Source organism: Macrotis lagotis, chromosome 3 (genome assembly GCF_037893015.1).
Source record: "Macrotis lagotis isolate mMagLag1 chromosome 3, bilby.v1.9.chrom.fasta, whole genome shotgun sequence".
NCBI classification, from domain to species: Eukaryota; Metazoa; Chordata; class Mammalia; order Peramelemorphia; family Peramelidae; genus Macrotis; species Macrotis lagotis.
In genome coordinates this window covers 49,722,363-49,866,541 of record NC_133660.1, presented here as the reverse complement: position 1 = coordinate 49,866,541, position 144,179 = coordinate 49,722,363, and the positions used below count along the sequence as shown (strand labels likewise).

Here is a 144,179-nt window from a genome sequence, read left to right as displayed (position 1 = left end):
CTGGAAAGTTCTAGGCTCTAGGCAAAATGATGATCCAAGGCAAAATTTTGAAAAGGATCATTTCTTCTCAATTACTTTCTGAATCCCTCTCTTACCTCCAAGCACTTAGTCTTCATGATGCTCTAAGCATCTCATTTTTGCCCAGGATTATTCAATTCTGCAAGTTTTTTCAAGCTCCCAAATTACTTCCTCCTTTCTCCTCCTTATTATTCAATACTAATCTCAACCTACATTTCCTCAATATAACTGTGGCAAGTAGATCCTTGGAAGTATGATCTGAACTAATTTACAGTAATTTATTAACTTGCTTGGAAATTTTGCATTTTTAAATAAGGATACTCTTTAACCTAAATGAGTCTTTAATTGAAAGAAAGTAGTAAACAGTGTAATGGAGTGAAATTATAATATCAAAGAGTAAAGTTATAGAAATTATAGAAGGTCTCTCTATGCTGAAACCTTCTCTCAAGGCCCATTCCTTTTGATGTCTTTACATTTAGCAGCTTTTGTTTTGGGTTTTTCCTCCAAAGCTTTTTCATATTAATGGCATCAAAGGTACAGGCTTCTATGCCTGTACTATTTTAGTGCCTTAATATTTACAGAGCACTTTCCTCACAATAATCCTTGAGGGAGGTAGTAAACAAAAAGAAAACTAACAAAAACAAAAACAAAACCATTTTATTATACTAATAAGGAAATCACTAAGATGCCCAGAAATTCAATGACTTGATAGTGTGATGTAGCTCATAAGTACAACTTGATGCTTTTTGACTCCCAATCCAAAGTTCTTTCCACTGTATAAGACAGTCTCAGGGCAGCAAAAGAGCACAATATAATACATGTGGATGAACTATTCCTAATGAGAATATTTAATATCTACAGCTTGATAAATTCCTCAAAAGAATGGTATATATTTCCAAGTAGAGAAAAAGTTAGTTGAGGGTAGATATAGTTTGTCATTAAGGAGAGAAAAAGTTTATTGCCTCCCCATAGGCTTCGTAAATACACACACAAATTCATGTGTTACATTGATGAAGGGAGTACCCATATTGGTGGGAATGACATAGATCCACTGAAGCTGAAATATAGCTATCATATTCCCATTGTGAAACATGTCAATCAAGTTGTTTGTGAGAACCATGCAAAATATAGAGATTATAATAGACTTTATTCACTATTCCTAAATTTCTAGTGTGCTTCATAGTTAGAATTTTTATTTATTTTCTTATTTTCTTTCCTTTATTTTTTCCTTCCTTCCTTTCCTTCTCTTTCTCTCTTTTGATAATGTGACTTATTTTGTTTATATTAACTTCTATAAGTAGACCATGAAAGGTAAAATCCCTGACTCTGAGTAAGAGGATTTTTATCTTAATTTTTAGCTGCAACTCTTACTAACAGTATAAAGTAGAACAATATTTTCTGGGTTTTTTAAGGGGTTTTTTTTGCAAGGCAAACAGGGTTAAGTGGCTTGCCCAAGGCCACACAGCTAGGTAATTAGGTGTCCGAGGCTGGATTTGAACTCAGGTACTCCTGACTCCAGGGCTAGTGCTCTATCCACTGTGCCACCTAGACACCTAAATTTCTTTAACTGGAAAATGAAGGAAGCAGACAATTTGTTCTCCAAGATCCCTTTTCTCACTAAACGTCAAAGTTTATATAAATTGAAGACAATATTTACTAATTAATTTTCAGTGAGACATCTGAACCACTATCACTTTAGAGTATAGATAAGGCATTGCCCTCAGGATCAGAAATTGGATAATATTGAATAAATCACTAGCTTCTCAGTGTCACAAGTAACTTAGTATCATTTTAAGTTGCCAAGGAGATGCTAATCTGAATTAGTTGAAGTTTTATTATACATCTGAACTAAAAGCTGATACAAGTATATGTATAATTGAAATATTTGTCTATGTCCTCTTAAGAGCTGGACAACTCCTTTGGATCATGAAAATATAACTTAAGATATCATTGATGAACTTCTGTCTTTATTTCACTGCTAAGCTCTACTCTCCTAAGTCTTTTTATCATTTCTGGCTCCTGAAGAATACTGAGACAACTTTACAGACTTTTTATTTTCTTTTACTAAATAAAATTTAAATTAAATTAGATACCTATAAAGTCATTAGTAAAAATATTAATAACATATTTGACATCAGGAAAATCAAGGAATTGAAAAATTAATTCTTGTAAATAATAAAAAATGTAAAATGATAGACCAATTTGGGGGTCTTACTCCTAATACTTCATATGGTATTAATAAGTTTACTAACTAAACCTTGAGACATAACGCATTTTTTATGTTCAAATAGGACTTCAGCATTCAAACAGAATTTTATTATTTGTAGAAAAAAGTCTCAAGTTATTTGGTCGTTGAATCCTAGAAATAATCAGACTTTAGGGTTTTTTCTTTATTCTTAACAATAATTATCTTTTCTTCACTAGCGAATTTTTTCTTGCTTGAGAAAAACAATATACCCAATACCCTTTGGGTTTTTAATCGTTCTTTTTTGTTTTTTGTATTTTTAGGTTTTTGCAAGGCAAATGGGGTTAAGTGGTTTGCCCAAGGCCACACAGCTAGGTAATTATTAAGTGTCTGAGACGAGATTTGAACCCAGGTACTCCTGACTCCAGGGCCGGTGCTTTATCCACTACACCACCTAGCTGCCCCTAAATGTTCTATCTTTTTTTTTTTAGGTTTTTGCAAGGTAAATGGGGTTAAGTGGCTTGCCCAAGGCCACACAGCTAGGTAATTATTAAGTTGTCTGAGGTCAGATTTGAACTCAGTTACTCCTGACTCCAGGACTGGTGCTCTATCCACTGAGCCACCTAGCCACCCCTTTTAATCATTTTACATTTGTATAAGTGCATGCAGACATGCAGAAGTAGGTATAGATAGATAGATAGATAGATAGATAGATAGATATCCATCTATCTATCTATCTATCTATCTATATATATATATATTCTTATGAACATGAATATAGTGTCCCCAAAATCTAAATGCAGTTCTAAGCTTTAATAGATTTTAGGACAGTCTATCAATATATAAATATCTTACTTAAGAAAAACTCACTAATTGATAAATATTTATATCCATAACTAATTCCCTTGGATATATTTCTCCTTTTTGAATATATATGTGTGTGTGTGTGTGTGTGTATACATATGTATATGAAAAAATAAGCACCAGATTCTTTAGAAGGCTCCTCTTAAATAAATAATTTGTGGAATACATCATATTTCCAATGAATGAAAAGCAATTCCAGGTCTCAATTCTTTTCTGAACTACCATGATCTGAAAAAGAAAGAAAGTTAGCCTCAGTGCTCATTTATTTGTAGCAATGATTACATGATGAGAGCCTTGAATTTAAACTTAATTTACTATTAATTGGAAATACACCCATTAAGTCTGTCCTTAGTGCTGAAACCTCCAATCTACAGGATCACTTTGATATTTCCAAGATTGAGTGCAGTTTACTATGTTTAGTGTATTTCCTATCCATTCTTAAGGTTAGGAAGTTATAGGGAAAGGATGACTTGATATTCAATTTTATTCATTTTAAAATCTATATGCCTCCATTTCCAAAGTTCCCCATGACTCTTGAGAAAAATATATAAACATTAAATAGAATAATGATTTAGTTTTCAATTTACTAAGAACTATATTTGAGCAATAGTAATTTTAGAAGTAAATAATTTCTGAATATATTATAAACTTTATCCTGGTCTTGGAATATACTTGTGCATATACAAATATAACACATGTTCAAATATATATTTTGTCTATATTTGTACCTAATCTGGGACTCTTTGTCTCCTTTGCTGGATCTTCAACCAGGTTTCTTCTACTAAAAGTAGGGATGTACTCTAGGGTTCTGTCTGAGCCTAGGACAGTTAAAGAAATTAATATTCAGAAGGTCTAAATGACTTGTTCTACTTCACACTGCTAGTAAGAGTTGGACTTAAAAATTAAGATAAAAATCCTCTTACTCAGATTCAGGGATTTCCTTTAATGGCCTACTTATAGAAGTTAATACAAACAAAATAAGTCACATTATAAAAAGAGAGAAAGAGAAGGAAAGGAATGAAGGGAAAAATAAAGGAAAGAAGAGAAGAAGTAAATCAATAAAAATTCTAACTATGAAGCACACTAGTAATTTAGGAATAGGGAATAAAGTCTTCCTCAACACTATTTCACATGGTAATGCCATTAATTCCTGTAGTTTCAATTATGATCTCTATGCTGCTAACTTTCATATTTACTTAGCAAGCCCTAACTCTCTGCTGCCTTTGCAGATTCATGTTTCCAACTGCCTATTACACCTTTCAAATTGAAATATCATGTAGATATCTTAATATATCCAAAACTTAGCTAATTTTCTTTCTCCCCCAATCCCTCCTATCTTCTGAACTTCCCTATATTGTTGAGGTCATCCAGAATCACAATCTAAGAGTCATCTTCAATTCCTCACTCTCTTCCCCCATCAAATTCAAACTCAGATAAGGTTTCATGAAATACTCTTACCCTTCTCTCCTCTGATATTGTCATCATCTTAGAACAAGTCTTCATCTCATCCTTGGATTATTACAATATCCATCTGGTTGGTTTCCCCTGACACAAGCCTCTTCATTCTCCAGTCCATCCTCTACTCAGCTATCAAATTATTTTTTCTAAAACTCATAAATGACCATATCATAACCTCACTCCATTCAGTGAACTCTAGTGGCTCCCTATCATTAAATATAAAATAATATCTTTTGCCTTTCAAGGTCCCTCATTACCTGGTCCTCTCTTAACTTTTCCAGGCTTCTGGCTTACATTGTCATTCTTTGCTCAAGATACTCCATTTCCTGAGCATTTTTCCTGACTATACCCCATGACTGAAATACTCTTCTTCCTTTTGCCTTTCTTCACTTTTTTTGAAGTCTCAACTAAAATCCCTCTTCTTATAAGAAGGTTTTCTTAATTCTAGTGCCTTTTTGTGCTGAGTCATCTGTCTATCTGATTTGTGCATAGTTGCTTTGATGTTCCTACTTCCTCATTAGATTCTGAGCTCCTTGAAAGTAGAATCTATATTATGTTTTTCTTTGCATTCCTAGTATTCAGCACAATTCTTAACACTGAGTAGGTTCTTAATCAATGATTTTTAATGAGAAAAAGAGGCAAAAGAGGTGGGTGGGAGAAGGTCAGAGGAGTTTATTTCTTACTTTCTAACTTTGATTTCACTGGCTGGGGAACTCAGCACAGGAATTCTGTTGACAAATTAACTGATTCATATTGAAGATTCATTATTAATTTAAAATTTTAAGCAATTTTCTGAGAAACTGACTGAGAGATTGAATGACACAGGTAATATACATATACCATTCTGTTTCTTTATCCTATTTATTAAAAATAAAGCTATAGACTGGCTGATGATTAATCTCCATTTCCAAGGGTTGAATGATCTGATTGAAATTTTGATAGCTTGCTTGGTTGAACATTGTTTTTAAGTAGAAATAAAGGATAACTATGCCTATATTGATATATTATATCAAAATTAATGAGTGCTTTGAATTGAATTAAATCAGCACCACTCTCTTCCTCAATCTAGGCTCCATGGTATGCATCCCCAGATTTCAAGAAGTTAGCGTGCCTTGGGATGAGGAGCAGGGAGAGGAGGAGAAAGAAGAGGAGGAGGAGGAAAAGAAGCTGAATCCTTTAGCTCCTGTTCAAATATTATGTCTAGCTTCATTTTCCTTTTCTCTTCTGAACCACATAACCACATCAAACAACATACACTCTGATTTCTTTCAGACTACTAGACCAAAAGTTTCTCTTCCAACACATAGAACTCCAACTCTCACCATACCATTTCTCCACATAAGAGATATACCAGTTTTTAAAAATACAGATTAAAGGTATCGAGTAGGTAATGCAATGAAAGGTTATAAGCATTTCTTAATGCTTTATGTGCCAGTAACTGAGCTACGTTCTCAGTATTCAAGCACAATCAAAAAAAGAATACAATCCTTGTCCTGAAGAATCTCATATTCTATAAGAACTCACTATTAGGCAAAACTTATTGGGAAAATGTCATAGATCCTCATCTCACACCCTAGACTAAAATAAGGTCAAAATGGGTACAGAATTTTGACATAAAGGTCAATAACATAGACTAATTAGCAAATCAAGAAATACTTTACCTGTCAGGGCTACAGAATGGGGAGAAATTGATGACCAAACAAGAAGTAGAGTACATTATAAATTGAAAAATGGATGATTTTGATTATATTAAATTAAAAGATTTTGCACTAATAAAATCAATGTAGCAAAAATAAGAAGGAAAGCAGAAAGTTGGGAAACAATTTTGACAAATAGGAGTTATGATAAAGGTCTCAATTTTAAAATTTATAGAGAATTGAATCAAATTTATAAGGTTACAAGCCATTCCCCAATTGAAAAATGATCAAAGGATATGAACAGGAAGTTTCAAATAAAATAAAGCTATATATAATCTTATAATAATGTTCCAAATCATTTCTGAGTAGAAATGCAAATTAAAACAACTATAAGGTATCACCTTACACCTATCAGATTGACCAAGATTGACTAAAAAGGAAAAACAATTAAAGTTGGAGAGGTTGTGGGATGATTGGGACATTCATGCACTGTTGGTGACAGTGTGAACCAATCCAACCATTCTGGAGAGTAATATGGAACTATGCCCAAAGAAAAATAAAACTGATCACCCAGCAATACCAATACTAGGCTTATAGCCAGAAGAAATCATAAAAAATGGGAAAAGTCCCACATGTTCCAAAATGTTCATAGCAGTTCTTTTTGTAGTGACACAGAATTGAAAATTGAGGGGATGCCCATAAACTGGGGATGTTATCCCCATCCAAATGAGTAAACAAAACAAAACAAAACTATGGAATTTTAATGAACACTATGTGCACTTTTTAAAAAATTTCACTTATGTTTTTTCTTCCTGTCCCATGATTTTTTTCCTTTTTCATTAGTCCTAATTCCTCATACAGAAAATGATTAATATGTAAACATGTTAAACACAAGTGAACATGTATAATGTTGTTCACTAGACTACTTCCTACTGAAGGAGGGGAGGTGAGAAGGGAGAGTGGAAGTATATTGTTCAACTTATATGCATATGGATAAATGTTGAAAGCTTTCAAAATTAGTAACTGGAAAAATAAAATATCAATGAAAAAAAGAATATTGTATTCTAATGAGAGAAAATACCCCACAAAAAGGGTGTTATACAAGGTATGATTTGTGTAGAGGCATGGTGTTGATTTCAGAAAATTGGAAATGGAGTCAGCAAGGAAAGAAATGGTGGCCAGTCTGGGCCCCTCCACAAAATGGAAGCCTAGGAAGAACTTTCAATGGTTTAAATTTAACAGGCCTCAGGCATGGTGGCAAATCCAAAAAGTCAGAGATGGTATTGGAAGAGAAAAGAAAATAAGAGGGGCGGCTAGGTGGCGTATTGGATGAAGCACCGGCCTTGGAGTCAGGAGCACCTGTGTTCAAATCCGGTCTCAGACACTTAGCTGTGTGGCTTTGGGCAAGCCACTTAACCCCATTTGTCTTGCAAAAAACCTAAAAAAAAATAAGAGGGAAAAATGTTCTTTTTCTATACCCTTCTAGGATTCTTTCTTTCTTCCTTATACAATGTTTTATAATGATGATTTTTAATTCATCTCTACATGATCTATTATTCACCAGTGAAAGACAATAGAAGCTCACTCTTGTCATTGAAACAACTATGCATAGCTAAGCCAAAGAAAATCCTTATTTATCTTACCATAATTCTTGATTTTTGTCTAGAATCAACCAATCTCAAAATGTCTTTTTAAAATATTAGCTCCAGGGGCGGCTAGTTGGTGTAGTGGATAAAGCACCAGCCCTGGAGTCAGGAGTACCTGGGTTCAAATCCTGTCTCAGACACTTAATAATTACCTAGCTGTGTGGCCTTAGGCAAGCCACTTAACCCCATTTGCCTTGCAAAAACCTAAAAAAAATATTAGCTCCAACTCTAGGCCCCTAAATTAATGAGGATTTAGTATGATAATACTGCTTCTTATCAGAACTCTAAGTTGAGTAAGGTATTTCCCCATTTGACACCAAGACTTTTTTCCCATGTTCTTCTGGACATGCCCAAGGTGATCTATGAGCCTCCTCTATGACGATTCTCCCTTTGAAGTCTTACATTCTCCTTTACAAACCAAATAGAAAAAGGGTGTTTTCATATCTGATTTGAAAGAGTTTCCTGGTTATCCTGCAATGAATTTGCAATTGCCTATATGAACACTGAGTTTTGCTGTTTCTGGGGGGAGTCAAGGTTATAACCTATTTCACTCTAGACAGAATATTTTTTTAATAACCAGATTGGTCAGATTCTAAATTTCCTGATTCCAGGTCCAAACTACAAAATTATAGTCCACAAAAATTATTCTGTATGGATTAACATAATAGACTGTGAAAGATTTCCATTATAATGATTCAATTGTTAATGGTGCCTAGAACTGTTACCTGAAATCAGGAGTTCACTCAGAAAATTTCATCCCCCATACTGAAAAGACCAATTAAATGTTACATTAGTCCTCAGAATCTTTCAACTCTATTCCATCCTTCTGTCAAGGAACTTAGAGATTCTATCCTTATTGCCAGGTTAATTTGCCATATATATATATATATATATATATATATATATATATATATATATATATATATATATAATATATATTTGTTTGTGTGTGTATGTGTGTGTAAGATCCAATCACATCATTTCTTTGTCCAAAATCCTTCACTGACTTCCAATATCTTAACTGAAAAAAGTTCAACTTTTTTTAAATCATAAAGTCCTCCATAAACTGGAGCTAATCTACTTTTCTGATCTTGACTATAATTTTCCATGACCTTTTCTAGTCAAAATGAACTATTTGGCAACCCTTGCACACATCTATCAATGTCTGGACTTTGAGGTTTAATTAATGTTTTTAGCATTCCCTAGAATTGCTCTCTCTATCCTTCTACTCTCTTCCACTTCCAACTATTAAAAATTCAAGCAAAACAAAATTCCAAATTGTCCCTGTACAAACATCTATTTCTCATTTTGCATCTTGAATTCATCCTCTCTCTGTCAGGTATTAGGTAGCATTCTTCATCAACTGTCCTCTGAAAACATGGTTGGCAATTACATTAATCAGAGTTTTTAAGTTTTTTTTCAATTTATTTATCTTTTTATGTTGTTGTTGTTGTTGTTCAGTCAAAATCATATTCAAATTTTCATAGCCCTGTGGACCGCACTGTCCATAGTGTTTTCTTGATAAAGATACTGCTCATGTATTCTTTTTTTAGGTTTTTGCAAGGCAAATGGGGTTAAGTGGCTTGCCCAAGGCCACACAGCAAATGTCTGAGACCGGATTTGAACCCAGGTACTCGTGACTCCAGGGCCGGTGCTTTATCCACTACGCCACCTAGCCGCCCCATCATGTATTTTTTACTTATCATTTTGCATCATATCTATATCTTCAAGGAGATACTGAATGACCACTTCTCAGACTTCATTTTTGTGTATGGGTTGTATAGATGGCTGCTATGGTTCCTTCCATGTCTCAAATCCAGTGATCCTGTGCTTCTGTTTTATAAAGGTATTGCCATATTGCACAACAAGAATGTGAGTCTCATGAAGTTAGACGCTGAATCTTCAGCTGGGCTCTGAACATAGAAGCTGTTCAATGAGTGTTTGTTGAAGTTAAAGTTACATTAATTTTCAACTTGTTAAAGGTAACTTTTGAATTAGTCAAACTATTTTTTCCTTTCTATAGTTGCAAACTTATTCTAAATTATTGAGCTCATCACAGAGATAAATATTCTGAGAAAATAGGTTTTTCCTTCTTTCTAAAGAAAATTTAGTTAGCATCTGTTGATTATCCTTAACAGACGCAACTTTTAAAAAAATGTTTCTGGAGCAGCTAAGTGGTGCAGTGGAGTCAGAAGGACCTGAGTTTCAAATCTGACCTCAGACACTTAATAATCACCTAGCTGTGTGACCTTGGGCAAGTCACTTGATCCCACAACCTTAAATAAATAAAACTAAAAAAAAGAAATGTTTCTTTTGATTAAAGATTTTCCATTACTCTTTGCCTCCTTAAATCATTATGCTTGAATCCTCTTCATCTGGACTGTAATGGTTTATAGCATTTAAGATGAGTAAACTACCAGATTCATTAAAAATGGTCAATAATGTCATTTCCATTCTGACAATGGTATTATAGGAAGTAATAAAAAAAATAAGCTCCTTGAAGATAAAGATTTTTTTCCTACTTTTGTCTTCATATCAAAATTTTGTTGGTTATATCAAATCCAGGAATACTAGAGTGCCTACTGGAAGAGATTCATATATAACACTCAAAAGAAGTTAGACTAATGATCCACATAGAAATAATTATAATTAACATTTATATGACTTTTACATGCCAGGCATTGTACTAAGCACTTCATAATTATTATCTTTTTGATCCTCATACCAAATCCTGTGAGATAGGTGCTATTAAGATTGCTATTTTGTAGACAAAGACAAATAAATATTAAATTACTAGTTCATGTCACAAAGCTGAAGGTGTATTTGAACTTACCTCTTTCTAACTCTGGAGTCAGTTTTATCCACTTGGTTACTTAGCTTCCCCAACTAAATAGATAAAGAAGGCTGCCCAAGTAATTTGTATATTACAGATTTAGAACCGAATTTAGGACCCGATTTAGACCTTGGAGGTCCCTGGTATGCTGTCAACACACTAGTCTCCAAAGGGTTGAAAAAGAATTTGACATAGAAGGATAAAGGAAAGGGGTATTGTGAGTATGAGTTAGTTGTACCATATAATCAAATGAAGAATTCCAAAGAAAAAGAGGAACAAAAGGTGTCATTAGAAAAATGTATGATAAGAGGATAAGTTAGTCATAAGGCAAATACAAAGTGCAGCAGATGAACAATCATATTGTTCCACTGTAATTTCACAATATCAGAAAAAAAAATCAAGAATTGTTTCCAGCATATTTCTATGTAAATTTATGTCCTATATGAAGACCAGCTTATGCTTTTAAATTTGGGCAATATTTCATGAATTTGTCATTTCAAATTTTCTGGGTCATTGAAAGAATGATCAGTCTCACAAATATCATCGTATGCATATAGAATTCTGCCTAGTACATTAATTTGAACTCCTTTATCCTCTAACAATGACTAAATCGTAGAAATGCCCATTTGAAAAGAAGACACAGTTTTAAGATCCATACTAGAAAATTATTTAATTCAAGAAATAGAATTGATAAGAGATGGTTGTTAATTGGCTGTATATGAGAAAAGGTGCAGAATCAGAGATAATCAAAATATTTCAAATATGGGAAACATAATGAATAATGATACTACTGAAAATGAAGCAAAATGAAATTTAGCCATGAAAGTATTTAATATTCTCTATTTTGAATAAGTCAAATTCTATAAGAATACTCAGGTGAAGATGAACTGCAGGAAATAGATGGTTCTGAAGGAAAAAGTGAGGCTGGTGACCTCGAACACCTCCCCTTTACTAAAATCCAATTAATGTGTATATCATGGCATCATCACCCTGATATGGTATTCTTTCAGAACAAAGGAGACATCACAACTATTCTAAATGACACTCCTCTTCATCGATGTTAATAATCTGTGTGTGTGTGTGTGACTTTGGGCAAGTCACAACCCCATTGACTTGCAAAAACTTAAATAAATAAAAATAAAATAACGAAATCTAATCAAAGACAGGAAAAAATAATTAGAGACAGGAAGAGAAATGAAAATATAGTGTTTCTATCAGTGTGAAATACTGCAAAAAAAAAAGTCAAGGAAAATTAGATCCTGGAAAAAGGTATTTGAGTTTGGTGTTTAGAGGTCATTGGTGACCTTTGGGGAAGCACTTTCTTTTTTCTTTTTCAAATTATTCATCTTTTGGGCTGATATTTTTATTCTTCTAATTCCATGTTATGAAAATTTTTCATCATCTATTTGCTTGTTTATGTTACATAATTTTCTTCCACTTTTCTTTTACGCCCTCTTCCCCTCATAGCCAACAGTCTGGTAAAAGTTGCACATGTACTTCTGTGTTTAATATGTTTACATATTAGTCATTTTATGTATGAAGAATTAGGACTAAGGGAAACAAAAGAAAACCATGACATGTGAAAGAAAAATATAAGAGTGAACATAGTATACATTCAGATTTGGGAGGGGGTGGAGTTTTTTTATGTTTTTTCCTCTGGATGTGGATAGTGTTGTCCATAACAGAGCTATCCTAGATCTTTGACCTGCTGAGAGCAACTGCATGCATCCTGGTTGATCATCTCATAAATGTTGTTATTAATGTGTACAATGTTCTCTTAGTTCTGCTCCCTTTGCTCTGCAGCAGCTTGTGTAATTCTTCCCAAACTTCCCTAAAGTCTGACTTGTCATGGTTTCTTATAGAGCAAAAGGACTCCATAATATCCATATATCATAACTTGTTCAACCATTCCCTAATTGATGGGCATTCTCTCAATTTCCAATTCTTTGCCAATACAAAAGAACTGCTATGAATATTTTTGAATACGAGGGACTTTTCCCCCTTTTTTATGATTTCTTCTAGACAAAGGTCTAATATTGGTATTGCTAGGTCAAAGGGAAAGATCACGTTTGTTGTTCTTTGAGCATAGTTCCTTATTGCTCTCTAGAATGGTTGAATTAGTTCACAACTCTACTAACAATGCATTAATATCCTAATCTTCCCACAACCTCTCCAACTTTGATCATTTTCCCTTTTAGTCATTTTAGATAATCTGGTAAGTGTGAGGTGGTATCTCAGAGTTGTTTTAATTTGCATTTCTCTAATCAGTAATGTGTTGGAGCATTTTTTCATACGATTATATATAACTTTAATTTCTTCATTTAAAATTGCCTGTTCATATCCTTTGATTATTTTTTCAATTGAAGAATGACTTGTAAAGCTTATAAATTGATTCAATTCTCTATATAGTTTAGACATAATACCTTTATAAGAACCCCTAGTTGTGAAAAAGCTTTCTGTTTACCTTCTAATCTTGGCTACATTGGTTTTATTAGTGCAAAACCTTTTTAATTTCATATAGTCAAAATCATCTATTTTGAAATTAATAATGTACTCTATTTCTTGTTTGGTGATAAATTTCCCTCCTTTCCAGAGATCTGCCAGATGTAGTTAATCTGATCTGTTAATTGATCTTATGATATGACTCTTAATGTCTAAATTCTGTACGTATTTTGACCTTATTTTGGTCTAGGGTGTGAGATGTGGGCCGATGCCTGGCTTTTCTCAAACTGGTCTACAATTTTTCCCAGCAGTTTTTGTCAAATAATGTGTTTTTATCCCAGAAGCTAAGGTCTTTATCCTTGTCAATTAATAGATTACTACAGTCATTTTGTACCTATTCTAACCTTCTAGTTCATTGCTTTTTTTTCTTAACCAGTACCAGACAATTTTGATGATCCCTGCTTTATTTAAAAACTATAGTTTTATATCTGGTATAGCTAGACCACCTTCTTTTGCATTTTGTTTTCATCATTTTCCTTGATATTCTTGATCTTTTGTTGCCCCAGATGAATTTGGGAAAAGTTTCAATAGAATGATGATGATCTGAAATTACATTTTAAGAAATTGAGGAAAGGACAAGTATTTGCCAATACAAGACATAAACATTTGATAATGAAAGAGACAGATTAGATGGTAGAATTGTTTTGAAGAAGCATATTTTTAAGAATTGGGTAGACTGGGGCAGCTAGGTGGTGTAGTGAATAAAGCACTGGCCCTGGAGTCAGGAGTACCTGGGTTCAAATCCAGTCTCAGACACTTAATAATTACCTAGCTGTGTGGCCTTGGGCAAGCCACTTAACCCTGTTTGCCTTGCAAAAACCTAAAAAAAAAAGAATTGGGTAGACTTAACATGTTTTTAAACAGATGGGAAGAAGAAAGAGGAGATAGAGAAACTAGAGAGGAATGAGAATGATCATGCTACAGCAAAGTCCCAAAGAATAAAAGTAGTACACATGGCTCTGTGTAAGGGAAATATCATTTCTACAAATGAGGGGAGGGAGGTGTAGAAGAGAGAACAGAACTCCATCTGCAAAAGCTTCTCCAATTTATCAGTTTTTTCCCTTATCATCACTTCACCACCACTAATACTTTTAATCTAGATGTGAAAATATGCCAAGATTTCCATTGTGGAAAGTCCATTTAATAGTCTTGTTTCTATACTAATAATAACTCATATTCAGACAGTGCTTTGAAGTTTATAAACTGCTTTCCTCATGTCAGTCTACAAAAGGAGGAACAGAATTCATTTCTGTAGATACAAATTACATTTCCCATTTTTTCCAGGACCAGTCTAAGGCAGAGGACAATGTACTGTCCATGGTCACAAGCTTGGACTAAGGAATGGCTGATAAGAATTGTAACTCATTTCCTCTGATTCCACAAATAAGCTTTTGTCCCCTATTCCACAGATATCACTGTACTTCAAAGAATCCTAGAATTAAAGAGTTGAAAGGAATCTCAGACTTCCACCTGAACCTTTCCATTTAAACCTGACATGAGATCATCAAATATTTGATACCAATAATACTCTGGAAATACCATTCTATGTTTTAGTGTTCAAACGGTTTGTTTTTATTTTTTTTCCTCCTTACATCAAGTCTAAATTTGCTTCTTTCTTTCTTTTGCTTTGGGTTCATAGTTATGTTTTCTCAGGTCAATCAGAAAACAAACAAACAAACTAATATGTTCTCTTCCATAAGAGAGTGCTACCTATACTTGGAAGTAGCCATTTTATCTTTCCCTAAGTCTTCCCTTCTCCAGACTAAGCAGTAACTTAAATACCTACAAGTAAACCTGGTTCTCAAGTTCCTTCACCAACATGATTGTCTTACTCTGACTACACTCCAGTTTATCAGTTTCCTTTACAATCTTGATCACCAAACCTGAATATGATCTTTCTTGTATAATCTGATTAGAATTGAGGATAATAGGACAATCATTTGCCTTTTCTTCGGTTCTATGCTTTTATTACCCTGAGTGAATAAACTTTTTTGGATGCCACATTATATTGTCAAATTTATTTTTTTCATGGATTTTGGTTTTTCAGGGCACTTACACTTTTAAGTTGACTTTTTGAATCCAATTTTAAAACTTTACTTTTATTTCTATTTTTATAGAAGGCAAGCATAAAATTTTACTAGTAGAGTGTCAGGTTTTTGTTTTTGTTTTCTTTGGCGGGGTCTATATATCTATGATTTCATAGACTTGGGAAGCTGCTCAATGAGGAATTTCTTATTAATAAAAATTGGTAACTATTCTAGAAATTGAAGAATTGGAGTGTTGCCTGCCTATAAGAAAGATTGGATGACTTGTCCAGGTGACACACATATAATACACATATATTACAAATGTGAATTGCACTCAAGGCTTTCTAATCTTAAAATCAGTTTCTACAACTATACCATATGGTAGAAGAAAGATTAACAATATGTAGTGTCAACCCTTCAGTAATCTACAATTATGCAAAAGATGCAGTTTTTTTTTAGGGTTTTTTTTTTTGCAAGGCAAATGGAGTTAAGTGGCTTGCCCAAGGCCACAAGGCTAGGTAATTATTAAATGTCTGAGGCCGGATTTGAACCCAGGTACTCCTGACTCCAGGTCCAGTGCTTTATCCACTGTGCCACCTAGCCACCCCAAAAGATCCAGTTTTTAAAAAATCATATGTTACCCTATTGCCTTGCAAAAAACCTAAAAAAATAATATGTTAAAGGAATGAATTTTTTTGATGCAAAATTACAATTTACCTCCCCTGCTCTGGTTGGAGAGAAATCAGCTTAATGTGACTTGATTTAACTGGGAAATTTCCAAAAAACTAATTGTTGGAAAGTATTAATTCTACTTGATTCTATTCTGATTTCTTTGTCTATAATAAATAGTCAAGAAAATAAATAAATACTTAATTCTTTTCTCACTCAAATGAGTTACTCAATTTGCTGCTTTCTCTAACATTTCTTGAATCTTTAGGAATATGTTGTTATTTAAGTTCAGTCCAGTTATCATCTTTAAAACTTTCAAAAGTGTGCTTAATTTACTAATGAGCAGTGGACTGATTTCCTTTTTCTATCTTAAAATCATAGAGGTTGAGGTAGCCAGGTGGCACAATGAATAAGACACCGGCCCTGGAGTCAGGAGAACTTGAGTTCACATCCGGCTTGGACCACTTAATATTTACTTAGCTGTGTGACCTTGGGCAGGTCACTTAACCCCATTGTCTTGCCAAAAAAACCCTAAAAAGCAAAAAAAAAAATCTCAAAATCGTGGAGGTTAATGAAAATAAAAATGTATTATTTCATCTAAACAAATTCAGGATTTTCCTAGTTAGAAAGCAGAAGATCTGACCTACTGGAGACAGATCTTTGGGTAATTGAAATTTCAGCCACTCTTTCATTAATCAAAATTAAACCAATTATACCTAGACTAATCAAATATCTCTTTTGTTTCTTTATTTGAAAGTCTACTCTTTCAAGGATTTTAGAAAAGCCATTTTCTGGACAACCCAGTTGGAATATATAGGAAATAGTGGAACTTGTATTAGTTCCAGTTGATTGTTTATTTTTTTATCAAAAAACTGTGGGGAGGAAGCATTAGTTACTTAGTAATGAATAGTTATTAAAGATAAGGCTACCATGTTTCCCCCAAATAAGCCTAAGCATGATTACAACCCTGGCCCCAAAATAAATCCCAGTTAAGAATAACAGAAAAGATGGATGCCTTTAGTACCTCCTTTGTAATGCATGAAGGACATATTGAATTACAAAAAATAATAATATTAATAAATAATTAAATATAAATAAATATTATTTTCATTAATACTTTGAACAAATGATCATATAAATTATAATTAAGTATTTGTAAATACCCAGGCAGATACCTTCAGAAAAGAGGCAAAAGCCTATGTAAACAGATGAACTTGAAACATTGCCAAATGACCAATCAGAATACAAACACAAAAAACAAATAACATGTTCGCTTGATAATATCTGGATGGAAAGAAAGCCCTAACTCTAATTATTACTAAGGGCAAAGATTGAATGTGTTTCAGGAGTTTATGTTCTTGAAACCAAAAAAGCCTGGTTCGCAAGAAATTATAAGGAAGTGGATCAATTTAATGCTACTGCTTGTTTTGCAAGGTGACCAAAGAGCTCTGCTAGTCTGGGATTCAGCCAATACTCACTGCAATAAAGATATGAAGAAATTCCTTGCAGAGAGAAGAATAGATCCAAATAATGATTCCTGCAGTAATGACTGCCTATCTCCAGACATCCCCTGAAAATAAGCCCTGATGTACCTTTTGGAGCAAAAAATAATATAAGATCCAGTCTCGTTTTCAGGAAAATATGGTAGGAAATAAGTGCTAGTGAACCTAACTGGTAATGTTGACAGTATAAAGTCTGGCATTGCTATGAACCAGATAGAAGTCATTCATATACTGTTGATTGTGCTGGTTATATGTCTCCTGGAAAACCGCAGGTGATTTATTCCTAATGTACTATTCATGTCCTTTTTTCCTATGATGTCTCAGACAGGTGCCTTGCTGATGAGTTGTCTGGGACCTATACTACCTGTTGTACACTGAATTGCTTATGCTTCTTGAGCAATGAATGGACTTTGTCTTCTTCCTTATCTAACTGGTGCCTATTCACATTTCCTTGAGGTTTCAGGGAGCTCAGCAGAGGGTAGGAGAGCATTCTAAGTCTAGACAACAGTCAGAGAAAATGCCCAGATTTGAGAGATGTAGAACACTACATGGAATCATGGAATCAGGAGGAGGCCAGAATCACTGAATTGAAGAGTACATCTTAGAGAATAAGGCATAAGACTGGAAAGATAGGAGGAAGGTATGCTATGAAGGGTTTTGGATCTTTCTGGAGGTAATAAGAAATTACTGGAGCTTGTTTAATAGAGGGAAGAGATGGTTGGACCTATATTTTAGGAAAATCATAAAAGGGCTGAATGGAGAATGGATTGGAATGAAGAAAGACTGAGGCAGGCAGATCCACCAAGTGTGCAATAATCCAGGTTTGAGGTGAGGAGGGTCTGTATCAGAGTGATGGTAATATCTGAGAAGAGAAAGGAACATATTCCCGAGATTCTGCAGAGCTGAAATGACAGGGTCTTGACAACAGAAGGGAAATTGGGGATAAGGGATTATGAGGCATCCAAGATGTGAGCCTGAGGAACTGGGAGATGGGGCTACCCTTTATGAGTTGGGGAGGGCTTAGGGAGAAAGAAAATGAGTTCTGCTTTGGAAATAGTGAGGTTAAGAAATCTGTTTAACAGCCTGTTTGAGATGTCTGAAAAGCAGTTTAAGATATGAAATTGGAGATTAGCAGTAAGATTGGAAAGGATACACAGACTTGAGAGAAAGGGAGTAAAGAGCTCATAGAAAATGGCCTCATTTTTTTTCTGTAAAAATTCTGTAAAAGCTTTCTGCACAGTTCTCAATTCAGAAAGTGGGAGGAAGGGGAGCCATGGGAGGACTGAGACAGGACGAAAAAAAGAGTCATTATAGAAAATGATCTGACTCTGTTGTAAAATGATAAGAGAGGTATGGTGGGACAACATACTAGCATTGAAGACCCTATTCAGGGTTTGTTAAGTTGTTTTTCAGGTGTGTCTGACTCTTTGTGACTTCAGTTGGGATCTTCCTTGGCAAGCATACTAGAGTGATTTGCCATTTCATTTTCCAGTTTATTTTACAGATGAAGAGCTGAGGCACAAGGTTAAATGCCATACGCTGTAAATCCAGAACCAAACAGTCAATAATTGTCTAAGATCAAATTTGAACTCCGAAAGAAGAGTCTTCCATGACTCCAAGACATCTAACTAACCCATACTCTCGTTGAAGGTATGAAACATAAATTTGTAATGGACTGGGTTGGAATGATTGTGTGATTTTATGTACCTTTGTTTAGAACTACAGTGTAAGAGCAAAGGTGACAAATGGTAGGAGTGATCCAAAGCTAAGACTTTGATATAATCAATGATATGTTAAGGGGACAAAGAATTCAAGAGAAGATAATAGTGTCAAGTTGAATTGTTCATTAAAAGAGTCAAGATGGAGAGAGGATAAGAGAGTATTAGTGCACAGGAGATGACTTGTGAGAGAACTGAGGGATCAAGGGATTGGGGGGAAAAATATATATATATATATATATATATATATATAGAGAGATAGAGAGAGAGAGAGAGAGAGAGAGAGAGAGAGAGGAAGAATAAGAAAGGCAAACCTGAAAATCAAATAGATTATGATCACATAAGGGAATGTCAGAATGTCAGAATTCTGGAAAATAGAACATTTGTGAGTAATAGCATAATTAAGAAAAAGGCCATCTTTGTATGAAATTGAGATTAGGTGGAGTAGCTATTGAGAGGTAAGTAGCTTGAGGAACTGAGTAATTAGTGTATTTGAAAAGAGGTAATATTTATATTGAGGTCAGAAGTTGGGGAGGAGAGAAAAAAATGTAAGGTAGCTATTGAACCCATTGAAGAAAGCAAAGGAATGGCTTTCAGAAGCCATAGACAATAAACTAGCAATAGCAAGGATAGGAAGAGCGATTGCAATGTGATGGAGGAAGGGGAGAACTGAGAAGTAGCAATAGGAAGAAAGGAGTATTTCAAAACTACTATCTAGCCGTGATTTGTGGAGAATGAATGAAGATGCAGTCAGGAAAGGGAGCCATACTAGAAAATAAAAAATTAGCTCTATTTCCCCTAGACCTTTATAGTTCTCTTGTGCCATTTAATATTCATTTCATTAGAACTTTTCAAGGACTTTAATACTCACATCTTTGGACACCAGGTGTTATTGTGAAGTGGAGATCTGAAATGAAAAAAGTTCAATCCACATCCTGGAGATTTAATTCATTATAGAAAAATAAAAACCTTTTTCAGTACATGTTCACAAAGAGTTTTATGATTGCTGATCTGTCTCCTTTATATTAAAATGTGGTGTATATTATGTGTTTGAAATAGGTAAGAATGAAAAGAGAGAAGAGCACTGGAAACATGAATGGAGGACACAGTGAAAGCATTGACCCTAAATATACCAGTCTCCAAATGATATCATTAAGACAGATTTAGAGGACAAGGAAAGATCAGTTAAAGTTCCAGTGAGACAATGAGTGATAGGTGATGGTAGAGAGTTAAAACAAATAATATAAATAGGGAGTAATTGAATTGGTTGGTGTAAAGAAGACTTTTTTGTTGTTTTCCTGAAGGACCACTTCTAGTCTGTAGATGAGGGTAAACGTGTATTCACCAAGGTGACTGGAAAGCCAGGCATTTGTTATGGGAAAAAAAGGAGGCCTTGAAAAACCCAGATTCTAATATTAAATACCTGGGCCAAACATATTAGACATTAGAACACCACAATCAAGAAACTTAAATTTGAATAAAAATGTATATAAATTTATATTTCACTTATTTAAAATTCACTTCATATATTCCTCAAATTGTTAGGACCTAATTTATTTAATTCCTGAAAATAGGTCAGTATTATTGCTAGTATTACTAGTATAACCATATATTGTCTTTTACTTGTTAATTATAACTCACTGGACACACATCATTTTGACATTTGAGAATTTATACAAGATCCATTAGAAGTTTTATGCAATATGGAAACATAATGTAGTTGTAATATATTTGAAATGAAAGAAAATAAGCAACTTAGTTTCTGATTTTTAATTGTACTAATTCTCACATAAACATAGTCTGTGGTCCCATATTTACTTAAAATCATAGCCCATGAGCTCCTACCAATGTGTTTGAATTTTAGTCAGAGGTCATAATTAGTTCATATCAGAGTAATTCATAAAAGAGCATTTTAAGAAAAAATAGAACTTAAGGGTTTCACATTTATAAATATAGCTCCAAATGCCTTAAATCTATATACATTCCAAGGAATATTTTAAATTGGAATCTCTTCAAATTCAGTTCGTGAACCCCACAGATGTTTTCCTCTTATCAGACAAAAGCAAAAAAAAAACCCTTAAATCAAAACAAAAACATTTAATTAAGCAGAATTGTTAAGTAAATAAGCACAAAATCACCTCACAAACTGTCCCACAATTTCTCATACCAATAATGGGAAAGAGAAACCCACATTACAAAAATGACTCATGCCCAGAGAGCTAGTTCCCAAAAGGAGCAATTCTAGGTCTCTTAGTTGCTTCTCCACAAAGCTGCTGATGTCATCTTTTAATCTACTGAGGTGCCCTAAAATGTTTTTTTGCTGAATTGTTGCCACCATCTGCTGGTTGTCTATTGAACTGCAAGTTGTTACTACAGAAATTCATACAAGCTTTTATTGAAAATGTAACCTATTTTTTTAATGAATCAAATCCATAATCTAGCCCAGGTAGTAGAAAAAATGACCTTTAGCTCAAATATGACTTTTTGAGTTATTTGCTTCCCACATGAGCAAATCCAAACTGGTGTTTGGGTTAGGATCAATTGCCGCTGTCTATCCTTACATATCTAAGAAGACTATTACATCAGGGAAGTGATGCCATGACATGAAAGTCAGTTGGACTTAAGTGAGGGAATGCTGCTCAAAGTCACCAGCCTCTCTTTCTCCTCTGGAGCCATCTGGGGCTAATGGTCAGATATGGATCAGGATAACTGGAGATGGTCCTGGATGCAGCAGGAGATCTTGATTTTTTAAAGCTAGGTTTTTCCCAGGTCATAGTTTAACTAACATAGTGCCTATACTCTCATTAAGGTTAGGTAAGAAAGAGATGAGACAAAAAGTCCAAGAATAACCACTTTTCAAAAAAAAAGGAAAAATATTAGGAGGGTAAGACCCTCAGGATGTCTCAGTGATTAAGGCAGGTGAGAAAGAAAAGCAAGGAAACTTTTTTGCTGAGTCCAAAAAAAAATCAATCTGGGAGAGGAAGACCCTCAGGGTTTCTGGCCAAAACAGAAATAATTGCTGTTTGAAAGAAGTCAGTAATTCTTTCAAAGTACCAACATGCCCTTAGTCACCAGTTTATTGTCATATAAATTATTTTAGAACTTGATTTATTAAAACTAGAGGAAGTACAGCAGAATAACCTGGTTTATGAATGTTTTGCTGGAAAATTTTTTTCACAAAATTTTCCTTGCAGGATGAACAAAAGTTCTCAGTATGAACATTATATGTGAACTTGAACTGCTGGCAAAAGGATGAAGCTCTCTTACCTGAACTGAAGCATTGCTTCCCAATTGGTCTACCTGTTTCAAGTACCTCCCTTCTCCAATTCACTCAGAAGCAAATGTAAAGGAAAAAAATCAGTGAGTGAAAACATGAAAATGATTTTAAAAAATGAAAAATAAGTGAAGGCAGTTAATCTTACTGTCAATGAAAGCAACATAAGAAAGAAGACTTTCCAGGAACCTAGGTGGCACAGTGTATAGAGCACCCACCCTGGAGTCAGGAGGACCTGAGTTCAAATCCAGACTAAGATACGTAATTACCTAGCTGTGTGGCCTTGGGCCAGCCACTTAACCCCACTTATCTGCAAAAAATAAAAAAAAATATATTTTTAAAAAAAGATTTTCTATGTAGAAATCCCCGAGGCTCTCAGGTAAGGAGATTCTCCTTCCAAGCAATTACCCTTCTTCCTCTGACTCATCTCCCTCATGCCAGGTATTTTATTCTCAGTTTATATTGAATTCTAATAATTAATATTGCAATTCAGGTACATTAAGAACAAAAAACTTAAAATTATAAATCTTTTATATGAATATTTTGGGAATTTGCAATACAAACAAATTGCATGATGAATAGAATCTCAAAACAAATTAAATTTGTAACTGAGGTTCCCCTGTATATTGAAAATAGTGTCATTTATTCTGCATTCCAACCCCTGCAATCTTTCCCTTCAATAGAAATCCCTAGTTTCTGGGTCAAATGGTTCCCTAAAAAGTGCCTTCCATTTAGCATTCACCTAGCTGTTTTAGCCTGTATTTGATACTGACTATTAGAAAATCAAGTTATTTTGGTTGACTCTATCAGGGAATCTTGTACAATCTTGACAGATTCATAGCACAGTAAACAGAGAGTTAGGCTTAGAATCAGGAAGACCTGAGTTAAAACTCTTCCTCAGGCACTAGTTGCATGATCTTGGAAAAGGTACCTCACAATGATACTGATAAATTTAACAAAATCTTATTTTTTTGTATCTTTTGATTCACATATGCCAATATGTGAGATATAATCTATGGTTGAAAATTATATTTGACGACTACTTTTTTCATTCTTTCATTAAGGATATTCTCAGAGTTTATGTTTGTCATCTTTTCATAAACATTTTATAGAAAAATGCTTGGTATATGCGTATGTATGTGCATATACATATATAGTAACAGAATGCTTGGCACACAGTAGGTACTTAAATGCTTATTGATTGATTAAAGTGAAATTAGACCTACTCTTAAATAGAATGATCAATGCATGAATCAAGGGTATCTTTGTTTACCTTGAAATGAGAAAAGTAATGGGCAGAACTTTGTAGATAATTGTATAAAAACAGACATCTTAATGGTCTCACAATTGACTGAGAGCATTAATAAATACATGATTTTTCTGTGTTTACTGCCTTTCAAATACAAAATAAACTCAACTGATCAAGAACAGGTTTAAAAACTCTCCTTCATATTTGATTTGATACATTTCTTTATATGTATATAACTGCAGAGGTAGCTTTATTCAATGATCCTTTGATTATTAATATTAAAGATAGACACAAAATAGTGAGACACTTAGTCACCAGTGATTTTCACCAGGGCCATGAGGAACATCCTATATAACTCAATTGGGATGGAAATTTCTGCTTGAAATTTCTTTTTCAATTCTTCATATGCTTCCCATTTATTGATGACATTTTGGTTATATATCAAGCCCCAGAACTCTAAAGGATCTCTGTGTTGAATCATTAAAATTTAGTGTACCAACACACAGTAAAAAGAAATGAGTGAATGACAGATGTTTATTTTTTAGAGTATTTGAACTAGGAATACATTGAATTCATCAGTACATTATACTTAATTTGGAAAAAAACTTTAGTGATGGACTTTGAGCTCAACACACGAGTATAAAAGGCTGTATAAAGTACTCTTTAAGTACTTGAATAGAAATATAAAAGTAATACATTCCCAGTGCTCAAAAAAATCACATTCAAATGGAGGAGACAATATGTATTTGTGTGTGTGTGTGTGTGTGTGTGTGTGTGTGTGTGTGTGTGTGTGTGTGTGTGTGTGTGTGTGTGTGTGTGTTATGTGACAGCTGTAAGCACAGATCAAAGCTCTATGGCACTTCAGGCACAGTGGCAAAACAGACATTCATATTCATTTCTAAAACTGAATCATTTGAGCTAAGAACTTTGATGATACCAACCTTAGTTATTTGGGGCTAAAAATGAAATAATAAAAAATTAGGTTATACATGAAGTTTTATTTTCTAAGATTTATTATAATACCTATAGGTGGAAGATATCATAAAAATGTCTACTTAGAACTTTATGACAGAAGAATATTTATATATAAATTTTGGCAATCAACCAATCAGGTTACACATTAATGCATAAAAGGGTCATTGATTACTTCATAATCCTCTTACCCATCCATGAGGTCTGTTCTATGTCAGAACTGACAAGGATCCAATTAGAGGGCTATTGATTCCTTTTCTGACTAGATATTTTATGTTTTTATAAGATATGTTATTGTTATATTAAACAATGGAAATTTCTCCCTTTTCAAAATGTCACATGTATAAGAATTTATTTACATCTTTTATAGAGGTAATCAGACCAGTTTCCTGCTTTCTCAGGATGGCCTTCTTCTAATTGTTAACATGATTTTAAAAGTCAAATGGTAGACACAATTAGAAGGGAACCAGACTAATTCACACACACACACACACACACACACAGAGTTCATCTTCAGATTTATAGCTGGAGAGACCCATATCTTGAGAAGGGCAGAGGCTGTCATTCAGACTTTAATTAGATACTGAGAAATCACTTTTTGATAGGAAATAAAAGATTTTAGAAACTTCATTTTCACAGTGACAAGAACTTACTTTTATGTGTCTCAAGTAGCTATCACTATAACAGCTGTAGGAGCAGTTAGACTGCATCCCCTCATTTCTGATTGGAGCATTGCTATTTCCAAGGTGCTTAAGTTTTAGTATTCTGGGTTGTCACTATCAGGATCTGAGGGAGGTGGTCAGGACAATGATGGCAGTTTGACTCATAAGGCACAAAATGCTTTCTCCTTCTCCCTCAGAATGTCAAACAACTTCAGTTTGGTTGGCAGTTGATAGGAAAGGCTGGGGTGAAGAGAATGGGCTTGATTTCATTTGGGAAAATTTTCAGAGCTTTCAAGAATCCCATCACTTGCCCTCAATGCCATCAAAGTATATTCTTTTAACATGTTTTCTTTTGTTTGTTTTCTCCCAGTGATTCTCTAAGACTACTGAACTTGGAATATTAGTCTCCAAAGAATAAAAAACAAACTGATTATAACCAAAAAAGCAATGCAAAAGTAAATGTTAGATGGTATTTTCAAGATGTGACTAAGTCATTATACAGATTAAACGTGAACAGACAAGGTGAACTAGGGGCAGCTAGGTGGCGTAGTGGACAAAGCACTGGCCTTGGAGTCAGGAGTACCTGGGTTCAAATCCGGTCTCAGACACTTAATAATTACCTAGCTGTGTGGCCTTGGGCAAGCCACTTAACCCCATTTGCCTTGCAAAAACCTAAAAAAAAGGTGAACTGATATTGGAGCAAGAACAAAGGATAAAGGGTAGATAGTCCAAGTGTTAGACTGATAGCCAGAGGAAAACTCCCAGGATTTTAGGTAGACATTCTATGAGAGATTAGTAGAAGGATATAAATAAAATCCCATAGGATGATACAAAAGGGAGTAATTATAATCTGTACTAATAGAGGAATAAGATCACAAAATCTGTTGAAGAATTGAATCATTCATTAATTTTAGCAGGATATGGTTATTATCTAACATTATGACTCCAAGAGGCAAAAATGGTACAAAACTATAAATCAATATATTTACTTAAATGTATATTCAGAAATGTCTACAACAAGAGACTTGTTTAGAATTTAATTTAATCTTTCTAATGGGCTCTGTAAAAATGAGATTTTTAAAATCTTATATTTCTGATCAAAAGCATGCTTCTCAGTCTCTGATTAAAGTTTCTAAGTTTGAATGTTAACCTCTGTGCTTCTCAAGGTCTGTATTTCTTCAGCTATAAATCTGAAAACTGTCTGTATGAAACATCCTGATCCTCCTCTAATTGCATTTACAAGTTTGGCTTTCAGGTATAGCTAGGTGGCGCAGTGAAAGGGGTGGCTAGGTGGCACAGTGAATAGAGCACCCACCCTGGAGTCAGGAGTACCTGAGTTCAAATCCAGCCTCAGACACTTAATAATTACCTAGCTGTGTGGCCTTGGGCAAGCCACTTAACCCCATTGCCTTGAAAACACTAAAAAAACTAGAAGTTTGGCTTTCCCAGTTGTATCAACAAATAGACAAAGACCATTTAGAGAAAGCAGGAAATTAGTTTAGTTATCTATATGAGACATATAATTATACTTATGAAATCTTGGAAAGTGAAAAATCACAATGTTTTATATGGCTATATCAAGTCTGAAAGGAGATAGCAGTCCTGCTACTGTTTGGACCTTTGTCAGTTCTGACATAGAAAAGACCTTATGGATGGGTAAGAGAATCATAAAGGAACCTTTATACACTAATGTATAACCGGATTGATTGGAAGCCAAAATTATATGACTTTGTCTTTTCTACAAATCCTTTTCCCTTTTGAGGAATCATAAAGATGATCTTGGTAGATACCTTTAATGATATATCTTCTACCTCTAGGTATTGTAGTAAATCTTAGAGAATAAAACTTCATGTATGACCCAACTTTTAATAATTTAATAATTGACAGCTCAAATGGAATTTTAAGGACTATTCTTTAAAAAATCATCAAAAGTCCAAGAATTTTTCTGATTTTGATCCTGGATTAAGAGAAGATAGTTAAATATTTTCTAAAAGAGTAGATAGAGGGGCAGAGCCACGATGTCGGCATGAAGGTAGGAATTCCTAGAAAATTGTTCACCAAAAAACTTCAAAAGCCATCAAAGCCAAAAGAAAGACTTAGTGATATAATTTTCCAGTCCAAGACAACTTAGAAATCTGACAGGAAAGGTCTGTTTCACTGGGACTGGAGGTTTGGAAAAAGCCGCAGCCCAGCTGACAAGAGAACAGTCATAGCCTTTCATAAGACCTTGGAGGAATTAAGGTCCCTATGGGTGGTTCCAAAAAACCTCCCAAAACCTTGAAAGTGTGGTAAATCAGTCATAGGCTGAAGAAATTAACAAACAAAAGAAAAAGAAACTGACCATAGAAAACTACTTTGGTCCCATGGGAGATCAAAATACATGCTCAAATGATGACAAAACCTAAACTTCTATATTCAAAACCTCCAAGAGAAATAGAAAATCGTCTCAGGCTAGGGATGAGCTCAAAAAAGGCTTTGAAAAGCAATTGAGGGAAGTAAAGGGAAAATTGGAAAGAGGAATGAGAATGATGCAGATAAATGCAGATAAATCATGAAAACCAAATCAGCAGCTTGGTGAAAGAAATACAAAAAATATTGGAGAAAATATCTTAAAAATCGGTTTAGGTCAAATGGAAAAAGCAAGACAAAAGGCAAATGAGAATGCCTCAAAAAAAAAGCAGAATTAGCCAACTAGAAAAGGAGATAAAAAAGCTCTCTGAAGAAAATAACCCCTTCAAATGCAGAATGGAAGTAAAGGAAGCTGATAACTTTACGAGAAATCAGAAAGAAATAAAACTATTCCAAAAACCCCGCAAAATTAGAAGAAAATGCAAAATATCTCATTGGAAAATCAACTGAGCATGAAAAAAATCCAAGAGAAATAATTTAAAAATTATTGGGTTACCTAAAACTTCATTTTTCAAAAATTAATACACCAAAATTACCCTGAGATACTAGAAGCAGAGGGTAAAATAGAAATTGAAAGAATTCCCCAATCACCTCCTGAAAGAAATACTTCCAGGAATATTATAGCAAAATTCCAAAACTCCCAAGTCAAAAAGTAAATACTAGAAGCTGCCAGAACAAACAATTCAACTGCCATGATTCTATAGTCAGGATTAAATAGAATCTGGCAGCATTTATATTAAAGGCTCATAGGGCTTGGAATATGATATTCTGGAAGGCAAAAAAAACTTGGTTTACAAGAATCAACTACCCAGCAAAACTGAACATCCTCTTTCAGTGGAAAAGATAGACTTTCTTTTTATTTATTTGTTTGTTTGTTTACTTACTTTTTATTTATTTATTCTTATTTTGTACAAATGATGTTTTTATACATTACTAAAATATTCTTGTTTAGGAGTAAACATAATACCCCTCCCCCCCAAAAAAAATATAGACCCACATTGATTAATGAGCATGTGCCATGCTCTGTGTAGCAAAGGAAGATAAAAGACAATCTATGTTCTCAAAAACTCATGACCTGATAAGGGAAAAAACATATGATGAATTTTGTACAAACCAGATATATACAAGATAAAACAGAATAATCAATAGAGGGGAAAGTTCAATGGTTAAAGAATAAAAAAATAAGGAAATATTCATCCAGCATTTCCTGTAATATTAAGGAAATACTAACTGTGCTTGTCTGGCATTTTCTATGGGTTTTTGACTTTCTTGCCATTGTTCTTTTGAAATATAAATGCACTGAATGCAACTTCAGCCCCTTCCTCCTATTCCTTAACCCTTCTGGCCCTTAGTTTGTCTGATCCTAGTCACGTCCAAGTGTATGCCTGACTTCAGTTGTGACTACTGGCTCCTTCCAGAACAGAAGGGAGAAGGTGGGGAGGCTGATTCCTTAAAAACTTTCCCTCTTCTCTGCTGTTATAAATGAATGAAAAGAAAAACCTGCTAGAGTGAGAGAAAATTGTGCATTTGATTCACAAACCTTGCAAGATACATCTTACAAGATACGGGTACCTCACCTAGGCATGAGGCACAAATTGGTCTTAGAACATCAGGTAATTTATGGTCTTCAGAAACGCTTTCCCCTCCTTCTTGGATGTTCATAGGCTCTCAGATTTTGAGTTAGAATCTAAGAGGTCCACCCATTCCATGACATGCCCCTAATTTTATCCCCCCCACATCATACAACACATGATATGCTAAAGAACCCCAATTGTCACATGGAGTGTGTGGGTTAATATTCAATTACCTAATTTTGCAAACTCAGTTGCATTAGCTCAAGATCTCTAGGTCACTCTTGACAGGTTGAGAACTGGTTTGGGGTTTGCTATCCCTGGAATGGGATTAGGAAAACTCTTCTAGTCTTGTGATTGGCTGGGCCATTGACCCCTTTGTAATGGATTCCCTAAGGGCTCCCCTCCACATCTTGTGAAGACCATTCCTCACATCTGCCTTGCTCTGGATCTCCACTGAACTTTTAGCCCAGCTGCTGCCATATGAAAGGTCCTATCTTCTCTTCTCCCCTTCCCCATTCCACTTTCTTCACTATTTGACGATGTGGGTCTCATCCCAGCTGCCAAGCAGGAACTTTAGTTGAATTCTCTTTTCTTAACTTCGTTACCTCTATTAAAATTCACTTTCTTTACCTTGCTGCCTCCCTAAAGGACTCTATGAATTATTTTGCAACTTTTTGCAGTAACCTATGAACTAGCATTTCTGGTTTTTCTTCCACTCCTGGGTTAGAGAGCCTTGTGATTTCTTCACAAATAACCCCCCTAGGGTCTTTGTACACACCCTCCCCAGAGGGGTTTACCTCAAAGTCATTCTTCCTCACTGATATGCCACCCAAGAGTATTGGGAAATATTTGCCAAAGATAGGATTTTAGCTGAAATTTGGAGGTAGCAAGGGAAGGCAAGGGAAGTTTGGAGACAAAAGGAAAAAGGGAAAAAGTCCCAGGAATAAGTAACAGCAAATAAAAATGCCCAGAGTCAGGAGATGGATTGTCCACTAAGAGGAACAGTAAACAGACTAGAGTCACTTGATCATAGAATTTGGAGGAGGAAGGCTGGAGTGTGGAAAGGAATAAGAGGACTAGAAAGAGAGAAATAGTCTAGATTTTGAAGGTCTTTAAAAGTCAGCATATTTTTATTTGATCCTCAAGGCAATAAGAAGATAGTGGAATTGATTGGAGGGGAGTAGAAGAGATGTCAGTCAGTCTGTAAGTATTTTTAAGGGTCTACTATATTCCAGATACTGTGCTAAACCTGGGATTCAGAGAAGAGCAATTACTCTCCCCCCAAATCTTCCCGTCTCCCTCCCTCAAGTAAATCAAATCTAATGAGGCAAGAAACAAACAAAAATTTACAAACAAGCTCTATGGAAGATGAGAAATGGGACATAAGATGTTCTTTTGGTTTCCATTCTAATCCCATCCAATCCCACAAGGATTTGTTAATCACTTACTTATGTAAAAGACACAAAGCACTATGCAAGGCCCAAGAGTACTTTCTAAGAACAAAGCTATTTCCTATCACTTTTCACATAACGTTCATTTTACAACAAACCTAAATTATTAATCTCTAATAAAGAGGAATAAATAATAATCTAAAACATATTAAAATCACAAAAAAATCCTTTTATCATTCTCTAGGTAGTTTTCTGTCCTATCTTAGAATTTTCCCCCTCATTTCTTTAGTATTTATAGAGCAAATGTACAAGTCCTTCTACATCTGGTAGTCATTATTGGGAAGGGAATACATGCATGTATGCATGATAGATAGATAGATAGATAGATAGATAGATAGATAGATAGATAGACAGATAGACAGAGAGAAAGACAGAAAGATAGATAGATAGACAGATAGATAAAAATAGATATAGATGCATACATAATAAAAGTCCCAACAAAAATATAGTGTCAACACATAATTATGCTGCTATATTAGATACATTTATCTTTTTAAAATTATATAGCATTAGCAGTAATGAGTTTCTAACAATGATATAATAACACAGAGGTTAGGAAGCAGAGATGAACCCATGTCAAATTTATGAATTAAATCTACGTTCATCATTATATTCTGAATAACAGCCCTAACTTGAAAAATTCATTGCTATGACTGCAAGCAAAAATGAAAATATTGCATGAGTTTCCTTCCTTTCCTTTTAGATGACAAGAGCTATAACAGATTACTACTAGATAGTGTCTGGGCCAAGACAAATAATGCGAGACTGAAATCTTGATACTTGGGCTTGAAATAAAAAGAAAAGATTAAGTAGATGTAAATATAACATGTTACCTTTGGATACATAAAGTTGTCACTGTCATATGCAAAATGGAGCAGACACGTTTATATGGCAATTTATCTAAAAATAGATACCTGGGGCTTTTAGTGGACTCTAAATCTAATAAGCTAAGAATAGTCTATGACATGAAAATAAATAAACGAAGTTTATATGTAGCCAGACTACAATAACAGAGACATTATTTCGAGGAATAAGGTGGTTCCATTGTATCTTTTTTTAATTAAATTAATTTATTTATTTTCATCAATATATACACATGACAATAAGATATCTGTTTTTTTCATAATTAAAGGGAATAGTCTTTGAAATTTGTTCAAACTCCACAGCTCTTTATCTGGATACAGATGGTATTATCCATTGCAGACAGCCCAAAATTGTCCCTGGTTTTTGCACTGATGGAACGAGCAAGGCCATCAAGATCGAACATCACCCCTATGTTGCTGATAGGGAATACAGTGTTTTCCTGGTTCTGCTCATCTCACTCAGCATCAGTTCGTGCAAATCCCTCCAGGCTTGCCTGAATTCTCAGCCTTCTTGGTTTCTAATAGAACAATAATGTCCCATGACATACATATACCACAGTTTGCTAAGCCATTCCCCAATTGAAGGACATTTACTGGATTTCCAATTCTTTGCCACCAAAAACAGGGCTGCTATGAATATTTTTTTACAAATGTTTTTACCCTTTCTCATCATCTCTTCAGGGTAAAGACCCAGTAGTGGTATTGCTGGATCAAAGGGTATGCTCATTTTTGTTGCCTTTTGAGGCGTAGCTCCAAATTTCTCTCCAGAAAGGTTGGATGAATTCACAGCTCCACCAATAGTGTAATAGTGTCCCAGATTTCCCACAACCCTTCCAACAATGATCATTATCCTTTCTTGTCATATTGGCCAATCTGAGAGGTGTGAGGTGGTACCTCAGAGAAGCTCTGATTTGCATTTCTCTAATAATTAATGATTCAGAGCCATTTTTCATATGGCTATGGATTGTTTTGATCTCCTCATCTGTAATTGCCATTGCATATTCTTTGATCATTTGTCAATTGAGGAATGACTTTTTTCAAAAAATATGACTCAGTTCTCTGTATATTTTAGAAATGAATCATTTGTCAGAATCATTTGTTGTAAAGATTTTTTCCCAATTTACTATATTTCTTTTGATCTTGGTTACAGTGGTTTTATCTGTGCAAAAGCTTTTTAATTCAATGTAATCAAAACCATCTAGTTTGTTTTTGGTGGTGTTCTCCATCTCTTCATTTGTCATAAACTGCTCACCTTTCCCTAGATATAACAGGTAAACTAGTCCTTGGTCTACAAATTTCCTTATAGGATTGTTTTTTTATTACTAAATCATGCAACCATTTGGATCTTATCTTGGTAAAGGGTGTTAGATGTTGGTCTAAACTAAGCTTTTTCCATACTTACTTCCAATTTTCCCACCAGTTTTCATCAGAGAGTTTTTATCCCAATAGGTGGACTCTTTGGATTTTTCAAACAGCAGATTACTATAATTGTCTCCTGCTTTTGCACCTTGTCTTTTCCACTGGTCTACCACAATATTTCTTAGCCAATACTAAGCAGTTTTGATGACTGATGCTTTATAAAATAATTTCAGACCAGGTAGGGCTAAGCCCCCTTCTTTTGCACTTCCATTAAATTCCTGGAAATTCTTGACTTTTTATTTCTCCATATAAATTTACTTAAATTTTTTTTCTAACTCATTAAAGTATTTTTTTTGGAATTTTGATTGGTAGGGCACTAAACAGGTAGTTTAGTTTTGGTAGAATTGTCATTTTTATTATATTAGCTCTACCTATCCATGAGCAGTTGATATTTGCCCAGTTATTTAAATCTGATTTAATTCATATGAGAAGTGTTTTATAATTGTTTTCAAAAAGTTTCTGAGTTTGTCTTGGCAAATAGACTCCCAGGTATTTTATATTGTCTGAGGTTACTTTGAATAAGATTTCTCTTTCTAGCTCTTCCTGCTGTATCTTGCTAGAAATATATGGAAAAGTTGAGAATTTATGAAGGTTTATTTCATAACCTGCAACTTTGCTAAAATTGCTAATTGTTTCCAGTAGTTTTTTGGATGATTTCTTGGGATTCCTAGGTATACCATCATGTCATCTGCAAAGAGTGAGAGTTTTGTCTCTTCCTTCCCAATTCTAATTCTTTCAATTTCTTTTTCTTCTCCAATTGCTGAAGCTAACATTTCTAATACCATATTGAATAGTAGTGGTGATAATGGGCATCCTTGTTTCACCCCTGATCTTATTGGGAATGCCTCTAGCCTCTCCCCATTGAATATAATGCTTGTTGATGGTTTCAAACAGATACTGCTAATTATTCTAAGGAACAGTCCATTTAGTCCTATATTCTCAAGAGTTTTTTAGTAGGAATGGATGCTGCATTTTGTCAAAAGCTTTTTCAGCATCTATTGATATGATCATACAATTTCTGATAGGTTTATTGTTGATATAATTGAGTATACTAACAGTTTTCCTAATATTGAACCAACCCTGCATTCCTGTGATAAATCCTACTTGATCATAATGTATTATCCTGGTGATAACTTGTTGAAATCATTTTGCTAAGATTTTAAGATTTTTGCATCTATATGCATTAGGGAGATAGGTCTATAATTTTCTTTCTCTGTTTTAGCTCTTCCTGGTTTAGGTATCAGCACCATATTGGTTTCATAGAAAGAGTTGGGCAGAGTTCCATCTTTCCCTATTTTTCCAAAGAGTTAATATAGAATTGGAACCAATTGTTCCTTAAATTTTTGGTAGAATTCACTTGTGAATCCATCAGGCCCTGGAGATTGTTTTCTTAGTTCAATGATGACTTGTTGAATTCCTTTTTCTGAGATAGGGTTGTTTAGGTATTTAATCTCCTGTTCATTTAACCTGGGCAACTTTTATTTTTGTAAATATTCATTCATTTCACTTAGATTATCAAATTTATTGGCATAGAGTTGGGCAAAATCATTTTGAATTATTACTTTAATTTCCTCCTCATTGGTGATAAGTTCACTTTTTTCATTTATGATACTAACAATCTGGTTTTCTTCTTTCTTTTTTTTAATCAAATTGACCAGAGGTTTATCAATTTTAATGATTTTTTTCATAAAACCAACTTTTTGCTTTATTTATTAATTCAATAGATTTTTTGCTTCCAATCCTATTAATTAATTTTTAGAATTTCTAATTTGGTATTTAATTTGGGATTTTTAATTTGTTCTTTCTCTAATTTTTTAGTTGCATGTTTAGTTCATTGATTTTTCTCTTTCTTTAATTTATTCAAGTAAGCAGTTAACGCTATAATATATCCCCTGAGAGATGCTTTGAGTGAATCCCATAGGTTTGGTATATTGTTTCATTATTGTCATTATCTAGGATAAAATGGCTAGTTTTTCTGTAATTTGTGTTTTGGTGCACTCATTCTTTAAAATGAGGTTATTCAATTTCCAATTGGCTCTGGGTCTATATCTCCTTGACCCAATATTGCTTATGAATTGTATTACATTGTGATCTGAGAAAGATATATTCACTATCTCTGCCTTTCTGCAGTTGATCATTAGGTTTTTATGTCCCAGTACATGGTCAATTTTTGTATAAGTTCCATGTACTGCAGAGAAAAAGGTATATTCCTTTCTATCCCTATTCAATTTCCTCCATAAGCCTACCATATCTAGTTTTTCTAACAATCTCTTTACCTCCTTAACTTCTTTCTTGTTTATTTTATGATTCAATTTATCTAGATCTGAGAGTGGGAGGTTGAGGGCTCCCACTAGTAGAGTTTTGCTGTCTATGTCTTCCTGATGTTCTTTCACCTTCTCCTCTAAGAATGTGGATGCTATCCCATTGGGTGCATTCATATTTAGTATTGAAATTACTTTATTGTCTATGGTACCTTTTAGGAGGATATAGTTTCCTTCCTTATCTTTTTTTTAACACTATCTCTTTTTGCAGCTGCCTTGTCTGAGATAAGGATTGCTACCCCTGCTTTTTCCACTTCAGCTGAAGCAAAATATATTTTGCTCCAACCTTTTACCTTTACTCTTTATGTATCTCTCTGCTTCAAATGAGTTTCTTGTAAGCAGCATATTGTAGGATTCTAGTTTTTAATCCACTCTGCTATTCACTTACATTTTAAGGGAGAGTTCATTCCATTCACATTCAAATTTATGATTACTAATTCTTTATTCCCCTCCATGCTATCTTGCCTCTGTTTGTATTTCCCCCTTCCCCCCCTTATCTATATTCCCAGGATTTTGTTTCTGAATACCACCCCCTTCAGTGTATTTGCCCTCCTATATCACCCCCTCCACCTTCTATCCCCTTTCCCTTTTTCCCTTTTTCCCTTCCCTTCCTTTTGTTAGTTCCCCCTTTTTCCCCACTCCCCTCCCTTTCTCTGTCCCCCCCCTCCCCATTTCCCCTTTTAATACTTGAAAGGTTAGATATTTTTTAAGTTAACTAAGTATATGTAAGTTCACTTTAAGCCAAGTCTGATGAGAAGAAGATTCAGGTATTTCTCATCTCCTCCCTTCTGCCCCTCCATTACCATAGGTATTTTGTACCTCTTAGTGTAATGAGATTTACTCCATTCAAATCCCTGCCCTCCTCCCATCTCTTTCCTGTCCCCCTTTTTAAGGAGGTAGTGTTTTTTAGATCATTCTATCTGAGTCATAGAAGATTCTGAATGTTCATCACTTCCAGCTAAGAACATTCTATCTAATAGACTTAAAATTCTTCTATTAGACTCTTTCTCCCAAGTGGGGTTAAAGCCAGTTACATTCTATTGGATAGCAGTCTCATGGATAGATCATGAATTTCCACCACTTCTGTCTAGGTATATTCTCTCTGTTAGAGTTACAATTCTCAAGATTTATGAGAATCTTTTCCCCCATGCTGGTATATAGCCAGTTTCAACTTACTGGAAAGCAGTTTTTTTTCTTTTACTGCCCCCTTTATTTTTTACCTTTTCATGCATCTCTTGAACCTCCTGTTTGATGTCCAAATTTTCTATTTAGCTCTGGTCTTTTCATCAGGAATTTTTGGAATTCTTCCATTTCGTTAAATGTCCATCTTTTTCCCTGGAAGAGAAGGCTCAGCTTTACAGGATGGTGGATTCTTGGCTCCATTCCAAGCTCCCTTGCTCTTCGAAATATCTCATTCCAGGCCCTTCAATCCCTTAATGTTTATGGAGCCAGGTCCTGCTTAATCCTTACTGTGGCTCCTTGATTTTTAAATTGTTTCTTTCTGGCTTCTTGCAGAATTTTCTCTTTTATCTGATAGTTTTTTAATTTGGCCACAACATTCCTTGGTGCTTTCATTTTAGGAACTTCTTCTGGAGGGGATCGATGTATTCTTTCAATAACTACTTTGCCCTCTGGTTCCATGATATCAGGGCAATTTTCCATCACTAGATCCTGTAATATTAAGTCCAGGTTTTTTTCCTCTTCAATGTTTTCCAGAAGTCCAATAATTCTCAGGTTGCCCTTCATCGAACTATTCTCAATGTCAGTGGTTTTTGCTGATGAGGTATTTTACATTTTTTTTCTATTTTTTCAATTTTTTTATTTTGTTTAACAGGCTCCTGCCGTCTCATGAAGTCATTAGTTTCTGCAGACTCCGTTTTTTTTAGGGAGTTTTCTTCATTAATCTTTTGCAACTTCTTTTCCAATTACAATTCTACTTCTGAAAGACTTTTCCATTTGACCAATTGCAGTTTTAAGAGAATTATTTTCTTTTTGCATTTGTCCAATTGAGGATCTGAGAGAATTACTTTCATTTTGTTTTTGTGCAATTGATGATCTGAGAGATTTATTCTCATTTTGTGTTTGTCCAGTTGAGGATCTGAGAGATTTAGTATCATTTTGTATTTGTCCTATTGTATTTTCTAAGGATTTCTTTTCTTGTTGCAAAGTATTAACTGTCTCTCCCAAATTTTCCAGTTGATTTTTAAACTCCTTCCTTATTTCTTCAAGGAAGTCTTTCTGTACTGAAGACCAGATCATATTCTCCTCAGAGGTTCTAGGTCTCTCTGGGTTTTGGGCTTTTCCATCCAAGAATTTTTCAATGGATACAGCTTTCCACTGACCCTTCTTCATTTTGCTAAGACCATGAGTTGGGGAGGGGCTGATTCATAAGGGCTTGGGAGCGCTAGAGGCTTTACTCACTGAGTGCAATTTCTCTAGCTGGCCAGTAGGAGGTGCTGGCTGCTTTCTCTGGAGTACCTATGACCTTGATTGGGGCCTTCTCCCTTTGCTTGAAGGGAGTGATTGAAGCTATTGAATCCTTTTGCCTTCAATCAGTGGTGGGCTTTACCCTGGGGTGAGGTCATTCCTCTCCCTATTGTCAGCTGGGCTGGTTCTTCTGCTCACATACCTGTGCCTGAGGCAGAAGTAGTCTGCAATTGTTTGTTCTGGGAAGAGGCTTCAGATGCAATGGAGGCATGGACTCAGAGTTCCTGGGACCAGCGGAGCTCAGGGATGGTGTCCGCAACTCTCCTGCACTGGAACTCTCCCCACAGCCCTGTCGGCATTATCCACAGGGTCAGTGCCAACACCAGTGCCTCTGCCCGCTAGTTGACTCAAGCCCCTGAGGTCTAGCCCCACCACTGATCCAGCAGGTCCATCTCTCTGGCCCTCAGACTCCCCAGCTCCAATTCAATGGCTAATTTCGCTGATCTGGGGCTGATCCTCTCTCTGCACCCAGACTCACCCAGCTGGATTCACCCAAGAACGCTGCAGGAGACAAATCCTGAGGTAGATGTTCTTTCTCCTGGCTTTTCTTTCTGGATCTTGTGGGTTGGATTTCTGTTAAGACGTTTGTTTCATGTGATAGATGGGGAAAGATCAGGAAACTTTAGAACCGTGCCTGTCTTCTCTCCACCATCTTGGCTGGAAGTCCCTCTGCCTAGTTTTTGCCATACAATTTTCCAGTTTTCTAAACAATTTTTATCCAATAATGAAGTCTTATCCCAGAAGCTAATGTCTCTGGGTTTGTCAAATAGTAGCTTGCTGTAGTCATTTACTGCAACTTTTTTAGAAATTATCCTAATACACTGACTCTATTTCTTAACCAGTAGCAAGCAGTTTTGATGACTGCTGCTTTATTGTATAGTTTTAGATCTGCTAAGGCTATGCCACCTTCCATTACATTTTTTTCATTAGTTCCCATGCTATTCTTGCCCTTTTGTTGCTCCAGTTGAATGTTGTTACTATTTGGGTGGGTGGTGGGGCTTGGTGAAGTAATTATTTCGTAGTTTCATTGGTATGGCACTCATGAGCAACTGGAATTTTTCTAATTATTTAAAACTGACTTTATCTGGGTGAGAAGTACTTTATAATTGTGTTCATAGTTTCTGGATTTGTCTTGGGAGGTAGATTTCCAAGTATTTAATGATGTCTATAGTTATTTTAAATGGAATTTCTCTATCTCTTGCTCTTGGACTTTGTTGTTCATATATAGAAATACTAATAATTTATGTGGATTGATTTTATATCTTGCTACTTTGTTGAATTTGTTAATTGTTTTAGGGAGTTTTTAGATGATTTTCTCAGGTTCACTAGGTATAACATAATATTGTCTTCAAAGTATGAGTTTTGCTTCCTCATTCACACTTCTGATTCTTTGAATTTATTTTTTTCTCTGACTATGACATAGTTCCATTGTATTCATTCTGATAGATTGCATCTGAAATTTTTATTCAACTTAGTTGACATATTTCTAAAAAGACATTTCTAGAAGGACATGATAAAGTGGGACCATTCAAAGGATGGTAAACTGTTATGATAAAGGACCTTGAATTCATGCTATATAAGAAGCAAATTGAAAGAACTGGGAAGGGCAGCTAGGTGACACAATAGATAGAGCACTGGCCCTGGAGTCAGGAGGACTCAAAACACTTAACAATTACCTAGCTAACCATTTCCTAGCTATGTGACCTTGGGCAAGTCACTTACCATGCAAAAAAAAACAAAAAAAAGGAAAAGAAAAGAAAAGAAAGAGAAAGAAAGAAAGAAAGAAAGAAAGAAAGAAAGAAAGAAAGAAAGAAAGAAAGAAAGAAAGAATTGGGGATTTTTAACCTGGATGATAGATAACTGAAGTCAGACTGTTAAATTTTGTTGTGTAGAAATAAAGGAAAAATTAGATTTGTGAAGTTTGATTCTAGAGAGCAGAACCAGGGCAAAAATGAGTAGCCATGTTGAAAAAGGAATATGCTATTCAGTGAAATCAACTGATATTATTTGAATACAGAATGAAGAAACATTAAATACACACAACTCACAAGATGCATAAAAGGGTAAAGGAAAGGGTAAAGAAAAAAACAAAACAAAGTGAAACAAATGTTAGTCAAGATGATCAAATTACATACAACCCTTGGAGAGCAATTTTGAATTATGCCAAAAAGGCAACAAAAATGTACACACTGTTTGATCCAGCAATACCACTACTGGGTCTATAACCTGAAGAGATTATGAAAAAGGGTAAAGACATCACCTTTTCAAAAATGTTCATAGCAGTTCTATTTGTGGTGGCAAAAAAATGGAAAGTGAGGGAATGTCCATCAATTGGGGAATGGCTCAACAAACTGTGGTATATGTATGTGATGGGACACTAATGTTCTATTAGAAACCAGAAGGAATGGGAATTCAGGGAATCATGGAAGGATTTGCATGAACTGATACTGAGCAAGATGAGCAGAACCAGAAGAACATTGTACACCCTAACAGCAACATGGAAGTGATGATCAACCTTAATGGACTTGTTCATACCAACAAGGAAACAATCAGGCACAATCTTAGGATATCTGTGATGGAGAATGCCATCTGTATCCTGAGAAAGAATTGTGGAGTTTCCATCCAACCTTTCTGGAGAGAAATTTGGAAGTATGCCCAAAGGGCAACAAAAATGTGCATACACTTGTCTATACCCTGAAGAGATGATGAAAAAGGGTAAAAACATCACTTGTACAAAAATATTCATAGCAGCCCTGTTTGTGGTGGTAAAGAATTGGAAATCAAGTAAATGCCCTTCAATTGGGGAATGGCTTAGCAAACTGTGGTATATATATATCATGGAACACTATTGTTCTATTAGAAACCAGGAGGGATGGGAATTCAGGGAAGCCTGGAGGGATTTGCATGAACTGATGCTGAGTGAGATGAGCAGAACCAGAAAAACACTGGAAACCCCAGCAGCAACTTGGGGGTGATGATCAAACTTGATGGACTTGCTCATTCCATCAGTACAACAATCAGGGACAATTTTGGGCTCTCTGCAATGGAGAATACCATCTGTATCCAGGGAAACAACTATGGAGTTTGAACAAAGACCAAGGACTATTATCTTAAATTTAGAAAAAAAACTGAAATCTTATTGTCTGATCTTGCTATCTCTTATACTTTAAGTTTCTTCCTTAAGGATATGATTTCTCTCCCATCACACTCAATTTAGATCAATGTATACCATGGTAACAACGTAAAGACTGACAAACTGTCTTCTGTGGGGGTGGGAGAGGGAAGCAAGATTAGGGGGAAAATTGTAAAACTCAAAATAAATAAAATCTTTAATTTGAAAAAAATAATTGTGGAGTTTGAACAAAGACTAAAGACCATTACCTTTAATTTTTTTAAAAATATGATCTTATTGTGTAATTCTGCTATATCACAAACTATATGTTTCTTCCTTAAGGATATGATTTCTCTCTCATCACATTTGACTTAGATCAATACATACCATGGGAATGATGTAAAGACTAACAAACTGCCTTCGGGGGGGGGGCGAAGCAAGATTGGGAGAAAATTGTAGAACTCAAAATAAATAAAACCTTTCTAAAATTTAAAAAAAATTATATAACCCTAAAAGGGAAGTTAAAAGAATTATAACTCTTTTTGTTTGTTTTTGCAAGGCAGTGGGGTTAAGTGACTTGCCTAAGGTCACACAGCTAGGTAACTATCAAATGTCTGAGGCTGGATTTGAACTCAGGTCCTCCTGACTCCAGGACCAGTTCTCTATTCACTGTGCCATCTAGTTGCCCCATTCTATCTCTTGAGAATTTTACATCTCTTAGGATAATGAAAGGATCAAATATAAAGAGATTGGGTTTCAGTACAGCTGGATATGGGTATAGCTGGAGCTTGTCTCTTCTTTTGAAAAGGCCCAAAATGACATCACTATGTTTGATAGAAAAAGTTCTAATGAAAAATAGAAGTGTTGATTCTAAACTTAAGTATCTCAGTTTCCTTTGACCCTCTTTAATTCTGCCTTGTTGACAAAGCTTAGCACTTTCCCTGATGAGGGCATCATAATCTGAGCAATCCTGAGTCTCCCATGACTTACAATCATTTATAAAGTTCTCAAGTGAGACCTTCAAAACCTCCCAATATTTAGAGCCCTTTTTACATTTTTTGTAGTTAATTAAATCAGGGTTGGACTTAATCGGTACTTTACTTAGCAAGGGGTTAAGTAACCTGGATGGTGGGGGGGGGGGGTTTGGAAGTGTGGGAGAAAAATAGGCTTGGGGGAGGTGTACAAAGTTCATGAAATGATTTGACTTTGGCTGATACTTTGGTTCATGAGGATTGTGTGACCTGAAGGATACTTGAAAAGGGATGAGGTAAAAAATGATTATAATTTGATATAATTCAAGACTCATGAAGAGTGTATTTCTAATGAGACAGAAAGGGGGAGATACTTAGTGACTTTGAGACAATGCTGCTTATCAATCAAACAATCAATCTGTGATGGTATTTTAATACCACTTTGAGCCTATCAAGCAATCAATTAATCAAGCTGTGATTTATAATCTGATTAATAGTACTTGAGTGATAAATAAAAACAGGTGAAGAAGGATAAAGGTTTATAATTTTAGAGGGAAAGAAGTGGGGGTGTGAACACTGAGCAAATTATTTTCAATACATTTGAATTGAGAGGGAATAAGGTACATTCCCACTGGGTTTAAAAATATATCCTACTCTACAGAGAAGGGAGGAGATGGGGAAAAGAAAAGATAAGGGAAGAAGGGACTGATAAAAAGGGAAGGGGAAGGTATAAGTGAAAATAAATTGAAAGTTAAATTTCAAAAGAAAAATTAAAGGTGAAAGTAAAATTTCGGTTAGGTAAGGAAAGAAAATTATAAATGGAGAAAGAAGGCATGGAGGGAAATACAGAATTAGCAATATTAAATGTAAATATAAATGAGATGAATTGTTCCATAAAATGGAAGCAGATAGCAGAATGCATTAAAAACCAGAATCCTACTATATGTTGGTTATAAGAAACACATTTGAAGTAGATAGATGCACACAGTGTAAAGATAAAAGGATGGAGCAAAATATATTAAGCTTCAGCTGAAGTAGAAAAATCAGGTGTAGCAAACCTGATCTCAGATAATGTAAAAGGAAAAATCTATCTCATTAAAAGGAATAAGGAAGGAATCCACATCTTCTTAAAAGGCACCATTGGTAATGAAACTATATCATTACTAAACCTGTATGCACCTAGTGATACAGCATCCCAATTCCTAGAGGAAAAGCTAAATGAATTACAAGGAGACATAGACAGTGAAACTTTACTAATAGGGAACCTCAAACCCCCTCTCTCAAAATTAGATAAAGCAAAACACAAAATAAACAAGAAGGAAGTTAAGAAGGTGAAGTCATTCCCCTATTCATAAATAATCAAAGGATATGAACAGACGATTTTCAAATGAAGATATTAAAGCTATATATAAATCATTTGAAAAATGCTCCAATAATTGTTGAATAGAGAAATGCAAATTAAAACAACTATGAGATATCACCTCACATCTCTCAGATTGGCTAAGATGAGAAAAAAAGAGAAAATGATCAATACTGGAGAGGTTATGGGAGGATGGGGACATTAATGCATTGCTGGTGGAGTTGTGAAATGATCTAAGCACTCTGGAGAGCAATATGGAACTATACCCAAGGAGCAATAAAATTGTTCATACCTTTTGACCCAGCAATTCCAATTCTAGAATATCCAGAAGAAATTCTAAAAAATGAGAAAAGTCTCCCAAATATTCATAGCAGTTCTTTTATCAGTAGCAAAGAATTAGAAATTGAGGAGATGCCCATCAATTGGGGAATGGCTAAACAAGTTATGGTACATTAATAGAATGGAATACTATTGTTCTAGAAGAAACCATAAGCAGTTGGACTCTAGAAAAGTATGGAATGAGTTACTGGATGTGATGCTGAGCAAAGAGAGTGGAATCAAGAAAACAATGTACACATTAACAACAACATCGTGAGATGATCAACCTTGAAGGGGGCAACTCCTCTCAGTAGTTTAGAGAGCTAGGACAACTGTATTAAACCCGCTATGGACAATGATATCCCCATCCGGAGGAAGAAAACAAAACAAAACAAATCAAAATTTTAAAAAGAAATCCTTCAGAATCTGATGAACACTTTATAAAAATATCTCTTATGTATCTCTTTTCCTTAATTCTAATTCCTCATTCTGAAAATGACTAATTTGTAAACATGTTTATCATAAATAGCATAAATATTTACCGCAAATACAATGTTAACCTTACTGTTCACCCCTGAGGGAAGGGAGTGGGAAAGGAAGGCGAAAGCATATTTTGTGGTTTAAATATATATATATATATATGTATATATATATATATATATATATATATATATTTGTATATATGTATGTATATGGATTAATGTTGAAAAACTTTCATAGCATATATTTATATAAATAAAACATCAATAAAAATAGTAGAAGCTACTTCAGTAGATAGTGAAATCTATGTCATTGAAGACTAAATCAAAGTTCATTTTTCAGGCATAATGTGTTGGGGATTTTCTTTTGGATGGGAGCTAGGCTAGATAATTAGTAAGACCCTTTCTAGCACTAAAATTTTCTAATTCTACATCATGTATAGTCATTCATAAGGTAGTTTTCAAATGTTTCATGATAGATAATAACACTTGAATCAATTCCCAAATACATTACTAAGGTAAAAAAAAAAAAAAACTTTGTTGCATCTGTTAACTTGGTTTTGACAGAAGATTATAGTGGCTGAATATCTCTTGTTTTGTTTCCCAAAAGTTTTTTCACTGTTTTCTATAAGAAAACAATATCACAGGAGAATAAAGGAAGTAGTGCAAAGACTAAGAAATTAAATTTAGCAGGCATGCTAATGAAATGACAACATGAATGCGGCTCACAAATATATGATGAAGCTAGATCTCAGAAAGAGGTGAAAAATGAAAAAACCCTGTAACCCTTAAAATAAGTTATTATCAACATTTCTAAATAGAATATATTGTAATAGAGATAGGATTACAAGATTTATTAATGCAAAATTTAATAGTTCAGTCTCACATGTTCAGTCACACAACTGAACTCCAAAACATCTCTGACATCTGAGGGTAAATTTTACTTGAACTATCTATATTTAAATAACATGGACAAAGCTTTAATGTTAATAAAAAACAAATATTAATCAAAAATACAAAGCAAATAGAAAAACAATAATCAATAACATTTCATTGCCCAGGCTTTCGTGAAAAAAAGTTGCATTTATAACCAGGAGAGGGCGTGATTTGACTACTTTTTGAGTGAGTATATCTGTATTTCAAACAGAATAAATATTTGAAAGAAATTTTTTTTCTGAAAAACCTCCAAGGTCTTTTGAATGAATAGTTGATATAAAAATAGCTGCCTCCTCCATTCCCCCCCCAATGAATTATTTTTTGCTACGAGAAAATTTCCTAATCCCACCCAGTTGCTAGCATTTCCTTCCCAAAATTGTCCTGTTTTTAATTTTGTATATGCCCTCTTGTATATTTTTTATTCCCTCATAGAATATGTTTCATGAGATCAATAATTGTTCCAGTTTTGCCTTTATAGTTTCAGCATTTCGCAAAAAAGTCTGGTACAGAGTAGGCACTTTCTAAATGCTTTTTGATTACTTAATTGATTCATCACTTGCTTCCTTAATTTATGAATATACCTGTGGTTTTATAGCTCCTGGAAGCTGCAACCAATATGATTGCAACCGAGTAGGCTGAACCATAGTGGCATACATTTAGAACTAGAATACTCATTAAAGAACATTTAGTGGTAATATCTTCATTTTGTGGAGGAACAAATTGAGATCCTCAGAAATCTGGAAAGAGATGCATGCACTGATGAAAAGTGAAGTAGCATAACCAGGAGAACATTGTATAGAGTATCAACAACATTGTGTGTTGATCAACTATGAATGACTTAAATCTTCTTAACAAATACAATGATCCAAGACAAGTTCAAAAGACTCATAATGGAAAATTTAAGAGGCAGTTCAGTGGTGTAGTGAATAGGGCACTAGCCTAGGAGTCAGGAGGATGTGAGTTTGAATCCATATTCACACTTGACACTTACTAGCTGTATGACCTTGGGCAAGTCACTTAACTCTAATTGCCTAGCATTCAGGGCCATCTCCAGTCATTCTGGACCCAGATGATTCTGGAGACGAAAGTGAAGCTGGTGACTTAGCTCCTCCTCACTCAATTCCAATTCATGTTCTTTTCATGGCAATACCTCTCTGATGTCATAGTCTTCTTTTTTTCCCTCAGTTTTATTTTTTCTTATTTTGTACAAAGAATGATTTTTATACATTACTAAAATATTCTTCTTTAAGAGTAAACATAATACCCCCTCCCCCCAAGAAAATATAGACCCACATAGGCAATAAAGTAAAGGGGAGAGAAAAAATTAAAATAATAATAATAATAATAATAATAATAATTGTAGGTATGGCCCGGTGGCGCAGTGGATGGAGCACCGACCTTGGAGCCAGGACCACCCAAGCCCAAATCCAGCCCCAGACACTCAAAAATCACACAGTTGTGTGACTCCATGCAAGCCACCCCAACCCGATTGGCCTACAAAAAAAAAAAAAGACCCAAAATAACAACAAAATAGTAATAATAATAGTAGGGGTGGCTGGGTGGCAGACAGATCACTGATCCTTGAGCCAGGAGCACCCAGGCCCAAATCCAGCCTCAGACAACCAACAATCACCCAGTTGTATGGCCCCAGGCAGGCCACCCAGTTCCATTTGCCCTGCAACACACCCCATATAACAATAATAATAATAAAAACTGTGCTTCAGTCTGTGTTCCAACACCAGCAGCTCTGTCACGGGTGGATCACATTCTTTAGGATAAGTCCATCACAAAAGTTACTTCCATATTTTTCTACTGTTGCCATTGCTGATCGCAACTCCCTCCATTTGTTCTTCTCCACTACCATGAACTATATTTTCTCTCTCCTTTCCCTCTGTCTCTGCTGTAGGGTAGTTGAGTGGCACAGCAGACAGATCCTCAGCCCTGGGGCCAAGAGGCCCTGAACCCACATACCACCCCTTAGGCCCAACATTCACCTAGCCCTATGGTCGTGGACAGGCCATCCAATCCCAGCCCCTTGCAAGAAATAAAAAAGAAAATGTGTTATATCTGAACACTCTGCCCCCATGGTCCATCCTCTCCTCCATCACTAACATACACCCCCCTTTCCCCTGTCCCCCTTCTCTCCTTCTTACTACAGATGTCTATACCCAATTTAGTATATATGCTGTTTCATCTCCTAGCCACCTCTGATGAAGGCAAAGATTCCCTCATTCCCCCTTGCCTTCCCCCCTTCCATGTCATTGCAATAGCTCATTATAATAAAGAAAAATCTTATTATATGAAATATCTTAATCTATTCCTCCTGTCCTTTTTCTTTCTCCCATTACATTTCCCTTTTATCTATTGACTCCATTTTTATAACACAATTTATCTTCAAATTCAATTTTGTCCTGTGCTTTATCTATAAAAGCTCCTTCTACGTGCTCTCTTAAATGAGAAGGTTCATATGAGTATTATCAGTATCATTTTTCTATACATACATGTAGTTCATCATCATTAAGTCCCTCATATTTTCCTCTTCTCCACTCTCTATGCTTTGCCTAAGTCCTGTATTTGAAGATCAAACCTTCTGTTCAGCTCTGGCCATTCCAACAGGAAAATTTGAAATTCCCCTGGTTCATTGAAAGTCCATCTTTGGGGCGGAGCCAAGATGGCGACATGAAGGGATCGAGTCTAAGGAGCTCTCTGATAAAAACTGATAAACTAAGGACTCCAACTAAACTTTTGAGAGACAGAACCCACAAAGGGACCCAGTGAGGCAGTTCTCCTACTCAAGGTAACCTGGAAAAGAGCAGAAAAGCTCTGCTCCCCGGGGTCGGAGGGGTGGCCCACCAGAGCCAAAGAACTTCAGCCTCCCAGATGCAGCCCCAGGGCACTGGGAGCCGAGGCTCACAGCAGCAGGGGAGTCTCCTGAGCTGCACCAAAAGGAACACCGGCACAAAGTGGGGGAACAGCAGGGGACCTCTGCCAGAGCGAGCACATGGAGCCCAGCCCTCGGGGCACACAGCAAGCAGCTTGGTCTTTCTGCAGCCCAAATCCAGGAAACAGAAGCAGGGGGAGCCCATAAGCAGGAGGCCCCAGGGCATGAACCCATTGAGCTGAGGGAGGGGAGTGAAGAGAGAGAGAGAGACTGCCTAGCTCTGTCCTCTGCCTCTGGAACAGGACTCTGGGGCTCTGACCACATTCAGATCCTGATCCCAGTCTAGGCCCCCCCATAGAACAACAGCCCCCCCCCCCACCTCGGCCCCGTGGCAGAGGGGGGCGCTTATGGTCATTCACAGACCAGGAGGGAGGACAGAACCTCACACACTGAGACCCTTGTGGGAGTGTCCCAAAAGCTCAGGAAGCACCCTAAAAAAACAGACTTAGGCTGGGAAAAAGAGCAAGCAAAGAAATAAGAGGAAGATCATTGACAAATATTTTGCAAATGAGCCCAAGAAGGATGAAAATACTCAGTCTGAAGATGAGGAAGCACAAGCTCCTGCATCTAAAGACTCCAAGAAAAACAGAAATTGGGCTCAGGCTATGATAGAGCTCAAAAAAGACTTTGAAAATCAAATGAGGGAGTTGGAAGAAAAACTGGGCAAAGAAAGGAGAGAGATGCAGGAAAAACATGAAAATGAAGTCAGCAGCTTAGTCAAGGAAATCCAAAATAATGCTAAAGAAAATAGCATGCTAAAAACCAGCTTAGGTCAAATGGACAAAACAGTTCAAAAAGTTATTGAGGAGAAGAATGCTTTAAAAAGCAAAACTGGCCAGATGGAAAAAGAGATAAGAAAACTCTCTGAGGAGAATAAATCCTTCAGACAAAGAATAGAATTCAGGGAGATTGATGAATTTACCAGAAATAAGGAATCAATACTTCAAAACCAAAAAAAAAAATGGAAAATTAGAAGAAAATGTGAAATATCTCATTGAAAAAACAACTGATATGGAAAACAGACTTAGGAAAGATAATTTGGAAATTATTGGAATACCTGAAAGTCACGATCAGGAAAAGAGCCTTGACATCATTTTCAAAGAATTACTACAGGAAAATTGCCCTGATATTCTAGAAGCAGAGGGCAAAATAGAAATGGAGAGAATCCACAGTTACAGAACTCCCAAGTCAAAGAGAAAATATTACAAGCAGCCAGAAGGACACAGTTCAAATATCATGGAGCTGCAGTCAGGATCACACGGGACTTAGCTGCAACTACATTGGAAGCTCGTAGGGCTTGGAATACAATATACCAGAAGGCAAGAGAGCTTAGAATGCAGCCAAGAATGAACTACCCAGCAAGGCTGAATGTCCTCTTCCAGGGAAAAAGATGGACTTTCAATGAACCAGGGGAATTTCAAATGTTCCTTTTGGAATGGCCAGAGCTGAACAGAAGGTTTGATCTTCAGATACAGGACTCAGGTGAAGCGTGGAGAGTGGAGGAGAGGGGGGAAATATGAGGGACTTAATGAGGATGAACTGCATGTATAGAAAAATGATACTCATAATATTCATATGAACCATCTCAGTTAATAGAGCAGGTAGAGGGAGCTTTTATAGTTGAAGCACAGGAGAACGCTGAATTTGAAGATAAAATATGGTGTAAAAATGGAGTCAATAGGGAAAAAATGGAAATGGCAAGGGAGAAAGAAAAAGGAGAGGGGGAATAGTCCAAGATATTTCACATAATAAGATTTTTTTTATTACAATGAGCTATTGCAATGATATGGAAGGGGGGAAGGCAAGGGGGAATGAGGGAACCTTTGCTCTCATCAGAGATGGCTAGGAGAGGAAACAGCATATATACTCAATGGGGTATAGACATCTGGCATAAGAAGGAGGGGGGGAGCAGGGGGAAGGGGTGGGGATGTGAATAAAGGAGGAGAGGAAGGACCATGGGGGGACAGTGTTCAGATATAACACGTTTTCTTTTTTACTTCTTGCAAGGGGCTGGGATTGGATGGCCTGCCCAGGACCATAGGGCCAGGTGAATTCTGGGCCTAAGGAGTGTTATGGGGGCTCAGGGCCTCTTGGCCCCAGGACCAGGGATCTGTCTGCTGTGCCACTCAGCTACCCTACAGCAGAGTCAGAGTGAAAGGAGAGAGAAAATATAGTACATGGTAGTGGAGAAATAAGAACGGAGGGAGTTGCGATCAGCAATGGCAACAGTGGAAAAATATGGAAGTAACTTTTATGATGGACTTATCATAAAGAATGTGATCCACTCATGACAGAGTTGATGGTGTTGGAACAAAGACTGAAGCACATTTTTTTGTTATTATTATTTAGGGGAGGGTGCGGGGAAAGTGGGGCTGGGTGGCCTGCCTGGGGCCACATAGCAGAATGATCTTTGGGTGTCTGAGGCCGGAATCGGACCCAGGTGCTCCTGGCTCAAGGCCCAATGCTCTGTCTGCCACCCAGCCACCCCTACTATTATTACTATTTTATTTTATTTTGGGTCTTTTTTTTTCTTTCTTCTTTTTGGTTTTTGCAGGGCAGTGGGGATCACGTGGCTTGTATGTCATATGGCTGGGTGATTATTGGGTTTACGAGGCTGGATATGGACTCGGGTGCTCGTGGCTCCAGGGCTGGTGCTTCGTCCATTGCACCACCTGGCCATACCTACAATTATTACTATATTTTTTTTATTTTAATTTTTTCTCTCCCCTTTACTTTTTCACCCAAGCAAGTCTATCTATATTCATGGGGGGAGGGGCATTTTGTTTACTTGTAAACAAGTATATTTTATTAATGTAAAAAAAAAAACATTTGTATGAAATGAGAATAAAAAAACATTTAAAAACAAAGAAAGTCCATCTCTTTCCCTGGGAAAGGATGTTCAGTTTTGCTGGGTAGTTGATTCTCAGCTCTTTTGCCTTCCAGAATATTATATTCCAAGCTCTACGAGCTTTTAATGTAGTTGCTGCTAAGTCCTGTGTAATCCTGACTACAGCTCCATGATATTTGAGTTGTGTCCTTCTGGCTGCTTGTAATATTTTCTCTTTAACTTGGGAGTTCTGGAACTTGGCTATAATATTCCTGGTGTTGTTTTTTGGGGGGGGACTTCTTTCTCGGGGAGATCAGTGAATTCTCTCCATTTCTATTTTCCCCCTCTGCTTCTAGGATATCAGGGCAATTTTCCTGTAATAATTCTTTGAAAATGATGTCAAGGCTCTTTTCCTGGTCATGACTTTCATGTATTCCAATAATTTTTAAATTATCTTTCCTAAATCTGTTTTCCATATCAGGTTTTTTTTCAATGAGATGTTTCACATTTTCTTCTAATTTTTCATTCTTTTGGTTTTGAAGTATTGAGTCCTGATTTCTAGTAAAATCATCAATCTCCCTGAGTTCTATTCTTTGTCTGAAGGATTTGTTTTCCTCAGAGAGCTTTCTTATCTCCTTTTCCATCTGGCCAATTCTGCTTTACAAAGCATTTTTCTCCTCAATAACTTTTTAAACTGTCTTATCCATTTGACCTATCCTGGTTTTTAACATGTTATTTTCTTCAGCATTTTTTTCCATCTCCTTGACTAAGCTGCTGACTTCATTTTCATGTTTTTCCTGCATCTCTCTCATTTCTTTGCCCAATTTTTCCTCTATCTCCCTCACTTGATTTTCAAAGTCTTTTTTGAGCTCTGACATAGCCTGAGCCCAATTTCTGTTTTTCTTGGTGTCTTTAGATGCAACAGCTTGTACTTCCTCATCTTCAGATTGAGTATTTTGATCCTTCTTGGGGTCACAGGCAAAGTATCTCTCAATTGTGTTCCTCTTTGTTCTCTGCTTACTCATTTTCCCAGCCTGAGCCTGGTTTTGGGGTGCTTCCTGAGCTTTTGGGACAGCCCCAACAAGGATCTCATTGTGTGAGGCTCTGTCCTCCCTCCTGGTCTGTGAATGACCATGGGGTCCCCCTCTGCAACGGGGCTGAGGTGAGGGGGGGACCTGCTGTTCTGTGGGGGGCGGGCTAGACTGGGATCAGGATCTGAATGTGGTCAGATCCCCAGAGTCCTGTTCCAGGGACAGAGGACAAAGCTAGGCAGTCTCTTTCTTCACTCCCCTCCCTTGGCTCAATGGGCTCATGCCCTGGGGGCTCCTGCTTGCTTACTGGCTCCACCTGCTTCTGTTTCCTGGGATCTGGGCTGCCTTGACCATGCTGCCCATTGTGTGTCCTGAGGGCTGGGCTTCACGTGCTTGCTCTGGCAGAGGTGTCACCCCATTCTCCCAAGTTTTGCCTTGTGCTCCCCAGAGTGTAGGTCAGGAAACTGTTCTACGCTGCTGTGAGCGTCGGCTCCCAGCAGCCTGGGGCTGCCTCTGGGAGGCTGAAGTTCCTTCACTCTTGCGGGCCACCCGTGGGCTACCCCTCCAACCCCATGGTGCCGAGCCTTTCCTCTCTTTTCCAAGTTACCTTAGGTTGGAGAATTGCCTCACTGGATCCCTCGGTGGGTTCTGTCTCTCAAAAATTTAGTTAGAGTCCTTAGTTTATAAGTTTTGCTCCAGAGCAACTGAGAGAAGGTTGCCATCTTCGCTCCGCCTTCCCCCATAGTCTTCTTTGAGAACAAAGGACAAACATCATCAATGGAAGATGCTATCCACATTCAGAGAAAGAACCAATGGAGACATACAAATGAAAACACACTATTTTCACTTTTCTTTCCTTTTTTCAAGTTTTTTTTTTTCTTTTGGTCTGTTTCTTCTTCCACAACATGACTAATATGAAAATTTACATGATTGTGTACATATATATATATATATACACACACACACACACACACACACACACACACACACATATACACACACACACACACATATATATATATATATATATATATATACATATATATAACCTATATCAAATTGTTTACTATCTTAGGGAAGGGAGAGGAGAGGAGAGGGTTTAGGGGATGGAGAGACAGAGAAAATTTGGAACTCAAAATTTTATGTAAAAAAAAATCAATGTTAAAAATTGTCTTTACATTGGAAAAAAATACAATATAAAATAATATTATTAACAATAGTTGTCCTTCCTGTTTTAACATGAATACATCAACCAAGATAATGGACATGACTTGTACATTATTTTTATTATAGTGAGGAGTATGTTGTGCAAAGACATTTTTCCTACTTAACTTTTCCAGAATCATTTCACCTTGTGACCAGTTTTGCTAGGAAATGGATCTTCTGGTTATGTTCTGCATGCTTCAGTAGTCCTTGACCTCTGAGTATGATTTTTTCCTCCTGTATCAACAAGGTACCTCAGTGCTCCAGCAATGTTGGACAAAGCACCACGATATCTGTGGACAAAATACTGACACACATCAAGTCTAAGTCTGTTTCTCAATGAACTAGTCATCAATATGGCTTTTCTCTTACACCTTCAATCTTACTCCCACTGAAACCCAAAGACTGATTTCCCAAAAGCTTCCCAGCAGGTCATGGGAATAATACCACCTGATCACTAATTCACATTGTTTATAGTTGGAGCAACCATATGTTTGTGAATGATGGCATGATGGTGTCTGATTTTCTTCAGTACTCTGACTTTTGTTCTTTATTAATGAAAACATTCTTTGCAAATGCTTTTTTTAGGTTTTTGCAAGGCAAACAGGGTTAAGTGGCTTGCCCAAGGCCACATAGCTAGGTAATTATTAAATGTCTGAGACCAGATTTGAATGCAGGTACTCCTGACTCCAGGGCCGGTGCTTTATCCACCATGCCACCTAGCCACCCCTTTGCAAATGTTTTTGCCCTGATCCATCTTTTAACACACCAAGAAGTTCACCCCTAGTGGCAAAATATGAATGCCTCTGGCTGTTCCTCTTAGTTCCAAAAAGTAAGAAAATAAAACTAGAGTTCCATTTCATTATTCCCAGCTGGGGTATTTAGATGACTTGGGCAAGCTTTGAACACTAATTTTTATAAAGTATATGTTTTGCTATCAGTCCACATGAGGAATATAATATTTTCTTTGGACAAAGCTTTGGAATAACATTAATTCACTTAAAGATCAAAAGAGCTCAATCAACAAGATAAAGGGCTTTAGGAAGGAAGGAAGGAGGGAAGGGGGAAAGGGGAAGGAAGGGAAGGAAGGAAGGAAGGAAGGAAGGAAGGAAGGAAGGAAGGAAGGAAGGAAGGAAGGAAGGAAGGAAGGAAGGAAGGAAAGGAGAAGGGAAGGAAAGAAAAGGGAGAAGGGAAGGGAAGGGGGAAGGGGAAGGGGAAGGGGGAAACAGGGGAAGAGGAGGAAGGGAAAGGGCAAAAAGGGTAGGTAGGAGAAGAAGAGGAAGGAAGGGAAAGGGGGAGAAGGGGAAGGGGAAAAGGTGGAAGGGGAAGGGGAAGAAGGGGAAGGGAAAGGTGGAAGAGGAAAAGAAGAGAAAGATAATAGTTATTGTTCCAAAAGTAAGTACAAACCATTAGGATTGCAATTTTGAAAATAAGCATAAAGTCACTGGATGTATGTGGATGGGAGGCGGGTAAGCCAAGAGACTAATCTTAGTTGTTAGATTTGATTTTGTGGTTTTGCAGTTCTGAATTAAGCATAAGGATCGATAGTGCATTGGTGATTAGAATCCTCAAAAAGTATTTTGTCATTCAAATTCATAAGACTAAATTTTGAATGTTGAAAATTTAGCTCTAGAACCAAGTCTCTGTTTAAAAATAAAATAAGATAAAAATAAAAGCTTGATGGATGTGACCAAAATGTCTGAAGCTTGTTGAATTATTGTTAAACTTTGAGATTAAAAATAATGTCAATAAAATTTCAGCTTCCTCCTCTGGAGCCCTTTGGCTACAGACAATAATATTTACTTTTTTCCTATTTCTTTAAGCAAGTGAGAATTCCTAATATTTTATATAAAAATATTACTGTTTGTAACTGCTCTGTGATTTATGTCTGTTAATAATACTGTAGAGGAAACTTATGAATGGTTTGTAGTAACACAGAACCAAACATGAAAGAGATTTGAAACTTGATCTAAAATATCTATGGTCTTGTTCTAGTCTGGAGTTTCTTACTGGTAACCATAAGAGAATATATAATTTTTATTAATTTATAAAAGCAGGATTTAAACCAAATACATGTCTTATGCCTTTTAGACTAAAATTATGAGCCAAGAAGTTGTAGTTTTTAAGTGAGGAGAATTGATATGTGAGAGATATGTGGTCTTCATCCTTCCCTCCATAAGGATGGTCAGTGGAGTGAAGATGGTGATTTGAAGAGTAGCTCTCCTAGGGAAGATATGAAAGTTCTGGAACAGGAAGAGTGGTGATATCTTTGAAATTCCAAATGTAGAGGTGAGGAAGGAGTTCCTCTTCATTTTCATTTCAATTTCCACCTATGCTGCCAACCTTGCCAGAAAGCATCACCTAGTAAAGAAAAAAAATGTTTTGAAACCTCTGTTTTAAAGGATCTACAAGGGCATCTATCAAGATTATTTTAGTGTGGGCCAGCCAGGTGACAGTGCATAGAGCACCAGCCCTGGAATCAGGAAGACCTGAGTTCAAATCCGTCCACAGACACTTAATAATTACCTAGCTGTGTGGCCTTGGGCAAGTCACTTTAACACCATAGCAAAGGACTGGTTGATCACAACCTCCCCACTCCCATGCCCCATTATTTGTAATTATTCCTAGTTTGGGAAGAGATGAAACAAACTTGGTATCACCCCTGGGATAAGGGTGATGGAACTATTTGTATGGCAATAGCAGGAGTTGGGGGATTCTCAAGAAAAGTGAAGGTAGAAAGGAGTAGTCATCCCATAGCAGTTGGGAGAAACAGTCAGGCTGTTCTACATCTACTGTAACACCATGAGAGAAATGTTGGAAGATATATATAAGTGTGTTTTCCTCAATTGCAAAACATTTTCATTAGCCAAATTGCAACAAAACAAAAAAACAAAATAAGGAAGCAAGAAAATTATACTTTAATTTGCCCTCAGATTTCATCAGTTCTATCTCCAGAGATGAATGTATTTTTTTCATCCTGAGTCCACTGGAATTGTTTTGAATAGTTGTAATGATCAAAGAATTCAATTTTTTTACAATATAAATCATTACACTATTGCTGTTACACAGCAATTATCGTTGCACAATAGTCTCCAAGTTATTTCACTTTGCATCAGTTTATATATTTGCCTTGTTTCATTTTCTTTTCAGCTTTTTGAAAGGCAAATGGGATTAAAGTGGCTTGCCCAAGGCCACACAGCTAGGAAATTATTAAGTGTCTGAGGCTGGATTTGAACTCAGGTACTCCTGACTCCAGGGCAGGTACTCTATCCACTGCACCACCTAGCTTCCCCTTGTTTCATTTTCTTAAAGCACCCCTTTATTGTTTTATAGCATGCCATCATAGCCTACAACTCTCTCAACTATGCTCAATCTGATGAGCTTCCGTCTCTTTCCAATTCTTTAACACCACAAAAAAGCTACTATAAATATTTATGTATTAGCAGATCCTTTTCCTTTCCCTTTGATCCCTTTGGGCTATAGCCTGGCAGTGGTGTTGCTGGATCAAAGGGAATGCATAGTTTTATAACCCTTTGGGCATAGCTCCAACTCATTCTCCAAAATGGCTGGACCAGTTCACAATACCACTGAAAATTTATTATTGTATCTATTTTCCCTCATGCCTTCCAGTATTTGTCATTTGGTACCTCAGAGTCGTTTTAATTTGCATTTCACTGATTAATAGTGATTTTTCCTGAAAAATGTCTGTTCATATCTTATAAACATTTGTTAATTAGGGAATGCTCTTATTTTATAAATTTGTCTCATTCCTTAATATATTTGTAAAATGAGACCTTTAACTGAGAAACTTGAGGTAAAAATAACTGCATTGCCTAGGGTACCTTTTAGTAAGTTGCATTTTTCACTGATTATCTTTTAATGAGTTCTATTTTTTGCTTTTGCATTTTCTGGGATCATGGTTTTTATTTCAGCTGAAGCATAATATATTCTCCTCCAGTCCTTTATTTTAACTCAATGTTTCAAGTCTCATATGTAAGATGATAATAGATTCTGGTTTCTAATCCATTCTTCTATCTGATTTCATTTTATGAGTTAACCCATATCATTATTTAGTAATAATTACTGTTTATTTCTCCTCCATTTTAATTTCTTCTGTTATTTCTTCTCTTGCTCTATGCTGTTTCTCCTCAAAAGTCTATTTCATTTCTGACCACTGCCTCTCTTAATTTACCCTCCTTTTTATCATCACCCCCATTTTTCTTATTCCTTTTTCCTCTTTTTTACCTATTAATTTCGATTTCTATTCTCAGATAAGTGGGCATGTTTGTATGCATAAGTGAACAATTTCTTCCATCTTTGAACCAATTCTGATGAAACTGACATTAAAGTAATACCCAACCGCACCATTTTTCCCTTTCACCATAAAAACCCTTGTGTACTTCTTTTATGTGAGGAAATTTTCCCTATTCTACTTTTCCCTGACCCCCTTCTCCTAGTGTATTCTTCTTTCTCACTAGTTAATTTTTTGGGATCATTCCAACAAAATAAACACACATTCATGTCTTTTCTCTATGTAAGACTTTTTCCTAACTGTTTTCATAAAGATAATGTTCATAGAAGTGATGTGTATCAACCTCTCTTATTAGAAGGCAATAGATAAAGTTTAACATTACTGACTTAGAGTTCTTTTTCTTCTTTTACTTTTTATGGTGTTCTTGAGTCTTATATTTGAATGTGAAATTTTCTATTCAACTCTGATCTTTTCATCAGGAATGCTTCAAAGTCCCCTATTATTTTCAGATATGCTAGGCAGGCCATTTTTAGCTTTATCCTAGCTCATTTGCCTTTCAGAATATGATAGTCTAATCTCTCTATTCTTTCATTATGAAAACTGATAAATCTTGTGGTTTCCAGACCATGGTTCTATAATACCTGAATTGTCTCTTTTGGGCTGCTTGCAATATGGAGAATAAATTCACTTGGAATCTGACTATATTACTGGGAATTTGCATTTTGGAGTCTCTTTCAGGAAGTGATTAATGGATTCTTTTGATTTCTATTTTCCCCTCTGGAGTTGTTAACAGGGCACTTTTCCTTTGTAGAAATTTGATGTCCAGATTCTTTTTTTTTTTGAAGATTCCTCTCAAGTAGACCAAGAAAAATTTTAAATGATCTTTTCTCCATCTATTTTCCAAGGCAGTTGTTTTTCTGATGTGATATTTCACACTTTTTTCTATTTGTTTTAATTATTTTTACTTTGTTTCATAGTTTCTTTATGTCTCGTGAAGTCATTAGTGTTCACTAGCCCAGTTCTAATTTTTAAGGAATTATTTTCTTAAGTCAACAAACCTCCTTTTCCATTTTGCCAATTCTAATTTTTAAGGAGTTATTTTCTTCAGTAAATTTTTGTTCCTCTTTTTCATTAGTCCACTTCTGTTTTTAAATTATTATTTTCTTTCATATTTTTGTGGACCATTTAACAGGCTGTGAACTACCTTCTCATAAATTTTGCATCATTCTCATTTCTTTGCCCAACATTTGTACTGCCAAGCATCTCTTTCTTTTCACTCTTCTAAGAAGTCTTGTTAGGGTTGAGTTGTTTAGTACTTTTTGAGGCTTTGATTGAAGCTATTTTCACATTATTTTCTTCTTCTGAATTTATATTTTGGTTTTCTCTTGTCCTAGACAGCGGTATACTGGTACTTGCAGCTGAAGGGTACCTGATTAAAGATCTGAGCTAAAACCAGTAGAATAGTGACCAACCTCTTCCAGAATAATATCAATCTGGAATTACTGAAAACTTCCAGATACCCATAACTAACTCTAAAAACAGCAAAAAAAGCTTGAGGTTTGGGACAGTGCCTACTCAAACTCAGGTGTGCAAAGCTCAACTTTAATATGAAGGGCAAAATTAAGAAATAGACTAGAAAAATGAGAAAACCACTATTACCAGCACCACTATAAAAAACCTTGACAAGCTACTATGGATGTTTTAATGAAAGCATCAAACAGGAGCATAGAGCAAAAAATCAAACTGAGTAAGAGAAGAATGAGGGAAACTCTAACCTGCTCTAGCCTTATGACCAGGCTATGACCTTGTTAGTTTTAAAACATTGGTAGAGGGGCAGCTAGGTGGCACAGTAGATAGAGCACTGGCCCTGGAGTCAGGAGTACCTGAGTTCAAATCTGGCCCCAGACACTTAATAAGTACCTAGCTGTGTGGTCTTGGGCAAGCCACTTAACCCCATTGCCTTGCAAAAAAAAATAATTTTGAAAAAATTGATAGAGCCATTCCCTTTGCAACTGCCATCAATAGCAGATACTACTAGAGACAGCACAAGGGGTCTACATCCTTCTTGTCCCAGCCCAGAATGACTTAACCTCTGCCCTTCTAATTGAAGAATAGAGCATTAATTCTAAAACCTCCATTTAGGAGCATGTCCAGACCAGCCATATTTTCACTCTTCATTTCTTACTCAACTGTTTTGGATGTCTCCATCATGCTCTGGACAGGTATCTTTTCCCCCACTGTTCTTCAATTGTCCTGGGGTCCCATAGCTAGTAAATGACGGAAGGAGGAACTGAATTTAGGTTTAGCTGACTATGAGTTCAGCATTCTATCCACTATGCTGCCTATCATCATCAATGACAAAGTCTTCATTGATGAGGAAGATTTAATAAGTACCTATAATATGCAAAGCATTGACCTAAACTCTCCTAGGAAGTCAAATAGATTCAGGGAGTATCCCAGCCCTGTGTGAAATGCAGATTCACCAAATCCCACTTCTGTCCCAGAAAATTTAGGATGTTCAAGGTAGGAGAATGATAATCCTACCAGATTTCTTGATGTTATGAATCTCCTCCCCCGCCCTCCCTTCCCCTGAAAGAATTGTACAAGGCATGTGGATCTGACATGGATTTTGACAATTTTTTCAGAGACTGAAGAAAAAAAATTACAATAAGAGTAAATTTAGGTTACAGAGCTGAGGTCTCCCAGGCTAGAAGTGCAGGGATCAGGGACCATCTAGTGAGTATAGTAACCAAATAGATGAACCAACAATTAATCTACCAATCAACATGCATTTTTAATGCATGTGAGGAAAGCAGGAAAGAATTAGACTGTAATGACAGGGAGCTAGCAGACTATGCATAATTAAAACCCTCCTTCTCTGAATAATAGCACATGCTCCCCTGAGCCCTTCAGCTATACTATTTTTGGGGGGAATCAGGTAGGCGAGTGGCTATTCTTTTGCGTAGATCAGCTATCATGGTTCTATCACAAACCAGTTAACTATAAATTTTCTTTGGCTCATCCCAATTCTTCTCACACTGGGTTCATAAAGAAAGGGACTAAGGCCATGATTCGTGTAATCATTAGTACATTGTGAGCAAATCAATTGGGTGTTCTCTTTCTTTATTCTGCCCCCACAATCCAAGTTCTGCTTAAGGGGAGAAATTGTCTCCAACCCCTTAGATAGTTTTCAGTTCCTCCCCTTCTCTCTCTCTCTCTCTCTCTCTCTCTCTCTCTCTCTCTCTCTCTCTCTCTCCCTCTCTCTCTCTCTCTGCATGTCTCTGCCTCTATCTTCCTTGGCACAGTTTTCCATATGAGAGTCTTCATAATGGTCCCTTTGTGCAGGCATTATCCAAACAGATCTTATTATTGTCACACACACACACACACACACACACACACACACACACACACACACACACAATCTTCCTCTATATATTTAACTTCCAAACAGGCTCAGGGTTAATGACCATTAAATTTAGATAATAACTGTTTAAATCGTATATATATGAAAGTAGACAGTTATGAAAAACAGAAATCCCCTCAGGACCAAAAGTTTCATATTAAGAAGGATAAGGGAAATGAAGAGACTGAGACTATAAGGGACTAAAATTACTTTTCCTTGGAGAATGAAAGGAGGATTAAAGATATTATGAATGGAAATGATGGTCCTTTCATCCCCAAGGGCTCCAGGTCATTGTTTCACTCTTTCCTAACTTAATCCTACCTGAGGTTCAGTCTCATTTTCAGCTCAAAATCTAATGACTTCCATAGTATTCTATTACTGACATTGATCTGCTTCATATTTGAATTTTCTGTCCTTCCCTTCAATCACCCTAGAATTATATCCCCTCCTCAGCTACCCTTCACCCTCCTACCTATTCAAAGATAGAAGCAAGAATACTCTGACTTGGGAATCCTGTATTATCCACCAAGCTCTCAAGTTCATTAACTTCTATGGCAAAAATCTGGGGCCAGCCAAGGCTACATAGCTATAAACCACCTATTCCTCAATATAGGCACTGGCTGGGGACCAGGCCTCACAGCTAGACCTGGGATTCTAAGGATAAAATCCTTCAGGCTGAACTTTGATTCAGTCAAAACTTACCCCTCTCCCAACATTGATGTAGGTATAGTGGCACAGGCCTAAAAATTTGGTAAACTGAGGACTTCTGAATTACAGTGGGCTAAGTTTATCTGCACTATGTCAATACAATATGGTGAGTCCCTATGTTGGAAGTAGGCCTAACACCAGCACCTTCTCAGTTCAGGTTTTATTTGGGGATAAAATGAGACGTTGATAAGTCATTCAATATTTGGGGAAAAAATTTATTTTACCCAAACATAGACCTATGTTTCAGCACTGGACTTGAAGTCAGGAAGACCCGGGTTCAAATGTGTCCTCAGATATTTATTAACTAGTCATGCGACCCTGGGAAAAGTCATTTAACTTCTGTTTGCCTTAATCCACTGGAGAATGAAATGGGAAACACTCCAGTATCCTTGCCAAGAAAGTTCCCTGGACTGCCTGGTCCCTGGGGTGATGAAGAGTTGGGCACAACTGAATAATATAACAGCAACAATCCCTGGGACAGGAGGGAAGATTGAGGATCCTGAGTCTGGTCCATGCAGTGGCTGGCAGGGAAAAATAGAGCTGGGACATGCTGGACAATATTAGTTCTAGCACAAACTAGACAGAAGTGTCAACAGGCTACCTAAGAAAGGGTAAAGGGGCAAAACCATGCTAATCAGCAGCTGGTCCTCGGTCCTGTACTTCTAGCCTTCCTGTACTTCTAGCCTGGGAGACCCAGTATTTTATAAAAAAAAGTATCCAGACTCCTTGACTGCTTCTAGTTGAAATCCACCCCTCCTCCCAGGACATTAAAGTAACTTCTTTTATCTCTGGGTCTGAATGTTCTAGAAGGAAAGCAAAATCAAATAGCTATAAAACAACACTTGGAGCACTTTTACATTTAATCCAGTTATGAGTTGTTTGTTTTTCTCATTCATTTTTCATGGACTTTGACATCCTGATTTTTAACGATCTTCTGTATTATTCATTCATGCTGGCTCAAGCCTAGGTGAATGGTGATGATTACCAATGATTGTATGCCCTCAACACACTGAAGTAGGGTAGTGTCTTGGCCTCATTCCAGCCAGTGATAACAAATGATCCCTAATGTCAAGGGATTTATCTACTAGAAAAGTTGCTTCAATATTTTAATACCTAAAAGATTTCCAATTTTGTTGCCAAAACCCTTCTTCAATCAAGAAGACAAGTTGAGAGTAGCTATGACTGAAAAAGTCATCATGCAGTACACAAACTAATCTCATTATGAGCCTTCTCTAAAGTTAGCTATGTTTATCTTCAAAAGATCTAGAAGTGGTTCATCAATGGACTCATTCTAGATGACTCTTGTTTATAAATGACCCCAAGACAACAAGCAAATCCTTATCACATCCTTTCTATTTGCCAGTCACTGGGTCAGGCACAAAGGTCAAAGAGAAATAGAACCTCATCTCAAGAAGACATTCTATTGAAGGAAACATCACCTTTATATATGCATGTGCATGCACACATGTGCATGTTTTATATGTTTATACACACATGCATATGTGTGCATGCATCTCTATGCAAAAGAATGGTAAAAGATATAGTATATATGTGTGATTATGTCTATATAACTACTCACAGCATTGTTTTGAAGGTCAAATAAGGTAACATCTACAAAATGCTTAGCAATGTGTCGGACATGTACTAGGTGATTCCTTTCTATATAAGTATCAGAGACAGCTGGAGTCAGAAAAATCTGAGTTTAAATCCAGTTTCAGACATTTTCTAGCTTTGTGATGAGTTTCCTCACTTAAATAAATATTACCTATTACAATCATCAGTATTGTTATATGTGTGCTTATGCACATGTGCATGTATGGTATGTATATATGAAAGTTTGTACACTCTGTATATATACATTTATAGATTTGAATGTGTGTATAATATATTAATATTAATATAATTATAAGAGATATAGATGTTATATCTATCTCTTGACATACATATATCTACCTATATATAAACACAAATAATTAGCATACTATTAATACAGGAATTTATTAAATATAAGTACTGATATCTCTATTTCATTTATACATCTACCTATATTGATATATCTTACCTACATCTATGTATATGCATTGTACAGCTATATTTATCTCTAACATAAGGTAATTTCCATATTTTTCCAGAATTGGGAAATGATTTTTATACTATACTTTGAAGAAAATCAGCAATTTCAAGGGGAGTAGGAAAAAAGAAAGAAAGTACATTCTAATCATGGGAGAACTTCCAAAGTCACAGGATAGGAGATGAAATATTGACTGTTAGGAATGGCAAAAAAAAAAAAACAGCTTAGGTGAAAAGATAGGTTGAAGGCAGGAAAGAAAGAGCTTTAAAGGTCAATAAGAAAAGAGTATATTTGATCCTAGAATTAATAGGAAGCCAATGGTGTTTAACAAGAAGCAGAATGACTTCTTGATGTTATTTAAGACTATAAATTTGACAGCTTATAGAGACAGATGGTCAACTGCATAAATTTAATATTGCAAGTTTGTATATTTTCATCAACTTTCTATTAGGGGATACTACCTTAGCAAAGAAAGTTTATTGAAGTAATTTTAAACTGCTTTCACAATAGCCTAGTTATTCAAGCAAGCCCTTGAAGTGTGGATCAGAAAAGGAGAAGCAAGAAATGGAATGAAAAATCAAAGGTGTCAGAGGGAGCCAGATTGCAAGAAAATAGCATAGTCAATGGAATTTAGCTGGAGAGAACACTCATTAGCAGGCAACTTTGGTGGGTGGCCCCTCTCAAAATGGTGCTACATGTTGAGCAGACAAAGTAAAGAAATATTAGGAATAAAACGGGCTTCCTATGGCTGGCTTTGCTTTAAGAGGGGTCATTTGTAGTAAGTATTGATGTAGAATAGGTCCTAAGTGCCAGAAATAATGTACAGAACACTTAGTATCTTTAAGCACTGTGGTTTTGGTCAGTATTCCATCTGAATCATCTTTCCTGCATCCTCTCTATTTCTCTAGTTGCCAAGAGATAAAAAGCCCTCACTCTGAAAGGAAAGGTTTTCCCCCTGGAGTGTTTGAGTTGTTAAAAACATTATGTTCTGTGAAGGTTATGGATTATGAAAAGCACAGTCAAAAGAAAAGAGTTTTATTAACTCTTAAGGCAAAATTCATAATGTAGACAAATACTATGAAAGAAATATCCCAAGTATCTCTGCTATCCCCTAACTGTACCTTCTTGTACTAATAGTAAATACATTTTTCATTACTTGATATAATTTTCCATATGAGGGTCTTCATAATGGTCCCTTTGTGCAGGCATTATCCAAACAAATCTTATTATTGTCATCATGGTATAATCAGAATTATTTCAATCTGTAGTTTCAGAGGCCAGAGTGTCTCACTCTTTTCCCTGCATGTCTTTCACATTTCTGGCTTGATTTGATAACACACAGTTCTTTTGAAATGGAGAGAGGCAGAAAAACAACCCTATATGATGTCATACACTAAGTATAAAAGCTCCAAGAAAAAATTCCATGAAGCTCAGTGGGCCCACTTTCTATCTATTCTATAAAAGTAATAACATGTAGCAGGGGATCTTAGGAAGGCAGGGAAGGAGAGAGAGAAGGAGGGAGGGAGGAAGGGAGGGAGAGAAGAAAGGAGGGAAGGAGGGAGAAAGGGAGTGAGGGAATGAAGAAGCAAGCAAAGAAGGAAGGAGGAGAGAGGTGCTAGTAAGGGAAGGGAGGCAGTAAGGGAAGGAAAAAGTGAGGAATGAGGAGGGAAGAGAGAATGGGGGAAAAGGAGGGAAAGGATTGTTTCCCTAAGGATTTTGCATTTCATTAAACATTTTGTTAATTGTGATTTCAGTTATTTTTCATTCAGCAGATAAAAGAAAATTCTTAATATTATTTAATGCCTGGCACATAGGCACTTAATACAAGTTTGCTAAATTGAATTGAACTGAATATAAGATTTGATCAAATCAAACAGCTCATAATTCACATGAAACTAAAAAGAGACATAGCAGAATGACAAACCAGATTGGAAACTGACCTAAAAAGTTCAGAAGGAGTTGAGAAAGTCTGTGCCACATGAGATCCAGCAGTTAGCCCTGTGAGGATGGCAGAGCAAACCTCAGTAGCACTGAAGTCCCTGAGGCATGCACTGCTGCTCTCCAATGACCTGAACTGATATTTTCCATTCTTTCCCTCCACATTTAAAAGTAAGGAAAAGAGAGAGCAAACCACTGAGGATTTAGTCAGCAAGGCTGTATTGAACATTTCCTAAATGCACAGCGCTGTTTGATGTTACAATAGGGCAGGTTAGCTTTGAGCACACTGCTTATAGTCAGGAAGCAGGTGACACTAATAACAAAGCAGTATTTGTAAAAGCAGCTGTTAGAGAATATGATAGGAAAAACTGTGCTAAAGCTGGTTTTAATCAGTTCGCAGTCGGTTTCTAAATTTTCAGCATAAGCATTTATACCTCAGAGATCATCAGTCACTATAAATCAGTACTTAATAGTTTTGTTCATTGCTTAGACTTAATAAAGTGTTAATAATACAGATTAAAAGAGTATGGGCAAACAGGTTTTTTTGGTTGTTAAACATTTGCCAGCACATCCCTGCATTGATCTATAAACACCATTTGAGCTTGGCAGGAGTGCAGCAGTGAATGAAGCCATCACTAGATTGAAATCTTTATGACTTTATTAACAATGACAATGACAACTGACATTTATAAAACTCTAGAAGATTTACAAAGTACTTTATATCTTATCCCATTTTATGCCCTCCACACCCCTGGGTACCAGAAGGGCTACTGAATTTTCATCTAAGGATCTGGGTTGTGAATCTTTGCTGCTTTCTGAGAGACTTCTTTAAAATCAAAATTAAATTCAAAACTTTTAACTAGAACTACATTCCTAAGTCTATATCAAGAATTCTTTGCTTGAGTTCAATGAACTTACCAGCAATATTGTAAGGATGATCAAATATGAAAGATTTAGCTACTTTGATCCAGTTATTCAAGACAATTCCAAAGAACCCAGGATGCAAAATGTTATCTACCTCCAGAGAGAGAACTGAATAACTCTGAATACAGAGTAAATAATACAATTTAAAATTTCCTTTATTTTTATTGTTTTGTTTTAATTTTCTTTTGAAATGTGACTAATTTGTAAATATTTTGCATGACATTACATTTATAATTAAAATAAAATTACTTGCTTTCTTCAAGGAAGAGGAGGCACAGTAATAAGGGAGAGAATTTGGAATTCCACATTTTAAAAATAATTGTTAAAATTTTTACATGTAGTTGGGAAATATTTGATAACAAGAACAAAAATATTTTGATAGGGAGAGAAAGAAACAAATATTTTTTAAGAACATATAATTTTTTAGGTACTGGGCTAAGTCACTGGATCTCACTTAATCTTACTTGATCCTCACAACCTTGGGAGACAGAGTTGAAGTGACTTTCCCAGGATCACACAGTTAAGTGTCTAAAGCTGAATTTTAATTCATCCTTCTGATTCCAAGCCAACTTTTAATATAATTGGGTTTTTTTGTGATACTATATATTTTATTCTCTATATGTAGAATTGTTTTTCTGAAAAGAGGACCCATAAACTTTCTCAGAGAGTCAAAAAGTTCCATGAGGTGAAAATGTGAAAAATCCCTAGGAATTGAAAGAGCAAAGTCATATTCATCTATGTGATGTATATTTTTTATTTTTGCCCTAGAAACTTTTTAGGAAACATTTTGTAGCACATTTTCTATTTCTTCAGACACTATAATTTCTTTAACATTTCTCCATAAAAACTAACCCCTCTGTTATGTTCAAAAGGAAAAAAATACTTAAAAATACTAGGCTCAGAACAGAGGAAAAACTAATTATGGTAGTACTCAGATAGGTAGAATAATAGCAGATGGATGGATGGATGGATGGATTGATCGATGGATGGTAGATTGATAGATAAATGAATAGTGATATCAACAACAGCTGCCATTTATATATAATTTGAGAAGTTTCAAGGGAATTTCTATGCATTTTCTAACATGATCCTACAGCAACCCAGTGAGGCAAGTGCCATATTAAGAGTAGAATATCCTTTGGACAATGTAATTCTACAGGGTTTTTTTCCCTTTCTATAGTCATATCCTACTAATGTTTAAAGATATCTTCATGTTCTTAAATGCAAACATTTCTCTTCCTGAAATACAAGAAACTGTCATTTTCTTATATTAATTATGGACGAAGAGTTCATTAAGCAACAAACATATAGTCTCCAAAACTCCTGTGTTCAAGTGTAATTTGATATAATTACTCTTAAAATATCTACTTAAAAATAAATAAATAAAACAAAAAAATCTGGTCACATTGTTGGGACTAATGAAAGACTAATTTTCATCCTTATTCCACATGATGGCAATATAGCCCCAGAAAAATCTTTCACTGACTGCCTCTCTATTCCCTTTCAATCCTTCATTTTACTTCATCTTAATTATTCTCAATTTCCAAAATATCTCAGATACACAAGAACCCTCCTAGGGAAAAAAAGTCATAAAGTTACCTTTATGACTTTAATTCCTTTTGAAGACAAGGGAAAGCAGATAAATTAAGGAGGAGCAGTTTAATGGATATATTTTTTGTACTGGGGCACCCAGACATTCTCTTTGCCCTGAAGGTTTTCTTCTCATTTGTATTTTCCAACATACACCAGGAAATCCATATCAAAGGCATACAGATCTTTTGGAAAGAAAAATTCTTCTCCTTGGGTATATCAGTAACTTCTTCTATTTACAATCTTAGAGTCACATGGGATTAAGAGGTTAAGTGATTTTTCCAGAGTAAGTATCAGCAGCTGAATTCAAACTGAGAAAGTTCTTCTTGACCTAGACTTCAGATCCCTAACCACTAACATACTTTCTCTCATGAGTCCTTATTACGTAAAACAATTTCCATGCATATTCTTTTAGAGAAACTTATTTTTCTTATGAAAGGAATTTGTCTGTAATATTAATTTTTTAATATTTGCTTTAAATGCCCAGTAATTATTGGAAAATACAACAAACAAGAAGGGTTAATCACCAAAGACACAAGTTGTAGTAATTCACTGAATTTTAAGTTGGAATTAAAGCACTGGATATTTACCACAAAAAAGAGACAAACAGGTCGACGGACTCTTCACATAAGCTACATCTAGAGCACTACAGAACGGAAAAAAAGGGATTCGCTTAGATATTTAAATGAAATGATCAGGAAAATATTGTCTAGTTGTCCTGAAGACAGAGTCATGATTAATCAGATGTGCCAACATAACTCTTTCTTTAACAGCATATTTCAAAACAATCTTAACTACAACACTGTAGCAAATTCTACTCTGCCCATACATATTTGTGAGGATCATTCATCAGGCCATGCTGTGAGTGCTCCATAGAAACAGTTGAGTTTTGGTGCTATTTCATTGGTTTATGCAGTCTTGAGTGGGATGATGACTTAGCAAACCAATTGTTTCAATGGTTTGCAGTTGTGCTGTAAGGAAATGTGCTACCCTAGATCTGTCATTAGCTTAATTCCTTCTCAAAGGGACATGAGGAATTCTAACCTATAGAAATTTAGTTCTTTGGAAATATCTTCCTATGAAATGAGAGACAGAGACACAGAAAATGAAAGACTGAGATTTAGGTACTCTTTCCTAACTATCTATTTATGACCTATATAGTATCATCACCAAGTTCCATTTATAGCTTGAGTTGGATTTCTACATCTATGCAATGAAAATAAGGACATTGATATTGAACAGAAATACAAAAAAGAATAATGGATTTTAAAGTGACAGTTAAATTAAGAGAGATCATGACTTATCCGTGAAACTGTTCCTCTTCAAATTGTGTTATTTGTCCTCTAATTACCTAGTCTTCTCCTAATATAATTCTTCCTTTCATGTCTTTGTTGTTTTAACCCCTTCTTGAATCTTAAATCTATCAAAATATTCTCCTTTTGTCCGTCCTGAAAGAAACACCTTTCTCAAGGTTTATTGATTGTTGATAGATAAGTAACATTGTCTCATAGTCACTGTCTCCCCTCTTCTGTCCTATTAGAAATACACTTCTTGGGGCAGCTAGGTGGCACTGGGCCTGGAGTCAGGCGGACCTTAGTTCAAATAGGGCTTCAGACATTTAATAATTATGTAGCTGTGTGGCCTTGTGCAAGCCACTTAACCCCATTGTCTTGCAAAAAAAAATAAAAACAAAAAAATAAATACACTTCTCAAGAGTCTTATATAACATCAAATTATAATCAACTTATACCACACCCTCTATTCAAGTACCCTCTATGGACATACATTTATCAGGAGTTAAAGTATCATGGAAAGAAAAATTATTTTATGGATCACATTTACACTCCTCCACTAAGTATATTCCCTATAATTGTACCTAAAATTGCAAGTAAATCAAAATCACTTCATAATCTATTTACATCCAGTTCCTCTAAGTGCATTTTTCCCTATGTCCTTAAAGTACTAGAACCATTAACTAAAGTATAGAATATTTCAAGACCACTTCATGATCTATTTACGTCTAGCTCTCTCTCTCTCTCACAACCCTCATTAATAAAGTTTCTAGTAAAGTAAGATCACTTCATTCTGTCCAGACCCTCTAAGTATTCCATCTCACTCTGGGCAAATAGAAATGTGCTTTTTAATCAACATTTCTTCATTACTCATTTATTCCCATAGCCTTTAAGTATAATCCCACCAACTATATTCAACACTCATTAGTTAAGATATTGGCTAAAAGTTCAACAATTCTGTGGCCATCATATGCCTATACCCTCTGAATTGATAATTCCTAATTCCTAATTAATAATTACCGATTATTAGTGTAAGGCCTCTTCAATATGTATGAAGGCCATAATTTAGGCAATGACCGGTATATGAACTCACCATTTGGAGTATGCCTTATGTGATTTGGCTGAATTCTGACATCCCAGGGACTAGCTATCCCTGGGAATGACAAAACAGGATTGGGAGGAACTGGCTATTCTCCCAGTACTGATATTTAATAAAAATAAACCTTACAGCCCCATAATGGCATTTCCTTAAAAAATAACATATTGATTCAATCTATACCTGAAGCCAAAAGGGAATTGGATCCCATTCAACTTAGATGGCTCTGAGCCTTCTTTGTCCTCAAAGGTATAAAAGTTGTAAGCCCCTTCTCCTCATTGGAATCTCACCCATGGAGGAGACATCCTGCCTGTGGTACTTGGTCTCCCATTCAGACCTCGAGGGTCGATGAAAACTGGGATTCCCCGACCTGACATCTCAAGAGTTGGTGCTCCCTGAATTGGTGATGTTTTCTTTATCTTTCTCTTCTATTTTGATTATAGTATTAATAATCCTTTGTCTTTTATGTATTATCTGCTGTATTGGATGCTACTGTAAGCAATCTATTCCTTGTATTGTATGATTAAAATACTTTCATTTTTTAACTGAGTGAGAGCGTCATTTGCAGGAACGAATCTGAACCTCATTAAAATCACAAAACACCCTCTTTCTAAATTTTTTTCTTTTAATCACCCTAAGCAAAATACAATTCTCAAGAGTTACAAGTATTATCTTTCCTTATAGAGATGTATATAGTTTAATATTTTTTGACTAGTGTTTTTCCTCTTTCTGTTTACCTTTTTATATATTTCTTGAGTCTTGTATTTAAAGATCAATTTTTCTGTTCGGGTCTACTCTTTTTATCAGAAAACTTTGGAAATCCTCTATTTATTGGAAATCCATCAATCAGGATATGTTGAATTTTGCAGTGTAGTTAGTTATTAGTTGTAATCCAAAGTCCTTTGCCCTCCAGAATATTATATTCCAGACCCTCTGATCCTTTAATGTTGAAGCAGATAAGTTTTGATAGAGGAATTTAACACTCTAGAAGAAGTTAAAACAATAAAGTCATGAAAGGAAGAATTATGCAAAGAGAAGGCTAGGTAATTAAAGGACAAATAATACAATATGAGGAAGTACAGTTTCATGGATAAGTCATGAGTTTTCATCACTTCTGGCTAAGTGTATTCTTTCTCCCAGTGGAGAATTACTCTACCTCTTGAGAATTGTAACTCTATTAGAGAGAATATACTTACCCAAAAGTGATGGAAATTCATGACTTTTCTGTGACTCAGATAGAATTTAGATTTATATAGATTTAAAAACAATTCCTCCTTAAAAGGGGGACAGTAAAGAGATGGGAGAATGGAGGAGACTGAATGGGGTAAATCTCATTACATTTAGAGGTACAAAGGGCCTATTGTAATACAAGGGAAGAAGGGAAGAGATGAGAAACACCTGAATCTTACTCTCATTATATTTGGCTTAAAGTTAATATACATACACTTAGTTAAGAAATTTATCTGGGGGTGGCTAGGTGGTAGTGGATAAAGCACCGGCCCTGGAGTCAGTAGTACCTGGGTTCAAATCAGGTCTCAGACACTTAATAATCACCTAGCTGTGTGGCGTTGGGCAAGCCACTTAACCCCATTAACCTTACAAAAACCTAAAAAAAGAAAAAGAAATTTATCTCACATTTCAAGTATTAAAAGGGGGAAAGAGTAAGGGGGAGAAAAAGAGGAAATAACCGAAGGAAAGGAAGGAAGAAATGACAAAAGGAAAGAGGAAACAAAGGAGAAGGGGCTGTATATAGGAGGGCAAACACACTGAAGGTGGTGGTAGTCAGAAACAAAATACTGGGGAATATGGATAAAGGGGAAAATACAAACAGAAGGAAGATAACATGGAGAGAAGTAAAGAGTTAGTAACTATAACTTTGAATGTGAATGGGATGAACTCTCCTTAAAATGAAAGCAAATAAGAGAGTGAATTAAAAACCAGAATCCTATAATATGCTGCTTACAAGAAACTCATCTGAAGCAGAGAGATACATATAGAGTAAAGGTAAAAGGATGTAGCAAAAAATATTTTGCTTCAGCTGAAGTGAAAAAAAGTAGGGATAGCAATCCTTACCTCAGACAAAGCAGCTGCAAAAATAGATATCGCTAAAAGAAAAAACTATAACCTCCTAAAAGATTTCATAGATAATAAAGTAATTTCAATACTAAAAATATATGCACCAAATGGTATAGCATCCAACTGCTTAGAGCAGAAGTTGAAGGAGTTACTGAAAGACATAGATAGAAAAACTTTACTGGTGGGATATCTCAATCTCCCACCCTCAGATTTAGATAAATCTAATCATAAAATAAACAAGAAGGAAGTTAAGGAGGTAAATAGATTGTTAGAAAACCTAGACATGATAGACCTATAGAGGAAATTTAATGGGGATAGAAAGGAATATACTTTTTTTCTACAGAACATGGCATTTACACAAAAATAGACCATGTACTAGGGCATAAAAATCTAATTATGAATCGCAGAAAGGTAGAAATAGTGAATATAACTTTCTCATGTCATAATGCAATAAAAATCACATGCAAAATTGGTCCATGGAGATATAGACCCAAAAACTAATTAGAAATTAAATAACCTTATTTTAAAGAATGAGTGGATCAAACAACAAATTGTAGAAAAAATTAATTATTTCATCCTAGATAATGACAATAATGAAACAACATTCCAAAACTTATGGGACACAGCCAGGGAAGTTGTCAGGGAATATATTATATCTTTATATGCTTACATGAATAAATTAGAGAAAGAGGAAATCAATGAACTAAACATGCAACTAAAAAATTAGAGAAAGAACAAATTAAAAAACCCCAATTAAATACCAAATTAGAAATTCTAAAAATTAAAGGAGGAATTAATGAAATCAAAAGCAAGAAAAATATTGAACTAATAAAACCAAGAGTTGGTTTTATGAAAAAGACAATAATATTAATAAACATCTGGTCAATTTGATTTAAAAAAGGAAAGAAGAAAACCAAATTGCTAGTATCATAAATGAAAAGGTGAGCTCACCACCAATGAGGAGGAAATTAAAATAGTAATTCAGAATTATTTTGCCCAACTCTATGACAATAAATTTGATAATCTAAGTGAAAAGGATAAGTATTTACAAATATATAAGTTGCCCAGGATAAATGAAGAAGAATTTAAATACTTAAAAAAATCCTATCTCAGAAAAAAGAAATTCAATAAGCCATTAGGAACTCCGTAAGAAAAAAATCTCTAGGGTCAGATGAATTCACAAGTGAATTCTGCCAAATATTTAAGAAACAATGGGTTCCAATTCTATATAATGCATTTGGGAAAATAGGTAAAGTTGGAACTCTGCCTAACTCTTTCTATGACACCAATATGGATGGTTCTTCTACCTAAACCAGGAAAAGTTAAAACAGAGAAAGAAAATTATAGCCTCATCTCCCTGAAGAATATAGATGCAAAAATCTTAAATAAAATCTTAGCAAAACGATTATAGCAAAATCACAGGTTTATTTTCATTTTTAAACCTTCATAAATCCTCAACATTTCTATACATGTCTAGCAAGATGCAACAGAAATAACTAGAAAGAGAAATCCCATTCATAGTAACTTCAGGGAGCAGCTAGGTGGTATAGTGGATAGAGCACCAGCCCTGGAGTCAGGAGTACCTGAGTTCAAATCCAGCCTCAGACATTTAATGATTACCTAACTGTGTGGCCTTGGGCAAGCCACTTAACCCCATTTGCCTTGCAAAAAAAAATCTAAAAAAAAAACAAAGTAACTTCAGACAACATAAAATACTTGGGAGGTACTTGTTAAAGCAGACTGATAAACTTTTTGAAAACCATTAAAAAACACTTCTCACACAAATAAAATCAGATTTAAATAACTGGGCAAATAAATACCAACTGCTCATGGATAGGCTGAGCTAATGTAGTAAAAATGACAATTCAACCAATGTTACACCACTTATTTAGTTCCTTATCAAAATTCCAAAAAAAAATTCCTTTAATGAGTAAGAAAAAGTTCTAAGTAAATTCATATGAAGAAATGAGTTTCCAGGGATTTAGTGGAAGAAAAGTGCAAAAGAAGGTGACTTAACCCTATAAGAACTAAAAATTATACTATAAAGCATCAATCATCAGAGCTGTATGCTATTGGTGAAGAAATAGAGTGGTGGATCAGTGGAATAGACTAGGTGCAATATCAGGAAATGATTAAAGTAATCTGCTGTTTGATAAACCCAAATAATCCAGCTATTGGGATAAAAAATGCTCTCTTCAATAAAAACTGTTGGTAAAATTGGAAGTTAGTATGGCAGAAACTTGGATTAGACCAACACCTCATACCCTATACCAAGATAAGATCCAAATGGATACAGGATTTAGAAATAAAAAACATTATTATAAGCAACTAGAAGATCAAGGAGTAGTTTACCTGTCAGCTCTATGGAAAGGAAAGCAATTTATGACCAAGGAAGAGAAGATCATTAAAAACAAATTAGGGGGTGGCTAGGTGGTGCAGTGGATAGAGCACCAGCCTTGGAGTCAGGAGTACCTGAGTTCAAATCCTGCCTCAGACACTTAAAATTACCTAACTGTGTTGCCTTGGGCAAGCCACTTAACCCCATTTGCCTTGCAGAAACTAAAAAAAAAAAAAAAAAAAAAAAAAAACTAGATAATTTCGATTATATTGAATTTAAAAAGCTTTTGCATAGACAAAACCTCTGTAATCAAGATCATAAGAAATGTAGTAAATTGGGAAACAATTTTTACAACTGGAATTTCTGACAAAGGATTCATTTCTAAAATATACAGAGAAATGAGTTAAAATTAAAAAAAAAACCAAGCCATTCCCCAGTTGTGACATGTTTCAACTGACATTAAAAAAACACAAGGCTATCTAATTGAAACCAACTCATTTTACCATTGAGAAAATTCAACCCCAAGGAGATTACTTGATTTCCCAGATCATATAAGTAGTATGTTTCTGAGAGAAATTGAATATCCAGAGGTAAAACTTTTTCCATACACAGACATTTTATCTTCATCATCATCATCATCATCATCATCATCATCATCATCATTTTATTGACTTGATTTGTTTTTGATGTCACCAAATTTCTTGTTATAACTGTTCCCCTTCTGCCCTCTCAGAGAGTCATCTATAACCCACAGTCCATCTTTAATACTATTTATGCTGCACTCTGACCCTATCTGAAACATGTTTTCTTTAATTTTGTGATTAACCATTTGCAGCTGGTACATGAAAACCAACATACCAACTTCATTCTAAAGGGGACACCACAAAAAATTCTTGCCCTTCTATGTTTTATGTATTCTTCAAAACCTTTTAAAAACAACAGTGACTAGTCTGGGTGTGAAAATAATTTTGAAAGCTCTGGGGCATCTAGGTGGCACAATGGATAGAGCACCATCCCTGGATTCAGGACCATCTGAGTTCAAACAGAAGTAAGGTCATTCTGTCTCAAAACTATAAAAGCTTGAAAAATTAATCTGTACACCATTCTCTTTGATAAAATTTAAGATCTTTGCAGTCAAATGTAAGATATGTTGCACCAATAACCAGTGATTCCATGAATGACACTCAGACAAGTCAACTTGTCTGTCAACAAAGCACCTCTTAAATGACTACTTGTTATTTATAATAATTTATAGTAATTTAACCACTTTACTTGTTAACAACTGACCATAACCATAAACTTGACCCAAACTAGGTAAATGTAGGCCATGAACACATACTTTAAATTGTTGAGAACCAAATACAATGGCAAAAAAAATCATTATTACATTAGTTCTGTACAATCAAAAACCCCATACCACTTTTGAATAGGCAATATATGATTAATTGTGCTCAATTTTTCCATTTTTGGGGCGGCTAGGTAGCGAAGTGGATAAAGCACTGCCCTGGAGTCAGGAGTACCTGGGTTCAAATCCGGTCTCTGACACTTAATAATTACCTAGCTGTGTGGCCTTGGGCAAGCCACTTAACCCTGTTTGCCTTGCAAAAACCTAAAAAAAAATTTTGCCATTTTCATTGAATGCAAAACACAAACTAATCTGTCCAATTGCAGTGGAGAAGATATTCATTTGTTACATCTTTTAAAGAACTAAAAGTTACCTCCAAATGACTAAATAAATTCTAATGATATTATGCTCCTAAATCTGTTATTCAAATTGCCATTTTTCTCTTATTCTAAATTAAAACACTAGACAACTTCAATCTTCCTCAAAAGGAAGATTAAAGAAAAATTTAAGAATAAAGAGACTGGCTATTGGGAGCAGGAGGTGGAGAAAGAGTCAAGTCCAATGATTTGCACATCTTTGCTGGCATGCCAAATTTCTCTTTCAGGAAATAAAAAAAATTTTGAAAGTATTTCAGTCTTTTCTTACTCTTCTTTTATGTACTGATTTTACTGGTCCATCTCCAGAACCTGTACTTTCATCAGCTTCTTTCATCTCATCTTCTGATCCAGATTTGTTGGATTTATTGCCTTCTTCTGGACCTTCCATAGTTTCATTTTCTACTTCACTCTTTTCTTCAGTTTTATCATCTTCTTTTTCAATTTTACCATCATCCTGATTTTCTTTTTCCTCTTCCAGGTCTGTAGCCTTCTCCTCTTTCACTTCTTGTTCTAGGGCTCCTTTTGTCTGGGGCTTATGTATTTCAGTTATTTTGCACTCTGCATCAATTTTTTCTTTCTTGGCCAGCAAAATAAAGCATTCAAGACCAAAGGCAGCCCTGCTGTAAAGACATAAATTATCCAAAGCCACCACTGCTCTTCAGCAGCAGTTAGCAACTGAGTGAATAAACTAGACTCATTAGCCCTTGCTACCAGTTTTTTCACCATCCAACTATCTTCAGCCTAATGATCTGCTATTTCCTTATTTGAACAGATGATAAAATTATCAAAGTAGATATCAGAAGTCATTGACCATAGTTCTAAGCCAAGAACAGTGAAAGAACTTAGAAGAAATTGATTTCTATCCTCATAATAATGTGGATTTGGAATTTTCACGGGGTCCACGGGGTTCACAGGGTCCACGGGGTTATCAATCATTGGAGGTTCCCATTTCCCCCTGTATTTTGCATTATCAATCATGGGATGCAGCCATTGTCCACACCCAATCTTACATAATGGATTAGGAATATGAGGGGCTTCCCATTTACTATCCATATCTTCATTCCAGTCTGGAGGTATTTCAGCATAAGGATCTTCAATATATTCTAGTTTCTTTCATTAAAAAATTTTAAACTACTCTAAAGAGCTAAAAGTCTTTTAGTAGGAACACAAATAAGTTTTGTTCCCATTTTATAGACTAACTTTAAGTTCAACAGACAACTTTTGGGCAAATTAAACAAATGTCATGCAATAGTAGGAATTGACATAGGGCTTTAGGATTTGACAAAAATTTTGCATGTATTATTTCATTTCATCCTCACAAAAGCCCAAAGAAGATATTGTTATTCCTATTTTACAGATGTTAAAATTGAGGTTAGCAGAGATTTAGAGACTTGCCCATAGTCATGCAAATATTATCCCAGACAGGATTATTTAAGGTGGTTCGGTAAAAGAGGAATATAAAAAATGAGAAAAATTTTGGGATTTATTCATCTACATGTGTCCAAACTGTATTTCTATTATTTGACATTTAAATATTCCAGAAGATCGGTGCTTTCATCAGTAGGGTTGTCTCCTTCAACTTTGCAGACCCATGTCATCTATATCACATATCCTGTATAATCTTTGTTTGTGTCCTGCCATTATTATGAGGATAGAGTAAATATGTAAAGATAAACAGATACAGATAAAGTTATTGCATTTATATTTTTATAGATGCATATATGCACAAATATATATGTATTTTGTTTATATGTATACATATGTATAATGTATATGCACATGGGGTGGCTAGGTGGTACAGTGGATAAAGCACCGGCCCTGGAGTCAAGAGTACCTGGGTTCAAATCTGGTCTCAGACACTTAATAATTACCTAGCTGTGTGGCCCTGGGCAAGCCACTTAACCCTATTTTGTGCAAAAACCTATGTGTATACACAGGTTTTCATATATTGTATTTATGTTCATGTTTTTGTTTCTGTGCAGAAGTATAAACTTTGATAATTTAATAATCTAAAAATTGGATATTTTGTATAACATTAAATGGATGATATTTTACTAATTAACCAATATATTGATACCAATATGCTTATAAATATATATTATTACAATATATAATTTAGTGAGTAAAGAATTATATTATAGGTCCTATTAATATGAGGAGATTTTGACACCAATAGTGTATGGCTTCTTTTAAGATCTGATTTTTTTATTTGTCTGAAGAATTAAGTGACCTACTGTTTTAACATAGTATATTGGACTCTATATACTGATGATAGTCTGATGAGAGCATTATGTAAGCTTTCAGCCCATCTCTCCAGATCACATCCTTATCACTAATCAACATGGCTCCATTAGCACTGAGTAGTTAAAATGTACCATAGGTTTTTTTGTCTGGGACAACTTTTGCACTGAATTGCTTCTGCCCTCTTACTAAGCCTAGAATCTTGTATATTTCTAAATTAGATAGAATTAAATGCCAGCTACTTAGATACAGATAGACTATCCTAATGGTAAACTGTGGAATTCTCATATTTGGAAGGAGTAGCTTCCTCATTTTCATCAAATCAATCTTGATGTTGGTGAATAACATGACCCAGATGAGTAAATGAGGTACTGTATACCAAATTAAGTTAAAAACTATTTCTAACTTTCAGAGTTTAAAAATTAAAAATTTTAGAAACCTCACTGTAGATTAGGTTCAGGTTTCTAATTAAGAGACTAAAGTTGGGGACTGAGTCTAATACTAAGGAAATGATTGGCACAATAACCAAGACTCTGAAGAGGCAAGATAAGAAAATGACCTTGATGCCATCTGTATCCAGATAAGGAGCTGTGGAATTTGAACAAAGTGCAAGGACTAATCCCTTTTAATTTAGAAAAAAACAGATATCTTATTGTATGATCTTGTTACCTCTGAGACTTCTCTTCTCTTCTTTAAGGATATGATTTCTCTCTCATCACACCCAATTTGGATCAAGGTACAACATGGAAACAAAGTAAAGCCTGACAGAGTGCTTTCCGTTGGGGGAGGTGGGGGGAGGGAAGCAAGATTGGGGGGGAAATTGTAAAACTCAAATAATATCTTTAATAAAAAATAAATTTAAAAAAAGAAAAATAGAAAATGACCTTGAGCAGAAACTTGTTGCCAGTTCTAAATACATGTTTCCGTTATTAAAGTTTTGGAGGAAAGAAAAGGCCAAACTTGTTTTTCTTAATGGAAACATAACTGAAGATTTAACTTAAGCAATAAGTTGAAGATGGTGAAAAAGTCTCTAAGGAAGTATTAAAATAACATGCAGAGTATCAGATTACAGAGCAATGTCCAGCCTGGTTAGTGACCTAGGGCCAGAGCCGAGTTTCTCTTCTACCTATCTGCATTGGTCACATTCGTATATATCTCTACATTTCCAAGCATATCTTTGCTGTGTATGTGTAATGGTATTCCTCAATACATGTGATCTCTATCTGTAAGTATTTACAACAATAGATGTTCTCTAGATTTCATTTTATCTTTCCATGTGCATAAATGTTAATAAAAACATGAAAGCAAGCATGTAGCTCTGCTTTATTCCACTGAAGACTGGGAACACATAAGAGCATCATCCATCAGCTACAAAACTTGCCAACACGCCATCTTGAACCTGGCATATAATAGTGATTAACTTCTCTGGGCAACTAAATTTTGCCATGATCTTCCACAAATTCTAATGACAGACAGTATCAAAAATCTTGGTCAGAATGAGGAACATTGTAAATAGACTTGCTCTGCCTTATGCATTTCTCCTGGAGTTGTCAGGCAACAAATACCATTCTGACCATTCCTCAACCCTTTCTGAAACCACACTGACTCTCAAGTAAAATAATCATCCCCCAGGTAAAGGATCAGCTTATTAAGGAGTATTGGCAAGAATCCTTCCTTCAATGACTAAGAGAGAAACCAAGCAATTTCCTTTTCTTTTATAGAGATGGATAATGGAGGCAACCTTGAACTACTAAAGGATGATCTCCTCATTTCATGAAACTTGGAAGATTTCAGTTAACTTTTGTTTGACCAGAAGAGTAAATCTAAGTTGGAATAGAATCACCAGGTGCTTTGCCACACACATGGTCAATGATGTCAGCAATGGCTGATGATAGTCTATTGAGTACTGTCTATTGAGTCCATCTTTCCTGGATTACATCCTTATCAATAATTAATGTGGCTTCATCAATACTGAGGAGTTAAGATGCACATTAGGTCTTTGATCCAGGACAACGCAAAAATATTTTTGCAGTGTTACTATCAGTTTAAAACTGATTTGCCTATGCCTTTAAATTATGTCAAGAATCCCTCATCTTTCTAAGCTTCACTTGGACTTTACTTTAGATGGAGTTCAATACTACCTTCTTAGAAACAGTGCATCTTAGAAATGAACTATCCTGCTGATAAACCCTATGTAGTTCTCATATTTCAAGTAGTAGCTTCCTCATTTTCATCAAAACATTGAAGATAGAATAATAAAAACACTGTCCAAAAGCAAGAATTTAACAAAGAAAAAGATGAGATGCCAATGATTTTCCTCTTCTTTATTTCTATCTTCATTCAAAAGATTTATTTGTCAAAATGAGGACATTTGAATCAAACTATTACTAAGGCATTATCAAGTTCATAAGCAAAATACCAGGTTGGGTCAATTTCCCATCTTTTATCTTACCTACTCATGGCATTAGTCTGATTAACTTGTAGTCTGATAAAGACACATAGATTCTATTTTCTATTTTATTCTATTCATTTAATTCTATTCTATTAATTTATTTATGATAGAATAACATGTACTAAAATTTGCATAAAGTGAAAAATAAAATACTTAAAACAATTTCAGTTAAGTTTGTAAGTAAAAGTCATTCTATCTCATTGTTTCTTTTCTTTCTCTCCAGAATGGGATATAAGGGATAGACAATTTGCATAGGGAAATAATCCTCCAGTTGAAAATTGCTTTGAATATCCATTTCAATTTGTTTGTATCAACACAGTCTAAGTGATCTCAAAATCATTTTTTTCTGACAACCATAACCATTTATCAAGATGTATTCTATTATGGGCCTTTTTGGTCACTTCTTTGGCTCTCTATCAGGAGCATGCCTTTTATGTAGATAATTTTCAGTAATAAGCATTGCATAAACACAAGGGTATAATGTAAATAAAAGCTTTAATCAACAGCCTGTAGAATTAATAGAGTATAAAGCTGTTTTGTCCAACACCCTTCAGGTAGAACTTCTAAAATTATGTCTGCATTTCATACTTCTGAGCTTTGGAATGAATCATTTTGATTAGAAATTAGGAAAATATAAACTGATCTAGTTCATGATATCTACCAGGCACTGATCATCCCATACAAGGAAATGGATTGTTTCTTTGGTGGCCAAAGATGGAGTACAGCATTTTGACAGAAAGGTGACTATTAGCATGCTCGTTAAGATGAGCACAATCCAGAAGATAGCAGAAAAAAAGAAGGGACATTTCCCTTGACTATCCTTAGAAAAATCAAATTATTGTTGTTGTTTAGTTATTCCCAACTCTTTGTGGTTTTCCACTTCCTTCTACAGCTCCTTTCAAGATGAAAAACTGAGGTAAACAAGGGTCACATAACTAATGTCCAAAGCTGGATTTCAATCAAGTCTTCTTAACTCCAGGTATGACACTCTCTCCACTACCTCTACTAGCTGTTCCTAAAATGTGTATACAAGGTAAATACAAGTTAAAGTAGGAGGTGGGGAAGGCAATGCAACTGTGGGAATCAGAAAAGCCTTCATACTAAAATGATACTTGAATGCTACCTTTGAAGGAAACTAAAGCTGCTAAGGAGAAAAGATAAGGATTGGATTCTAGTAATGAAGGATAGACCATCATTTTGTCTAAGCAGTATAGTTTCAAGAGAAAGCAGATACTGTATAATAAGCCTGAGGATAAGTTGTGAAAATCCTAAACAGCAAAGTTTATACCTAATCCTGATGTAATAAGGGAGCCTCTGGAGTTTAAAATCAATAGATCAAACATCTATTAAGCACTCTCCTAGGCTAGAGCAGCTAGATGGCACAGTTGTATGGAACATCAGGCCTGGAGTCAAGAAGACCTTAGTTCAAATCTAACCTCAGGCAATAGCTATGTGACTCTGGACAATTCACTTACCCTCTCTTGCCTCAGTTACCTCATTAATAAATTGAGGAGAAGGCAATGAAAGGCAAACTACTGTAGTAAATTTGGAAAGAAAACCCCATTTGGGGGTCCTAAAGATTAAGACATGACTGAAATGACATCTTAGCCATAAGGGATACATATATAAAGAAGGAAACAATCATAGCATGAAAGAAGCCTATATTTTAACATTTCTTGGCATAATTGCCTGAAACACAAAGCAGGCAAAAGGATTATGAGTATGGATTTGAGTAGGAGTATAAAATTCAGTAGAAACTACTATAAAACAGCTTTCCTGCCAAGATGACAGAGAGAAGCCAGTTACTACTGGAAGCTCTCTTGGCATTCCCTCAGAACTAATATGAACCAAGCCTCTTAATAGAATTTAGAGCCACAAAATCCAGAAAAGAACACCTACCAACAAGGATTGTCTCAGGGAAGAGTGGGTAAGCTGGGGGCAGAGAGCTAGCATAGGGGTGGTGGGATAAGGCCCTGGGACTAACCTGAGAACAGTCATGGAAGTTTTGGCTTTGTGAGCAGAGGACTGGAGAGTTCCAGAGAGGCTGGAGGTAAAGTTTCAACATAGCAGGAGGGAAAACTCCAGAAGATCAGGGCCCTAAACCCCTGTGCTTTCAGCTGAGTTCCCTTGTTTCCAGTTGAGCCCCCACCCCCATCTCTGTGGAAGAAAGTGACTCTTTCCAGAGCAAACACAGTAACAGTTCCCCAGCTCCCCAGTTTCAAGTGTGAGCAGCAAATCTCCCTCAGTGCCAAGTGAGGATTAAGGAAATTAACTGTCATTTGAAGGAAAATTGCACTTATATCATGGAACAAAAGGGCAAAATAGTTATTGAAAGAATACATCAATCCCCTCCTGAAATGGATCCCAAAATGAAAATATCAAGGGATATTGTGGTCAAATTCCAGAACTATCAGATAGAAGAGAAAATCATGCAAAAAGCCAGAAAGAAACAATTTAGATACCAAGGAGCCACAATAAGGATTATGCAGGACCTGGATGTATCAACATTAAGGGAATCGAAGGGTCTGGAATGCAATTATCCAAAGAGCAAAGGAGCTTGGAATACAGCCAAGAATTCACTATCCTGCAAAACTGAGGCTTCTCTTCTGGGGAAAAGATGGACTTTTAATAAAATAGGAGACATCCAACTTTTCCTGACAAAACAATCAGAGCTAAATAGAAAATTTGAACTTCAAACAGGAGACTCAAGAGACACATGAAAAGGTGAAAAAAGGAAAAGAAAAAAATTGCTATCCAAAAGGTAAAAGTGACTATATCCCCATGTGGGAGAAAGCTTCTCAAAATTCTTGAGAATTGTAGCTCTATTAGAGAGAATATACTTAGCCAAAAGCAATGGACACTCATGACTTCTCTGTGACTCAGATAGAATGATTTAAAATAATATTTCCCTAAAAAGGGGGGAAAGTAAAAAGTCAGGAGGATGGAAGAGGTGAGAACTGCCTGAATCTTACTCTCATTACATTTGGTTCAAAGAAGGATTAATGTACACACACTCAGTTAATATGACCTTTAAATTTAAAAGGGGAAAGAGGGAGGAGGGAGGAAAAGGGGAAATAAAAGAAGGAAGGGAAGCAAGAAGGGGCAAAGGAAAAGAAAAAAGATAGGAGAGAGGTGGATATAAGGGTGCAAACACATTAAAGAGGTGGTATTCAGAAGTAAAATACTGGGGAATGAGGATGAAGTGAAAAAAAGATGAAAAATACACCGGGAAGATAGCATGGCAGGCAATATAGAGTTAGTAATCATAACTTGGAATAAGAATGGGATGAATGCTACCATAAAACCTAAGTGAATAGCAAAGTGAATTAAAAACCAGAATCCTACAATATGCTGCTTATGAGAAACTCATTTGAAACATATATATATATATATATATATATATATATATATATATATATATAGAGAGAGAGAGAGAGAGAGAGACACACACACACACACACATATATATATATATATATATATTTATTTATAAAGAAAGGAAGAGAGAGAGAGAGAGAGAGAGAGAGAGAGAGAGAGAGAGAGAGAGTGTGTAAAGGTAAAAGGTCAGAGCAGAATATGTTTTGCTTCAGCCAAAGTGAAAAAGAGGGGTCTTTTTCAATCCTTATCTCTGATAAAGCAGCTGCTAAACTAAATCTCATTAAAAGAGATAAGGAAGGAAAATTTATATCCTCTTAAAAGGTACTATAGACAATGAAGCAATTTCAATACTAAATATTTATGTACCAAGTGTATAAAATCTAAATTCTTAGAGGAGAAGCTGAATGAGTTACAGGAAAACATAAACAGCAAAACTCTATTGGTGGGAGATCTCAACCTCTCACTTTCAGATTTAAATAAATCTAACCATATAATAAGTAAGAAAAAAAGTTAAGAAGGGAAATAGAATGTTAGAAAACCTAGACATGACAGACTTTTGTAGAAAATTGAATGGAGACATAAAGGAATATACTTTTTTTGGAGTACATGGTACTTAGACAAAAATTGACCATATACTGGGGCATAAAAGCCTTATAAACAAATGCAAAAAGAATGAAATAGCGAATTCCTGCTTCTCAGATCATATTGCAATAAAAATCACATGGAATAATGGGCCATGGAGAGACAGAACTAAAGCTAATTGGAAACTAAATAACCTCATTTTAAAGACAACAAATTATAGAGAGAATTAATGATTTCATCCTAAATAAATGACAGTAACAGGACAACATTTCAAAATGTATGGAAAAAAGCTAAGGCAGTTATTAGGGGATATATTATATCTTTAACTGCTTACATGAATAAAATAGAGAAAGAGGAAATCAATCAACTAAGCAAGCAACTAGAAAAATTAGAGAAAGAACAAATCAAAAGCCCTCAGTTAAAAACCAGATTAGAAATTCTAAAAAATTAAAGGAGAAATTAATGAAGTTGAAAGCAAGAAAACTATTGAATTAATAAATAACTCTATCTCAGAAAAAGAAATTCAACAAGCTATCACTGAACTCACTAATAATAAATGTGCAGGAAGATACAGCAGCAAGAACTAGAAAGAGAAATTTTCAAAGTAACTTCAGACAATACAAAATGCATGGGAGTCTACCTGCCAAAACAGACTCAGAAACTCTATGAAAACAACTATAAAACACTTTTCACACAAAGAAAATAAGATTTAAATAACTGGGAAAATATCAATTGCTCATGCATAAGCCAAGCTACTATAATAAACATCACAATTCTACCCAAATTAATCTACTTATTTGGTGACTTAATCAAACTTCCAAAAAATTACTTTAATGAGCTAGAAAAAAAATTGTAACTAAATTCACATGGAGAAACAAAAAGTCAAAAATATCCAGGGATTTAATGAAAAAAAGTTCATAAGAAGGTTCTTTGGCCTTATTAGATGTACAATTGGACTAAAAAGCATCAGTCATCAAAACTGTCTGACAATGGCCAAGAAATACAGTGTTAGATCAGTGGAATAGATTAGGTGCAAAAGAGACAGCAAGAAATGATTACAGTACTCTACTGTTTGATAAACCCAAAGAGGTCAGCTTTTGGGATAAGAACCAGAATCCTACAATATGCTGATAACCAGAAATGCATTTGAAGCAGAGAGATACATAGAGAGTAAAGATAAAAGGCTGAAGCAGAATTTATTATGGTTCACCTAAAGTAAAAAAGGCAGGGTAGCAAATCCTTATCTCAGAAAAAGGAGCAATAAAAATAGATCTCATTAAAAGAGATGAGAAAACTATATTCCTAAAATGTACCATAGACAACAAAGTAATTTTAATACTAAATATGCATGCACCAAGTGGTGTAGAATCCAAATTCATAGAGGAGAAACTGAATGAGTTACAGGAAGACATAGACAGTGGAACTCTACTGGTGGGAGACCTCAACCTCACTCTTTCAGATTTAGATAACTCTAACCCTAAAATAAACAAGAAAGAAGTCAAGGAGATATATAGAATGTTAAAAAACTTGCAGATTAAAGAGCTTTGAAGAAAATTTAATGGGGATACAAAGAATATACATTTAATTTGCAGTGCTTGGCACCTACAAAAAACTGACCATACTAGTTCATAAAAACCTCATAATCAAATACAGAAAGGCAGAAATATTGACATCAACCTTTTCAGACCATGATGCAATAAAAATCATGTGCAATTTAGGTCCATGGAGAGATAGACCTAAAACTAATTGGAAAATAACCTCATTTTAAAGAATGTGTGTATCAAACAACAAATCATCTAAAGAATTAATGATTTTATCTGAAAAAGATAATAATGAGTCAACATGACAAAACTTATGGAATAAAGCCAAAGTAGTTATTAGGGGGCATATTATATATTTCTAAATGCTTACAAAAATAAAATAGAGAAAGAAGAAATCAATGAATTGGACAAGTGACTAAAAAAGTTAGAGAAAGAACAAATTTTAAATCCCCAATTAAATACCAAATTAGATATTCTGAAAATTAAATGAGAAATTAATAAAATTAAAAGGAAGAAAACTATTGAACTAAAAAATTCAACAACTGATTTTAGGGAAAAATCAATAAAATAGACAAGCTTTTGGTTAATTTGATTAAAAATAGAAAGAAGAAAAACAAATTACTAGTATCAAAAAAGTAAAAAGGTAAATTCACCACCACTGAGGAAGAAACTAAAGTAATAATTTGGAACTATTTTGCCCAACTGCATGACAGTAAATTTGATCATAATAGTAAAATGGATGAATATTTACAAAAATATTAATTGCCCAGGTTAAAAGAAGGGGAAATAAAATACCTAAATATTCCTATTTCAGAAAAAGAAATTCAACAAGCCATCAATGAACTCCCTAAGAAAAAATCTCCAAGGTCACATGGATTCACAAGTGAATGATATTAAATATTCACAGAAAAAATAAGTGAAGGCAGATCTCTGCCTAATTCCTTCTATGACACCAATATGGAGTAGATACTTAAACCAGGGAGAGCCAAAGAAGAGAAAGAAAATCATAGACCTATTTCTCTAATGAATATTGTTGCAAAAGTCTTAAATAAAATCTTAGCAAGTTATCACTAGGATAATACACTATGAGCAAGCATTATTCCAGGAATACAGAGTTGATTCAATATTAGCAAAACTGTCCGCAAAATTGACTATTTCAGTAACAACCCTAACAGAAATCATGATTATCTCATTAGATCCTGAAAAAGTCTTTGACAAAATACAGCTCCTATTCCTACTAAAAATATTAGAGAGCATAGGAATAAGTGGATTGCTCCTTAAAATGATAGGCAGTATCTATCTGAGACCAACAATAAGTATTATATGTAATGGTGATAAGCTAGCAGCATTCCCAATATAGTCATGGGGGAAACAAGTATGCCAATTATTACCACTATCGGTCAATATTGTATCAGAAATGTTAGAAGAAACAAAAATCTCACAATTTGCAGATGATAAGATGGAATACCTAGAGAACCCTAAAAGAATCATCTAAAAAACTACTGGAAAGAATCAGCAATTTTAGCAAAGTAGCAGGATATAAAATAAATCCACATACAGCTTCAGCATTTCTAAATATTACTAGCAAGATACAGAATCAAGAGTTAGAAAGAGAAAGTCCATTTAAAGTAACTTCAGAGTATATAAAATGCTTGGGAGTCTACCTGTCAGGGTACCCTATGAAAACAGAAACCCTATGAAAACAACTATGAAAGACTTTTCACACAAATAAAATCAGATCTAAATAAGTGGGCAAATATCAACTGCTCATGGATAGACTGAACTAATATAATAAAAATGATAATTCTACCTAAATTAGAAAACTTATTTAGTGTCATACCAATCTAACTTACAAAAATTACTTTAGTGAGCTAGAAAAGATAGCAACTAAATTTATATGGAGAAACAAAAGGTCAAGAATATCAAGGGATTTAATGGAAAAAATGCAAAAGAAGACAGTTTAGCCATACCAGATCTTTTTTTTAGAGCCCTACATGCTTTTTTTATTACAAGACTATCGAGCATATGTGAAAAATTCATCATTCAGTAACTACATCTAAAGCACAAATATCTGGAAAGAGAATAAACAGATTCATTAAATTATGAGATATGATTAAATCATTGACCAAATAGAAAATTTATATAATAAAACCAGAAAAAAAAGTTGTAAAATATAGTTTACAATAATTATTCACATTCAAGGCTGTACATCACATACCAGATCTTATAAAGCATCAGTTATCAAAACTCTTTGGCATCACATTCAACTTAGATCAATGCATACCATGGAAACAATGTAAAGACTAACTTCTGTGGGGGGGGCAAGAATAGGGGAAGAATTGTAAAAGTCAAAGTAAATAAAATCTTTCTAAAAAACTCTGGTACTAGTATAGTGGTGGATCAGTGCAATAGATTAAGTGCAAAAGATAGCAAGAAATGATTATAGTACAGATTGATAAACCCAAAGTGTCCAGCTTCTGAGATAAGAACTCACTTTTCACTGAAAACTACTGGGCAGAAACAAAGATTAGACTAACATCTCACACACTATACCACGGATAAAGTCTAAATGGGTGCAGGATTTGACATAAAATACAATATTATTAACACATTGGGAGGACAAAGAATTGTTTACCTATCTGATCTATGGAAAGGGGAGTAGTTTATGATCAAAAAAGAGAGAGAACTTTATAAAAACTGGATAATTTAGATTATATTAAATCTAAAAGGTTTTACACAAGCAAAACCACTGTAACTAGGATCAAAAGGAATGCAGTTCATTGGGAAAATTTTTTTTTCAGTTAGTGATTCTGACAAAGGACTCATTTCTGAAATATATAGAGAACTGAGTCAAAATTATAAAAATACAAGTCATTCCCCAATTGTCTAATGGTCAAATGATGTGGAAAGGCAATTCTCAGATGAAGAAATCAAAGCTGTCTATAGTCGTATGAAAAAATTTCTCTAAATCATTATTGATTAGAGAAATGCAAATTAAAGCATCTCTGTGGTACTACCTCATCCCTCTCAGAATGGCCAATATGATCAGAAAGGATAATGATCAATATTGCAGGGGATGTGGGAAATCTGGGACACTAATACATTGTTGGTGGAACTGTGAACTTATCCAACCTTTCTGGAGAGCAATTTGGAATTATAAGCAAAGGGCCATAAAAAATGTGCATACCCTTTGATCCAGCAATACTACTACTGGGTCTGAATACTGAGGAGATCATGAAAATATGTAAAAATCCCACATGTCCAAAAATATTCATAACAGTTCTCTTTGCAGTGGCAAAGAATTGAAAAGTGAGGGGATGCCCATCAATTGAGGAATGACTGAATAAATTGTGATATATATATATATGTATATATATACATATATATATATATGTATGGCTACATATATATATATATATGGCAGAAAACTATTGTTCTACAAAAATCATAAGGGATGGGATTTCAGAAAAATATGTAAAGACTTGAATGAACTGATGCTGAGTGAGATGAACAGAAACAAAAGATTATTATACACCTTAACAACAGTTTTATTCAGTGCAACAATCATGGATAATTTAAGGAGCTCTGTGATGGACAATACCATCTGTATCCAGAGTTTGTTTAAACTTTGAAGTTTAAACAAAGACCAAAGAATATTATCTTCAATTTTTTGAAAATACTCTTGTATATTACATAATTTTGCTATCTCTAATATTTTCTTTCTTCCTAATAGATCTTTTTCTTCTCTCAACACATTCAATTTATATCTATGCAAATCATAGAAGCAAATATAAAGACTATGTCAGATTGCCTTCTATTGGGGGAAGGGAGGAGAGAAGTGAGAGAGGGAAAAATTATAAAATTCAAAACCTTGCAAAAATGATTCGTTAGAAACTATCACTGTATGCAATTGGAAAATAAATAAATATTTATATAATTTGAAAAACACACAGAATTTAGCAGTTTCTTCATTAAAGTATCAGAGGGCTTAGAATATGATATTCCTGATGGCAAAGGAGCTTGGATTACAACCAAGAATAAACTAACAAGAAAAACTGATCATACTCTTTCAGGGGAAAAGATAGCCATTCAATGAAATAGGGGACTTTAAAACTTTATTGATGAAAAGAGAAAAACCAAAAAGAAAATTTGATCTTCAAATATGAGACTCAAGTGAAGCAAGGAAAGGGAAATAGTGGAACTTAATGAAGTAGAACTGTTTGTATTCCTACATAGGAAGATGAACAAGAAGATGACACTGAAAACTCATACAAACTTTCTCATTTATTAGGGGGTTAGAAAGTAATGAACTGGGAGAAAGGGAAATGGAGAGACTTCCAGCCAAGATGGCGGAGAGAAGACAGGCACAGTGGTAAAATCTCCTGACCTTCCTTTATAAATAATCTGAAATAAACATTTTCACAGAAAAAAGATCTACAAAAACCAGAAAGAAAAGCCAGAAGAACATCTACCTCAGGATTTGTCTTCCGTGATTGTGGGTGAGTGCAGGGGCAGAGGGCAGACTCTGCCAGGAACACTGGATGGGGTGAAAGTCTGGGAGCCTAGATTAGCCTCAGATCAGCCAGATTAGCAGCAGAGCAGGGGCCCCAGCCTGAGGGCCTGAGGGCCTGAGAACTGGACTGGCTTGATCAGCAGTAGGGCTAGAGGCAATCATGGGGGTTCAGGCCAATTAGGGAGCAGAGGCATTGGTTGTTGTGCTGACCATCTGAAACTTGCAGGCAGGGTTGGAGGGAGAGTTCTGGTGTGGGAGAGCTGCAAACATCAATCCCTGGGCTCCTCTGGTCTGGAGGAACTCAGAATCCACACCTCCATTTCAGCTGAACCCTCTTCCCAAAAACACACACAATTACAGCCCATTTTCTGCCCCAGGCTAAAGCCAAGCAGCAGAACCACCTCCTCTGTAAATAGGGAGAGGGATTACCTCACCCCAGGGTATAACCCACATTTGATTAAAGATAAAATATTCTACAGCTTCAACCACTCCCTCAGACCAAGGGAGAGGGACTCAATCAAGGTCACAGACACTCCAGAGAAAATAACCAGCATCCCCTACTGGCCAACTGGAGATATTACACACAGCGAGCAAAACTTCTAGCACCCCCCTTTAGGAAGCTAGAGATACTACACTCAGTGAGTAAAGCCTCTAGGGATCCCAACACCAAATCTCTGTGAACCAGTCCCTTCCCAACACATGGTTTTAGGATAATGGAGGGTCCATAGAAAAATACTTGGAAAGAAAAAACACTAAAGGAGAGAGACCTAGAACCTCTGAGAAGAATATGACTTGCTCTCCAGCACACAAAGACTCCTTGAAGAATTAAGGAAGGAGTTTAAAAATCAATTGGAAAATTTGGGAGAGAAAATTAACACCATGCAACAAGAAAACAATTCTCTCAAAAATTCAATTGGTCAAATGGAAAACTCTTACAAAAATAGAAATGACCATTGGAAAAGGAGTTGCAAAAGGTAAATGAAGAAAATTCTTTTCTTAAAAAGAAATGGAGTCTGTGAAAACCAATGACCTCACGAGACAACAAAAATTTGTTAAACAAAGCCAAAAAACTGGACAAAAATAGAAAGCTATGTAAGATACCTCATTGAAGAGGGACAACCTGAGAGTTATAAGCCTTACTGAAAACATTGAAAAGAAAAAAAGCCTGGACTTAATATTACAGGATGTAGTGATTGAAAATTGCCCTGATATCATGGAACCAGAAGGCAAAATACTTATTGAAATAATGCATTTATTTGCTCCAGAAAGAGATCCTAAAATGAAAACACCAAGGTCAAATTCCAGAACTATCAGATAAAAGAGAAAATCCTGCAAGTAGCCAGAAAAACAACAATTTAAATACCAAGGAGTTACAGTAAGGATTATGCCAGACCTGGTTGCATCAACATTAAGGGATCAAAGGGCCTGGAATGAGATATTCCGAAGAGCAAGGGAGCTTGAAAAGCAGCCACAAATCCACTATCCCACAAAGCTGAGCCTTCTTTTTCAGGGGAAAAAGATGCACATTTAACAAAATGGAAGAATTCCCAAAATTCCTGATGAAAGGACCAGAGCTAAATAAAAAATTTGGACATCAAACAGGAGGTTCAAGAGACACATGAAAAGTTAAAATGGGGGGGGGGGGGTAAAGAAAAAACTGCTATACAATAAGTTGAAATTAGATATATCCCAGCATGGGAAAAAGATTCTCATAACTCTTGATATTGTAACTCTAACAGAGAGAATATACCTAGCCAGGAGTGATGGACACTTATGACTTATCCATGAGACTACTATCCAATGGTATGAAACTGTCTATAACCCTGCTTGGGAGAAAGACTCTAATAACTCTCAAGAATTGTATCAATATTAGATAGAACATACTTAGAAGTGATGAATACTCAGAATTTTCTATGACTCAGATAGAATCATTTAAAAACACTTCCTCCTTAAAAGGAGGACAGGAAGGAGAGGAGAGGAAGGAGGGGATTGAATAAGGAAAATCTCATTACATAAAGAGGTACAAAAGACCTATGGCAATAGAGGGGAAGAAGGGAGGAGATGAGAAACACCTGATTCTTCCTCTCATAAGATTTGGCTAAAGTTAACTTAGACATACATACTCAGTTAACTTAAAAAACATCTTACCTTTCAAGTATTAAAAGGGGAAAAGTGGAGGGGGGGAATGGAGACAGGGAAAAAAGGAGACAGAAAAGAAAAAGAAATTGAAGGAATTAGAATTGGGAAGGAAGAGACAGAACTCTCACTCTTTGCAGATGACATGATGGTATACCTAGAGAATCCCCAGAAATCATCTGAAAAACTAGTGGATACAATTAGCAATTTTAGCAAAGTTGCAAGATATAAAATAAACCCTCACAAATCCTCAACTTTTCTATATATGACTAGCAAGATACAGCAGGAAAACCTAGAAAGAGAAATCCCATCCAAAGTAACCTCAGACAATGTAAAATACCTGGGAGTCTGTCTGCCAAAGCAGACTCAGAAATTTTTTGAAAACAATTACAAAACACTCCTCACACAAATTAAATCAGATTTAAATAACTGGAAAAACTTCAATTGTTCATGGATAGGTTGAACTAATATAATAAAAATGACATTTCTACAAAAACGAAACTTCCTGTTTAGTGCCTTACCAATCAAAATTCCAAAAAATTACTTTAATGAGTTAGAAAAAGTTGTAAGTAAATTCATATGAAGAAATAAAAAGTCAAGAATTAAGGGAGTTAATGAAAAAAACTGAAAAAAAAGGTGGCTTAGCCCTACCGGATCTAAAATTATATTATAAAGCATCAGTCATCAAAACTGTCTGGTATTGGTTAAGAAATAGAGCAGTGTACCACTGGAATAGACTAGGTGCAATAGCAGAAAACAATTATAGTAATCTGCTATTTGGCAAATCCAAAGAGCCCAGCTATTAGGATAAAAACTCTATCTTTAATAAAAACTTCTGGGAAAATTGGAAGTTAGTATGGAAGAAACTTAGATTAGAGCATCTCATACCCTATACCAAGATAAGATTCAAATGGATCCAGGATCTAGACATTAAAAACAATATTATAAGGAAACTAGAAGATCAAGGAGTAATTTACCTGTCAGATCCATGGGAAGGGAAACAGTTTATGACTAAAGAGGAGATTGCAAACATCACTAAAAACAAACTAGATGATTTCAATTACATTAAATTAAAAAGCTTTTGCACAGACAAAACGACTCTAATCAAGATCAAAAGAAATGTAGTAAACTGGGAAACAATCTTCACAACTAATGTTTCTGACAAAGGACTCATTTCTAAAATATACGGAGTCAAATTTTTAAAAGAACAAGCCATTTCTCAATTGACAAATGGTCAAAGAATATGGAAAGGCAATTTATAGATGAGGAGATCAAAGCAATCCCTAGCCATATGAAAAAATTGCTCTAAATCATTACTTATTAGGGAAATTCAAATTAAAGCTTCTCTGAGGTACCACCTCACACCTCTCAGACTGGCCAATATGACTAGAAATGATAATGTTCACTGTCGGAAGTGTTGTGGGTAATCTGGTACATTATTACATTGTTGGTGGAGCTGTGAACTCATCCAACCTTTCTGAAGAGCAATTTGGAACTACACCCAAAGGGCAATAAAAGTGTGCATACCCTTTGATCCAACAATTCTGCTATTAGACTTACACCCTAAAGAGATGATGAAAAAGGGTAAAAACATCACTTGTACAAAAATAATCATAACAGCCTTATTTGAGGTGGCAAAGAATTGGAAATGGAGTAACTGTCCTTCAATTGGGGAATGGTTCAGCAAACTGTGCTATATGTATGTCATGGAACACTATTGTTCTTTTAGAAACCAGGAGGGATAGGAATTCAGGGAAGCCTGGTGGGATTTGCATGAACTAATGCTGAGTGAGATGAGCAGAACCCGAAAAATGTTGTACACCCTAACACGAACATGGGGGTAATGGTCAACTTTGATGGACTTGTTCATTTCACCAGTGCAACAATCAGGGACAGTTTGGGGCTCTCTGCCATGTCAAGTACCATCTGTACCCAGAGAAATATTTGTGGAGTTTGAACAAAGACCAAGGACTATTACCTTCAATTTAGGAAAAAAGAAAAAAACAGATATCTCATTATGCAATCTTCCTATTTCTTATACTTTGCTTTTCTTCCTTAAGGATATGATTTCTCCTTCATTACATTCAATTTGTATACCATGTATACTGTGGAAACAATATAAAGACTGGCACATTACCTTCTGTGGGGGTTGGTGGGAGGGACACAAGTTTAGGGGAAAAATTGTAAAATTCAAAATAAATAAAATCTTTAAAAAGTATAAAAAGAAATAGAAATGGAGATAGAATAGGGTAAGTTATTTCACATAAAAGAGTCAAGAAAAACCTTTTGCATTGGAATAAGAGTAAGAAAGTGAGGATGAGTGAAAGAACCTTATTCTTTGAATGTCATGCAGACAAAATTGGGTATAGAAATCTATCTTGGGACAGCTAGGTGGCGCAGTGGATAAAGCACCGGCCCTGGAGTCAGGAGTACCTGGGTGCAAATCCAGTCTCAGGTATTTAATAATTACCTAGCTGTGGGGCCTTGGGCAAGCCACTTAACCCCATTTGCCTTGCAAAAACTTAAACAAACAAACAAAAAAGAAAGAAATCTATCTTACCCTAAAGAAAGGCAGGAGGGCAAAAGGATGGAAGAAAGTAGATAGGGGAGGATAAAAGGGAGAGAAGACCATGGGAGACTGTCAGAAACAAAAAAAATTTTGAGGAGAGGGTGAAAGTAGAGAGAATAGAATAAATGGGGGTGAAGAAGAATAGGATAGAGCAAAATAATAGCTCTGAGAGGAAAAAAGACATTGAAATAAGCTTCTCTGAGAAAGGTCTCATTTCTCAAACATAGAGAATTGATGCAAGTTCATCAAAAATAAGAACCATTCCCCAATTGATAAATGATTAATTTTTCTGTTTTCATATAAGTTTATCAATGCTATCTATGGCCAAATTTTTTTTAAAAATCTTCTAACTCATCATTGATTTAAGGAATGCAAATTAGAACAATCCTGTAGTACTACTTTATATCTATTGAATTGGTTAATAGAAGACAAAAGGAAAATAGAAGATGTTAAAGAGTTTGTAAGGAAAATGAGACATGAATGCACCTTTGGAAGAGTTCTGAAATGATACAACTATTCTGTAGAGCAATGTGGAAGTATGCCCAAAAGGCAATAAAACCATGCATATTCTTTGTCCTAGATGCTCCTAGTATGTATTCTTGAAAGAAAAAACAGGATGAAAAAGGATATGTATAAAACTATTTGAAGTAGTTCTTTTCTTGTGGCAAGGATTTAGATATTGAGGGGTTAACCGTCATTTGTAGAATGACTGAACAAATTATGAAATGTGATTGTGATGTAATGCCATTCTGCATTTGGAATGATGAGCAAGATGCTCTCAGTAAAACCTGGGATGACTTACAAAAGCAGATGCAATGTGAAATGTACTGATTAAAAAGTAATGGTAAATATTGTAGGATGATAAGGTATGAATGACTTCATTTTTCTTAACAGTGCTGCATCCCAAGATATTTCTGAAGGACTTATACTAAAGAATCCTTTCCAACCCAAAAGAAAGAGTTGATGATCTCTGAATACAGATTGAAGCATACTTTTTTTAACTTAAAAATAAAATCCCAGCAATATTAGGTGATGATCATCCATGATGAACTTTGTTCCTCTCCACAGTCAGTAACCAGGGACAATTATAAAAGACTTGAATTAGAAAATACTATCCTCATCCAGAGAAAAAATATTAAGTCTGAATGCAGAACAAAACATACTATTTTTAAAACTTGTTTTATGTTTTTTTTCTCATGCTTTTCCCCCACTCCTTGGTTCTGATTCTTCTTTCACAACTTGATTGTCAAGATGTAAATATGTAGAACTCAAGAGCTTACAAAAAGATGAATGTTAAAAACTATCTTTACATGTAATTGAAAAAATAAAATAAAATTACATTCAAAAAATCATTGATTGGTAAAATAATTTATTTCTCTATGTCCCCCCATTCAGTAGTGGGCCTCAAATAAATTAGCAACCATTAATGCCCTGATGACTACTTTAAACATACAAAAATATATACCATAAGATAATTTAATATTTCATGCATTAAATATTCAAATAAGAATAATAAATGAGGTCCACAAAACTAGATTACATTATATGACTCACAGTAAGCAAATAGAGCCTTATGGAGTGAAAGCAGTCATATGTTGGAACATACACAAAACCAAAACTCATTTTATCTATTCTAACTCATTTTTCTTTCTCCTTCCGAAATGGCTTCCAAAATGGACAATTAAGTTAAACCTTGAAATCTATATTTTTATTGATTGATTATGTCCCAGCTTCCTATTGGAATCATTGTTCATAGAACACAAGTGTACTCATAATATCTTGGGGAGATTTTGGGCCTAAGCAGAAACAAATAACAATGGTCTTCTCTCCCATCTATCATCTCCTATATACTTTCTTCCATCCTTTTGCCCTCCTACACTTCTTTAGGGTAAGATAGATTTCTATACCCAATTTGGTCTGCATGTTATTCAAAGAATAAGGTTCCTTCACTCCTCACTTTCCCACTCTCATTCCACTGCAAAAGCTTTTTCTTGCCTCTTTTATGTGAAATAACTAACCACATTCTACCTCTATTTCTATTTCTTTTTTATACTTTTTAAAGATTTTATTTTTGAGTTTTTCCCCTAATCTTGTGTCCCTCCCCCCAACCCCCCACAGAAGGCAATGTGCCAGTCTTTATTACAAGATTACATAATGAGATATCTGATTGAGTGGCACTTTTTCACTTATATTATATGTTTGTTTACTGAAGTAACAAAAACAAGTAAATGAAACTGTAGTATGTCATCAAAGGTATAATGAGATTTAATAAATGAATAAATAAATATTATAAGCATAGTTCCATCAGTTTCTTTTCACCTAGGGATGGAATGAACATTACTACAGGTGCTTAGAAAATGTTGTTGCACAGATGAATGTTAAAAAAAGAGTAAATATTGTAAATTTTTGATTTCCACATTGGGCTGCTGCCCAGACACCCGCCTTAGAGAGAACCCTGATTATGAGTGCCATTTTAACAACAGATTTGCCAAACTCAACATAAAACCAGTGTGAACTGACTGCATCCCAAGATTGCTCCCTTTCAAAGACAATTGTTCAAAAACCTTTTTATTTACACAAATAATTCTGTACGCTTGTAGCATCATAGACAAAAGTTAGTCTTCATGATTATCCCCCCCAAAAAAGTACAATTAGCATCAAAATCTGTCTCATTGAACATTTACAAGAACTATTGTAAGATTTACAGAACTGTTGGTCCTACCAAAAGATTGACTTCCTAGTACTCTAAACAGGAAACACATTGGCCAAAGGTCATCTTTTCATGGCACAACTGTGTTGAAGTATTTAAAGCACTCAGAGTTCTCTACAGTATTGTACCATTGAATGAAATCCAATATACATAAAGGACAGCAGGTGTGGTATTTGGCAAAGTTAGGGAAAAAAAGTCTGGTTTTGTTCAAAGTCATACAGAGTTAATTGTGTAATTGGAACTAGAGAACAATGCCTTCAATCTTTGTTTTAGAAGGGGCAAAAGTCTAATCCACCCTTAATGCAAGTTACACTAATTTTTCCTTAAACAGTATTAAGATTTTCCTAGAGTCTTATATCTAAAGGTTTAAACTGTTGGGATTACTTCCTGGACCCCTGAAGACAGGAAAGCCAGAAGATATTGTAGAGAGTGCTCTTTGGCTACTGGACCAGCATGGGAAAACTAAAATAAGGCACACACTTCTTCAGATGAATCAACTTAAGGTATTCTCTGTACCCATCCCTCTTGAAGATTTTTTTTCCTGTTTTGGCAAAGCAAATCTCTTGTGATCAACTCTTGAATAGTTTTGAATGTCTCATTTTGTTCTAATATTGAGTCTAAACCACTAGGAGATTGACTTGACTCAGGTGCAGCCCAGAGCCCTTGTTGAGAGCCCCTGATGGTTTTTATATTGGTCTGTCTAAACCCTTTCCCTTGCTTTTGTTCTTAGGAGGTCTCCCTTCCTATCTTCTATTATAGATCAGTTCAACTTGGTTTTGCCCTAGGTTCTATATGTCTTCTTAAAGAACTTGTAAAACCTTTGCTTTCTTCCACAGTCATTATCAGTCAATGCTGTCTCAAAGGCTCCATCACTATATGCTATTTCACTAAATTTCAGGTTATAGCCTTATAGACAGATTCCTTTTACCTTGTTGGTTCTTTAGAAATTCAAACATTTGTTTTACTAAGAAAGTATTACATTATCTTCACTTTCAAAATTTAAAAATATGCAGCATATGTGACATCCCTTTGAGGATATGTAATCCATGGGCTTTCTCTATCCTTTAGTTCAAAACCTTCCTGCTCATTTCAGAACAGGTGTAAATAGCTTCTCTTTGTCCTCTGCCTCATGGTTTCCATGAAGATTCTTTCAGCTGCCTGGAGACCTAGAATTCTGTGCTTATACTAAGGAAAAATCCATATGCTTTAGCTCTCCCAGCAGATCTGGAGGGTCAGTGGAGGAAAAAATCCATTATCTACTTTCCTTTGGTAAAAGGCCTTGTGAGATTACAACTGGCTTTGGCAGATCTTCTTCCTGGGCAGTGACTCCCAGAGAAGCAACAATAGCAATAGTGGCAGGAGAAAAAACAACAGCAGAGCAGTCGAGAAGGAAAGAGTTTCCAGCAGAAGGGGAAATCACTGAGGAGAGAAATGGGTCAGGAAATAAAGATTTATTAAGCACATAGTATATTTGACATTGGTGCTAAGCATTTCACTAAAACTTGCTCAATTTGATCCACGCAAACAAGTAGTAAAACTGGTTCTTACCATTCTTTTACAGTTGAAGAAACAGAAGTAGATAGAGGCCATGTGTTATAAAATAGCTCAAACCTTAAGGTTCTAACTTTATTAATCCATTATTCACGTCAAACTTTTGAGAATTTAAGTTTTTAATGTTTCCTTTGCTGCTTTGATCTTTGCTTAAACTTGATATAGACACTGCCAAGAATAGGTTAAAGGGAAAATATTTAAACTAATAAATCCATGAAGATCTGAGTCATAAAATGAGCTCTTCTGGCTAAAGAGTTAATATTTATCATATAGATAGGTAAGTTAATGTTAAGGGTGCTTTCCTAAATTCACATTGACCAGCTATCGTTTAACTTCAGCAGACTGGCATTCAATTATTATACTCTTCCCCTCATATCTAAATCCCACAAAGGGAAAAATTTCAGTTTTGTTGGGGTTTTTCACCCATAACTGTCCTCTGACATAAGTTAGAAGGTATGTTTTTATATTTAAGAAATTCAAATAGCAACTGAGAAATCAGGACCTATAAAATATTTTAGAATATCTAGTTTGTGCAGAGGATGAAAATTACAGCTGTATATATAACAAAAATTTTAATTAGAATTTGCTCAAGTAAAACATATTAGAGCATACTCAGTTACCCATTACAATTATTTATATTTTACCCATATAATCATCTGATCTTGTTACTTTCTCAAAATTTTCCACTCCAATTAATTCCCCATCAGGAGGATAAACACATTGGTAACAACACTCTTTGTGAGTAGTTGACTTTTATACCTAGGTTCAATTACTACACAAATAAATTTACTTAAGAGGTACTTATTTTACTCCAATTATAAATAATTCCAAATTGTATAAAGAGAACAGTAGTGAGTTATCCATAGTAAACCCTGTTCATTATATTCAAATGAAATAGATATCATGCACCCACATAGACTTAAATATTCTCTAGAAAATAAGGTCTTAAGGGGCAGCTAGTTGGTGAAATGGGTAGAGTACTGGCCCTGGAGTCAGGAGTACCTGAGTTCAAATCCAGCCTCAGACACTTAATAATTACCTAGCTGTGTGGCCTTGGGCAAGCCACTTAACCTCATTTGCCTTACAAAAACCTGAAAAAGTCTTATTTATGGTAGTTTTGGTAATCTTCTTGTGTTTCAGAATATGCTTTATTTCAAAGTCCTGACTTTAAACATGAATATAACTTCTAGCAGGAAGATGACAAACCCGAGAATTCCTTAACTTAGTTGTTTAAGTTATGGAAAAACTATAATTTTGATTGAAAACAGTTAAGATCATAGATACCTGCATTCTATTATAGTAACTTAGATTGTTCTATTTAGATAGGATTTATGCTCATGTCTACTACCTGCCACAATTATAGAAATTTCCTATTAAAAAAAGAAGAAGAGGGATATAATTATACTAAGGGAAAATGCTCCCCTAGATCTGTGTTAACTCTAGTTAAGAGTCATATGGGCTACTGATTGTAATGACAGGTTATCATAGCCAAGCTCAAAATAAAACATGTGGGAAACTTACTCATCTGGGAAACTGAGTCAAGATGGTTCTGATTTAATCATGCCACCAACTATTATTTCATAGGAACATTTACTAATTGATAATCGTTCAAATATGGCGCTCTAATTTTGCTGCTGACATGTGTCATTGGCTCATTAACACTCTGACAATTACATCTGAACTCAAACTCAGAATAATATTTAAAAGTCCCTCAAAAATTAAAGAGCAAAGTTTCACTTATCTTATCTTAGTTATTGTGTTCAACGGATAGTTAGTAATAAAAGATTAACAGACAATATTTTGGCACACTCTGAACAGAGTAATAAATCAGAGGAGTGGTTGAAGAACTAAAGGGTTGTGTTGAAACATCTGATGACGCCCTTCTCTTTGATGAAAGGTTTATTATACTCAGCAACAAGGCACTTTTAAGTTCCCATGGTAGTCGTACTCCAAACCTCATGAACGTTGTTGAGTACTGCAAGTTTAGAGATTTTGCTTACAAGTTAAGATAAAACTTTTTTTTTGGTTTTTGCAAGGCAATGGGGTTAAGAGACTTGCCCAAAGTTACAGAGCTAGGTAATTACTAAGTGTCTGAGGCCACATTTGGACTCAGGTCCTCCTGACTTTATCCACTGTGCTATCTCAAGATGTAACTTTAATACAATAACATATATTTTGTTGTTCCACCATTTCAGTCTCTTTGTGACCACATTTGGGGTTTCCTTGGCAAAGATACTGGAGTGGTTTGTCATTTTCTTCTCCAGTTCATTTTATAGGATACTGAGTCAGAGGTAAGTGACTTGCCCAGGATCACACAGGTAGTTAATTGTCTGAGACCAGATTTGAATTCAAAGATGAGTCTTCCTGACTTCAAGGTCAGGATTATCTATCTAAGGTACCACCTAGCTACCCTCAAAATAAATATAGGTAACACCTTTGAATCTGAAGCTAATTCTTCAAAGGATGAAGGATGAAGATTCTTGTTCCACTATGATACAGAAACTTATACTATATCACTTGCAGAGCTGATAATTAAGGAAGGGAAATATAAGACAGGAAAATATGTTTTATAAATAATCTGTTTCTTCTGCATTGAATATGTTCCCTACAATTAACACTGACCCCGTCCCATAACACAAGCTATGGGAATGAGGCCAATGAACTTTTAGTAAAGTATCACTCCTACCTGGCTAGGACTCCCAGTAAATCCTTGCTCCCCAGACAAAAGACAACCCCTATCAACAAAACAATGCATCCCTGCCCTCCTCCCAAAGTCTTTGAACTACTACCTCTCTTCTCCAAGTTCTTAATTACCCCATCCCTGCTCTCATCAACTCCCATCAATATATTCCTAATTAATTCATCTTCCTACCTCTTTAAAAATCTCAATCAGGAGCAGCTAGGTGACAATGGACAGACCACCAGGCCAGGATTCAGGAGGATCTGTGTTCAAATTTGCTCTCAAACACTTTATACTCACTAGCTGTGTGACCCTGGTTAAGTCACCTAACTCAATTGCTTTGCCAAAGGACAAAAAAAAAATAAACTCACTCTGAGTTGAATTGCTCATCTTCCTTTGGGAGGACAGCCCCTCTGGGGAGAACATGATTCCCTAATAACCTCTCACAACCCTACATCCTTCTTTACTACCTATCCACTGATTGTCTTCATTTTGGAGGGCAGCCTGCTCTGAGGGAGTTGTTTCTATACATTTCCTTGTTGCTAATCCTCTTGATGTGGTACCAATTAATGAGTCCCCTCTCTAATATTCATATCTGCTCTAAGTATCCTTTCTGTGTCCTTGCTAAAATCAGGAATTCTAACTACAACTGACCCTACAACCCCTGTCTTCTACCTCTTGCCCAAGGCCTTTGGTCTCCTGTGTGTTTGTTATCAGTATACACTGAATAGGATTATCTTTTAACCTTAAGCAAAAGTAAGTTAAGTGCTTCCAGGACTTGGAGTATTGGTTGATATAAAAAAGCTGTTTTTACAAATATGTGTTATAAATCTTATTAGAAAGTCTGTTCTTCTTGTTGACATAGTTTGGTGCTGCCAAATTTAATATTGAGAGTTTTGAATGGTGAAAGAATTCATGCACATCCCTGGGTTTTAAAACTCTTAAGGATTTATTATAGTAGTCTACAAAATGTACAGATTAGGAGGTGAGGGTTGTTTGGAGAGAGGGGGAGAGAGAGAGAGAGAGAGAGAGAGAGAGAGAGAGAGAGAGAGAGAGAGAGAGAGAGAAACAGACAGAAACAGAGACAGAGACAGACAGAAAGACAGAAAAACAGAGTGAGTGAGAGAGTCAGGGAGGCTAGATGGGAAGGGACTTTAGAATTTGGGTGCCACAAGAGGAGTTTAAAACGGGTTTTTATAGTCTTGCCTATTCTCTGGGTACTGAAGGATCTGAAGACTTAGGGGGAAAGGGGAAATCCCTCTCTCTTTTATGTGACCAAATCCAGATAAAAGGTTGAAAGCTGAGGGGAGGGGGGAGGAATGAGGAGACCCTACAGATTTTACATTTAACAGTGGAACAAAAGGAGCCAATTTACATTACAGAAGCAATAAAATTTTTACAAAGTTTCATAGTATAAAGGATTACAAAATCTATTTCCAATTACAAATCTCCTATATTCATAATTCCCTGCATCATATTTTCCTAACTCCCTCCATCATTCTAGTGGTGCCAATTTCTGACCTCCAGACCCACAACTATTTGTTTGAGATCCTATCTTCTCTCTTCCTCCTCTTACCTTATATAAAGGAAGATATGTCAGATGCCTCTTTGCTAGAGTTATCTCCCAACTCTCACCCCACTATGCCAACACAGTGCCCAACAAAATGCCAACTTGCCTGGGAGAGAACTCTACATCTTGTGAATTCTTTCTCAGAGCAGTGTCAATGCCAAGATTATGGAGGTGCAAACCCCATTTTGGTGAAATTGTCTAAAGACTGGAATCTCTCCAGTCTAAGTAAGCCTTTCAGTCCCCTGCCTGAGTCCCCAGGAGCTAAGAAGACCTAGGCAAATTCCAGAGCAGTGCGGGGGTCCCATTGTTTACTGGGCATCCAAAGTAGACTGGTCTTACTGAAACTGATTCTTTTTAGTTGAGTTGATAGTTTTTTTTCCCCCAACTTTTAATTGAACAAAATACTTTTCTCTCCTCTCCCATTCCAGAGTCAGATTGCAGAGCAGGTGGTCATGGGTCATTTTTAACTATGACAAAGCATTCCTCCTCCCTCTTCACCCTAAGTAAGGGAACTCTCCACCTGTATGTAAGACCTGAAGAGAGACACAGACAGACTGGGTCACTCCTGCTATTCAAGGCCTATATTTGCCAATCTCCACCCCTGCCACCAGTCAAGGGCAAAAACAGAAGAAGCCAAACAAGCTGGTCTCAGACCATCTATGTTCCTTTTGTCTGGTCTCAATGTTATCAAGTAGACTAGAGAAATTTTTAAACATTCAGGTAATTCTCTAGTTGGCAAACTTAAGTTGGCATAAAATTTTTTCCAATGCTGCTAGAATGCTTGTGTATGTTATATCTCTCTGTGTTTTGTTTGATCAACACAACTCCTCCTCCTCCACCTTTCCTCCTCCTTAAGGGAGAAGGGTGCCTTTTGTTTCCTTCTCTCTGTTATCTCAACCAGAGAATGGAAGAATGAGGCTTCCCCAGATGACATGTGTCTAAGGCATGGACAAGTAATTTACCCATAACGGGCCACCTCTGAAGGGAAAAGCTTGCTCCTTTAATTCTTACCTTTTTAAAAGTTCTTCTCTTGAACTTTCACTCTAGTGGTCTTTCCCTCAGGAGAGATGCCTATATTGACTGGATCAGGTTTTTTTTAGTCCTTATCTGAATTTTAAATGTCTTGCTCCTATAAGGGAAGCTCATCTTAGAAAAGTAACTTTAAAAGGTTTTACCACACATTTTCCTCTTCTGGGATTTTACTCTCTGCTCCTCACTCTCACTTTGGGAGTCTGGAGAGATCTCAGCTCTAATGACTAGGACTCAACACTCACTTTGACCTGAGTTCAATTCCTGGTTAGGGAACTAGCTACTCAGTAAGTGGTCATCTGATCTCACTTGCAGCCATTTTTCTGATAACTCCCACATCATCATGTACTCAAATTTAAAGGGGAGTAAGTATAAAATCTACTTTGTAACTTTAGCATTCATAATTAGGAAAGAATAATTCATGTTTCACCTTACTTGGAAATCTGATTTATCTTACCTTTAGAAATAAAAGTCACCTAAGATGTTCTCATTATTAAAAGACTTCTATTTGTCTATTGAGCATGGGTAATAACTGAACGTGTTTTACAATAGGTGACAATTTGTAGAATCTATTCCATTTTTCAGTTTGGGATTATGGTACATTCCAAGTCTTTTTGCTATTTTTTATAAAGCACTTTGAAGCAGTACAACAGTGATATAATGATATGTAATTTTCCTGTGATAATCTCTTGCTATTACCACTGTGAGATTATAGTCAATATTTGACCTTTATAAACTGAACTTACCTGAATTTTTGAATATTAGAAGCTGTTATTTAAAGGTCTTATAAGATTGTAAATTGGCCTTCTGATGAATTTTTGGAGCAATGATCAATGATGCCAGCAACCTTATGAAGTTTTTGACTTTAAATAAGCAGATAATGTTGCCATAGGGAAGAGCAGAACTCTGAGTTAGATTTCTCCTGACTTGTCTTCCCCAACACAACATGTACAATATCTCACCTGGAAGACCTTAAGTCTGTTCAATGCATCTATATAACCTTGTCTGGAAGTTGACATTCAAATAAATAAAGGAACTTCTCCCACATGTCCCAGGTCTCCTGAGTCTCAGGTTATATCAAAAGAAAGATAGCCTATAGTCTTTCTTAAAATTAACCTAAAAGAAATCTATTTTCAGCTAAGGATTTTGAATTATTTTTAACATTGAAAAAGGTTAAAAATATTTTATTTGTAATGAACTGTTCTAAAATAATTATGAAAACTCAGATTATTGTGACAACTTTTAATGAATTCATTTTTGGTACTAGAATCCATATTCTTATATTCTTGATGTATTAATGAAATCTCACTCTCCAAATGAGGGAAATGAATAATTCCAAATATAAACCTGGGTTTTAATTTTTTATTTCTAACAAGTTTCTGCATATAACAGCTTAACAATTGTCAAGTCAAATTGTAATTTCTATGGTTCCAAAATTTCACTTTCTAAAAATGGGAATATAAATTTTGACCTCATTAAAATTCTGTTGAGATTTTTCCAGAGACAAAGAACTATACACTGGAGGACCTGTAAGACAACATCCGAAATCACTGAACTACATCAGATGTATCATGAAAAGAAGAAATGGGTTTGAATTTTACTTTTTGTACTTCTTATCTATACAATCTATAAAATCAAAAGGGATCTGCCTCCTTCGACACTGTAAATGCTTTCCTCATCTTTGAGTATTGTTATAAACCTGAAAGTGATTGCCCATAACCCTTGGCAACCCTAGGTCTCCAGGTTGTGTCATTTCTTTCCCTCCACCTTCTTAGGGCTCCTGGCTTCTGCTAGTCATTCTGGCATCGTGCCTTTTCTCTCCACATTGTTGTTTATCTCCTTCTCTGCATATCTCTCTCCAGTTAAAGGCCTTCTTAACACTCCCTCTTCGAGTAAGAACTTCTTAGAGGTATAGGTACAATCATAGTACATGCCCTGAAACTATTGAATGGACACCGTCCCTACCTTATTATCCACATTTATTTTGACTACATAACTATGAGACACTTAATTCTTTGCTTTATGACTGAATAGGACTCTGTTTTACTAGTTGGAAGCCCTGGTCCCCTGAGTTCCTCAAATTGTTTTCCTGCCTGTCCCTCCCAAAAGGGAAAATCATAAGGAGCCATCTTTAGCACCTTGCATGGGGGATCCAATGGGACTCATTCTATTTACACACTGATGTTTCTCCTTTTTGGCCTCTTGGTTAAGTTTGTTTCTTCTAGACTCAAATTCCATATGATCATCTGTTATGGTTAACCAGCAAATTCCAACAGGTTCCATAGACTCTTCAAACTGACAGTTGAGTTTCCTCTCCAGAGACTGGATCTGAAATACTTCCCTATTTCTTGTCTCCATCCCTATGTCAGCTCAAAAACATTACAGAAAATGGATATTCATCCCTTCTTCCCATGAAAAGCTTTTCATTCCCATATCTCTATAGGTGGGATTATGATGGGTTCCCAATTAATGAGACCCCTCTCTAATATTCAGATATTCTCTGAGTAACCTTCAAATATATATATATATATATATATCTATATATATATATATATATATATATATAGCTTCTCCTATACTACAGCTAAACATGTATATTAGTATGTATGTATGTATGTATATTACTGCAATACTTAAATATTTTTATTCCTAAAATTTCTTCTGGGTCAGAGATGATATTTCAAGTGAATTCTTTCATGTTTGCTTGAACCCCTGAAATCTTTAGCTGTACATATTTTCTGTCAACAATAAGACCTTATAACTGCCCCCAAATAGCAAGTCTCAAACAACATCTCAGATAAAGCAAACTAAGAGATATTTGAAATGTTCATTGTCTATTTTATTATCATAGACTGAATAAATTTACACTGCTGATTTCAATGATGGATCAGTAAGTACTTATGAAGAGCCAACTAGGTGCTAGGTATTATAATAAAACAAGATAAAAGGCATAAAATAAAAATATGTGATATCCAGAGTTAGCATTCTATTCAGAGTAATAATATATAAATATATGAGTCCATAGAATATAAAGAATAGAAAAATAAATAAAGGAATCTGGAAATTTATCCACATATCTTTTCTCATTTGATTCCACAAAAACCTTGTGAGATAGGTACTTTTATCATTCTATTATTTATGAAATGAGAAAAGAATTCTAAATTGAGAAAACTGAGCCTGAAAATGTTATGTGAAAAAAAGCACAAAGTATTTACCAAGAGAAACCTGTAAGAAAATTTGATAGAAGTACCTGCCAAGGGAAAATAAAACGAAAAACTACTGCCAAAGTTAAAGATTAATCCCAAGTTTCTACAGGAATGAATATAAAAGAAGAATATGAGAAAAGTATTGTTAACAGCTCATAATCCATCTATAAAGTATATTCATGATATGGGAGCTGATGGACTAACTCAATAAGTTACCTATCTAATAGCATATCAAAATTGACTCAATTTATATTCTTCATCCACTTTGTTTTTCAAAAGTATAAGGTTAGGTTTTGAGTCTAATTGAAATATAACATCAATGAATTCATCTCCCCATGCCATTCATAAGAAGGATTTTTTTTGCTATAATATATTTTGGTTTATTTTAGTGTTACAATAATCTTGTTGTGAGAGTAAACATAAACCCTGCTCCCCCCCCAAAAAAAAAGATGAGAAAACTCAAGAATAGTGAAAGAGAAAAAAAGTGTACTTCCATCTGTGTTCAGATACCTTCTTTATCATAAGTCCACCAGAGAAGCTGCTTCAATATTTTTCCCACGGTTGCTATTACTAGCTATATTTCCTTCCTCTATTCCTCCCCACTCTCATTTATTCTATTCTATCTCCTTTCATCCTGTCCCTGTTCAGCAGTATGTTGCATTTGAGTACACTCTCCCACAATCTTGCCTCTCTTCTATCACCTAACCCCCTTCCCTCCCCTCCATTCCCCTAATCCCAACCCTTTTCTCTAATTTTCCTCTAGGGTAAGATAGATTTCTATAATCTATTGTCTATGTTATTTCCTCTCTGAACCATTTCTGATGAGAATGAAGTCTCCCTCAATTCCCCCTACCTCCCCTCATTGCACTCCATTTTTCTTGATTCTTATGTGAAATATCTTAGCCCCTTTTTCTTCTCTTTTCTTTTCCTCCCAGCACTTTCTTTTGTCACCCATTGACTCCATCTTTATACTATATTATAATATTATATTAAGCACCTTCCTGTGGCTTGTCTGTATATGCTTCTTCTAACTGCTCTTATAAATGAGAAAGTCCATATGAGTTATCAGTGTCTTCTGACACAGGATTACAAACAGTTAATCATTAAATTCCTCATAATTAGTTATTTTTCTTCATGCCCTCTATGATTCACCTGTTTCATTGAAAATCCATCTTTTCCCCTGAAAGAGGACGTTCAGTTCAGTTTAGTTGATTCTCCATTGTAAACCAAGATCTTTTGCCTTCTAGAATATCATATTCCAAACCCTATGAGTCCTTAATATAGATGCTGCCAGATCCTGTGTAATCCTGGCTGGTAGCCATGGTAGTCAAATTGTTTGTTTCTGGAAGTTTTTAGTATTTCTTCTTTAACTTGGAGTTTTGGAATTTAGCTATAATATGGCTTGGAGGTTTTCTTTTGGGATCTCTTTCAGGAGTTGATTGGTGAATTCCCTCAATTTCTATTTTACCCTCAGCTTCTAGGATCATAGGGCAATTTTGCTATATTATTTCTTTAAAAAATGAAGTCCAGGCTCTTCTCCTGGTCATGGCTTTCAGGTAGCCCAGTAATTTTTAAATTATCTCTTCTTGATTTGTTTTTGAGGTCAGTTATTTTTCCAATGAGATATTTCACATTTTCTTCTAATTTGGGTTTTTTTTGCAATAGTTTCATTTCTTCCTGATTTCTCACAGTCATTGGCTTTCTTTAGTTCCATTCTGCATTTGAAGGAGTTATTTTCCTCAGAGAGCTATTTTATCTCCTTTTCAAGCTGGCCAATTCTGCTTTTTTTTCTTTTTCTAGGTTTTTGCAAAGCAAATGGGGTTGAGTGGATTGCCCAAGGCCACACAGCTAGGTAATTATTAAGTGTTTGAGGACAGATTTGAACCCAGGTACTCCTGACTCCAGGGCCAGTGCTCTATCCACTCTACCACCTAGCCAGCCCCTCCCCCCAATTATGCTCTTTAAGGCATTCTTCTCCTCATTTGCCTTTTGTGTTGCTTTTTCCATTTGGCCTAAACTGGTTTTTAATATATTACTTTCTTCAGTATTTTTTTGTATTTCTTTCACCAAGCTGCTGACTTGGTTCTCGTGATTTATTTCTATCAATCTCATTTCTCCTCCCAGTTTTTCTTCTTCCTTCCTCAGTTGCTTTTCAAAGTCTTTTTTGAGCTCATCCATAGCCTCAGTCCATTTTCTATTTCTCTTGGAAGTTTTGGATACAGAAGCTTCAATTTTGTTATCTTCTGACTATTTTGATCCTCCATGAGACCAAAGTAATTTTCTATGGTCAGATTCTTCTTTTTCTGTTGTTAGCTCATTTCCTCAGTCTATGACTGACTTACCACACTTCCAGGGCTTTGTGGGGGAGGGGTTGGGTCAGCCCACAGGGATCCTCCAAGATCTTATGAGAGGCTGTGACTGCTCTCTTGCCTGTACTTTGGTATATGGATGACCACAAGCCCTCCTCTCTGCCCTGGAGCTGTGAATAGGGTCCCTGCTTGGCTATGGCGGTATGGGAGACTGCAATCTGGATCTGAGTGTGGGAAAACAGCTGAGTCCTGCTGCAGGGAGAGCAGGGAGACCTCTGCAGTTTCCCCCAACCCCCTTACCATCTATGGGCAGCGCTCTGGAAGTGCTGGGAGGCTTCCCCAATTCCCCCTGCAGGTTCTCACTGCAGGGCTGCTTTGAGGTCAGTGCTCTGTTCCTGCTCACACTGGTGCAGCAGAGTTCTCTCACCACCCCTTCCAGCTGTCTCCAGTGATCTATGGACCAAGAGATCTGGAAACCGCCCCTCTGCCATGGATCCAGGGACCCCACAAGCTCTTCCTGGAAGGCTGGGACTGGTTTGCTCCCAGCTGGCTTGCTCCCACCTGGCTGCACTGTGGTAAAAGCTGTGCAGCTGTAAAGCTGTGCAGCAGATTTTTCCAACCCTGAGTCCCAGTGAAACAGACCTTCCCTGGGGAACTTCTAAGTTGTCTTGGACTGAAAAATTATATCACTCAGTATTTCTGTGGGTTCTGCCCCTTTATTTTTTGGCTAGAGTCATAATTTGATGGCTTTTGGAGTTTTGGGGGAAGGAGTTTTCAGGAATTCCTGCCTTCACACTGCCATCTTGGCTCCATCCCATAAGAATTCTTTTTTTTTTTTAGGTTTTTGCAAGGCAATGGGGTTAAGTGGCTTTCCCAAGGCCACACAGCTAGGTAATTATTAAGTGACTGAGGCTGGGTTTGAACTCAGGTACTCCTGACTCCAAGGCCAGTGCTCTATCCACTGTGCCACCTAGCCGCCCCAAGAAGGATTCTTTATAGAGCTCATTCACTTACAGAAAATTCTCTAATTGGATGTCAATCAAGAGGTCAGGCCTGGTTTACAACTTTGGAATAAGAAAGAATTATTTTATACCCCTCCAAAAAATTGTTATTTTGGCAAAATAAATTGCAGAATTCATTACTCTAATTTTTAAACCCATGATATATATAATACCAAAGATGGATCACTTTTGGTATTCAGTTATGTCCAACTCTTTATGATCCAACTGGTCTTTTCTTGGCAAATATATTGGAATAGTTTGACATCTCTAGGAATTAACCAGGGAAGATTTGAACTCAGCTGTTCCTGGTTCCAGGCCCACCATTCTAACCACTGTATTGCCTAAATATACTGCTTTTAGCCCTCCACAAAAGGAACTGAAAAGTTTTCATGTATTTCATCAGAAAGTGGCACCAAACTATAGTTATGGCAATTATTTGGAATCAAGAGATAGGTAGAGGCTCATTATTGTTCCTTCATCAGGAGCATAAGAGGTTAATACTCTGAAATGACAGGTTACGGTGAAGAATATTTTTTATCATTTCTCCAGTGACTATGTCTTTCATGTGCTCATTGAAGAAATCCGTAGCTTTCTGTTCCCTCTGTGACATTTTCATTAAAATGATACCTTTAAAAATCTAGTTGAATTTTTTACCAACTTGTCAATCAGCAGTAGACCTTTCTTTCTGGAGAATAAGCTTTGAGTGAAGTATTGGCTCACATCTCATTTTCATATGTGTGAAAATTGCCCACATGAATTTTAAATTTGAATTAGGAAAGGAGTTAAATGCAATAAAATATTATAATACTGAAGCACATGCCAGATAAATGTAAAGTGTAGATTGCTATGTTGTAAACATATTCCCTTCATGAACAAGTTCAGTAGTCTGAATGGGTTTGTTTAGAAAAAAAAATTTCTTTCTGTTCAGAGAAGAATTCAAGGCCTTTACCTTCCCGGTACAATTATTAAATTTTAGTTTGGATGTGACCAATATGGAAATATTTTTGGACATTTATTACAGGGTTGTTGCTTTTTTCTCCCCACCCCATATGATAGGGGGCCTTGGAGGGAGAAAAAATTAGATTTTTCAGTTGAAAAATAAAATTTAATTAAAAATAATCATTAATAATAGGTACTTTATGTGAAAGAACTAAATTGCTCTCAAGACATTATTTTTTAGAACAGACATAAAATGTAATACTATTTGACTGATGCTAACTTTAAGCAATCTGCAATAATGCTTACATTTCAGAGATCTCACTTGCTGATACACAAGAAGCAGGCATAGATTTGCATATTGTCTCCTGCCAAGTTCAAATGAATACAATAGTATAATAGAACACAATTTAGGATAATAGGCATACTGGAGAAAGGAAGAACAAACCCTATCAAGAAAATAATTCTAGTTTGCAAATTCAAAAGAAAAATACATCTTTATATGAACATTTCAAAATTAGCTGAAATTTTTATAAAACATAATTTAAATGAGTCATGTGATCTCAGACTTCAATATCATTATATAATAAGGAAATGACAAATCTGAAATCTGAAAGATTTTTCCCACCTTTAATCTATAATTAATCTGTAATAGGTATCTATTAAGTATGTCATTAGATAAATAAATCTTTTAGTTCTATTAGAAAAAATATATTTTGGAATGTCGTTTATGGTATAATATGTCATATAATTTGACTACTTAGTGATTCTTTACAAAGGAAAAGTTAAGAGGGGAAAAACTGAGATTTTTGTTAAGATTTGAAAGATAAGAATCTTGAGAAAATACAGTTCTAGAGAACAAGACAGATTCTGGGAAGAAGAAAGGTTCATTGGTCTAAGAATGCAAAATGAAATCCATCCAGTGATGTCCTAATCTTTGAATTTTCTGAACTATCAAGGATGATGTTATTAACTTTTTGAATATTAAAAGTTGGCTGAGGAAATTTTTAAAGGTTATTTTTGCAGAAGAGTAAGACAATACTGAGTTTTTGACTTCTGTCAGAAATAGAGTAATATAGCCTTGGATAAACCAAGCCTGGGAATACCAAGTAATCTTTCCAGTATGAAATGACAACTAAACAGTCACCACAGAAAGACTGATATTGCCTATAGTATCAGAATTTGCTAGAGGGAATCTTAAAGGCCAACATCTAATCCAGCCCTCTCATTTTAAAGATCAAAGATTTAGACCGGATCACACAGATGAAATACAATTTGAACTCAAGTCTTCCTGACTGAAATAAGTCTTCTTTCCACTGTATCATGTTGTTCAAGTGACTCAATATAATTTCCATAGAGTAAGGAATATTTGAAAAACTAAAGAATCTTTCCTGATCTGCAGATTTTGCTGCCTATGCTATTGCAAATATTCATCCATGAATGTTCATATCACTAGTTTTCAAATAGATTGCAAATGAGTAGCTTTATTTTTCTTTCTTTTTCATTTTTGCAAGGCAATAGGGTTAGATGACTTGCCCAAGGTCACACAGCTAGGCAATTATTAAATGTCTAAGGCTAAATTTGAACTCAGGTCCTCCTGACTCCAGGGTCAGTACTCTATCCACTGCACCATCTAGTTGCCACTAAATGGGTAGCTTTCCAATAGGAATTCAAGCATCAAAATACATAAGCACATAATTAAATGACATTATATAATTCATTTGTATAACAAAATTTATAGTAATAATAAAATAAAGATAAATAATGCTTTAAAATAAAACTATATATTTTTTCCATTTCTATAACAGTTATATGGCATAGAGTGCAATGGATAGAGTGCTGGAGCTGGAGTTAGGAAGACTCATCTTTTTGAATTCAAATCTGCCCTGAGATACTTTCTAGCTGTATGTCCCTGGGCAAGTCACTTAACCCTGTTGGCTTCAGTTTCCTCATCTGTAAAATGAGCTGATGAAGAAAATGGCAATCCCCTCCAGTATCTCTGCCAAGAAAACTTCAAATGGGATCACAAAAAGATAGACACAAATGAAAAATAACTGAAAACAACAATTTATATACCACTCTTTTGTTCATTACTATCACATGGCTAGTTTGTGGCAAAACCTCATTGAGGACTTAAATATACTGGTTCCAAGTTTGAAGTGCTTTCTCCTGTATTAGCATACTTTTAAAAATGATCTCTTAAGGTTTCTGTCAGCTCAGGTATTTTGGGCTCTCCATGGAAGTAAATTCTATTCTTAGGGAAACATATTAACTAGTGTAGGTCAGTAGAAAATTCATGTTCATACACATAATGTGTGTCTACATATATATATATATACATATATATATATATATATATATATATATATGTATATATATATATACATATATATATGAAACATAAAATCACCCAGATAATCTCCTCTCATATACATATATATAGATATAGATAGATATAGATATAGATGATATAGATATAGTTATAGATATAGATGATATAGAGATATAGATATATAGATATACATATACATATACATATACATATACATATACATATACATATACATATGCATATACATATACATATACATATACATATACATGTACATATAGATGATATGGATATAGATATAGATATAGGTATAGATATAGATGATATAGATATAGATATAGGTATAGATATAGATGATATAGATAGATATAGATATAGATATGGATATGGATATGGATATAGATATAGATATAGATAGATGATATAGATATGGATATGGATATAGATATAGATATAGATATAGATATAGATATAGATATAGATATAGATATAGATATAGATATGGATATGGATATGGATATGGATATGGATATGGATATGGATATATAGATAGATATAGATATAGATTGAGTAATCATGTACTCAATTAAGAAAGAATTGTGTTTATTAACTTTGCTGAGCAGTGAATTTCAAACATATTACCCACACCTTTAAGAACCTTTAAGAAAGCATCTAATTCCAAATTTGGAAAGAAATTGATAACTGTATTAAGCATTTAAGATTTTTAAAAAACCTTTTATTTATACAATTATGCACAAAAAATTTATGATTATTATCCACATGTATAGAGTTCATTAAGATGTATAAAAACATTTCCTCCCAGCAACCCTGAGGTAAATAGGGCAAGTATTATTCCCAAATGACAGATGAGTTTCAGTGTCTGATACAGTTGCATAATTAATATTACTCAAAAAATAAAAATGGTGAGATTTTTATATTTTATGAATTTTATAAAGAAATATAAGTAATTATTTAGAAATTAAGTTAATTTAAAATGATTCAATATAAAGCCAATATCATATAAAGTCAATGAATGGGGAAAAAAATCAACTTTGACATAAAGTCCAAGTCTTAGTAGTTCTGATAATAATTTATGGAAATTTACTAAATCTTTCAAGGCTTGAACAACCTGTTTTTCTCAAGTTCACCAGGCCTCTGCCTATCTCTATCTCTCCTTTTCCCTCTTCTATTTTTCCCTCTTTCCCTTCTTTCCCCTCCTCTAGTTTCCTCTCAACTTCCCTCCTTTTCCCTTTCCTTCCTTTTCTTTCCCCTCTCTATTCCTCCCATGCTCCCCTCATAAGTTACTTGGGTTCATTAAAAATGCTGCAGTTTGGGACAGCTAGGTCACACAGTGGATAGAGGACCAGCCCTGGAGTCAGGAGGAACTGATTTCAAATTCAACCTCAGTTAATAATTACCTAGCTGTGTGACCTTGGGCAAATCACTTAAGCCATTGCCCGGCAAAAACTAAAAAAAAAAAAAAAAAAAAAAAAATTCTGCAGTTTCCAAAATGTAATCAATTCCAATTGCTCCTTTTCAACTTTTGATAGGTTGAAGGACTAGGTTTCTTCCTAGTTCCATCAGATTATCTTCTATACTATATGTTTTGCTTTTTCCTGATTGTATCCATATGTGAAGTTTGGGCCTCAGCCTATCATATTTCAGAATTTATTATTGTCTAGGCAAGCCTTTACATTTTAAGGATGAGGAAATTGAAGATGAAATACTTTGCCAAACGTCATAAGATCATGGGGTTGTGGTTCCAGAGATAGAAGAAACTTCAGCATCTATCTAGTACAATCCCTTAATTTAAAAATTTTCAAATTGAAGTCTGAGGTGGTTAAGAGATTTTAAAAAAAATCACAGAGATTCACAGCTCTGAAATTTTAATCAAGCTCCTCTGACTCAACAGTCATTCCTTTTTCCCACCACCTCCTACATTATGAGAGTAAACTCTGGCTCTGAAGTTGGAAAAGATAGGCTCAAATACTATATGGTATGTTTACTATCTGATGACTTTGAGCAAATCATTCAGCTTCTTGGTTGTTTCTATCAAGTGAAGGGGTGGTCCTTTCCACCTGTGTGTGTAGGAACTGTCAAAATCAAACAATGAGTTAGTGGCACTGAACTGGTCTAGGATGTCCCCCATAATGCTAAAGTTGTCTTTATGCTGATTAGATACTGTCTCCTTCAACAGTGGCCATCCATGTTGCTTGGCATAAAAAAATTATAACTGGTTTGGATTAGAGCCTTTGGATTAAAGTAGAAATTGACTTTGCAGCAAAATTGAAAATGTTTGGATATTCTCTGTTCTACAATTCATTTTGGTTTTGTGTTGTTCTTTGTTAATTAAGGGAACAAGTGACATTTTGAACTTTTTAATATGCATGAAAGGGAGCAGGGAGTGAAGAGAGAGGGGAAGCTAGGGAGTACCTTACTCTAACTTACTATAATGAAATAGTTCAAAATAAATATAAATAAATAAATAAAGTAAATATAAGTAAATATTAAATAATTAAATAAAATAAAAATAAAAACACAGAAAAATAAATATAAAATAAATAAAATAAAAATAAAAACACAGAAGAGTTAAAATGGAAGATAGAAGAATGAAGGAATAATGATGGTATATCTCATTTGGGGTTAAAAAGGGCATTCCCTCTCACCTTCCGGCAGACACTGTCCTATTTTTAATGATCCAAGGCTATCATATTCCTAAAGCAGTTGAATGAATGTTAAAGGACAGATGTATCACTCTGAAGGGCATGAGAGGGTTGCAGCGGGGAGCTTTTGGAACTGTTTTATTGACTCTGTGTCTCTTCAAATCAGCTGAGTGATGGAAGCTGCATTTGTCAGCATCTTTGTTACCACTGCATGCAGTTACATCAAATCAAACTGATGGTCAGTTGTGTCCCCAGACCTTCCTATTTAAGGACACTTCCTCTAGCCTTGAGGAGAGAGGGGAAGATACAGCTTAATTATTGGTAACCATTTTGGTCCTTTCTTTTAAAATGCAGCCTTCTTTTGAAATTGATTCAAAGTCCTGAAGCTTAGTGAAAATATGAAGTTACAATAATATCTCTATTACCTAGACCCACTGAATCTTTGCATTTACCTGATTTATTTTTTTCATTTTACAAAAGGAATGGAGGATTCACTTCTCATATAAATAGTTTTAGCTTAAAAAAAAATTGATCAGAGTTTTCTCACAATTTCTGTACACATATACCTAATCATACTCTAACTTGTCCCTTCCTGCAACTAACAATAAATAATAAAATAGACATTTATATAGCACCACTACGATTTTCAAGGCACTTTGACAAGTATTAACTCTTTGATCCACACAACAATTTCTGGGTGGAAGGTGTTATTATTATCTTCATTTTTTTCCAGATGAAAGAACTAAGGCATATAGAGGTTAGGTGAATTTCCTAGGATTATATAGCTGGCAAGTGTCTGAGGCCAGTTTTGAACTGAGCTCATTCTAACCTCAGATGCAGTATTCTATCTTCTGTTTCATCAAATTGCTGCCTCTAGGGGTGTAAACTTTTAGAGAAGGACTATGATATCTATTTATTTAGACATAGATAGTAGATTATCTAAATGTAGCTAATCAATATATTTATACCTCTCCAGTATATATACATATATATATATATATGTATGTATAAATTATTTATGCATTCAATATGTAGTTAATATGCATCCTAATATCTAATACAGTGCCAGGTACATAGTGGGAAATTAAATGATGATTATGAAATGGAATTCCATACATGTTTATATATGCATGTATATTAACACATATCTACATTGTTCTACATACCTACATACATCAACATATATATGTCTGTTTATGTTTGTGTGTCTACATTTCTGGAAGTGTACAATGAAAATTGCATGTTAGGATACAAGGAGGGCTAGAATTGGAGTTAGTTGATGGAGATTCACATTCTGACTTATTACTTCTGTTGACCTTGCTCTCTCTAGGCATTATTTTTCTCCTCTAGAAAGTTCCAAGATTAATCAATGATCTCTAAGTTCTCTTCTAACTCTCAACTTCTATCCTAGTATACTGAGGCACTAAGAGTCTGAATCATAATGACTATACTATATATATAGTACTTAAAGAATGGAAAATCATTTTACATATTTTATCTCCTTTGATTCATATAACCCCACTAAGTTGTGGCGTTAGTAGATAGAGAGTAGGTCTAAGCCCAGTTTCTGACAGTTATAAGACCCTGAACAAGTTACTCACTGCCCTCTAGAGTCAAATTCCTGGTCATCCTGAGGTATGCAGTCAAACTCCCAGTGTGAACTGAATCAGATTCATATGACATTGAAAGATATTTAACAAAAATTAAAAATGCTATGCAATATAGATAATGCTAATTTGTGGTTTTCTAAGTCAATATGTTACTGTAGGAATTCCTTCAACTTCTGAGGAAACAATTCCGTTTTTGCTGTCATTCACTCATTTTCAGCTTTATCAGAATCTTTGTGACCCTGTTTTGGAGTTTTCCTGGCAAAGATACTGAAGTAGTCTACTGTATCTTTCTCCAGTTCATTTTGCAAATAAGGAAACTAAGGCAAACAAGATTAAGTGTCTTGCCCAAGGTCACACAGCTAGTAAGTATCTGAAGCCACATTTGAATTCAAGAAGAGGAGTTTTCCCTGACTCTAGGCCAGGAGTGCTATCTATTGTACTTCCCTTTATTAAGTCTCTTGGTTAGTTGTTGTCCTTTGTTCTCAAAATGGCATTATTTTCCTGTTTGAATCAGGTAGCAGTGTGTCTGACTGGCTGACGAGAGCAATATGAGCTCAGCATTCTCTACCACAGTTCAGGCACCAATAGACCATGTAAACATTTGAAATGAATTCTTTGAATTTGTACATTTCACATTTCGTACAAGTTACTACAATCCTGCTGTGCTCATAGAGTGTAGAGCCTTCTCTGATGAGGGCGTGCCATTCTAGATGGTCTTGTACCAGCGTCACACAATCAATTGCAAAGTGCCTTAGACCATACCTTTGATATTCGAACAATGTGGCCAGCTCATTGGAGTTGTACTCTATAGAAGAGTTTGAATGTTTGACAGCTAATATCAAAAAAGGAGTTCAGTGTCTGTTATTTTATTCTGCCAGGTGATCTCAAATTGAAATAATTCAGTTTCCTAGTATAGTACTATTATACTATCCAGGTTTTCCAGGCATGCAACAAGGAAGTCAGCACAACAACTCTATAGACTTTCAGTTTGATAGTTAGCCTTGAGAGTCTCCCAAACACTGAACTAATTCTGGCAATGAATGTAACAATCTCATAAATGTGTACATCCCTGAAAAATATACTGTCAAGGTAATTGAACTTTTCCACTGTATTCAAAATTTCTCCCTTTGCTGTAACCAATGGTTACACATTGATGCCAGAACTAGATCAATGTTTGGACCTGGTCACTTAATATGAACACTGGATTGGTTTTAGCTCTACCATAGATCAGAACTCAAGTGACCCACTATCCTCAGCCTCCTCCAAGTAGAGATTACAGGAATGCACAACCACCACATCTGGCTCTGAAAAAAATTTGGAAAAGGGGGGCTGTCAGTAAAGCCTTGAAGGAAACCAGAAAGAAGGAGGGAGAACATTCCAGGCAAGGGGGGGGGAATTAGTGAAAATGCTGAGGATCTTGACTAAAATATCCTTAACTTTTGACCCAGAGATTCCATGTCTAAGTTTATGTACTAAGGAAAAAATTTATAAGAGGAAAGTCTCTATATATGTCAAAACATTTAAAATAATGATATACTGATAAGAAATCAGATATATACAATTGATTGAAAAATAGCTAAGAAAATTGTGATGAATGAAATGGAATGTTACTGACTTGTAAGAAGTGGTGTATATGATAAAATAAAGAAAGCATGGAAAAATCTATTTGAACTGATACAGAGTGAAATAACTAGAGTTAAGAAACAATGTATACAAATGATTACAATAAAAATAAATGGAAATAAGCACCATTCATTAAAAAAATCAAAAGGAATGTTTCAAAATTACAAAGAACACAGACTGAAATAAGAGATATGAGAAGATACTCCACATCCAATTCCTTGATGATGTTCAGGATACATGAGATTTGTTTACTGTAGCTTTTTTCAATTTATTGATTAATTATACTTATTTCTCTCTCTGTCTCTCTCTCTTCCTCTCTCTCTCTCTCTCTCTCTCTCTCTCTATATATATATATATATATATATATATATATATACACATATATGTGTGTGTGTGTGTGTGTGTGTGTGTGTGTGTGTGTACTTTTAAAGATGAGGGGGGTATATACATACCCCCCTCATCTTTAAAAGTACAATTTTTTTAAGAATATTTTTAGGAAATACAGGAAGTCTAGAGATTCCTATCTTTATGTTATGTACAATATACAAAGAACAGCAAAAAGTCCATAGGATATAGAGGGGAAACAAAATATAAGACCAATAAGTTAGGAAGGGGTCAAGGTATTGAAGATGCAAATAAAAAAAAAATTTTATCTCTGTGTGAGTGCTATGGTGAGACTTTCATTTTAGGAAAATGATTTTTATATAATTGAGTAGAGGATAGAAAGAATAGAGTAGAAATTAAGACAAGAAGACTAATGAGATTGTTATTACAAGAAACTAGGTATGAATTGATGAAGATCTACACAATAGCAGCAGTGATAGAGAAAATGGTGTATTTGAGAAGTGTTGCTAAAGAAGAATATACAGGATTGGACAACTAATTAAATGTGAAAGGAAAGAAAATGAGGAGTTAAACATAAATCCCTAAATTATAAGTCTTGATGAATGGAAAAATGATGGAGTTTTCAATAGTAATAAGGAATTTAAGAAGAGAGGATGGCATGGAGAGGAAAAACATCAAGAATGAGTTTAGATTTTTGATATGGTGAATTTAAGATGTTTGTGGGACATCCAGTTTGACCAATTGGTAGTTGAGAAAATGAGATTGGATGTCAGGAGAGATTAAAGTTGAAAAAAATGTGAGAAAAATCTATAGAGAAGACAATTGAATCTATGGGTGCTGGAAACAACAGAAGAGGTCACTAGATGGAAATTAGTGGTCTGCTAATGGTTAATTGAAACAGAGTGATGAAGATCTATCAAAAAAGAATAATTTGTCTGATAGGAAGAAAACCAGAGGAAAATAGTGTTATAAAAAATTCAACAGAATAAAATATCAAAGTCATGAGAAAGAGGGAAAATATCAAAGGATGCAAAGAGATCAAGAGTATCAGTGACTGACAAAAGGTAATAAGATCTGGCAATATGAGATCATTAGTTACTTGGGAGAGAGTAGTTTCAGTTGAAAATTCTCTATTCAATTATACACACTAACAATAACATTAGGAGATGATAAGCGATGTTGGAAATTGTTCACCATCCATATTCAGAGAAGCAACAGTGGAATTTATTTTTTTTGTTAATTTTGTTTAATTTATTTTCACAATACTAAAATATTCTTGTTTAAGAGTAAACATAATATCCTCTCCCCCACAAAAATATAGAACCCCATGAGAAATAAAGTAAAAGAAAGAAAAAAATGTGTTCTATTCTGATATCATCAACTCTGTCTCAGGTGGATTGCAATCTTTATCATATATCCATCATAGAAGTTACTTCCATATTTTTGCACAGTTGCTGTTGCTGATTGTAATTCCCTCCATCCATTCCTCCCCACAACCATCTATTATATTTTCTTTCTCCTTTCACTCTGTCCCTCTTCAAAAATATGCTATGCGGCAGCCAAGTGGTGCAGTGGACTGAGCATCGGTCCCAAGCCTACATCCCACCCCAGAGACACAGCAACCACCCAGCCCCATGGTCCCAGAAAGGTCACACAATACCACCACCTTGCAAAAAGTGAAAAAGAAAATGTGTTATATATTACTATACTCTCCTATGATCTACTCTCTCCTTTATCACCCACATCCCCCTTCACCTCTCCCTCTCCCCTTTCTCTCCTTTTTCCCTCTATATGTCGATACCCTACACTCCTGTTGAGTGTGTATGCTGTTTTGTCTATGATCCATTTCTGATGAGAATGAAGGCCCCCTCATTCCCCTTCACCTTCCCCCCTTCCATACCATTGCAAACATGAAATACCTTTTATATGAAATATCTTAGCCTATAGGTAGAATAGGGGTGCTCCTTTCTTCTTACTCTCAGTACATTTCCCTTTCACCCATTGACTCCATTTTTACAATATATTACATCTTCAAATTCAGCTCTCTCATGTGCCTCAGTTATAAAAGCTCCTTCTACCCGCTCTATTAGATGAGGTTTATATGAATATTATCAGCATTATCTTTCCATGCAGGAATACATGTAGTTCATCATCCTTAAGTCCCTCATAATTTATCCTTCTCCTCCACTCTCTATGCTTCACCTGATTCCTGTACTTGAAGAGCAAACTTTCTGTTCAGCTCTGGTTGTTTCAACAGGACCATCTGAAATTCTCTTGTATCATTGAAAGTTCATCTTTTCCCTTGGAAGAGGATGTTCAGTTTTGCTGGGTAGTTGATTCCCGGTTGCATTCCCAAGCTCTTTTGCCTTCCAGAATACTATATTCCAAGTCCTATGAGCCCTTAATGTGGATGCTGCTAAATCTTGTGTGATCCTGACTGCAGCTCCATTATATTTGAATTGTGTCATACTGGCTGCTTGAAATATTTTCTCTTTGATTTGGGATTTCTGGAACACGGCTATAATATTCTTGTGGGTTGTTTTATAGGATCTCTTTCCAAAGGAGATTGTTAGATTCTCTCAATTTCTATTTTACCCTCTGCTTCTAGGATATCAGGGCAAATTTCCTGTAGAAATTCTTTAAAATGAGGTCAAGGGGTGGCTAGGTGGCTCAGTGGATAAAACACCAGCCCTGGAGTCAGGAGTACCTGGGTTCGAATCCAGTCTCAGACACTTAATAATTACCTAGCTGTGTGGCCTTGGCCAAGTCACTTAACCCCATTTGCCTTGCATAAAAAAAAAACCCTAAAATAAAATTAAAAATGAGGTCAAGGTTCTTTTCCTGTTCATGATTTTCAGGGGGTGGGGGGGGTAACCAGAAACCATTTTAAAATTATCTTTCCTGTATCCATTTTCTGGATCATTTTTTTCCAATGAGATATTTCCGATTTTCTTCTAGTCTTTCATTCTTTTGGTGTTGAATTATTTCATCTTAATTTCTCACAAAGACATCAGCTTCCTTTAGCGCCATTTTACATCTGAAGGATTTGTTTTCCTCAGAGAGCTTTCTTATCTCCTTTTCCATCTGACTAATTCTGCTTTTTAAAGCACTCTTCTCCTCCATAACTTTTTGAATTGTTTTATCCATTTGACCTAATCTGGTTTTTTAATATGTTATTTTCTTCAGCATTGTTTAGATCTCCTTGACTAAGCTGCTGGCTTCATTTTTGTGTTTTTTTTTGTGCATCTCTTTCATTTCTCTTCCCAGTTTTTCTTCTATCTCCCTTACTTGAATTTCAAAGTCTTTTTTCAGCTCTGTCATAGCCCAAGTCCAACTTCTATATTTCTTGGAGTCTTTAGATGTAGAAGCTTGGACTGCCTCTTCTTCAGATTGCATATTGTGGTCTTCTATGGGACCAAAGCAATTGTCTATGGTCAGGTTCATTTTTTTATCTATTTATTCATTTCCCCACCCTGTGCCTAGCTTGGGGGTGCTTCCTGAGCTTTTGAGTATTATTGGGACACCCCTGCAAGGACCTCAGTGTGTGAGGTTCTGACTTCTCTCATGCTCTATTGAATGACCACAAGTGCACCCCTCTGCCCCAGGCTGTGAGGGGGAATCCCTGCTCTATGGGGGACCCAGACTGTGACCAGGGTCTGAATATACAGAGTGTTGTCCCAAGGACAGAGTACAAACCTCAGCAATCTCCCTCCACTCCCTTACCTTCCGTGGGATGAGCTCAGGGAGCAGCTGCCAGGAGGCTCCTGCTGGGTGACTCCTGTTGGACAGCTCCATGGGCCTGCTTCCATTTTTCTGGGATCTGGGATGAGCTAAGAGCCACAGCTGCACTGAGCAGGGCCACACTGGCCTGGGATTCATGCTAGCTCTGGCAAAGGTTGTCCCCTGTTGATCTTCCAAGTTTGTACTTGGTGCTCCCTGGGAGTGCAGGTCAGGAAATTTCTTTTGCTGCTGGGAGTCAGCATTCCCAGGCATCCTGGGGCTGTTCCTGAGTAACGGAAGTTCATTTGCTCCACTGCTGCTGCCCCTCCAACCCCATGGAACAGAATCTTCCCACTATTTTCCAGGTTACCTTGGGCTGGAGAATTGCCTCAATGGATCTTTCTGTTGATTCTGTCTCTCACAATTTTAGAAGAGCATCTAAAACAAGCTGTACTCCTGCCACCATCTTGGCTCTGCCCGCCATATATATCACTTCTTGGAAGAGTAGAATTTAAATGAAAAAGCTGTTTTCCTTACTCTTTTTCCTCTTTCTATTCAAGTCTTCCTTCATATGATTAATATGGATCTTGTTTAGGAAAGTTATACATGTACAGTCTATATTAGATTGCTTTCTGACTGGGGGACAGGAAAGGGAAGTGAGGGAGGGAGAAAAATATAAAACTCAAAACCTAGCAAAAATAATTTCTGAAAACTATCATTACATGTAATTGGAAAAAAATATGTTCATATATATACATATACATATATATGTATATACATATGTGTGTGTGTGCATGAGAAAAAAGAAAGAAAATTATCTGCTGAAAAAAAATGGTGACCTACATAAGTAGACTGTCCTTACTTCAAAGTGTCATTCATCAAGGAAATCACAAGTCCAGTCTTCATCACTATTATTGTGTAGTTGTACATATAGATATATATTAATATTATTCTCATTTTACAGACAAAGAAATTGAGGCTAAGTGACTAAGAGAGCAGGATCTGAATGTAAAACATTTTGATATTTATTTTATTGTTGTAGTCATTAAAACACCATCACATATCTTTTCTATGACTCTTAAATTATCTTTATTGAAATAAATAAATACATAAATAATGCTATTATGACACTCACTATGAGTGTGTAATTATAATTTATTTTCTCATAGAAGCAAAATTAAGGGTGTTAGGAATGTCAAAATAGTCTATTGAGCTGAGTAGTTTTTCAGTCATATCCAGTTATTTGGTAAATATATTGAAGTGTCATACCATTTCCTTCTCCAGGTCATTTTGCAGATGAGGAAAGTGAGATAAACAGAGTTGAGTGACTTGTTCAGAATCACATATTTTAAATATTTGAAGTTGTATTTGAACTCATAAAGAGTTCTCCTGACTTCAGTCCCAGCCTTCTATCCAATGGGTCAACTAGTTGCATAATGTAGTTGAAATATCAAATAAGAAGACCAGAAATACATATTGTTATCACAGTAATTTTTTCAAAAGAATATTTATTATTTAGTCTTAGCCTAAAAAATGATTTTTTAATTCTCTCTATCCTACATCTTCATTATTCACTGAAAAAGCAAGCTATATGATACTGATAACATATATGAAGTCTTGTAAAAATAGTTCTGTTAGCCATATCGCAAAAAATGCAAGAAAGATAAAGTGAAAAAACTATACTTCAATTTGAATTGAAAGTTCATTGTTTCTCTCTCCGGAGTAGATAGAAATTTTGATCATGAATTCTTCTGAATTATGTTGGATCATTGTTTTGATTAGAGTAGTTAAGTATTTCACAACTATTCATTATTACAGTATTGCTGTTACTGTGTCCAGAGCTGTTCTAGTTCATGTAACTTTACATCAGTTCACATAGCTCTTTTATGATTCTTCTGAAACTATCCTGTTCATCATTTCTGATGCGATAGTAGCATTCCTTCACAGTAATATGCAACAACTTATTTAGCAATTACCCAATTAATGGATATCCCTTTGATTTCCAATTCTTTGTTACTACAAAGAGCAGTTATAAATATTTTGTACATATAGATCATTTTCCTTTCATCTCTTAGGAATACAGAACTAGTAGTGATATTGCTGGGTCAAAGAATACTCACAGTTAATTCCATTCATATTCACAATAATAATAGTGCATTTCCTTCCATTTTTTCTTTCTCCTTTCCTTTTATTTCATCTCACCAGTTCTTTTTTTGCTATTGACCACTGTATCCTTCAATCTGCACTCCCTTTTGTAAACCCAGTTCCCTTTTCTTTTCCCTTTCCCCTTTTACTACCCTTTTAAAATTTTACTTTTTACTTTTCCTTTCCCTTTTATCATTCCTTTCTTCCATTTTCTTTCCTTTTTTCCCCCTGCTTCCTTGAAATGTAGGATGAATTTCTAAACCCAGGTAGGAATGCAGGTTACTCCCTCTCTGAGGTAAATCCATTGACAATAATAATTACTCAATATTCACACCCTGCCTTCTTTCCCTTTACTATATTTAGTATTTAGTGTCTCTTTGTATGGTTTTATTTGCCCTCATGCTTTGCATTCTCCTAAGATAAGCCATTTTTTGATGTTCTAATCATTTTATATTTATCCTGTACTTACTCTCAGTATCATACTATACTCCTTTCAACCATCCTGTGATAGAAGCACAATTCTCAAGAGTCATAAATCCTTCCATCATAATCAATTTGTACTCCATACCTATTTTTCAAGTACAATTCCTCCAATAGGCCCAATAGAAATAAAACCCTCAAGAGTTAAAAACTTGATCACATCAGAGTCAATTTATACCCACTCTCTATCTAAGAATATACCTTTCAACTACATTAACAGAAATACAACTCTTAAGAGTTGCAAGTATTGTTTTATCATGTAGACATTTTGGTCTGGTTGACTAACAATTTTCTCCCCTTTCCATTTATATTTTTATGCATCTCTTAAGACTTGTATTTGAAGATCAAGTTTTCTGTTCAGTTCTGATCTTTTTATCAAATAATTTTAAAATTCCTCTATTTCAGTAAAAATCATTCTTTTCCCCTGAAAGAATATGTTAAATTTTGCAAAGTAGTTGATTCTTGGTTGTAATTCAAGGTCCCTTGCCTTCCAGAATATCATATTCCAGGTCCTCCTATCCTTTAACATTGAAGCTAATAAGTCCTACATGATCCTTACTTTTGCTGCTTGCAGTATTTTCTCCTTTAGATGAGAATTCCGGAATTTACAATATTTCTTGGGGGTCTCTTTCTGGGATGGTCAATGGATTCTCTCAAGGATTATTTTATCTTATTGTTCTAGGATATTAGGACAGTTTTCCATGATAATTTCCTGCAAGATAACATCTAGAATCTTTTTTTCTGATCATGATTTTCAAGAAGAGCAATAATACATAAATTATCCCCCCTGCATCAATTTCCAGGTCAGTCATTTTTCTTTATATTTTCTTCTATTTTTTCTATGCTTTGGTTTTGATTGATGGGATTTTGCTGTTTCATTGAATCATTCATTTCCATTTGTCCTGTTCTAACTTTTATAACTTTATTTTCTTCAGTTACCTTCTGTGTTTCTTTTTCCAATTGACTAATTTTACTTTTAGAGGAGTTGTTTATCATACACTCATAAAACAGAAGTGGATAATAGAGTGGATTAAAAAACATTATAAAATATTATGTCAGAAATGATAGCTTTTACAATAGGAAAAGAAAAAAAGGAATTGAAGGAACTAGAATAAGCAAAGAAAAATCAAAACTTCCACTCTTTGCAAATGATATGATGGTATACTTAGAAAACCTAGAAAAATCAACTAAAAAATCATTTGAAACAATTACCAACTTTAGCCAAGTTGCAGAATATAAAGTAAAAACACATAAATCACCAGGATTTCTACACATTACCAACAAAACCCAACTACAATAGAAAGAAAGAGAAATTTCATTTAAAGTTAACTGTAAAACTGTAAAATACTTGGGAATCTATCTCACAAGATAATCCAAGAAGCTATATGAAAAGAATTTCAAAACACTCTTTACACAAAGTCATACATAAACAATTATTCAAGATTTGGCAGAGATAATATAATATAAATGACAATTCTACCTATGTTAATCTACTTATTCAGTGCCATACCAATCAAACTGCCAAAAGACTATTTTACGGAGCTAGGAAAAATAGAAAACTCATGTGGAGGGGTGGCTAGGTGGCACAGTGGATAAAGCACTGGCCCTGGAGTCAGGAGTACCTGAGTTCAAATCTGGTCTCAGACACTTAATAATTACCTAGCTGCGTGGCCTTGGGCAAGCCACTTAACCCCATTTGCCTTGCAAAAACCTTAAAAAAAACTCATGTGGAGCGAAAAAAGTCAAAACTATCAAGGGAATTAATTACAAAGGATTGTGACCTTGGTGTATCAGATCTAAAATTACACTATAAAGCATCAGATATCAAAACTTTCTGATAGTTGCTAAGAAATAGAGGTGTAGATCAGTGGAATAGATTAGATATTAAAAAAACTATAGTAAAGGATTATGGTAATATCCTTTCTGATAAACTCAAGGACACTAACTTCTGGGATAAAAATACCTTACTTGATAAAAACTGCTGGGAAAATTGGAAAATCATATGGCAACAACTAAGCATAGAATAACATCTCACACACTATACCCAGATACCATAAGCCAACTTAGGAGTCAATCTGTCAGCTCTATGGAATGGAGAAAATTTTATGACCAAAGAAGAGAAAGAGAACATAATAAATTGCAAAATGATTAAATTAAATTACACTAAGCAAAAAAATTTTGCACAAAAATAACCCAATGGAAATAATATTTGAAGGAGTGAAGAAAGGCAAGAAACAATTTTCATAGTTAGTGTTTCTGATAGAGTACTCATTTCTAAAATACATAGAGAATTGAGACAAAATGATTACAAAATAAGTCATTTTCCAAGTGATTAAATGATCAAACACTATGAACCAGCAGTTTTTAGATAAAGAAATTAAAACTATCTATAGTCATATAAAAAAAATATTCCACAGATGGAATGAAAATATTAGCATGAAGCTAGGAAGCTCCCAGAACTTTTCCCAAAACAACTTTAAATGAAACCTCTACACAGATCTTAAAGCCAAAGATCCCACAAATGAAACAGTGAAACAAGGTTCTCAACTCCAGATATCATGGGGGAATTTCAATAAAGGTCTATCACTTGAAAGCAGGAGAGATGGAAAGCCAATGAGAAGCTTTTAGCCTCAGGGCAACTCAAATCAAGGCTCAGAAAACTGGCATTACAGCAGGTCAGCAGTGAGAGTCCTAATCCCAGCTCATAAAGCAAAGTACATAGGATGCTGGTGCAACAAATGGGACTGACTTGAGTTACCCCAAGACAGGGAACAAACCAATGCATAGGCCACCCTTTGGCATAAATGAGGGTATAGACTCAGCATTGGCTATTTCATAGGCAAATGATAATTCAGGGACTAGATCTCAACTCCAACCCCCAAAATTTTGGATTATTTTTCCTTGGTCCCAGGAGCAGAACTCAACTGTTAAAATAGGTGAAAAAAACAACAAACAAACAAAAAACAGACATAAACCATGATTATCTATTATTCTGCTAGGGATGATGAAAATGTCAACTCAGAAGAGGAAAGCAGTGAAAAATGCCTACGTGTGAAGCCCCAAAGAAGTTTTTGAAGGACCTTTTGGAAGAATTAAAAAAGGATGCTAAAATCAAGAGAAGAGGAGGAAAAGAGAAATGGAGAAAATAATTGAGAGCCATGCAGGAGAATTATGAAAAGCTGATTGAAGTAATCAACCCCTTTAAAAGCAAAAATGACTAAACTGAAAAAGAATGTAGCTCATCTAAAAGTAAAATTAATCATTTGGAAAAGGAAACATAAAAGCTAACTGAAGAAAAGAAAACTCCAAAAATAGAATTAGGCAAATGGAAACTAATGAGTCTATGAAAAAACTAATATTTCATTAGAAGAAATCAAAAGACCAAACAATAGGAAAAAATTTTTAAGTAGCTCTTAGAAAAAATGACTGACCTGGAAAATAGATGTAAGAGAGATAACTTACAAATTGTTGGTCTAACTGAAAACCTTGATCAAAAAAGAGCCTATAAAATATATTTCAGGAAATTATCATTGAAAACTGCCCAATATATCCTAGAACAAGACAAAATAGTCTTTGAAAGAATCCACCCGATCACTTCCAAAAAGAGATCTCAGAATAAAAACACCAAGAAATATTGTAACCAAATTTCAGAATTCTCAGTTAAGGGAGAAAATACTGCAAGCAGCCCAAAAGAAGCCTTTTAAATACCAGGATTATCCAGGACTTATTAGTTGTAATATTTAAGAATTGAAGGGCCTGGAATGTGATGCTCCACAGGACAAAGGATCTTGGATTACAATCAAGAATCATCTACCCTGCAAAAGTCAACATATTCTTTCAGGGAAAAAAAAGATGGATTTTCAATGAAATAAAGGAATTTCTAAATTAACTGATAAAAAGAAACGGAACAGAAAATTTCATATTCAAACACAAGACTCAAGAGATATGTAAAAAAAGTAAACCAAAAGGTAAAAAATGTTAGCCAAGAACAACAAACTGTATGTATACCTACCAAGAAAAAACCCAGAAACTATATGAACATAATAACAAAATACTCTTCACACAAAATCAGATCTAAACAATTGAAAAAAGCTCAGTTGCTTATGGTCTGGTTGAACTAATACAAGAAAAATGACAATTCTATCCAAATTATATTATTCAGTGCCATACCAATCAAACTACCAAAAAGCTATTTTACAAAGCTAGAAAAATAGTAAAAAAATTGATCTAGAGCAACAAAAGGTTGAGAAATTTCAACAGAATTGATAAAAAAAAATGCAATGGAATCCAATGACTACCTTCTGGGAAAAGGACTCATTATTTAATAAAAACTGCTGGGAAAACTGGAAAATAGTATGGCAAAAACAAAGCAAAGACCCACATCTCACACCTTATACCATCATAAAGTTAAAAGAAGTTCAGAATTTAGACATAAAGAATAATACCATAGACTAATTAAGAAAGCAAGAAAAAGTCTATCTTTTGGATCTATGGAGGGTGAAGAAGTTTTTGACCAAACAAGAGATCAAATATTATCAATTGCAAAATGAAGATTGTGATTATATTAAAATAAAAAGCTTTTGCATAAATAAAACCAATTCAACCAAGATTAGAAGAAATGCAGAAACCTGGGAAACAATTTTCACAGCTAAATGTTTCTGATAAAGGACTTATTTCTAAAATATTCAGAGAACTGAATGAAATTTATAAGATTACAAGTCATTATCCAATTGATAAATAGACAACAGATATGAACAGGCAGTTTTCAAATAAAGGAATAAAAGTTCTTTATAGTCATTTCAAAAAAAAAGTTCCAAATCATTGATTAGAGAAATACAAAGTAAAACAACCCTGATGTACCACTTCACACCTATCAAATTCTAAGGTAACAAAAAAAGAAAATTATCAGTTTTTAAAAGGATTTGGGAAAACTAATGCATTGTTGGTGGAGCTGTGAACTCATACAACCATTGAAGAGTGCATTTTGACATTAGGCCCCCCAAAAAAATAAATATATGCATACCCTTTTATCCAGCAATACCAGTACTAGGTCTATATCCAAAGAGATCATAAAAAAGGGGAAAGGACCCACATGTACAAAAATATTTATAGCAACTTTTTTTTGTAGTGGCAAGGAATTGGAAAATTGAGGGAATTTTCATCAATTGGGGAAAAACTGAACAAACTGTAGTATATGAATGTTATGGAGAATTATTTTTGTATAAGAAATCATGACTGGCTCTCTATGATAAAAACTGCTGGGAAAATTGGAAGTTAGTATGGAAGAAACTTAGATTAGACCAACACCTCAAACCCTTTACCAAGAGAAGATCCAAATGGTTACAGGATTTAGACATTAAAAAAACAATACTATAAACAAATAAGAAGATCGAGGACTAGTTTACCTGTCAGATCTATGGAAAGGGGAGCAGTTTATGACTAAGGAAGAGATGGAGAACATCACCAAAAACAAACTAGATGATTTCGATTACATTAATTTAAAAAGCTTTAAACCACTGTAAATGAAATCAAAAGAAATGTAGTAAACTGGGAAACAATTTTTACAACTAATAAATCTGACAAAGGACTCATTTCTAAAATATACAGAGAACCAAGTCATATTTTGTAAAAAAAAAAAAAAGCCATTCTGCAGTTGACAAATGGTCAAAGGATATGCAAAGGAAATTTACAGATGAGGAGATCAAAGCAATCCATACTCATATGAAAAAATTGCTCTGAATCATTCATTATTAGAGAAATGCAAATTTACGCTACTCTGAGATACCACCTCACACCTCTCATACTGGCCAAAATGACCAGAAACAATAATAAGCATTGTTGGAAGACTTGTGGGAAATCTGGGACACCATTACATTGTTGGTGGAGCTGTGAACTCATCCATCCTTTCTGGAGAGCAGTCTGGAACTACACCCAAAGGGCAACAAAAATGAGCATACCCTTTGATACCACAATGCCACTGCTGGGTCTAGACCCTGAAGAGATGATGGAAAAGGGTAAAAACATCACTTATACAAAAATATTCATAGCGGCTCTGTTTGTGGTGACAAAGAATTGGAAATCAAGCAAATGCCCTTCAATTGGGGAATGGCTTAGCAAACTGTGGTATATGTATATCATGGAACACTATTGTTCTATTAGAAACCAGGAGGGATGGGAATTCAGGGAAGCCTGGAGGGATTTGCATGAACTGATGCTGAGTGAGATGAGCAGAATGAGAAAAACACTGTACACCCTAACAGCAACATGGGGTGATCAAATTGATGGACTCGCTCATTCCATCAGTGCAATGATCAGGGACAATTTTGGGCTGTCTGCAATGGAGAATACCATATGTATCCATAGAAATAACTGTGGAGTTTGAACAAAGACCAAGTACTATTTTAAATTTAGGGAAAAAAAAAAACCTGATGTCTTATTGTCTGATTTTGCTATCTCTTATACTTTGTTTCTTCCTTAAGGATAGGATTTCTCTCTCATCACACTGAATTTGGATCAATGTATACCATGGAAACAATGTAAAGACTGACTGATGAATTGCCTTCTGTGGGGGGGGGGAGGGAAGTAAGATGGGGGGGAATTGTAAAACTCAATATAGATAAAATCTTTAATAATAATAAAAAAAGAAATCATGAGTGGCCTGACTTCAGCAAAGCATGGAAAGAGCTACATGAACTGATGCTAAGTGAAATGACCAGAATCAGGAGAAGCAACATTGTAAGATGATCAAATATACTGGATGCTGCTCCTTTCAGCAGTTCAGTAATCAGGGACAATTCTGAGAGACCTGATAAGGAAAACACCATCCACATCCAGAGGAGGAAAAAAACTAGGGATTCTGAATGGAGAGAAAACCACACAATGTTCACCTTTTAAAAACTTCTTTTATGCTTTTTTTTCTTTCTTTCTCATGTTTCATCCCTTAATTTTAGTTCTCCTTTCACAGTCTGACTAATAGAGAAATATCTTAAATTCAATTTTACACATTTAACCTTTATCAGATTGTTTGTTGACAGGAGAGAAGTGGAAAAATGTGGAACTAAAAAGCTTGCGAAAGGATAGATCTTACAAACTATTTCTGCATGTAATTGGAAAGTCAATAAGGGGGAGAAAGTTTTCACAGTTTAATAGCCCTTTGGACATAGTTCAAAATTGTCCTCTGGAATGGTTGGACTAGTTCACAATTCCATCAATAATTCATTACTGTATTTATTTTTCTATATCCTTTCTAATGTATGTAATTTCTGATAGGTTTGAGTTGATACCTCAGAGTTGTTTTAATGTGTATTCTCTATTCAATATTGATATAGAACATTTTGCATATGACTATAGATACCTTTCATTTCTCCTACATAAAACTTTCTGAAAATATACTTTGCTAATTTAACAATTGGAAAATGACCCTTATTTTTATAAATTTTACTCACTTGAAGTGAGTAAAATGATGTCTTTATCTGAATTACTTACCTCAAAAATTGTGGACATTAATTCATTGCCAGGTATTGCTTTCAGCAAAATGTAGATTTCCTGATTATCTCTTTAAATAAGATCAATTTTTGCTTTTTCATGATATCATAATTCCTACCTCTGTTTTTTTTAACTTCAGTTAAAACAAAATAGATTCTGTTTCAAATCTATCTATCTATAGAGATAGAGATAGAGAGATATAGATGATATAGATGATATAGATGATATTGATATAGATAGTATAGATATAGATGATAGATATAGATATAGATTAGATATAGATGTAGATATAGATATAGATATAGATATAGATATAGATATAGATATAGATATAGATATAGATATAGATATAGATATAGATGATATAGATATAGATGATATAGATATAGATATAGATATAGATATAGATATAGATATAGATATAGATATAGATATAGATATAGATATAGATATAGATATAGATATAGATATAGATATAGATATAGATATAGATATAGATATAGATATAGATATAGATATAGATATAGATAGATATAGATATAATTTACCATGGAAGTTGCTAAATCTTAAATGATTCTGATTATGTCTCCATGATAATTGTTTCTTTCTTACTACTTGCAATATTTTCTCCTTGACCCAGGAGCTTTGGAATTTGGTTATAAGACATCTGAGAGTTTTTATTTGGGGATCTTTTTCAAGAGTTGATCACTTTCACATTCACTTCCACATTCAGTTTCTATTCCACTCTCTGAACCTACAGTATTGGAACTAATTTTTCAATATCTGTATATCGATATCTGTTTTTTATTATGACGTTAAGATAGTCCAATAATTCTCAAATTATTTTTCTTTTTTTATTTTAAACGTCAATTATTTTTCCAATGAGATACTTAACATTTTAATTTCTTTTTTCTTTTTTATTGTATCTTATTTTCCTTGATGTCTCATGGAGTCAATAGTTTTTATTTGCTCAATTCTAACTTTGTTTTTGTTTTTGCAAGGCAATGATAACACAGCTAGGTAATTATTGAGTGTCTAAAAATGGATTTGAACTCAGGTCCTCCTGACTCCAGGGCCAGTGCTGTATCCACTGCACTACCTAACAGCCCCTCAAATTCTAATTTTTAAGGAATTATATTTTGGACCTCTTTTTCTACTGGGGTGATTCACTTTTTAAGGAAGCTTTTCTTCAGTTAATTCTGTGTTTCTTTTTCCATTAGGACAATTCTATTTTTTAAGGTGCTATTTTCTTCAGGTTTTTGTGTATTTTTTTAAACGAGCTATCAATTATGTTTTTTACGATTTTCTTGCATCATTCTCATTACTTTTTCCAAATTTTCCTCTATCAATCTTATCTCTTTATTTAACTCTTCTAGGAATTCTTGTTGGACTTGTGTCCAATTGTCACTTTTTCTTTGAGGTCTTGTTTGCAGCTATTTTCATGTTCTTTTCTTCTGAGTTTGTGGTTTATTATATTCCCTCACATTAATGTAGCTTTTTAAATGACCAAGTTCTTTTTGTTGTTATCTTGACTTTACACTCTGGATTAAAATTAGACTTTGCTCACCTCAGGATGAGAGACTCTGTCCCAAATGTCCAGTTTTGCAAACATTTATTTTAAGAACTCTTTTTTTGAGGGGCGGCTAGGTGGTGCAGTGGATAGAGCACTGGCTGTGGAGTCAGGAGTACCTGAGTTCAAATCCGCACTCAGACACTTAATAATTACCTAGCTGTGTGGCTTTGGGCAAGCCACTTAACCTCTTTGCCTTGCAAAAACCTAAAAAAAATTTAAAAAAACTCTTTTTTGGTATCTACCAATTTTCAGTGCTTCCAAGGGATGGGATTCTGGGAGATGAATGATCAATGGTCACCTGGACTCAGCTCTGGTCTTTAATTAGATATGGTCTCTATTTACCAACAGCCATTAGTATTAGTATTTCTCTGAGTCCTGGAATTGTGGCCAGATTCCCATTGCTCCTTTAACAGCAAGTGATGATGCTTCTCTCAACTTTGGAACAATAACCCTTTTGATGGAAGACAAGTCTTACACTCTTGTCCTAGAACTGTGATCCAAAATTATATATGGGTAACAGAGCCGCATAACATTTTCAAATCCTGCACTCCATGACAACAAAAAGTCCTTTGTAATATTTTTTCTGATCAGTTTTCCAACCCTCTTACATTCTATAAACTGAAATTTCCTGACCCCCAACATCCAATGATGCTGCAACTGAATGTGCTCTGGACCAATCCAAAACCTGGTGTCCTTGACTTTTCCTACTGACATCCTAAATTTCTCAGTTTGGAAAAAATTCTTATCCTGACCTTTTTTTGGCTCTGCCTCTACAAAATTCAATTTGATTCATCCTTTACAAGTTGGTTAGAGGGAGATGTTGTGAAAATTCAGCTGGGTTTCAAATTCTACTCTGCCATCTAAGAGATATTTTAGAAGTTAGAAAGCTATTCAGTTAAATGAGTATATAATTCCTTAAATGCTAGTGCTTAAAGAAAAAAAAGCATATTTCATTTTAATAGAAGAGAATTCTAAACATCCAAATTCAAAAATCATACGATTTGATGTTCAATTCAATTAAATGCAACAAACATTTGTTAATCATCTACTATAGGCAAGAGAATCCTTGGTCAAGAACCTAAGTCTATGGTTTGTATGAATCAGAGTTTTTTTTTATTCTCCCTTTTAGTTCATGTCCCCATCTTGTTCTAGGTCTCTATAAAAGTGGAAAATCCCTCAAGTCAACACTCAAACAAATAATCTCTCAATTACAAGTCAGGTTTTAATTATCCTGTGAAAATCACACATCCTCCACAACTAAACTCATAAGCAATTAAGACAATTATCCTGCCCTCTCCAGTGAATATAGGATATTCATTCATTTAATTCATTCTTAATTAAAGTTCTAGCTTATGATTATATATCCCTTCTCCCCAATGTAGGAAAACACTTAAAGGCCCTTAAAAATCAACTTTTCTCCCTAGACTTTAAAACTCTATACCTTAATACAAGTCAAGGCCAAAGCCTGGTTTTGCTGCAACATAATGTGCTCCTCTTCCTTACTGTTTTCTCAGTACAGTTTCCTTGGTACAGTATCCTTGAGACTTGGTTTGATTCAAGAAGTCAGTAGAACTTTTCTCATGGGTTCAAAAAGCCTAGTGTAGGGACGGCTAGGTGGCACAGTGGATAGAGCACCGGCCCTGGAGTCAGGAATACCTGAATTCAAATACAGTCTCAGACACAATAATTACCTAGCTGTGTGATCTTGGGCAAGCCACTTAACCCTGTTTGCCTTGCAAAAAAAAAAAAAAAGCTTAGTATAGGAATTCCTTTATTATACCAAGAGATACTTGTCTCATTTCAGTTTATCATCAAATTCATCAGTTCTGTTTTTAAATGGAAAGTTGCAAAATGATTTTAAACACAATCATCATCTTCATTATTAAAAATGCATACTCTTGGATTTTTTCCTCAAAATGATAAACAATATCTATCTAAAAACCATTGGCAAGCATTATATACAATGAGAATAAGCTAGAAGCATTTCCAATAAGAAAGATGTCTGTTATCATCACTAATATTTACTCTTGTACTAGAAATGCTAACTAGCAATAAGAGAATAAAAAGGAATGAAAAAAATTAGAATAGGAAATGAGGAAACAAAACTATTACTTTTTTGAAGAAAATCAACTTTAAAACTTTGTGAAACAACTGAGTGAATCCCTAATGTTCCAAAGGGAGAAAAAATAAAAACAATTAAAATTAAATTAAATTAAAAAATTAAATTAAATTAAAAAACATTAAATCTAGTTCATGTAAACCATAGAGTTATATTCTTATTGTAGGACATAAAATAAGTCCTAATAAATCATCAACATTTCTATATATTACCAACAATATCCAGGAGCAAAAGATAAAAAGAGAAATTACATTCAAAATGGCTATAGACAATATAAAATATTTGGGAGTCCACCTGCCAAGACAAACCCAGGAACTATATGAATATAATACAAAGCACTTTTCACCCAAATAGTCAGATTTTACAATTTGAAAAATATCAATTTCTTATAGATAGGTAGAACTAATACAATACAAATGACAATTCTACCTACATTAATCTACTTAGTGCCATACCAATCAACCTATAAATGATATTTTATAGAGGTAGAAAAAATAAAATAACAAAATTTATGTAGAAAAACAAAAGATCCAGATATCAAGAGAATTAATGGGGTAAAAAATGCAAAGGAAGATGGTATGACTATACCAGATCTAAAACTATATTATAAAGCAGCAATTATCAAATCTATCTGGCACTACCTAAGAAATAGATCAGTGGAATAGTTTTCATTGAAAAGACACAGTAGTAAATAATTATAAAAATCCATGATTCAGTAGATTCAAACATTCTAGTATTTAAGAAAAAAAATTACTATTTGACAAAAACTTCTTGGGAAAACTGGAAAACAGTATGGAAGAAATTAGACCCAGACCAATACCTCACACCTTATACCAAGATAAGGTCAAAATAAGGACAGGATTTAGACATAAAGTGTTTCCATAGACCAATTTGAAGAACAAGGAACCTTTATTTGTCAGTTCTATGAACAAGAGAAGAATTTATGACCAAACAAGAGATAGAGAACATTATAAAAAAAATGCAAAATGGATAATTTTGATTACATTAAATACAAATTTTTTGCACAAACAAAACAATTACATGCAATATTAGAAAGAATGAAGAAAGCTATGAAATAATTCTTATAGACAGAGTTTTCAATAAAGGTAGATAGAGGCAGAATGAAGAAATTAAAGTTGTCTATAGTCATATGAAAAAATATGATAGAAAAGGAAGATCATAGATATTGGAGAGGATGTGGGGAAAACCCGGACACTGAAACACTGGTGGTGGAGTTGTAAACTGATCCAACCATTCTAGAGAAAAATTTGGAATTATATCCAAACCAATTAAACTGTATATACCATTTGATCCAGAAGGATCACTAATAATGTAAATTTGGAGATCATAAAAAAAGGAAAAGGACCCACATATACAAGAATATTTATAGCAACTCTTTTTGTGGCAGCAAAGAATTGGAAATTGAGCAGATGCCCATCAATAGGGAATGACTGAGCAAATTGTGGTATATGAATAATTTGGAATGTTATTATTCTGTTAGAAATGATGAACAGGCAGATTTCAGAAAAATCTGTAATGACCTACATGAACTTGTATGAACCGATGCTGAATGAGGTGAGCCGAACTAGAATGATATTATATACTTTGTGTGATGATCTGTCCTTTTTATGATTTAGTTTTGTTGCTATTAAGCTGTAATCTGCAAGAAAATTTGGGGCATTCATTTGAAAGAGCAAAGAACTGAGAGTAAGAATTTTTGTATACTAATCTTAGCTCTTCAGCTGACTCGCAATGTGATCTTAGGCAAGTCACTTCACTCTGAGTCTTAGTTTCACCACCCATAAAATGAGATTTTCTAAATGATCTAGGATGGCAGAGTCAATTCATGTGAAAAATGATTTGAAACTTCTAATACTGTGCAAGCTCTCTGATGGATTTCTGGTAGAAAAGTTTTTGATAATATCTGAACCCAGCTCCCCTTCTCCACCTCAAAACATCCAGAAATATGTCTAGTGAAGCAAAAGAATAAGCCTGTCTCTTTTAAAATAAAAAGACAAAAAAAAACCTGACCAAAAAAGCTAGAAGTCTTTTAGAAGCTCCATTTTTTAAAAAATCAAAAGAAGAACCAAGGAAGAAAACAAGTATTCTCAAAGAATTCAAGGCCCTGAGAATTGCCTGTCTGGCATAACAATGGGAAATCACACTAAATGAACAAATAGTGAGAAAAAACAGATTCATAATTCACTTTCAGAAAAGGAGCAAAGACTATCAGAACAAAACTAGATGTCAAAATTGGAAGAGCACTTGAGGTCTCTTCATACTAAGTGAATTTACCTTGTACAGCTTCATCAGATAAGAGAATTATTTATTGTCCCATGAAAACACAATGAAAGAGTCTACAATATTTTAATAAATCAAAAAAGAATTGCCTTGAAACATTGGAAACCAGGGTCAAAGTACAGCTTCCTAGAAATGGAGAAGACCCTTCCTCTCCCACCCTCCCCATTCCCCCAGGCACCAAGAATGTCAACAAATTTGGAACTTCACAGGGGAGGCTAGGTGGTGAAATGGATAAAGTACCAGCCCTAGAGTCAGGAGTACCTGGGTTCAAATCTGGTCTTGGACACTTAATAATTACCTAGCTGTGTGGCCTTGGGCAAGCCTCTTAACCCCATTTGCCTTGAAAAAACCTAAAATAAAAAATCTGGAACTTCAACATTAAAGAATTTTATGGGCATCAAGGAGAAAATCCTTCAGATAACAAAGAAAGCTGACTAAATCATACAGAACTGTTCTTTAAAAGTCAAGAAGTAAAGTACAGTGGTGGAATGTGAGAGATACAGAATCTAAGAATCTCAGTTTGCATCTAAAAGAGTTTTACCAAATGAACATAATCTTGTATTTTTGCTGTCCTATGGAGAATTTTCAGTAAGGTGAAAGCATTTGCATAATTCATACCAAGGAAATCTGAGTAGGCATTTGAAATGCTAATTAATCAAGCAAATTTGTGTAACAAGAAAGACCCAGTGATAAATTAAATGTTCCCTTGCTAGAAAGAGACATTTTTCCTCTAAAAGTCTTGCATTTTATTAAGACAAGAATTATGTACAAAGCCTATGAAATGGAGGGGTAGGGGAATGGAGAGGGAAGTTGTGTGCATGGACAAGGAAAAGGTGAAGTTTTTAATTCAAAGATAGTGAGAGACAAATAAACTTAAGGAGTCCTGACTTGAGCAAAGGGTAAGAAGGGAACACCTGACCCCAGGAAATGAGACTAGAATGATTCTGGCAAAAAATAAATGAATGAATGAATGAATGAATGAATGAATGAATGAATGAATGAATGTGCTTGGAAAAAAAACTTAGCTATTCTCAGCAATACAATGATCAAAGGCGATTCCAAAAGACTTGTGATGGAAAATGTCATTCACATTCAGGGAAAGAACTATGGAATCTGAATGCAGATCAAAGCAAGTTATATTCACTTTTTAAATTTTGTTGTTTGTTTTATCCTTCACATGGTTTTTCCCTTTTTTTCTGATCTTCTTTCAAATGGAAATAAGTGTCACATGATAATTCATTATAATATATATCAGATTACTTTCTATCCTAGGATCTAGGGAGGGATGGGTAAAAAGGAGAAAACTTTATAAAAAAATTTTGAAAATTATCTTTACATATCATTTGAAAAATAAATATATAAATGGTAGAAAAGGTGATTTCTTCATTTTCCTATTGCTTCAGAGGTTCTATTTTCTGAGTTTTTTATTCAACCAAGGCACTTCAATATTCTTAAGTATTGACCCCAGAATCAGTCAAGATTTTTTAGATCATTTAGTATTATTTTTTGAGTCTTTGGAGAGTTGCTTTTCCTAGATGAACTAAAAGACTACCAAGCTTCACTATTAGTATGTAAGAAGTCAAGATGGTTTAATTTCATAGCTAATATATCTCTACTTTTCAGAAAACATGAGCATGCCATTCCAAGAATAAAGTAATGAAGATAATTCTACCAAACCTACCTAAGGTCCCACAGCATAAAACAAAACAGATTCAAAGATCTGACATTGAAAAGAACTTCAGAGAGAGTCTATTCCATTTCCCTTACTTCTTGTTGGAAGGAGAATAATAAGGTTCAGAAAAGGTTAAGCAATTTACCTAAGGACACACCAACTGTAAACTTACTATCAGAATTTAAAGGGAGTTCCTGATTCTAAAGCAACTCTAATTTCTACTACATCATTTTGCTACCTATCAAATTTCAAAATTAATAAAATAATGGCAATGCCAGAATATACTGTTGGAAAAATGCCAGAATACACTCATTAATTCATGTTTTCATAGAGAAAACTGCACAAAAATGGTGTGTTTTTGAGATTTTATCTCAATTGACTTTTGTAATAGAACAAGTCTTTTAACACTAGATCTCTTAGAATTTCTGGAAAGCCATAAGGACTAGATAGGAGACACTTAAGGAGATCATAAAAAATTGAGTGTGCCACTTGCATTTGGGCACTTACATTACCCACATAATTTACATCTGTTGCTGATAGTGGTCTATTCAGTTTAGGTATCTAGTTTAAGGATCGTAGACAATTAACAATTTATAAGCAGTTCAAGTAACTCATCTGATATCTGAGTTACTATGGTACTTGTTCCCTGTTTAAAATAGAGATGACAGTACCTTCAAATCAAAACAAAGCAAGGTGGTTTACTAAACCTAACCAAGAAGTCGGCTGAAAATTAAGCAATCCTCTGAGAAATTGGCTGGTTGGGTTTTCAGTTGGTTATTAGTTAAATAGTTTGCCAAGGAGAACACATGCTTAAAAATAGGCCTGCATTGTGAATGGCTATTTCCTAGTTCAAATGGAATTTAATTATTGAAAAGGGGGAAAGTTTTATTAAGTGTATTAATGCCTTCTCAGGGAAGAAAAACTGTTAAAATCTTGTTTTGATAAGGTTTTTCTCACCATTATTCTTTCACCACAGAAAGCTTTAATTTTATATTTCTATTACTTTTATTTCTTCCTTCTGTAATAATTTGGTGAATGAAAAAGAGAACATTAGAATGTTCTAGTATCTCCTTTAATAAAACTTCTCTCTCTGTTTTCTAAGATGATTTGAAACTGAGATCCCAGTTTGAGAGCTTTATGTGTAATCAAAAATGCCTGACTTCAAAACCCGACTCAGGCATTTACTAACTGTATGACCTAGAGCAAATCACTTGATCTCAATCAACCTCAGTTAGCTTATCTGGAAAATGAAGATTTTTTTCTTTTTATTTTATTTAAGCCAAGGGGTTAAATGACTTGCCCAAAGTTACACAGGTAATTATTGTCTAAGGTCACATTTGAACTCAGTTCCTCTTGATTCCAGGGCCTGTACTCTA

At 35.1% G+C, this 144,179-nt stretch overlaps 1 pseudogene; it reads right to left on the bottom strand.

The window, feature by feature from the left end:
• Window positions 1–76,584: 76,584 nt before the first annotated feature.
• LOC141519115 (calmegin-like) lies at window positions 76,585–125,301 on the bottom strand (annotated as a pseudogene).
• Between the last annotated feature and the right edge of the window lie 18,878 nt (window positions 125,302–144,179).